The sequence below is a fragment of the Somniosus microcephalus genome, chromosome 10, assembly GCF_052327205.1.
Source record: "Somniosus microcephalus isolate GS21.2 chromosome 10, FLI_Smic_1.0, whole genome shotgun sequence".
Lineage (NCBI taxonomy): Eukaryota > Metazoa > Chordata > Chondrichthyes > Squaliformes > Somniosidae > Somniosus > Somniosus microcephalus.
In genome coordinates this window covers 44,481,067-44,625,245 of record NC_140996.1, presented here as the reverse complement: position 1 = coordinate 44,625,245, position 144,179 = coordinate 44,481,067, and positions in this window count along the sequence as shown.

Sequence of the window (144,179 nt, the reverse complement as noted above, 5' to 3'; positions counted from 1 at the left end):
GACAGCTAAGGGAAATGATAAGTCACATCCCAAAATTCTCCGAGTCAGGAGATCCCTCCGTGCATTTCAGGGACGTGGAGCAGACCGCAGCAGTCAATGACTGTGACGGGGTTGAACAGTCTAAAATGCTGCTGTTCTCCCTGGACAGCTCGCTCCTCCAGTGTCTCCCTGACGAGAGCAAGAGAGGGCACAGGGACCATGAGTTGCTACGGGATGAGATCCTGGAGATTATTGGAGAGGGGGACGGAACTCCGTTCCTCCGTTTAGAAAAGACAGTGCAGCTAGAGGGAGAGCCCCCACGGGTTTTTGCCGGAAGGTTGTGGCCCGTGTATCGGCGCAGCTGCCCGGGAGGACTGGAACGGAACGCACTAAATAATGAACAAAGGGCTCATTGGCTTCGGTGCCTGGTAGCAGGTTGCTTGCCAGTAGTGAGGGAGCAGGCCAAAGCATGGTTTGACCCCACTAACGCCCGCTCCACGGAGGAACTAGTACTTGATCAGCTCACGATCAGTTACAGGAACAACAAGGGTAAGAAAACGCCTGTTGTAAAAGGAAAGGTGCATGAGGTGAGGCCCGCAGCTTCTGCTAAAAAGGAATGGCATCAGGAGGGAAATCGCCCTCCCCAAGCCAACAGCAGTTGTTACGGGTGTGGGAAGGAGGGTCAATGGCGCAAGGACTGTAGGAATCCATGGAAGGATAAGAGAGAGAGAGCGTTCGCCGCAGCCCAAGCCCGAGCCCAAGCCCAAGTCCTAGCCCACGGCCAGATCATTGTCCCAACACCCGCCCAAGCCCAAGCCCAGACCGCTGCCCCAGCACCAGTCCAGAACCCAACCGTAGCCCCTGCCCCAAGCACAGGGGGTGGTGCAGTTGTGGATCCCGCTGCGATTGAGTCAGTCTTGGAGACTATGCGGTCTCTGATGACCTGGCAGGGGAAGGTAGCGGTCGCCAACAGCCCTATCGCTCCCGAGACCCCAACCGAAACACCTAAATGACTGACGCCTGCGCAGCCCATCTACTTGTGTCCGCTCCGCTATGACGCCTGGAGAAGACCTGTGGTGGAGATGGAGGTGGAAAGACAAAAGGGTAGTTACCTGTTGGATACGGGAGCTTCGTGTACCGTGATCCACACGGATAAACCTTTTGCCTCACCTCTGTCCGCCCAGGCTCCATACTTAGTAGCGGGCTTCACAGGCAAAGAACAGGCTGGCGCGCACTCCCTCCCGCTCTCCATTCAGTTGGGAGCACTCCACACCACATGGACGTGCATCCTATTGAAGTGGAGTGAGGGGGGTGGAAAAGGCATCCTCGGGGCTGATTTCTTGGTGGAACACGGGATCCTCGTGGACCTGAGAAATCACTGTCTCTGGGGAGCCGAGAGCGGTTTAGGTAAGGTAGTCGTAATCCCAGGGAAGGAAGAAAAGGGGGCCCTGTGCACCATGAAGCCGTCAGGAGGTTACGATCTCGAGCTCATGGTAGCGAACGTCCCAACGGACTTGCAGGCGTGCGTGTCGGAAAATCTGACCGCGTTTGCCACCCACAAGCACGACTGTGGGAGAGTCACTGGGTTTGAAGTCAGCGTAGACGGGGACCCCATGATCCGACCCCAAAAGCAGTATAATTTCCCCAAGGAGGCAGAACCCGACATGGAGACCGCAATATCTTCATTGGTGCAGCAGGGCGTATTGAGAACAATAGCCACTCACATGAACTCCCCATTATGGCCGGTAAAGAAGCCAGACAATTCGTGGAGAGCCACGGTGGACTACAGAGTCCTCAATAGTAACATCCCAGCCTGCGCGCCCACGGTAGCAGCAGTTGCAGACCTAATAGGGAGTATTCCAGCATCGGCGACCACGTTCACGGTGCTGGATATCTCGAACGGTTTCTGGTCCATTCCGCTGCGGCGGGAGGATCAGTACAAGTTTGCCTTTACTTTCAAAGGGCAACAGTACACTTGGAACTGCTTACCACAGGGTTTTCACAACAGCCCCAGCATTTTCCATCAATGCATGGTGGGGAGTTTAAAAGAGTTTAGCCAGCCCAACCAGATAGTACAGTATGTGGACGACCTACTCCTGTTCACGGACACAAGGGAGGAGCACGGCCCACTATTAGCCGAATTGTTGGGACTGTTAGAAAGGAAGGGTTTCAAAGTAAACCCGAAGAAAGCCCAGATCGGCCAGCAGGAAGTCAAATTCCTGGGTCTGGCCATCCGCGCTGGGGAAAGAGCCATAGATAAGGCCAGAAGGGAATCAATACAAGATCTGCCGATCCCGAACACAGTAACGGGTGTAAGGTCCTTTTTGGGATTGACCGGGTACTGCAGAGATTTCATCGAGGACTATGCTGCCACGGCAGCCCCGCTACTTCGACTCTTACACAAGGGAGTCGAGTGGTCTTGGGATGAGGGGTGCCAGGCAGCATTCGAGAAGTTGAAAAGAGATCTGCAGACCGCGCCAGCCCTAGGGGCCATAGATGGGGGAGAGGAGTTCTTCCTGGAGGTAGCCGCTAGTGAGGACAGCCTGAGCGCAGTGTTGCTCCAGGAGCAGCACGGCAAGCTGAGACCAGTAGTTTATTCCTCCAGGGTGCTCACGGATGTAGAGAGGAGTTTCTCCAATTGCGAACGGCATCTCCTGACCACGCATTGGGCTGTGAACAGATCAGTGATCTTCACAGGAACCTCTCCCATCACGCTCCTCACCCATCACACCCCCACAAAGATGCTTCTGGATGGAAGGATTAAGGATGGGACCGTAAGCAGCGCTCGGATTGCGCGCTGGACCCTCCTCCTTTTCCAGATGGATCTCAAAGTTAAAGACCTTTGCGCGCCAAGGCTCGCAGCCAACGTGGCATATCCCGGAACAGCCCATCGGTGTTCCGTAGAGGGGTTATGGGAGGTCAACATAGGTTTACGGGCCGGGATACACCCCACAGGCCGTGAAATCTACGCAGACGGTTCTAGCACTGTATCTGCTGGCGAACGACTCACAGGGTGTGGAGTTTATGACCCTGCGGCAAACATTGCCCTGGCGATTAAGCTCCCCAGCACGATGAGCGCACAGCAGGCTGAACTGTCCGTGGTGGCGTACGTGGTTACCCACCCCGAGATTTTCCCAACCCCATACACGATTTGCTCAGACAGCATGTTCACATGCAATTCGTGTACAGAGTACCTTGCCATCTGGTCCCGACGCGGATATAGCTCCGCGGATGGGCGGCCTTTAACAGTTAAGCCCTTGCTGGAAAAGATCCTGGCAGCTGTGGGCGAGGAAGGGGAGGTGTTCATCCATAAGGTGAAGGCTCATTCCACCACAGAACCCCGCAGTCAGGGCAACCAGCAGGTGGATGCGCTAGCCAGGGAGGGTGCCCACAACGGCATTCTCTGGGAACCCTATGAACCCGGACCCGTGGCAGCGATTCAAGGCAGGGAGGGAATCCCAGGGAACACAGGGGTGACACCGCCCCCAGACCTAAAGACCGTCCAAACCCTGGATCCCACCCTAAAAACAGTCCTAAAAGCCATCACAGAAGGCAAGCAGGTAGAGGGTCCGTACAGTGCGGCAGCCCTCACAGTCAAAGAAGGCATGCTGTTCCGAGAGGAGCAGTGGGTTGTGCCGCAGCAGCACCGGAGGGAATTCCTGCAACTGGCCCACGAGGGTCCAGGAGCGGGACACCCCGGGCCTGAGGTCACCTGGCAACGGGTAGAGCAGGCGGGATGGTGGCCGGGACTTCGGGACGATGTCCGCGAATTCTGCACAAGCTGTCTTGTGTGCGCTGCAAACAACCCAGACCCCCACAAAAGGAAGGTGCCCATGGGGCACATCAGGAGGGTAGAGGGACCATGGCAGTCGATTCAGGTCGACTACATAGGGCCCCTGCCCGCCGCCCAGGGAGGCTATAAGTACTGCCTTGTCCTGGTAGATGTGTTCACCAAATGGGTAGAAGCTTTCCCGTGCAGAACAGCTACGGCACTAGGTACTGCTAAGATCTTGATTCGGGAAGTGTTCTCACGGTGGGGACTCCCCCGTTTTGTAGAGTCCGACCAAGGGAGTCAGTTCACCGGTCAAGTAATGCAGAATGCCCTCATGCTCTTGGGCATTGAATGTAAGTGGCACGTAGCATACAATCCCCAGTCATCCGGGATTGTTGAACGCATGAATCGGACCCTCAAGGAAAAGCTGAGGAAAGAGACAATGGGCTCGCCCCAGAAATGGGCGGAGGTCCTGCCTTTAGTCCTCATGGGGATCCGAGCCAGCCAGTCCAAAAGTACGGGGTATTCCCCGCACAAATTAATGACTGGAAGGATCATGCGAACCCCCACCCATGCACTAGCCCCGGTGCTCACTGAGGGCCAGCTCCGAGAGGTGAAACGAGACAAATTCGTCCAAACCCTTTTGGAGCGCCTGAAACAGATTTATGGGCAGGCGGCTGGAAACATGGGAAGACAGCACCAGGGAAGTAGACTGTTACTGGAACCTCGTAAGCAACAAGAGTGGGTAGTCGGAGACCAGGTCATGGTCCGAAACTACACCAGGGTAGGGAGTTTTGAACCATTGTACATGGGGCCTTACAGCATTGTGGACAAGGCCAGCCCCATGGCTTATGCAGTGAAGGTGCCCCGACGTACCAAATGGTTTCACATTAACCAGTGTAAACTGTTTAAACCGGGTGCACAAGGGCCATCAAAGGGGACCAGGTCTGAGAACAAAGATCCTCAGCCGGTAACAGAGTCACAGACCACACAGGCTGGAACAGTAGCCTGCGTGAAGAGAGAGGTCATCCCATTGGAGTGGGAGGTCTCCCCTTTTGAATGGGATTCGGACGAGGAAGAGCCCGAACAGCTCGACCTCGCCTTAGACCCAATCACGGAGGAGGAAGAGTCAGAGGACGACGATCCCGCCCTCGACTCAAGCTTGGGAGAGGTAGGGAATGGGGGCGGAGACTCACTACCTGTAGGGACAGGTGAGGTGGAGTCGGAAGCCACAAATCCCGACCCCGGGGGGGCGGAGCCTGAGGGAGGGGAGCTGGAGCCGGCAGCTGTGGAGGAACCACAGGCTGTGACGGTGAAAGTCCCGACCCCCGGTCCATCAGCCCCGGGAGCCCAACCCAAAGCAGCCCCTCGTAGGTCGGCTCGAGCGCCCCAGCCCAGAAAGTTTTGGCCAGTTTCTCCCCATTTTTCCCAGCCACGGTTTAGAGCAGCCCCAGGAAGGCATGGTTCCCGTTCAACAGCGACAGGCTGCGGGGGATCAAAGCCGAGGGCCAGTGCAGCCCCACCGCAGGGTGTGGCGCGCGACAGCCCTCACAGGGATTAGGCAAGCCGCCCCGCGGAGGGCGGCGCTGTACATAAGTTAAGTTAGGTAATTATGGTGATAGTTTTAGGAATATGTAGTATACGGTGTTAAGCAATGTTAAGAGTACAATTTTGAAGTCTGCCCGGTATGTGTGTTTGTTTGGCAGCGGGGTCCAGGAACCCGCGCGTCCATTTAATTAGGCCAGCACCTATTGGGAGCCCGGCTACATCATTTTATTGGTTACAGAAACCTGGGATATGATGAAAAAGATTCTCATTGTGTTCGTGGCGATCGGGTGCGGGTGGGCCTACCGAGGCCGCACCAAGGACGTCATCATCTTCGGGTGCTCCGGGGACACGGCCCCCATCGCAACGGATGGGACAGGGGAGCGAGAGGTTGAGGAAACCGCCACCTACTTCCACCAAGGGAGATGGCCAGGTTGGCTGGGAACGAATTCCACGGAATACTCCAGCAATTTCGGTTTTGCCTACCAAGAGACTTCGTTAACGTGCCCTCGAGTGAGGATCCTTGCACCCAGAGTCAGCGTTACCGTGGGAAAGAGGATCTGTCTGGTGTGTAATGGGAACGTACCACTAAGGCGATGGTGGTGGCTGCGAAAGCTGGGAAAGGACATGAAAAACTCTATGGCCGAGTGGGAGCGACTGGGTAATAATACCCATCGGACTATTACGGGGACTCACGGACAATTACGTGTGTGTTGGGACAAATGGTGGGAACCAGATGAAGGAATATATGTCTGTATGTGGGGCTCGAGACACGTTTGCCCCAAGGGCGTATCCATCTTCTTCCAGAGGCAGTGGCAGGATGAAGGAAAGGGGATGAGATGGGATGTCAGCACTCGAGCGTGCGGAGCCCCATACTCCCCTATTCCGGTAAACGCCACCGAACTCATCACCCGCCCACGCAAGCCCCTGCCCACGCTTCCGGTAGCACTAGCCCAGAAAGAAGGGTGCCCAACCACAACCAAGGGACCCGGGAACGGTTTAGTATTGGTACCCACCGGTCAGGTGCTGTACCAAGGGGTATACTACGCGGTGGCCTCAGTTATTTTAAATCTCACTGAGGTACGATTGCCGGAGTGGTGTCCCAAAGAAACGGAACAATTATACCAGGTCCTGTTAACCCGAATGTTTAGACAGTTTTACGAATTTGACGTTGCCGACATCGACAAAGACAAATTATACACCACACCACCAGAAGTTTTGGATCGAGTCGGGAGGCAAAGAAGGGGTACAGTAAATGATATATTCACTGCTTTTAATACCGGAACATCTGTCGTCAACGCTCTAGATAACGTGGAGCTGCAGACACAGATCAACGGTTTAAAAGCCCAGTTAAGAAACATACTGACGGACGAAAATAAGGTAGTGGGTTCTGAGTTACATGAGGATCAGGCCATGACACTACACTTTAAGGAAATAATAGCTGAGCTGGAGAAACACGCGAGAACGGTAAATGCGCTCATTAAGGAGGATCGGAATGCGTCCGATCAAGCTGCGCAAAACGAGGCCTGTGTGCTATACGGGGCGTGGTTACTGGGCGAGGGCCGCAGTAATCTTGAGGATTTAAAACAGGGTTTGGTCCCGTCCTGTATCAGCAACAAGCACTTGCAAGCGCTCCACCCTTTTGAGAATGCATTAAGCCCATGCCAGCTCAGACTAGCTGCAGAAGCGTACCCAGTCCCAGTGGACGGCGGACGTTCAAATCATACTATCATGGGAATAGTGGTAAGAATGCCGGTGTTGGGTCCCGCAGCAAAGCCCGCCCCGGTATACAGGGTAGAGAACATTGGAGTCATTCAGGGGGGCGCACACATTCGTTACACAGTGGTCCCGCCTTACGTCATCAGATGGGAGCGTACGATGACAGGCACTGACCTCTCGGGATGTCGGAGCCGGGGAGCACACATCATCCTGTGTCCCCAGCACTTGAATGCCTTTTTGAAACCACAGTGCGGGTTCAGAACCGCTAGCGCGAAGCCGATAAATTGCACCATGGAGGCAATGGCAGAGGACCATGTGTCCCCGCAGGTAGCATATGTCGGGGGTGGGACATACTGCGTCACCACTGCAGCGCCTCACTACCGCTACGGACAACACGAGTGGTGTTCGATCAGTTATAGCAGTTTCTGTTTCAAACCAAGGGCCGAGGTTCAAGTGGCACAACAACGAATTGTCCCCATTCCTGCACCCTCCACCGTTCACCTCACTGTCAAAGAAAATTTCACGGACTTTCAACGATTCGTCCCGCATTTTGGTTATGTCATTCCCCCTTTTCCCGAACACCTCACTAAGATTTTAAAAGCCGTTATAGTTTCACAGAAACATTTTTACACACTGGAGCAGAAGACTTTAGAGATAGGAAAAGACATATTGGACATAACCATCCCACCATGGTGGGACTTGTTCACTAACATAGAGGCCCCGGCCTGGATTAGAATAGCATCCCACATCCTAGCAGTGTGTCAGGTTTTAATTGTGATATTTTTGCTTTTCGTGCATTGCAAAAGAGGCAAACGCCTCCAGAGGCACGAGAAGACAGGAGAATGGAGAGAACGCTATGTGCGAATGGGGGAAGAAGACACCCCACTTTAAGCTGCTAGTATTGAAGGTTAAGCGTCCCTCCATTTGTAGATTTTGGCCATTTGCGTGTTTTGTTTCTGGTTTTAAGGATATGAATATTATTATGTTATTAGTCGTTCTTAAGTTTTTTTGGATTAATAAAAGGTGTATGCAGGTGGTGCAAGGGGGCATCAACCCCTGCACATCTGACAGATGAATGTGTTATAGTTTAAGAAATGCTGCCTATGATTGTCCAAATGTGCAAAAGGTAATTTTTCGTTTTTTTCGGAAATGGGAACTGCATGTGCCGTGAGGGTCATAGATAGTTAAGTGCCAGGAATGTTTGGATGTGGGGAATCAGGGAAAATTTGCTCACCAAGGATTATTGATACTTTAAGCAAGCTATCAGTATCACAGGGGGGCCTGTAAGATTCAAAATTTTCAGCAATAATCACGCAAGAAAACCGGATAAAATAAGACTGTTTATTGACCAAAGTAAGCTTGCACAGAAAAACCTTTGATAAAAGGGCATACAAAATGGCCGCCGGGCCCCGTGATCAGTTTTCTGGACCATTTTATTTCTGTTACTGCAAGCTAGACAGGCTTGTGGATTGAAGACAGTAAGCCCGCGAAAGCCAGTATCTGGGAACCGAAACTCAGGGAAACAGCATACATATTCAATGGATTCTAAGTACAGGATGGGGCCCATCAAGATATGGGCGGACAATGCAAAAACACTTATACCCATTTATTGTACACAGGAGAAACCGTTTAACAGCCATCAAGGAAAATCTCCGGACTGATCAATATGCGAACCGAGTCGCGATGACAATGTAAAAGACATTAAAAGACATTATCGGCCAGGAAGGCCAGTTAAGTTATCACCGGCTCCCGTTACAAGACAAAGCGCCCCTGCAGAGATTTCTGCCCGCCAAAATTAATACAAAGACAGGACTATGATTTGGCGGGAGATAAGACTGTCCCAAAAGAGTATAACTATGGATTGAAAGTCCATCAAAGACACTCGGAAAGGCAGAGCTTCTTCTACAAGGAACATTCGGAGGAAACACGATCGACGTTATCGGAGTGATCGACGGAACGAACGGACGAACGAAGGACGGACGGTGCCAGGATCGGCGCCTCTTCCACCTCGGTAGACTCGGAATCGATGAAGACGCTTCGTCTTTTTAAAGACGCTTCGGACGGACAATTTCGGTGAAAAGACAACGTGGTCGGTGTTCAGCCAGACAAGGCTCGGCCACGACGAGAAGATGACGAGGGTGGCCCGGGTACTGGGGTCGGGAGATCATCGACGACCCAGGCCGATGGAGAAGAAACCCTCTGGAAAGCCACCGAGCCAGGCGGGAGCGAGGAAGGTCCTCGGTATACCATTCGGCCAGAGACCTTCAGATTCTCCCATTTGTATGCAGTTCTTCAACTGCTTGTAGCTGATCTTCAACCTTGACGAGCGCTCATCGAGGCTGTGTCTACCCCACCGCCTCGAGAGAGAGAGAATATTGACTGCGCCAGAAGTTTCCAAATCCACGTGACGACGGAAAGCGGTACCAAAAGGCTGCGAACCCCCTTTTCGCGATTTTGAGAGTGGTGAGCATGATCCCAAGTTCCCCAGGTCGAAACTTAGTTTAGGTATAGGGGAGGGAGTTAAGGGTAATCGTAATGTGTTTTCCCTTTTACGATGTGCCGTGTGTTCCCCATTTCCATAGAGTCAAGTTCATAAATTTGTGCATGATTGTAGTTACTTTAATCGGTGCCTATGACATGTATTTTGTAATGCTTCAAACTGTTTAAAAATAAAAGCATCCATTTCGTGCTATTCAACCTGGTCTATTGAGTCCTTTCTCTGCGCTACTGTTCTCTGCATCTAAGTCCAAGGTCTAGAACCGTAGGGGGCGTGGGTCGAACCACTCAAGGGTAATTATTGCACGAAGCCTGGCAGGAGACCAGAACGAGCAAGAGAAACCCCCTACAGCACTGACACCGATAATAATGCTCCTACTGATGAGTTAGCTCAGCACAGACCAGTGATCAAACTTAGGACATTCGTGGTGTGTATCATTGAGTTACTCACTAGCAAATAATATACTAATGGATAGAAGTATTTAAGAAAGTATACTTCCGTAGGTTTGAATAAACTGCTTTGTTGTTACTCCGACTATCTTCTACACTTGAGGCAGATTAAGTGAAGGGAAAGGGTTTTAGCAAGCACAAAATGTAACACATCCAGTGAGCTGGTATGCTTGAAGATAGACCAAAATTGATCAGTCTAAGGTGGCCTGATAGACTACATTGAGAGCTATCAATATCAGAGCAAAACTATAGTGAGATTGGTGGTAAAATGATGAAATGCTTCATCATGAAAGAAATACACGCTGTAAAGATTCACAACCTGCAGTATATTCAACGATCAGCTAAACAAACATACTTGTTTTACTAAAAGGACAGGCACAGGCAGAAATAACTTTTAAAGGTACAGCAATTGAAATATATGGGGGGAGAAATTCGGTTTCGCCCCGTTTGGGGCGCAATTATCGGCCGGGCGCAAAGTTTAGCACCTGGCGCTAATTATCACCTCCGATTGCAAACTTGGCTTTTGTCGCCCCTGGAGTTGATTGGCGCACTAAATCAAGCGCTGCACACCTGTCTTAAGGCGCAAAGGCCGAGGAGCGAGGCACTACCTCAGAGCGCGGGCGCAGCGCAGGTGATGTCACTTAGCGATGGAACACAGACACACTGGTGCCGGCCAGTTCTTAAAAGGGAGGGTCGATCTTAGTCTCCAGCCACACCTTGCTCATTGGAGCCTTGAATCTCGTTGTGGAGAGACCTGTGCCTGAAATCTTCAGCCAAGGACTATGGAGAGGGTCAGGGAACGAGCTCAGCGCTTCAGCGACCAGGTCTTGGAGGCTCTGGTTGGCGCGGTGAAGCGCCGAAGAGCTATACTGTACCCTGCGTGTGGCAGGAGGCCATTGCCATGTGACTATGGAAGAATGTGGAGGGAGAAGGCTCATCATGTCTCCTCCAGGATCATGGTGCCCCGGACCCATACGCAATGTCACAAAAAGTTCAACGACCTCACTCGGGTCGTCAGGGTGAGTGGCTGTTTTTTAATACCTCTCCATCCATCCATCTCAACCTCACTCTATGGCCAGATGGTCTTAAAAGCCCAATGCCCAACACTCATCCAAGACCTATGGCCATCTCATAAAACACACATGCACATTCCACACCTTGCATACATTAAAGGCTATTCAACTATGGGAGGTGCATCAGGCAAGGCCATGGCTGCATACATTAAGGGCTATTCAATTATGGGACACACATCAGGTAAGACCATGGCTGCATATTTACTCAGACGCCGTCCTTTTTCTTGCAGGCCAAGCTATCTCATAATAGGAGACAGTAGCAATTGACAATGGAGGGCTGCCTCAGCTGCAACCCCTCAGCGATCTTGAGGCGCACGTCCACAGGATTGTGGTGTGCTAGCTGATCAGTCCCGTCGCCCCTGGAGAGGCCGACCCTGTTCGGGACAGCAATGGTAAGGTCATCAGCTTTCTCTCCTCTCTCATTCCACTTGTCCCTCACAACACCAGCCTTTTACACATTCAATCCAACTTATTAAATCGCTCCAGTCCTTGCTCCCGTACTGCTCCCCTGTCCTGCCGCTAAAGCCACTCTTGCACTTCCCTGCTTTCAGATGGTGAATCACCAGCTGAGGAGACGGGCCCTCAACCAACCAGTGGGAGTGACGCCACAGGCGAGGAGGAAAAGGAAGCCGGAGCCTCAGCGCCAGCATCTCCCGAGGAATCCCATGCCCACACTGGGAACACACCTTCCCCGGAGGACAGCAGGGGGGAAGGGTCTGATGAGGGTAAAGCTCCGGGACCCAGCGGATTGTAGCAATGTGATGTGGCTAGGGAAGCTCGGGGGCCTTATCCCTGGAGGGAGAGTCGGCCAGTGAATCCTGCTGCACTGGACGCAGAGGAGGAGCGTGTCATTGCAAAAATGAACACCCAGGCAGTGGACATGCACTCTCAGCTCATGGGTGCAGTGGGAAGGGTGCCCGAAAGCAGTGATGCACTGGCAAGAAGTGCGGAGCACTATGCTGCAGCACAGGCGGATGCCACACAAATGCTTAGTGCTGCAATTTAGTCACTGGCTGCCATGATCCAATCTCAGACTGCTCTCATGCAGACTCAGATTGAGGCCACACAAGCAGTGACTGCTGCCATTGTCGCTGGTTCGGACACATTTCCCCAGGGCTCTCACCATGCCGCAGCAGGCCAGCAATCTGTGCTCCAGCAAATTGCTCCGGATGCTGAGGTGCTGCCCCGTGGGAGTGCCAGTGTGTCGTTTGAGCAGGGAGTTGCTGTCCTCTCTCAAGAGGACAGCATTCCTGCTCCCACCACTGTCACTTCCCCATTGCACTTGCCACCGTCTGTAGCCCAGGCTGCTGCCGCCCATGCAGAGTTGGTGCAGTCTGCAGCCGGGGCCTCCAGGCACAGAGCTTGTCGAGGGCATCCTTCAAGGGCATCTGTAGTCTCAGGATCTGACACTCAGCATCCTTCCACCAGCCTTGCTGCAGCCACTGGGGCCACATTACGGAGGAGCTGTAGGGTGGGAAGGGGGCAAGTGCGCAAGGGAAGGAGATCACATTGGAAGGGCATAAAGTAGGAGGTCTCAGGAAATGTTGGGAATATTTTTATGAAAGGCCGAGGTCCGTGTGATAACTTTTGTTTAGTGTTTTGGACATTAGATCCAGCTTGTGAGGACCAGTTATGTTAATTAATGATTTGTGTCTCTATTAGTTTGTCATGAATAAATGACACACACAGAGTTTGTAAATTTAAAAAGTTGTTGTATTCAAAATGTACATGTTTGGCTTTTGGAATCATTGCTGCCTTGGCCGGCTATAGGGTTTGCGGGTTGCTTTCCATCATGTTGTTCTCCGTGCCAGAAGCCATTTCCTGAGTAGGGGCCTAGAAGCAGCTTGTTATCAGCCTTTGACTGATGGCCCTTGCAGTTTCAACATTGTGGGCCTCCCACCCGTCTTGGTGCTGCTGCTGCGGATCATCCTCCTCCTCTTCCTCCTCCTCTTCCTGCTCAATAAAATTTCATTTTGTTTCATCAAACTTGGTCTGTAAGAGTTTTCTCTACATTGTAGTTCCTGCCCCAAAGTCCAGAGTACAGAATCTAAGGGGCGAGTGGGTCGAACCACTCAAGGTTTTACTGTGGAAGAGAGAGAGGCTTCTAGAGAGAGAAACCTCTGCGATTTAAAACCCCTTACACGTCCCCTACTCTTCTTCAAAATAGTGTCATGGAATCATTTACATCCACGTGAGTGAGCAGACAGGGCATCAGTTTAATGTCTCATCCGAAAGACGGCACCTCCAACAGTGCAGTGCTCCCTCAGCATTGCACTGGAGTGTCAGCCTAGATTTTATGTGCTCAAGTCCCTGGAGTGGGACTATGAACCCACAACCTTCTGATTTGGAAGTGATTGTGCTACCAACTGAGCCACAGCTGACAACCTGTGGAAGGCAAGAGAGATTAAATGACAAAAGGTACCATTGTACAAAGGAAAAGGAGATGGTAATGGGACAGGTAAAGAAACAAAAGATGAGTCTAGAAGAGGCGTCAGTGGGTATGGCAGAATCATCAACAGCTGCTTTATATTAAAAGTGTGACAAGTTCCAAAACTGCCTGTTGATCAAATCAGTTTAAAGAAAGGGTTTAGCATTAGAGAGTAAAGGAATTAAACTGAAAAGGGCAAACACAAGTGAGGGGATTTTTGAGGACGAGTGGATAGTATTAGAGAGTAAATGAGCAATTAAAGTTCAGTGAGATAACCAGACTAATGTTAGACCTTGAGAGTCAACCTTCAGGGAGTTGGAAACCAATCTAACCTGGGACAGGGCTGTGATAATATGGAGAGTAGTACAGAGGGAAAACCAGGAAATTGGAATATTGGATTGATTAAGGTTGAGAAAAGATTGATAAGAAACCCTGCAAAAGTAGCCAAAAGATTATAAATTTCACACATTGTTCAACATTGCAGAATTAAAAGGTTCCTGAAAGAAAGACGACCAAAATACCAGAGGGGACAGCTTGCACAGAGGTGCAGCCTATGGATCAAAGAGGGGCAGTGGTTATTAGGGATTTTGCTCAGGAAAATAGATAGCCAACCATATGAGCCAGAAAGACAAGGCACACAGGTAGAATGGCCTACCTGGAGCTAGAGCAGGAAACAATGAGGAACGATTGGAAGGGACATTGAAGTGGCACGGACCAGGTTCTGTGGTGGTAGTGCACAGAGGGGTACATGGCACAGGGTGAAAGGATATAAAGGCTTTAAAAGGCACATGCACGAGGATTGCCTCAAAACTCAAAGATAGGAGATATAAAGTAGTGTTCTCTGGTATACTCCCAGTAGTTGGGAAAGGAGAGCTCAGCAATGAAACTAAGGATGTGAATGAATGACTGGCAACCTAATGTCAAAACAACAATGCAACCTTCATAAACATTGGTAACATTTTCAGCTTAAAAAAGGAATGGTACAGGAGAGACAGCCTAAGTCAAATAAGACTTGTGAAGATCATTGAGGCAGCATTTCAAAGTCATTCAAACCATATTGGTGCGGGCCAGGAAACTGGCTCCCAAATAGGATGGTTATTAGGGCAGAAGTTAACAGGTCATTATGGATACAGTAACCCAGAGGAAACGGCAGACACCGAGGCAACAATCTGAAGCAAATCTATATTAAGATACTTACATATGAATGTTAGAAGTAATAGAAAGAACTGTATGCTATTATGGCAGTAGATAATACAATACTGTGGGCATATCAGACATATGGAAATGAATCAACAAGTAGGGATATAGGGGGGAAAATTCAGTTTTTTGTGCCTCCCGTTAGCGCCTTAAGAGAAAGTGCTACATAAATTGGCGAACTACGAATGGACCTCGAGGGGAAAAAGCATTTTTATAACAATGCTGGACAAGAAAGTGCGAAGTATGGAGGATTTGGTAGCAAAATATAGTAGTTCAAAATTTGATACAGATAAACCATGGGTTAGAGATATTGTGCAGCACGATGACCCTGTACAAAAAGCAAAGGAATGGACGGAAGGTCCGTTTGGAAAAGTGCCATGGTATAAAGCGGTATGGCTGTTAGCCTATCACAGACAATTAGTTCAAAATAAGAAAGAGATTGAGCAACTGAAACAAAAGGCGAGCAACAGGGAAGCGGTGGTGAACCGTTTGCTAAAAGATTTAGCGGAATTAAAAGAACAGAGACAAGCTGAGAAAGTGAAAGGGGAAAGTAACATCGAATACTTGCAGTGTCAGGTGATGGAGTATTGGCGAAGAGCTGATGGATGGGAGAAAGAAAGCCATAAGCAACATCGGCAGGCAGCCTCGGCTGAGGAAGAGTTAAGCAATGTAAAAACAGCATTTAAGGTGTTGCGGCAACAGAAAGCAGGAGAAGCTGATCCCACTAAATGCCGAAAGGAAATTGAACGATTGAAAGCTCGTCTATCTGTAGAGAAGGGGATAATATGCTTAATGACCCGAGAGGAAGGGGATATCGAGGGGGAAGGAAAGTGTTCTGATGATGGGCCACAATATGGGGAATTGAGACCCCCGCCAGAAGTTCCGGAACCCCCGGTTCCACCGCCAATGAATCCTATGAGGCAGCAGAAATTTGGTTCCCCTGCAGGAGCACAGAATAGAGGGGCGTTACAGAGTGATTATACCATACCATATAACAACGCCATTGAAAGAAATGGTGGGTGATTTAAGGAAACTAAAAATGGGAGATGACCCTAAAATTATGTTTCAGGAAGTAGCAGCTGCGGCCACGATAAATGAGTGTGATGAACCAGAACACATTACGATGTTACTATTTACGCTGTCAATCTCGGTCTTAAGTGGCTTACCAGCTGCCACAAAAAGGGGTGCAGGAACATTGCAGGAAGTTAAAGACCAAATCACGATAGCACTAGGGTATGGATCAGGTAATCCATTCGAACAGGTGGGCAAAACTAAGCAAAGACCCAGGAGAGTCCTGAAAGTTATGCAGAAAGGTTGTGGCCGGTATGTAACAGTGCCTGTGGAGGGATACTTGCTAGAGCTAACCTTGCAGCAGGGCCCCTGAATCATTGGCTGCGAGCATTAATAGCCAATAACCTGCCACATATTAGAACAGTGACAGAAGCATGGTATGACCTCCATGGCGACCAGACTGAGGTACAGACCTTGCAGAAAATGACCCTAGCTTTTGAAATAGAAAGACAGGAAAAAGTGTGGGGGGGGGTTGCTAATTAAGTCGATACAAAAGGATAAGGTGTGTGAGACAAGGGGATGGAAAAAGAAAGGAGATTACCCCCCTAAGGATAAGCGATGCTTTAATTGTGGAGGAAAGGGACATTTTATTAGAGACTGCAGAAGACAGAGGAAAGATAGAAATGAAGAGCCGATTACAAGGCCCACTGTGGCTACAGAGCAGACAAAGGCAACCATAACCGATCAGGCGGTGCTGGCCTTAGTGGAAGCCCTGAAACAACGAGGGTTCATGGGGAAGCTGGATGCTGCAAAAGGAAGCGATATACCACTAAGATCACAGTGAAGGGGCCGCCCAGCCCGAGTCCCTGTGACCCCTCAGGTGTGACAATTGGGGACAACCATGTGTGAAAGCAGAAGTAGAACATACAAACGGGACGTGTCTAGTGGATACCGGAGCCTCAAGCAGCAGGATTCACTCGGAATGTCCTGATAGTTCCCCATGGTCGTCAGGAACACCATGTGTGTTAGCCGGTTTCACGGGCAACCAAAAGGCAGGGGCGGTATCAAGACCTTTAAAAGTTAAGGTAGGGGGACTAGAATCGAAGTGGGAATGTGTTCTTATGAATTGGGATAAGGAAGGGCATGGGGTGCTAGGCGCTGATTGGAGGCTGGCCCACAATGTGATAGTGGACTGGCATAATGATTGTTTGTGGGGCACAGCAGAAGAGGATAAATCAGGAGAGGTGCAGGTAATCCCAAAGGGAAATAAAGGGGACGGTTGGAGCTGCATGATGCAACTGCAAGTGAGGTATGACTGGGCGAATAGGTTGTGGAGTCAATTTAAGCAAAGAAAAAGAAGGGAAAAATTAAAGTTTTACCGACACGAAGCTTTTAGTTTCTGTCCAAAACAAGTAAAGGTTTGCTGAGTGAAAAGATCAGAAAGGAATGCTGGAATCTGTCTTTGAAAGAAAGTGTCTGGTGTGTTTGTTTCAGCTCCACCTACTTTTCTGTACTGAGAGCTTATCTTGTTTTGAATGATGGACAAGCGTGTGCTGTTTTAAGTTTGTTAATTGTTTTACAAAAGATAAGCTTCAACCTTGAAGTTAATGGCCTAGAAATTCATTGTAGCCACTTTTGGGGCGGTAAAGTCGGGCGGCCGCTAAAGTTTGCGCCCGCCGCCAAATCGAGGCCACTTCTCCGATATTCATTAGCTTCGCCCTAAGAGATTGCTCGAGCGCTAAAACTGGCGCTGGACGCCTCTCTTTAGGCGCTAAGCCGGAGGTGCTGAGCGAGAGCGCCGAGGCTGGGCGCAACGCAGGTGTGGCCATCTCGTGATTGACAGCAGACACCCTGGCGCCGGCCAGCTCTTAAGGGGGAAGGGTCGACTTGGTCTGCTGCCACGCCCTGGATAGCGGAGCCCTCCAGCTAGGCCTGAACACTGCTGCTGGACCCAAATAGCACCTGAAGCCATGCAGAAGGCCCGTGAACGAGCGCAGCGCTTCTCAGAGCGTGATCTGAGTGTGCTGGTTGATGGTGTGGAGAAGAGGCGCCATCTTTTGTACCCGGACAACGGCAGGAAGGCGCCGGTCCGCGTCTACCGGAGAGCCTGGAGGCATGTCGCCAACAAGGTGTCAGCCAACAGCGAGGTCCCCAGGACCGGTGTCCAATGCCGCAAAAAGTTTAATGACCTCACTCGGATTGTCAGGTTGAGTACCCTTTCCAGTGTCCTCCTCATCCTTGCATGTGCACCTCACATTATGGGCAAAGGGACCTGAAAGCCCTAATGGCCAGCCCTCATCCAGCAGCAATGGGACAGGCATGAACATCAATTGCACATTCTGCACTTAACACACTGGCCAAGCTATTCCACCATGGGAGGCAGTGCACACAAGATCAGGGCTACGCACTGTACTTAGAGGCCGTCCTTTCTCTTGCAGGCCAAGCTGGCCAATAATAGGAAGAGCCGGACTGTGACCGGGGGAGGCCGACCCCAGATCCAGCCGCTCACCGAGCTGCAACATCGCGTGGAGCGCATCATGGGTGGCCGGGTGATTGGCCCCGTTGCATGTGGAGATGCCGACCCTGTTCTGGGCACCAATGGTAAGGACATCAACGTTTGGACCTCTCTCGTCCCACTTGCGCATCAGATCTACATCCTTTGCCACTGTCCGACCAATGCGCTGAATGCCACCACTCATGCATCCCTCGCTGACGCCCTCTCCTCACTCTAAAGCTACTCTTGTGCCTTCCTGCTTTCAGATGGTGAGGAGGAGGTCCCTGAACTTGCCAGTGACAGCCCCTCAGAAGAGGAGGAGGAGGAGCAAGAGGAAGGCGGCCCATCAGGGGAACCCTCATCCGCGGCAACCCATGCGAATGTAGGGGACACGTCTTCCCTGGAGGGGAGCGTGGCGGAAGTGTCGGAGGGGAGGGGAGCTCATGTGACCTGCGGCCTGCAGAAACGCGGGAGGGGGGTGGAAGCTCAGCGGCCTTCTCCCCAGAGGGGGGAAGGTTCGGAGGGGAGTCCAATTGCTGTGCCCAGCGGCGTCCAGCAACGCAGGAAGGGTCGGCCAGCTCGGCGGCTTTCTCCCCAGAGGGAGAGTCCGGCCTCCAGTCCGGAGATGGTCTTCGCCGAGGAGATGGAACGCCTCAAGGACTTGTCCGCGGACTCGGAGCGCCGGCACACGGAGCTCATGGGGGTAGTGGCACGGTTGTCTGAGGCCATCGAGTCCCTCTCTCGGAGTGTCGCCGACGTCGGGGCCTCACAGGCCATCAGTTTGGCGGAATTCGGGGCAGAGCAGGCAGCGAGTCGGGCGGCATTCGGGGCAGCTCAGGCAGCGAGTGGGCAGCTGATCAGTGGTGCCGTACAGTCACTGGGTGCTCTGATGAGGTCACTGAACAGGTCAACACGGGCACTCACTGCTGCCACACTCGCTGTGTCAGCCAGGCATCGCCAGGGCACCCGGCGCGCTGCAGCAGCACAGCGGTCTGTCCCTCGGCAGATTGGTGCGCATGCTGCAGTGCTGGCCCAGGCGAGTGCCAGTGTCTCAGGCGACCAGCGAGCGCCTGCCATCCGTCAGCTTGCCCCCATTCCTCCAGCCGCCACTGCCACTCCCCCAGTGGAGCTGCCAGGAGCTGCTGCAGCGACTGATGCTGGCCAGCCACAGCTGCAGCATTCAACAGCCGCCCACTCGACGGCCAGACCTCGACTAGGCCGACCCCCAAGGGCATCTGCCGTCACGACATGTGCCCCTCTGGAGCCTGCCCCCAGCCTTGCAGCAGCCAATGGCCTTATTTTGAGGAGGAGCAGCAGGGCAGGCAGGGGCCACACAAAGATGGCCAAGGCATCGCCCTAGCGGGCCAAAAAGTCGAATGTGTGGCCAGTTGTGTTTGTTTTTTGAGGCCGAGAATTGGATGTTTGTTTTTTGAAGGCCGAGAATTGGATGTTTGTTTTTTGAAGGCCGAGGATGTGATGTTTGTTTTTTACGAAGGCCGAGGATGACGGCCATTTTAGTTGCACTGTTTTGTTAATCCTCTCCAGGTTGTGGGAGCGAGTAATGTGTTTGAGTGTTTTTTGGGGGTTTCGTCTGTTTTTGGTTTTCATGTGGGAAGGGCCCTGAGTTTGTACAATAAAGCATTTTATTTATTAACATTGTCCATGTTTGATCTTTGAAGTGTTTGTTGCCTTAACCGGCTGAGGGCTTGCGGAGCGGCTGCAATCATGTTCTTTCATTGGCACAAGCCATCCCCTGACAGGGGGCCTAGAAGTGACGTTCAATAAGCCGCCGACGGGCGGCCCTTGGACCTTCTGCCTCCCTCCTGGGCTGGTACTCCTCGTCCTCCTCCTCCTCATGCTCCTCCTGCTCCTCCTCCTGAGGTGGTGGTCCAACGTGAGGTGGCAGTGCCTGAGTCCTGCGGATAGCCAGGTTGTGCAGCATGCAGCAAACGACGACGAATTGGGAGACTCGCTCCTGCGAATACTGGAGGGCTCCCCCGGAGCGATCGAGACAGTGGAACCGTTGCTTGAGGACGCCGATTGTTTGTTCTATGATGTTCCTAGTCGCTTGATGGCTCTCATTGTATGCCTCTTCTGCAGGGGTCGTGGGCGCGTGGAGCGGGGTCATGAGCCAGGTACACAAAGGATAGCCTTTGTCTCCGATAAGCCATCCTCTTGGGTGAGGCTGTGCCTGGAACATGTCAGCCACAGTTGTCTGTCGCAGGATAAAGGCATCGCGGCTGCTGCCTGGAAAGCGGGCATTGACAGCTAGGATGCGCTGCCTGTGGTCACACACCAGCTGTACGTTGAGGGAATGGTAGCCTTTCCGGTTGCGGTAATCCTCGGCATGCTCCAGAGGTGCCCGCAAAGCCACATGCGTGCAGTCAATGGTGCCCTGCACCATGGGGAAGCCCGCTATTCTTGCAAATCCCACTGCACGCTGCTGCTGCTTGTCCAGGGTCATGGGGAAGGAGATGAATTGATGTCTCCTTCTGAAAAGGGCTTCGGTCACCTGGCAGATGCAGCAATGCACGGCGAACTGGGAGATGTTAGCGATGTCCCCAGCAGCGGATTGGAAGGAGCCGGTGGCATAGAAGTTGAGAGCCACCGTCACCTTCACTGCCACCGACAGAGACGTCCTGCGCATCAGCTGTGGCTGCAGATCTCTGTGAAGCAGCTGGCAGATGTCTGCAACCACCTCCCTTCTGAATCGCAGCCTCCTAACACACATCGCGGCAGACATGGTCAGATAGGAGGACTGCTGGCGGTATACCCTGGGTGGGTAAGGCCTCAGTTGGCGACGCCTGTTGCCCCCTCTGCGTCTAGCCAGGGCTGCCACTCTCTCACGGCGTCTGTAAGCCCTTCTGGCATAAGGCTGAAAGTCAGCGTTGGCACCCAATGCAGCCCCCATTATATGCTGGCAAACACTGAGCTCTCAATGAAGGCAAAGATAATTGCTAAGCTCTGGCCTGAGCCAAAAATACCTGTCCTAGTGTTGGGCCAAAGCAGTAAGCTCTCCTCCTTGGCCTCTCTCCAAAAAACCGTTGCACAAGAGTGAATGCTGCAAAATGGCTGGCCTTTATAGTGCAGGGTAAGTGCCCTTTAATTAGCGCTCCCCGCGGCCCGCCTCGGCTGTGTACCGTTCCATTTCCCAGTCGTTAGGGCCGCCCGGCGCACAATGGGCCGGCGCGAGTGAAGTTCCGGTTCGGGGCACATAAAGGGCGTTGCACTAGTAAATGACGTCATGATCTGCGCGCGCAGCAGGGCGCGCGCTAAGACTTTGCGCCGACGCTAAATGTGTACTGAAGTTGGGGCGAGGCGCAGATCGCGCTGCGCCCGGGCGCTAAGCGCCTAGCGCTCGAGATCTACTCCTCCTAAGGCGCTAACGGCTGGATATGCCCAACTGAATTTCTAGGCCACTGTGCCTGGAATCAAATGAATAGAACGTTTACAAAGCCTGTGTGAATGTTTCTTGGTTAGTTTGGCTTCGTCCTTTGTTTTTCAAGTGATAGCTGCTTAGTTTTAAAATATTGGTTTGAATTGAATTGGAGTTATTGAGGTTAATTAACCCATTAAAACCAGACTTTTTTTGTGGCCACGGTGAAATTCTGGTTGCTGTAAATTTGTGTGGAAGCTACTAGTTCCGGATATGTGGCAAAAACACATCAAAATTTTTTGTAAATTTTTGACTAATTGCAAGTATGGGTGACCAGGAAAAAAAAAGAGGAAATGCTATTGTGTGGAGTTGCTTCACAGAATGTTTAGGATATCTCATTTTAAAGCTACACGACTTTGCAAGCTGTGAGGTTGTGTGACCAAACCTGACGTTGACTGATGTCTGTGTTTGTCTTCTTTTGAAATGCAAAAGAAAGAAGTTAACTCTTTTCACAAGCAGCTGTGAACTCTGTTTTTAACTCCACAAACAGGTATGGAATTTGTAAATGTTTTGGGCATTGTTAAATTTTTAACTTTTAAAATTTGAGTGGATTGACGAATTCACCCATTTGGCTCTTAGGAAAGCCGCAATGGGTTGGTTTTTTTTCTTTTAAGCAGGGGTCCAGATGAGTGTTGATGGTGCAAGATTACCAGCTCCAGGATGGGGAAACTCCTGTCCGCATTGAGCGCTTTGATGCTCGTAGTGGATGGGATTGAACTATACCAGGAATCACAGCAGCTCGGAAACAGCACCAATGAAACCATAATCTCACTGGATACAGGGTTTTCTGTTGTAACTGAGATGAATGTAGCAATTCAAAATCAAACTATAACATATTATAATTGGACAGTGAGAGTAATGGAGCAGAGGGTGAATGAGGGGCAAAGGATTTGTTTAAAATGCTCAAATTAAAAATCATTATGATAATATTCAATGTCCTGGTCAGTCCAAAGAAGCCATTCAATTAAAGGTGAGAGCGAAACCAGTGCCACCCGATGAAGGGAGTGAAGAGTGCCCCACCCCATTCCCTGCTCTGATTAATGGATTGGTGTTAGTTCCGAGTGAGTTGTCAATGTTACATGATGTTGTATTAGATGCAAGGGAGGTTATTGTCAATATGTCTGGTATCTAACAGTACTATGTGTATTAAACCTAAAAGGATGGTAAAAATCGGGAACAGGACTATTCTGCCTTTAATGGATCAGAATCCAATGCATGTTAAGGCATTAACCGAGATAGACGATTTGGGGAAATACATGTCCATTTTTGGATATGGGTTACCTTGGATGAATGAAAATCTCACTGAGTTTGTGAAACGGATTGGAGAAGTGGGAAGGACATTCTCAGTATTGAAAAGGCGGAATGATGCTAATGCCAGAATAATAACCTCGTTAATATCCGAGGCGACTTCTTGGTGGGATTCAGGATTTAATCATATAGACCATGTGTAAGACTGTGCTCACAAGCTCTGTTATGTTTACAGCTAATGTGTGTGATCGTGCTTATGTGGGAGTGGGGAAAGTGGGCAAGGCGTAACCAAAGAAAGAACAAGGGAAGACAATTGGGGCATACAAGGGGACTGTTCCTGAATTAGCTTTAATAATGTGAAATGGGGTATAGATATCGTATTATAAGGGATAAAAAGGGGACTATGTCCGATTGGAATACATACTGCTCCAACTCTGGTGAAATGTCTGCAGATGAATAAACATGAGAGACATTTGAGGGAGGACTGTAAGATTCTGAAAAGTGTAATAAAACCACTGCTACCATGTGGAGATCGAAATTGCGAACGAATTGTAAGATGATAACGGACGGATTTAAAATGTAAGAAATCAGCAGGTGTTCTTTGTTTGTGAAGACACGAAATGGTGGTCAGTATGTGTTCTTTGTTTGAGAGGCTACCTGGACAAGAAGGGGAGAACACACATCTCACAGGAACAGGAATGTGTCATGCGGATGGAACTCCAATCAGGGAAGGTTTGGAGTGGACAGATCTATCCAAGGGAGGCAGAGAGTAATTTACAATCAACGAGGCCTTATCACCCAGTGGCGGGAGTTTTCAGAGATAAGAAGGAGAACAGAGAGGACAGAGCCGGAGGAAGATTGAAGTGAGAAAGCTGGCCAGTTCATGTTTCGACTCACAGTTTCCTTTGACCGATCACCCAGAAATGGAGGAGTATGTATGAAAATTGGACATGGGCTTAGATAAAGTTAAAGAGGGTACTTTTATGTACATTTGAATCATTAAAGGGGCATTTTTATATACTTTGAATTGATAAGTTGCAGGCATATTTATTGCCGGAAGTTCTTTGAATTTATTGCCAAAGGTGCTTCTATGTACACTTGAATTTTGAACTATAGTCTGATTAAAAGAGCAATTTTATTGATCACATCCTTGTCTGTCATTGGTAAGCTAATTCGTAGTTCTCAAGGTCCGAACAGTAGTAAGAGAAAGTGCTACAGCTGCTTTGCCTGCCGACAAAAGCCGAATATTGGGTTCGAGATGACGGTCAGTGGTGGTCTCATTCTTAAACTTGCCAGTTTTTATTGAGGACGATGTGCTAATCAAAAAGTTTTAGTCGTGGGACATTAAAATTTGCTCAGCAATAAAGAGGAGATACTATCCAGGAACACGGGTAGCAGATGGAACCCGTTACATAAAGGAACAGTTCTGAGAGGGGGTGAAGTCATACCGTACAGCATGAAATTCGAGACAATGGAAGGAGTGCAGTACTTCCGATAATTGAATGATAACCAAGTGAAGATTTGTTATTATTGTCTTGGACACGACCATCTTGTAAGAAACTGTCCAGACTTGTACTGTTATAATTGCGGTGAGTCTGAACACATCGCTTGGAGCTGCAAGGCGGAGAGCTGTGGGGTGTGTCACAAAGGCCCCAACCACTGTGAGTGTGAGGCAGAAGGAAGCTCTATGAGTGACGAGGAGATGGGAGAAGTAGCAGGAGGTGTGAGTGGAACAGCCGGAGGAGTGGAGCAGTCAGAGGACACAGCTGGTAAATTGAAGGAGAAAAGAGCACAGGAAGAGGCAGAAAATTGCGGAGCAGAGAACAGGGTGGAGATGGTGGAAAACACATCAAGTACAGTGGAAATGAACAAAGACAGCAGAGGGCAGCAAGGGTCGAGTGCAGACTCGAGCCTTAATACGGTTGAGCTCTCCCTAAAGAATCTGGTGTCCGCAGGGGGAGAGGAGGCGAGAGCGGGGTGCGTGGTAAATGTAAGCACTACAAAGAAAGACTGGGAGTCGGACATCTCGATGAGCAGGAGGGGCAAGACAAGGAGAGGGTGCAAGAGGCAGGAGCCTTAAAGGGGCAGCAGGAAGGGAGCGGCGAGACAACGATGCCAGAAGGGAGCAATATAGGTGTGCCATTGTCCCAGAGAGAGAAGGATCAGGGAGCAAGGGACAGAGGTGGAGAACAGGTTAAAGGGAACGGCACTGTTTGAGAAACCGCGATAGCAGGAAGACTCTCTATTGGAGATGATGTATCTGACGGGGAGCAGGATTATGTATCTGATGGGGAGCAGGCACAGAAAGTTACAGAAGAGCTCGAGAGTGAGGAATTAGAGGGGGACAGAGACATGGAAGTGGGGGGTGGGGTGGCTTCATGTGGAAAGGGAAAGGTTAGTAAGGGGCAGAAGGAGGGAGAAAGGGCAGCTCCTTGGCCCAAACAAGGAAAAGGCTGAAACAGCATGGAAGGTTCAAACAGTAGGGGAAAAAGAGTCGGAGGCTGCAGGAGAAAGCAACAGCTGGCCAAAAAGTTGGGAAGGAGCATGAGAGGAGGGAAGGGCCAGAGATTAAATGATGGGGAGATTATCAGGCTTACTTCCCTTCTTCAGAGCCATGATTGTCAGGTCCCGATTAATGTGAATGGACTGAGGGGTGAGAACAAATTGCAGCAGTTGTTGAAGGGTTTTAAAGGCGCGGACTTCTTGTGTCTGCAAGAAACCTTTTGGGATGAGGATATCCTAGAAAGAGTTCAGAAGGTTAGGAAGGGAGAGGTGTTTGCAAGTTGTGCAAACAATAACCGTAGAGGGGTGGCTGTTTTGGTGAGTCCGTCCATAAAAGAAAACATTGCCGTGGTTGACAAGAACACTGAGGGGAGATTTTTACGGCTAAGGGTATAAAGGAGGATTTAATTGCGATCTCTTTAATATCTATGCACCGAACGACCATTGCAAGCGTCGCGAGCTTTTTCGGGGGTTATTCACTGAAGTGGCAGAGGGGATTTTAATTTATTTTTATCTCAGATGGACATTTCAGCCAGATGACCTTTAAGGATGATAACTCCAGAAGGATGATTGTAAAAATGATGGCAAATTTAAATTTGAGAGACTTATTGTGGGACCGGAACCCCATAAAAAGGGAGTTCTCCAGAACAGGTTGGGTGGGTGATGTTTTAAAACAGAGCCGAATAGATTTTGTGTTAATGCGGGAAGGGTTAAGTTCTGAGGTGATGGAGATTTAATATAAAAAATATTTTTTAATGACCACTCGGCTTTGGTTCTTAGAATTAGGAACAGCAGAGTTAAGATCGGCTCAGGGGTGTGGATTTTAAACAATCAATACCTGAAAGAAATTACTTATAAAGAAGGAATTTTAAATATAATGAAGAATGCTCGGTAGGAACCTTTGTTCTTGAAAGAAAGAAGAGTTTGGTGGGACAATTTCAAATATGAGGTAAAAGTTTTTTCGGTACGTTATGGGAAAAAGAGAGCAGCAGCTAACCGGCACTGAGAAGAGAATATAAACAAAAGGTTTACGGATGTCTCCAAAGCAGGTGATGGAGGGGATAAGGGAGCTGAGGCTAAGTTCCGGGTGCTCAAGGAAGAGTGGGAATTATTGCAAGCTGGAAAATGCAAGGGGGCCATTCTTCGTGCAAAGGCTAAAGATGCATTGGAGGGCGAAAGATGCACTAATATTGTCTAGAGCAAGAGAAGCTGTGACAGAGATTATCATTAATTGGAGAGTTGAAGGTTGGGGAGAAGATCATTCATGAAAGTGGGGAGATTTTAGAGGCGGCTAGCAGCTTTTATCAAGAGTTATATACAAAAGAAGACATTTCCAATTTGACGATGGAGAAGGTTAGTGCTTTTATTGAAGAGAGTTTAAAGGAGGATGAAAGAAGAATGTGTGACAAAGAAGTAGGATTAGCAGAAATAAAAGTAGCAATAAGTGGAATGAAGGGTGGGGGGGGAAAGCCCAGGGTCCGATGGATTAAGTGCCGAATTTTATAAAGAATTTTTTGAGATTTTAAGTCCATTGCTCTTAGGAGTTTTTAAGGAAATTAAAATTGAGGGAAGTCTGGCCCCATCTATGAGGAGAGGTGTCATAAGCTTAGCTTATAAAAATAAAGGGGATAGAAGGGATCTGAAGAATTGGAGGCCCATCACATTATTAAATGTGGATTGTAAGATCTTGGCGAGGGTTATGGCAAATCGTATGAAGGAGGTGTTGCCGCAGATAGTTTTGCCCTTTCAGTCGTATGAAGACATATGCCGGGACATCGCAGACTCTGTGTTCTCAATCCGAGATGTGATAGAGCTCATGGAAGAGAGTGGGAGGGAGGCTTATGTATTAAAGATAGATCAAGAGAAAGCCTTTGATAGGGTCTCTCATGAGTTTTTATTGAAGGTTTTGGAAGCATTTGGTTTCGGGGAAAATTTCATTGAGTGGATAAGGATTTTTTATTCAAACATATTTAGCTGTGATAAATGTAATGGTTTTTTATCCAAGTATTTTCCGATACAGAAATCAGTGAGACAGGGTTGTCCCCTGTCCCCATTGTTGTACACATTGGTAGCAGAACAATTAGGTTACATGATGCAAAAGAAACAAGGTGTAGTGGGAATTGTGGTTCCCACTTCTGGGCTGGTGTCGGTGATACACCAATATGCAGATGACACAACCTTAACATTGAGAAATGGGGAGTCAGTGAAGAAAGCTATGGATGTAGTGGAGGAATATTGTAGAGCTTCAGGAGCCGGAGTGAATTATAGTAAGTCCCAATGACTGGTTGCAGGAAGGGGTAGGAGGGAATGGTTGGGGGAAAGTCCCTTTAAGGTGGTGGAGGTTTTGGAAATTCTGGGGGAGCATATGGGGTGCAAGAAAGACCGGGATGAAGTGGATCAATTTAATTGGGGAGCGAAGGTTATGAAAATTAAAAAGCTTTTGGGAAGATCGGAAAGAAGGTGGTTGAAAGTGCAAGGAAGAGCGACAGTGGTGTCTGCTCTCCTGCTATCTAAGCTATGGTGCTTATTGATGGTGGAGGATATTCCTGAGTGGGTGGAAAAGTCCATCCGAGATGCTTGTGTGATGTTGTTATGGGAAGGGAAACCAGCCTTGGTGGCTTGCAATACAGGTACCACCATTGGACAGAGAAATCAAGGAGGACTCAATTTCCCGGATATTGATTTGAAGAAAAAATCCTTTAGAATCAAATGGGTGAAGAGATTTCTTCAGAAGACAAATACAAGTTTTTGGAAGAGTTGTTTTGAGCATTTGTTAAAACGAAGTGGGATAGGAGGGCAGGGGATATTGTATATGGAATACTGTAGGAACGTGGGTTCCTAACTAAAAGACTGAGTTCTACTCAGGCGATCAAACAAAATTAATTTTAATGAAACAAACAGGTTTTAACAAGAAACTGCAGGATAACATTGAATGTAGGTCTGCTCTCTTTGGAGGCTCCACGAGGACTGCCCCTGCAGTCCCATGGCTGACATCATGACATCATCACATTTTCCCGCCAGTGGGGAATCACGTGATGAACGGCGTGACGTCATCACGTTTTAGCCGCGCTGTTAAAGTAACCACGCTCTGTACAGTTAAACAGCATAAATAAAGATACAGACTCAGGCTGTAGCTAACATGTTGTTAAAGGAATTATATACAAATGATCTGAGTCCTTTGGTGGCTCCGCCACATGCGCCCCCCCAGAATTGTCTTTAACAGCAAAAGTGAGGCATCGAGGAGGCCCGACAAGTCTGCCCGAGTGACTTCGGTAACCCTGCAGAGGAAGCTGATGGACGGTGGTCGAGCTGGCGGGCGGTTGTGGATGAGCTGGCGCGGCGAGTGTGGTCGAGCTGGCAGGCAGCTGTGGTTGATCTGGCACGGCGGCTGCGGGCGGTCAGCCACGTTTCGGCGGTTGAGGGTGACAACTGGGCGGTCCAGGTCCAATTGAGCCGGCTTCAACCGGTCCACCGAAATGTGATCAGGCTTTCCGCCGATGTCGACCGAAAAGGATTTGTCTCCTGATTCGATGACGCGGAAAGGACCAGTGTAAGGGGGCTTGAGCGGATCCCGGTGAGCGTCGTGGCGGATAAATGCGTACTCGGCGTTCTTCAGCTCCGCTGGCACGTGGGAGTTCTGTAGGCCGTGATTTGATGTAGGCACCGGAGCGAAGCATCTGGCCGCTTCCTGGTGGCTGACGAGTTGCTGGGAGGCGGACCATGGCTCTGTGGCAGAAGGGAGGAAATCCCCTGGTACTCGGAGCAGCTGGCCATAAACGAGTTCTGCTGAGGACGATTGCAGGTCTTCTTTGGCCGCCGTCCGGAGACCCAAAAGGACCCATGGGAGTCTGTCCACCCATTCCGCACCTTGAAGACTGGCCCGTAGGGCGGCTTTAAGCGACTGTTGTGTCGGTACCTTTCTACCTGGACACAATTTAGGACTCAGAACTCAGAGATTCAAACATGAAGTGCTTTATTGGAAGGAAAGGAAGTTCTGGAAAGTTCTGAACAAAGAGAGCTAAACTTAACCGAGAGAATACCCAACCATTTATCTCCTGTGACAGCGCCACCACAGGTGGGAGGAGAACACACAATAGAACACACAATACATAACATTTCCTCCCCTCTTAAATGGAAGGTACACATTATTCCTCAATAGGTAAGTTACTTTCAATACACTCAACTAACCTAGGGTAGAGGTAGACTGCCTCAAACCCTGACTTTACCCTGGGGTTTATTCTGCCCCAGTCTTGTGGGTAAGTCACTAAGCCTACAGATCCAAGCGTCTTGGAGGCCGCCGCTCTCTGACAGGATACCGGCGGTCATCGCTGGCTTCCACAGCAGTAGGCATTGACACAGGCCTGGATGGAGCAGGTGCCTGTGTCAGTTGAAAGTCAGGAGTTTGCACAGGTGGAACAGTCTCTTTGACTTCCTGTGTTGGAGAAGAGCATGGTGGCAAAGGATGCTGGTTTGCGGTATCATTCGGAAACAGTTCAGGCCAACCAGCCGTTGGAGCCTCTGTGGCTGTCTCTGCTCCTAGCAACAGTTGATCTGTGTGTCTTCTCCAGACGATGTCCTCAGCAGTCTCAACCGTGTAAGACGCAGGGCCCGTCTGTGCGATCACCGTAGCAGGAACCCATTTCGGTCCAGTGTTGTAGTTTCGAGCTAGGACGTGCTCTCCCGGATGAAACCATCTCTCCTTGGCTCTTTTCTCTCTCTTTTCAACTTGAGCTTGTTGTTGACGATGGACAACCTGCTCTGCCCTTGGAGGTTTGAGTAAGTCAAAACTTGTCCGCAACTGCCTCTTCATCATGAGCAAAGCGGGGGAAGTTTTGGTTGTGGCATGCGGCTCGTTCCTGTAGGACAACAGGAAGCTGTTCAGACGTTGGTGGATTGAGCCCTGACCTTGCGATGCCTTCAAGGCGTGCTTCAATGTTTGCACGAACCTTTCTGCCTGGCCATTAGTAGAGGGATGATAGGGCGCAGACCTGATGTGTTGGACACCATTCACATGCAGGAAGGTTGCAAACTCCTGTGATACAAATTGTGGACCATTGTCACTTACGAGTTGTTCCGGTGAGCCATAACGGCTGAACATCTCACCAAGTTTCTCAATTGTTTTCTCTGCCGTGGTAGACCTCATCACAGCGACCTCCGGCCACTTGCTACGAGTGTCCACAACCACCATAAACATCTTCCCTTCGAAAGGACCAGCGAAGTCCACATGTACTCGCTGCCACACTTCTGCAGGCCAATCCCAGGGGTGTAGGGTTGCCAGCTGTGGAACATTCTGGACCCTTTGACATGGGGAACATGTTTTGGCTTTCTCCTCAATATTCCCATCGAGACCTGGCCACTAGAAGTAGCTTCTTGCCATTTCCATCATCCGAACCATCCCACTGTGGCCTGCATGAAGTTGTTGCAGTATAGGTTCCCTCAGAGGTGGCGGAATGATGACACGGCGTCCCCAAAGAAGACAACCTGCCTGGACGGAGAGCTCATTTCTTTTTGAAACTTAAGGTTTCAAACTAGGAGAATCTCCTATCGCTCTCCCTCGAATGACATCATCCATTACCTCAGACAGGACTGGATCGTTGCGGGTGTGCCTTCGCACCTGAACTGCAGTGACAGGTGCTCCCTCCACTTGTCTAAAGTAGAAGATGTCTATCTGACGAGGCTCTGGGGGAGTAACAGGCAAGGGTAGCCTCGAGAGACCGTCTGCGTTGCCGTGCAAGTCTGATTTGCGATATTTGATGTCGTATGTGTGTCCTGACAACAGTAAAGCCCACCTTTGCATCCTGCTTGCAGAGAGAGACGGAATTCCGGTGTGGGGCCCGAAGATTGAAGTCAATGGACGGTGGTCTGTCAGGAGTGTGAACCTTCTCCCAAACAGGTACTGATGAAATTTTCGAATTCCAAAAACGATTCCCAAGGCCTCGCGCTCGATCTGCGCATAGTTACTCTCGGCCTTGTTCAAGGTGCATGATGCGAAGGCGATAGGTTTCTCTTCACCCGAAGGCACGATGTGGGATATGACTGCTCCCACACCATATGGTGATGCATCACATGCTAGCTGCATGGGTAGCTTTGGGTCGAAGTGTGTCAGGACCTCCGAATTCAGCAATGCTTTCTTTGCTTGGGCGAAAGCTTCGTTGCACAGTTCAGTCCATTTCCATGCTTTGCCTTGACATAGCAACTGATGTAACGGCTTCAGCAATGTTGCTAAGTCTGGAATAAACTTCCCATAGTAGTTAAGTAGCCCCAGAAATGAACGTAACTGGCTCACATTCTGGGGTGCTGGGGCCTCCACGATCGCCTTGAGCTTTGGCGGCGCCATATGCAGGCCAGTAGCGTCAATCACATGCCACAGGTACTCAACTGAAGACTGAATGAATTCACATTTGTCTTTACGAACTCTGAGTCCGTATTCTTTCAGTCGTTGTAGTGTCGCATCCAAGTTCAGAAGATGATCCTCCTCATTTGTCCCAGTGAAAAGGATGTCATCCAGGTAGCACTGGACTCCTGGCAGTCCACTCAAAATCTGATCCATTGCCCTTTGGAATAGAGCAGGGGCCGACTTAATTCCAAACGGAAGGCGGCAGTACCTGTATAGCCCCTTGTGTGTCACAATTGTCAGCAGCTCCTTTGATTTGTCATCAACATGCATTTGTAGATAAGCCTGGCATAAGTCTATTTTGCTGAACTTTTGCCCTCCGGCCAGGCCCGTAAAAAGATCATCAATGAGGGGAAGAGGGTACTGTTCCACAGACAGCACCGGGTTAATAGTCACTTTAAAATCCCCGCAGATTCGAACAGATCCATCCTTTTTCAGGACAGGAACAATGGGTGTGGCCCATTTGCTCACGCTCACAGGCTCCAGGACTCCATTCTCGACTAAGGCCTCCAAGTTAGCCTCAACTTTTGGCTAATTGCATAGGGTACAGGTCGGGCTTTGTGAAACTTTGGCTTGCTGTCAGGTTTAATGTCCAGTCTCACGCTGATCTTTTTCATGCTCCCAAGTTCCCCATTGAAGAGTTCTGCATGTTTATTTAACACTGCAGTCAGACCTGACTCCCCTTTTGACATCATGCGGACTGCAGGCCAGTCCAGCGTGATTTTCTCTAGCCACGCACGTCCCAATAGTGATGGGTAATTTCCCTTTACCACATATAGTGGCAGTTTTGCAGTCTGTCTGTTCAATTTAACTGTCACCTCAATGACACCTCTCATGGCCACAGGTTCGCCGGTATACGTCTTTAGCACAATGTTTGTTGGCTGAAGGGTGAGATGCTTTAGCATTTTTTTGTAGACAGTGTCTAAAACAAGGGACACAGCCGCGCCTGTGTCCACCTCCATCCGCACTGATTGTCCCTCCACCAGTGGTGACACCCAGCAGCCATTTGAACCACCTGCAACCGTCAGTATGTGCACCTCTTCCTCCTCAGAGGTGTCGCTCCCCTCTGTTTTGCTTGTTCCATCATACTGCACTGAATGAAAACCCTTTTTCCTCTCTTGTCCAAATACAGACATTTTGCTTCCATGCTTCCCAGCTCTGTCTTTTCTTTTTTTACCTCTACAGGCGCGTTCAATGTGACCCTTTTTGCCACAATTTCCGCATTCCAGCTCCGTACACCAGCAGTCATTAGCGTGATGGCCCGTTTTCCCACAACGGTAACATGTGCCGTTCCGCGCACCTTTAGGCTCAGACAACACCTTGTGAACTCTCCCTGTTGAACTCAACTGGTGAGCTCCTTTTCCGCCATCTCCATGAAGACACTAACTTCAATGGCCTTTTCAAGAGTAAGGTTGTCCTCAGTAAGAAGGCGCTTCTGTGTGGCTGCATTTTGCAGACCACACACAAGTCTGTCTCTAATGGTGTCATTCAGCACCTCCTTGAACTGGCAGTGTTCCGACAACCTTTTTAAAGCAGCAATAAACATCGTCACTGATTCCCCCTCCTCTTGATTCCGTTTGTGAAATCTAAATCTCTCAGCAATAACCAGAGGTTTTGGTGAAAAATGTGCTCCAAGAATTTCCACTAGTTGCTTATATGTTTTAGTTCCTGGCTTATCTGGCTGCACGAAGCTGCGAAGTAAATTGAAAGTCTTCGGCCCGATTACACTCAAAAAGGTAGGCATGACCTTTTCATTTGCCACCGCATTCGCCAATACAAAATAGTCAAAACGTTCCATATATGCGCTCCATTGCTCCACATTTTCATCGAAATCACCGATGTTTCCTAATATAGTAGCCATCTCACGTTTCAAATTAAATTTTCTGTTTACTCACTGCACCCGTAACGTACGCAGATTCATCCGCTCCTCGTTGCCACTTGTTGTGTCGGTACCTTTCTACCTAGACACAATTTAGGACTCAGAACTCAGAGATTCAAACATGAAGTGCTTTATTGGAAGGAAAGGAAGTTCTGGAAAGTTCCGAACAAAGAGAGCTAAACTTAACCGAGAGAATACCCAACCATTTATCTCCTGTGACAGCGCCACCACAGGTGGGAGGAGAACACACAATAGAACACACAATACATAACAGCGACCTGTGGAATTGCTCGCACAGGCCGTTCGCCTGTGGATGATAGGCGGTGGTGCGATGAAGTTTGGTGCCGAGCCCCTGAGCTACAGCGTTCCAGAGCTCCGAGGAAAATTGTGGCCCACGATCGGAGGAGATGTCTGCCGGTACCCCGAAACGAGCAACCCAACAGGAGATGAAAGCTCTAGCGATGTCTGCCGAAGTGGTGGAAACCAAAGGAATTGCCTATGGCCACCTAGTGGTGTGGTCCACCATGGTGAGGAGATGCGTATAACCCTGGGAAGGCGTAAGTGGCCCCACAAGGTCCACATGCACGTGGTCGAAATGATGCTCCGGAACAGCGAACGTAACCACTGGAGCTTTTACATGATGCTGGACCTTGGCCTTCTGGCAGACCACGCAGGTGTTGGCCCAGTCACGGACATCGAGGTGCATACCCATCCAGACAAACTTCACCGACATTAGCCATTGTGAAGCCTTCATACCAGGGTGCGACAACCCGTGTATGGCGTCAAACACCTTCCGGCGCCATGTGACTGGCATGATAGGTCGGGGAACGCCCATGGAGACGTCGCAAAGGAGCGTGGTGCCTGCGGCCTGGAAATTGACGTCGGTCGCTTGGAAACTAGAGGGGACGGTTCTGTATGATTGGACTTCTGGGTCCGAGGCCTGATCCACAGCCATGAGGGCGTACTCAATCCCAAGGTGAACCACATGGACCGTCGCGAGGGAGAGGCAATCCGCTACCAGGCTTTCTTTACCAGACACATGTTGAATGTCCGTGGTAAATTCAGAAATAAACGTCAGGTGACGTTGTTGACGAGCTGACCACGGTTCGGCGGTCTGGGCCATGGCGAACGTTAGAGGCTTGTGGTCGACAAAAGCCGTGAAGGGACGTCCTTCTAATAAGAACCGGAAATGGTGGGTGGCTAGAAAAAGGGCCAGCAACTCCCGATCGAAGGTGCTGTATTTTCTTTCATTTCTCCGTAGTTGACGGCTGAAAAACGCCAGCGGTTGCCACGTGCCGTTCACCCACTGCTCCTGCACTGCGCCGATGGCGTAGTCTGACGCGTCTGTGGTAAGGGCGATGGTGGCACCTGGAAGTGGGTCCACCAGCATGGTTGCATTGGCCAAAGCGCTCTTGGTGTTGACGAACGCCTGGTCCATCTCGGCCGTCCAGCTGATTGGATCCTTACCGGACTTGCCCTTGAGGGCCCCGTACAAAGGCTGCATAAGCTGAGCCGCCTTAGGGACGAATCGGTGATAGAAATTGACCATCCCGAGGAACTCTTGCAGGGCCTTGACGGTTGGCAGGAGCGGGAAAGAGGTAACAGCTTCCACCATCGTCAGTAAGGGGACGGCGCCATCTGATGTTATGCGGTGTGTAGGGAGTTTGCAAAATTCCCCCACCTCGCCTGTTTTCCGAATCAAACAAATTTGGCCGCTTTTTAAACGTACAAAATGGAGTTCTGGGACACGTGACCAGAAAGCTGCTGGAAGTGAGTCATTTTTCTCCCCAGCAACAAGACTGGAGAAAGGGCCTGGAATTCCACAGTCCCTATGTGGATTCCAGGCCAGACATGGAATTGAATATGTAATAGCAAGTCGCCAGTAGGCCGGTAAGAACAATGAACCTGGTTGCACTGCAATCAGGGTAAAGCTAGTTAAAACCATCATCGGGCCCATCCTAACAGATCCAATCATATCAGAAACCGTTTTAGAGGACTAGGCACCAGAGACACCATTGTGTGACTGAAACCAAAAATAATGAGGGCCGGTGATAAGGCCGTTAGTGGGAAATCGGCCGTTTTGCAGCTATTTACAGTTAACGAAGTAACCTGGGACACCTCTCGATCTGGGGGAGGCAAGGCAGATCGAGAGAGTATAACTGTTTTTAGTAAGCAGACAGAAAGAGCAGTTCGAGACACTTCAACTTGGAACACACTACGGGAGAGACAGCTTCTGCACTTCACTTCGATTTCATCCTGGGACTTCGCTGCAAAAGGGAAACTTCGAGGACTCTACTGGGAGAAGCAGTCTCCAAGACGGGGAAGGCTATGCACAGCAGGCCCATGCTTTGGTAAGCAGGCGAAGCTCCCAGTCCGTACTGCCTCCCGATTTAAACCTGATTGTTCCCCCCCCCGCCGTGCCCACCACCTCAGGCAGGTATTCAGAGTGGAACCAGGAAGACACAGGACGGAGTGCACCATCCCGGTACGGACCGGAGCCCAGAGCGGGCCTCGCTAAACGGCGCAGCCCGACCCAGGAGGGAAGCCTTTTCACCCAGCCAAGCAGGAAGATCCTCTACCTGACTGACGGGAGAGTGTGTGGCCAGTGCACACTAAACTTTACCAGGCCAGACCAACTAAAGCTGCAGTCCCAGGACAACCTAAAGGCCTTTGTTCCAATGCATTGGGTGAGCATGAGAGTCTGACCCCACTTTAGTTCGACCTAGGTTAGGGATAGTGTAGGAGGTGGGGATAAGGCTAAGGGGAGTGTTAATGTGTGATACCCCTCGATGTGTCGTACTCCCTCCCGCACTCGCGTGCCCTCTGTTTTGAATATATAGTATTCCTTTTTTTTTCTTTTAAAAGTGTATATAGCTGTAGCCTTGGTTTCGTATCATTGAACCAATTAATTTCTCTGCTTGCTTGTTTTGTTTAATTTTTCTCTCAATAAAACCATTATTATTTTAACCTTTCACCTGCTTGTCTGTCTCGAGCTTGTTATTCTGCGCATCAGCTGCCTGGTAGGATTCCAGTGTCAGAACTGAGTGGGAGTGTGGGGACGCCTCGAAAACATCCACTGGGTCAGGCCCGGGCCTAACCGACCACCCAACCAGCAACCCGTACAAAATGGCGACCGCGGCAGGACACTGGGCGCAGGCATCTGATGTTGTAGATGGCGAGTCGAATGAGACAAGCTTGATGGACGAGAGAATCTCGGACTATGTGTTCAGGAAGGTGAATCTCACTAAGAAGTGGATCACCGCTCTGCTGAAGGCTGGCCGTCCGGTGGACGCCGCAGCTCAGTGGACGCAGGGGAGGGAACACAAGGGACCTCTTGAAAAGGCTGTGTGGCTGTGCTGCTACAAAAAGCAGGTACAGCTCCTGGATGGGCTTGTCGCAGCCCAGGCAGCCAGGTTAAAGGAGCTGGAACTGGAAGTCCAGGAGAAGGCTCAGGCAGGAGAGAAGTTAGTTGTGGCGCTGCAGGCTCTTGCACAGGAGAGGGTGCAGCTCTTAGGGGATTATAATTCCCAGTTGGAATACCTGCGGTGTCAAGTCACCGAGGCCAAGGGGAATGAGTTTAGACTGCGGGACAAAAGTGCCCGCTTGGTAAAGGAAGTAAAAGAACAGGAGGAGAAAGTCAGGGAAGTGAAGGCAGCCTATAAGCTGGCCAGTGAACAGGGATTCAGGGAAGCTGACCACAGCCCCTGTCAGGAGAAGATAGAGAGTCTTAGCCGAGCCCTCCGGAAGGCCAAGGGCATGGTATGCCTGATGAATCCGAAGGTGGGTCAGGCGGATTTTCTGGGGAACGAGGGTAGGACCATTTCACCATCCCAAGTGGTACCTAGGGAAGCAATAGATGAAAGAGAGGAAACCGCGCGTCCACCACCCACTACTCCAAGTTTCGGGGAAGTGTGGCACCAAGGGGAGGTGAAGGCGGAGGTGGTCCAAGCCCCGGCTAGGACGGGAGCGGGGCCCATGTGCCCGGCCCGGCAGCTGAGGTTAGGTCCGCCCGCCGAAGGGGACAGGGAAGGGCCTCTCCAGAACAAGTTTGTGGTCCCTTTTAATACCCAACAGCTTAGGAGTATGGTGAGCCATATTCCAAAGCTCTCCCAGAAGGGAGATCCCTCAGTTCATTTTAGGGAGGTAGAGCAGGCAGCCAGCGTCAACGACTGTGATGACGCTGAGCAGGCCAAAATGCTGCTATTTTCCCTAGAAAGCAGCCTCCTCCAGTCCCTCTCTGACGGGGATAAAAGAGGTCAGAGTGGGTACGAGGAGCTCAAGGACGCAGTCTTAGAGGCATTGGGCATGGATGATGGTAGTCTGTTCTCCCGTGTGGAAAAAATGGTCCAATTGGTGGAAGAGACTCCGCAAGCTTTCGCGAACCGGGCATTCCGGAACAGAGATCTCCTGACCCATTGGCTCCGTTGCTTGGTGGCGAACAGCCTGCCGCAAGTTAGAGCAAAAGCGGAAGTTTGGTTCGACCCCAAGGGCCCCGGGGCCACAGAAGCCGGGGTGATCCGGCAGCTCTCCCTAGCCTACAAGAACGGTCGGGCAGCCGAAGTGCTCCCAGCGAAAGGGAAGCTGCATGAGGCAAAACCCGGGCCGGGTAGGAAGGAGTGGCGCCAGGAAGGGACTACCCCAGCACACCCCAAACTTAATTGTTACGGGTGTGGTAAAGATGGCCACTGGCGGAAGGAGTGTAGAAACCCTTGGAAAGAGACCAGGGGGAAGGTGCCCACTGCCCCAGCCCAACCGGCGGGGGCTGGACTCAGCCAGGTCGAGATAATACTGGATGCCGTACGGTCCATATTGTCTGGCCAGGGGAAGGTAGCAATGGCCACCGGCGCTCTTACTCCAGCAGCCCCAGCCAATTCCCAACCCTGACTAGCAAGAACGCAACCGGTCCACCTGTGCTCTCTCCGCTATGATGAGTGGGGGAGAGCCCTCGTGGAGATGGAGGTGGAGAGGCTGAAGGGGACCTATCTGTTGGATACGGGAGCATCAAGCACCATAATCTATGCAGATAACCCTGCCGCCTCGCCCCTCTCCAGCGGGGTCCCCTACAGTCTATCGGGATTTACAGGGAAGGAACAGGCTGGGTCGGTGTCCATCCCGCTTTCCATCAAGTTGGGACCACTCCACACCACATGGAAGTGCATCCTGATGAGGTGGGAGGTGGAGGGTGGAAGGGGAGTCTTGGGGGCCGACTTCATTGTAGGTCACGGGATTCTGGTAGACCCAAGGAACCACTGCTTGTGGGGAGCAGGTGGAATAAAGGAAGGTGAGGTAGTAGTGATCCCGGGAAAGGAAGGGAAGGGGACTCTCTGCACCATGAAGCCAAAGGGAGGCTACGACCTCGGGCTTATGGTCAGTGGTGTCCCCGAGGAGTTTCGGGCATTCGTGAAGGCGCACCTGGCCATGTTTGCCACTCACCAGCATGACTGCGGTAGGGTCACGGGGTTTGAGGTCACGGTAGACGGGGATCCCATGGCCAGACCACAGAAACAGTGGCCCAGTAATTCCGTTCCAAACGCGTGAGTACGGTCGGGGTACTCACGCGTCTGGCCGGAGGAAATGCCGGTTTTCAGCATGCACAGTGCATGCGGAGAAAACCGGCATTTCCTGTCCTCTGAACGAAGGGGTTCAGAGGCACAGCGCGTGCGACTGCACAGGCAGTGCGTGCGCATTGAACTTCGTCAATTTCATTCATGGATTCAGTGAGGTTAAGTCCTTACAACTTACACATGAAAAAAGCATGTGTAAAGTTGCTCCAGAGGCTGCGGAGGAAGATATATTTTATCGTGGAGCTTCTGAAAGGCAATATTTTTGTATGGGAAAGGGAGGAAAGTTATTTTAAGAAATGATGAGGTAAGTTTTAAAGTTTAATTTTTTTTTTTTAAACGGGTTTTCAGTACTGTAGGTAGAAGGAGCAATTGTGGCTGTGTGAATTGAATTTGCTGTGTTTATTAAATGTGAAAATGACTGTTCTAAAATGAGTAATGTAACATTTCCAACATTTTTAAGAAAGAAACTTTTTATCAGTAATATATTCTTTTAAGTAATTATGTATGTATGTCCGTATATATTCCTTTACGTATATGTATATATTCCTTTACTTATGTGTATGAATGTATGTATTTAATTATGATTTTCCAATAAGTTACTTCTCTGAAAGTCATAATTAAATACATACATTCATACACATAAGTAAAGGAATATATACATACATATACGCAAAGGAATATATACAGACATACATACATAATTACTTAAAAGAATACATTACTGATGAAAAGTTTCTTTCTTAAAAATGTTGGAGTCATTTTCACATTTAATAAACACAGCAAATTCAATTCACATAGCCACAATTGCTCCTTCTACCTACAGTACTGAAAACCCGTTTTAAAAAACAAAAATGAACTTTAAAACTTACCTCAGCATTTCTTAAAATAACTTTCCTCCCTTTCCCAAACAAAAATATTGCCTTTCAGAAGCTCCACGATAAAATATATCTTCCTCCGCAGCCTCTGGAGCAACTGTACTCATGCTTTTTTCATGTGTAAGTTGTAAGGACTTAACCTCACTGAAAGCATGAATGAAACCGGCGAATTTTACTGCGCACGCGCTGCCTGTGCAGTCGCACGCGTTCTGCCTCTGAACCCCTTCGTTCGGAGGACTGGAAATGCTGGTTTTCCCCGCATGCACTGTGCATGCTGAAAACCGGCATTTCCTCCGGCCAGACGCGTGAGTACCCCGACCGTACTCACGCGTTTGGAACGGAATTACTGGGCCAACATTTTACATGTCAATAAAATGAAAAATTTAACAATTGCACGATTTGCCCCCTTGCATCTGCGACTGAGGGTCCAAGGAGGTGCATTGCGCAAGAGGTCATCGTCGTACGTATCCTCACACTGTTCCCTTTCGGGAACTGTATGAAGTGGTGGAAGGATTTCTGGCCATGTTAACGCTCCTTCCGTGACCATAACCATCTTCATACCAGCCATTAGGGTGGTTAGTCCTATGGCGTGAGGGTTTTACGGGCTCCCACAACCCATCTGAGGGGGGGGGGCACCCACACCCGCGGACGCAAGTATCCCGCTGGATGTCCACCCAGAATTTATAGTTGGAGCTCCGACTCCACTTGCCGGGACTGTCTGGAGCGGGGTTCGAAACCCTGCTCCTTCTGGCCCAGCGGCGGGGATGCTTACCGCTACGCAAAAGGCCCACTCGGCGCAAAAGATGACACCCATACGTTTCCTGCACCTTTTCCCTCCCCGTGACTGGAGCCCTATGCTGCCACTTGAAAGACCAAGCTATCATCTGTCCTTTTTGCGGCGCCTTTGACTTCTCATTACCAATGATGAGCAGGCGCTGCGCCTCCATCTCGCTGAGGAGATTACTGAGGTCATCATCAGTTCAATTGTGAGTTCTTTTAATGCCGTGAATTGTGCTCATTCCAGCCATTTCACGTTGCTAATCGGAGTGGGCCTTTGGCGTAGCGGTAGGATCCCCGCCGCTGGGCCAGACGGGGTAGGGTTTCGAACCCCGCTCCAGACAGTCCCGGCAAGTGGAGTCGGAGCTCTGGCTCTAAGTTCTGGGTTGACATCCAGTGGGATATTTGCGTCCGTGGGTGTGGGTGGCCCCCCCTCCTCGTATAGCTTGTGGGAGCCCGTAAAACCCTCCCGCCATAGGACTAACCACCCTAATGGCTGGTTCAAAGATGGTTACAGTCACGGAATGAGCGTTAATCACGGCCATAAATCCTTCCACCACTTCATACAGTTCCCCAAAGGGAATAGTGTGAAGACACGTATGACGACGACGTTGCTAAATAAATAAATGGAATGAAAAAAATTCTTTCAGGGCTTTTAAAAGTCTTTAAATTGCTTTAATTCTGTTTAAAACTGCTTCAGATTCTTCAAAATAATGTAAACGTTTTTAAAAGTTTATAAAAGTTACCAAAAGCTTCATAAAAATACCAAAAACCTATTTGAAATGCTGCTCTGCATGTAAAAATGCTTTTCAGCTTGTGAGAAACATTGGGGGCGTGTCCTATTAAACTGAGACCTCAAGGGGCGTGTCTCACTTGCACTGCGCGCTACAGGCTTCGCGCTGGCTGCACTCCTGGGCGGCGTGACGTCAGACGCTGCCTGGGATTCTTCTCTTTCAAACAGGAATTCCAGGCATCCCTGGAGGTGAACGGCAGGCGCATCGGGTAAGTGCAGATAGGGGGCTTGCACGCGCGGCAAGCCCCCGACCCGAATTTCTGCCCCATTATAATTTCCCAAGGGAAGCTGAGCCAGACATGGAAGCAGCCATGTCCTCCCTAGTGCAGCAGGGAGTTCTGAGACCTATAGCAACCCACGTGAACTCTCCATTGCGGCCGGTGAGGAAACCGGACGGTGCCTGGAGAGCCACAGTGGACTATCGGGTCCTCAATAGTAACATTCCTGCCTGCGCCCCCACCATGGCAGCAGTCACTGACCTAATTGGGAGTATCCCAGCATCCGCGACCACGTTCACGGTACTGGATATTTCAAACGGGTTTTGGTCCATCCCTGTACGGAGGGAGGACCAGTACAAGTTTGCCTTTACGTTTAGGGGGCAACAGTACACTTGGAACTGCTTGCCACAGGGCTTTCACAACAGCCCCAGCATCTTCCATCAGTGCATGGCAGGTAGCATCAAGGAGTTTAGCCAGACCAGACAACTAGTCCAATATGTGGACGACCTACTCCTCTTCACCGATTCAAAGGAGGAGCATGGCACACTATTGGCCGAGTTGCTGGAGCTGTTAGGGCAGAAGGGGTTTAAAGTTAACCCCAAGAAAGTGCAGATCGGCCGGCAGGAGGTAAAATTCCTGGGCCTGACCGTGCGCGCTGGAGAAAGGGCCATAGATAAGGCCAGGAGGGAGGCGGTGCAAGAGCTACCAATCCCAAAAACAGTATCGGGTGTGAGGTCGTTTCTAGGACTGACCGGTTACTGTCGAGATTTTATTGAGGACTATGCAGCCTCGGCAGCTCCTCTGCTCCGACTCCTGCACAAGGGAGTGGAGTGGTGCTGGGATGAGGAGTGCCAGGCAGCATTTGTCGGGCTCAAACAGAATCTGCAGACCGCACCAGCCCTGGGAGCCATAGATGAGGGAAAGGAGTTTTTTCTGGAGGTAGCAGCCAGCGGGGACAGCCTGAACTCCGTGCTGCTTCATGAGTGGCACGGCCGGCTGCGGCCCATGGTATATGTATTGATTTCTTTGTGGGTTCAATTACGAGACATTTATGAAAGAGAATGTCTTTTAATCTAAAGTCTGTTCAACTCTTTATACAGCATTTACAGGAGACATCATGCTAGTGATGCATCTAGAAGGAAACTGAAACCAAACTAAACTGCCTTGCTTGTCTCGGTCACATGCCCTCTGCTGGTCAGGCAGAAGCAATCAATACATGCAAACATGCTGGTAAGGCATCATAATCAAACAGGCAAATACCATCTCTATTTGCTGATATCATTACATCTCCTTTTCTTAAAACAAAAGTATTTTACTTTTAACTAACAACATGTTATCTTTGTATTAATCTGCATTTTAACTGTAACACTTAATGAACTTACATTATCATTATCATGATCAAGGTTTTTTAACCTTGCTTTGTGTGTTCACATGAAATATGTCAATACACTAGAACTTGAAGAAAGAATAAGATAACATTACTTCCTTCTATAACAAGAGTCCTTAAATTTGCTCAATGAGTCTCTCAGGAGGCTTCACGTGTCTTGAGGATTTTCTGATTGATTGTCCTTGAATCTGAGTTGTTGCCTCAGATTATGTGTTCTCAGCTGTGTGATCAGGTTGTTCAAAAGTATCAGTCTCTTGACCTGCTATGGCTGGTCCCATGAGACGATCTCAACGATTTCTTCTCAGAACAGCACCCTCATCTGTCTGAATGGTGTATGATCTTGGTTGAACTTCACTCAGGACAGTTCGCTTCTGAGTCCATGTGTTTGTTTTGTCTTTGAACCTTACTTGGTCACCAGTGTGGAGTTCAGGTAGGTTTTGTGTTCCTCTGTCATAGTAGTACTTTTGCTTTTCTTTCTGTTGTTCTTTGAACTTCCTCACTTTCTCCCCCTCTTTTGTTTTCAGGAGGTTCTCCGGGATGGGTAGGTTTGACCTTAGCCGACGTCCCATAAGGAGTTGGGCTGGTGACTTACCACACTCGAGCGGCATTGTGCTGTATACAAGCATGCTTTGGTAGAAGTCAGTTCCACTGTCTTTTGCCTTGTACATCAGTCTTTTCACTGTCTGGACCGATTTTTCCACTATTCCATTGGACTGTGGATAGTGAGGACTTGACGTTGTGTGGACAAAGTCCCACTCTTTGGCAAAGTGTCGGAAACTTGCATTGTAAAACTGGGGTCCGTTGTCTGTGAAGACCTCGCTTGCCATGCCATGTCTGGAGAATATGGCTTTCATACATGTTATCACAGCATCTGCAGTGGTGGTGCACAGTCTACAAACCTCTGGATACAGGGAGTAATAGTCTGTTACTACAAGATAGTCCTTCCCTTGACATACGAATAGGTCAGCGCCTACCTTCTGGTAAGGTCTGTCTGGCACTGGGTGTGGCTTTAGTGGTTCTACCAGATTGCTTGCTCGATATTTCAGGCATATTGTGCAGTTTGACACCTCATTTGTCACATCTTGGTTGATTCGTGGCCAGTACATCACCTCTCGTGCTCTTTTCTTACACTTTTCGATTCCCAGATGTCCTCCATGGATCCTTTTTAGCATCTCTTTTCTCAGACTCTTTGGGATAACTATTTTACTTCTTTTGTAGATGATGTCTTCGACCACTGATAGTTCCACCCTGCAGTTCCAGTACTCTGCCATGTCAGGTGAGCAGTCTTGCTTCATGTTGGGCCATCCATCCAAGATGCTTTTCCTAAGTCGTCTCATTGTTTCATCTTTGTTTTTCTCAGTCTTTATGAGCTCCATTTTTGCATCTGCTATGGGCAGTGCACTTGTGATCATGTCCACGTAGGCGTTCACTTTTTCATCCATTGTGGTGTTTGCGGGCTCACTTGGGTCAACAGCTCTGGACAACGTGTCTGCTGTATACATCAGCTTACCCGGTGTGTACGCAACATTCAGTGTATAGCGTTGCAGCCTGATCATCATTCTTTGTATTCTAAGCGGACAGCTATTTAGTGGCTTTTGGAACAATGCAATCAAGGGCTTATGGTCAGTCTCTACACTGATTGCTTGTCCTGCCACAAACTGGTGAAATCTTTCACAGGCGTATGTGATGCTGAGCAGCTCCTTTTCTATTTGAGCATACCGCGTCTCCGCGTCTGTCATTGAGCGCGATGCATATGCAATAGGTTGCCAGTAGTCATATTTTTGCAGAAGAACGGCACCAAGCCCACTCTGTGATGCATCTGATGATATCTTGATGAGTCTCGCTGGGTCATAAAACCTCAGAACTGGTTCCTCTGTGAGCAGATTCTTTTGATTGCTCCATGACTTCTCATGCTCATGATTCCATTCCCATTCTATGTTCTTTTCAGTTAGTCTTCTCAGTGGCGCCATCTTTTCTGAAAAGTTGGATATGAATTTCCCCATGTAGTTGATCATTCCATTAAACCTCTGCACATCCTTTTTGCATTGTGGCTTTGGCATATTCTCAATGGCGGACACCTTTCTGGGATCTGGTCTGATGCCCTCACTGCTAAGGATATCTCCCACGAATGTCAGTTCTGTCACCCCGAGCTGGCATTTCTCTCTATTCAGCTTCAGGTTTGTTTTCCTTGTTGCTTCCAGCACTTTTTTCAGTCTCTCGTCATGCTCAGTTCTCATGGTTCCCCATACTATGATGTCATCCATTGATGTATCAACTCCCTCCAGGTGCTCATAGATCATATGGATAGTTTTGTGATACACTTCAGGAGCTGAGGCAATGCCAAATGGTAACCTTAGGAATCTGTATCTGCCAAATGGACTGTTGAACGTGCACAGTCTTGAACTTGCTTTGTCCAATTTCATCTGCCAAAATCCTGATGATGCATCTAACTTGCTGAAATACTTTGCATTTGCAAACTCTGCCATGATTTCCTCACGTGTAGGAAGCTTGAAGTGCTCTCTCTTTATTGCTCTGTTTAGATCTCTTGGATCCAGGCAAATTCTGAGCTTTCCATTCTTTTTGTCCACTACGACGAGGGAACTCACCCACTCAGTTGGCTCATCTATCTTCTGAATCATGTTCAGGCTTTCCATCCTGTCCAACTCTGCCTTCAGTTGCTTTTGAAGAGCAAACGGAACTTTTCTGCATGGATGTATGGCCGGTGTCATACTTTTATCTACTCTGTTCGTGTGTTCTCCTGGAATGCAGCCTAGACCCTTAAATAGGTCTTTGTACTCTTTCCTGAGTTCATCATAGACTGTCTCTCCTTCGCTTTCCACAACGAGGACTCTCTTTACCAGGTTCAGTCTCTCACAGGCTTTTAAACCTAGTATGACTTGCACATCCTTTGGCACCACGATTATTGCTAGCGTGTGCTCTCTGTCCTTGTGTGTCACTTTGACAATGCATCTTCCTTTCACTGGTATATCAGTACCTGAGTATCCTGTCACTTTCACTTTTATTGCATGTATCTTTGGTCTGGATCTAATTTTCTTAAAGTCAGTCTCTGATATCACATTAACTTGTGCTCCAGTATCCAATTTAAATGGAATGTGTATGTCATTCACTTATAGTGTCAACATGCAGTCTCTTTCTTCTTTTTTGTTTTCAGACACAACATCCACATTAAACTCCTCTATCCCGCTTTCATCTACTGCATGGACCTTGCTTTGTTGCGCTTGGTTCTTACAGCAACGGGCATAATGGTTGTTTTTGTTGCAACTATTGCATTTTTTACCATATGCTGGACACTTTTTTGGTGTATGCTGTGCACCGCATCGCTGACATGACTTTCAATTGTCTCTTTCATTTTCGTTCGTTGGCCACGTCTCTTTTTTCACATTGGCGCCCTTTTTGTTAAACGGTTTGTGTCCGTTCATTCTCACTGCATCCACGTTGCAGCTACTGTCACTGAACAGCTCCTTTGCCTGCAACTTCACAGTCTCTGTAGCCCTACACAGTGCTATGGCTTTTCCCAGGTCTAGATCTTGCTCTCTTAGCAGTCTTTCCCTTAGACCATTATGCGGAATACCACACACCAGTCTGTCTTTTATCAGCGAGTCTGTCAGTCCCCCAAATTCACATGTTTTGCTTTGGTTTCTCAGTTCAGTCACATACTGATCAATAGTCTCTCCCATTTTCTGTACACATGTGAAAAATCTGTGCCTCTCAAACGTCACGTTACGTTTAGGTATGCAGTAGGCCTCAAACTGTTCCATTATTTTATCTAGCTTCATTTTGTCTCCATCAGCAGCGAATGTGAAGTTATTATACTCCTCCAGCGCTTCATCACCCATGACATGTAAGAACAGTGACGCTTTCATTTTATCACCTTTCTCGTCAGCTCCGAATGCTGATAAATACAACCCCAAACGTTGTTTGAACCTCCTCCAATTTTCAGCCACATTACCTGTCAACTGAAGCATCGTCGGTGGGTGTAAACCTTCCATTTCTCACTTCGTTAGCTATTCTCCAATGGTAAGCAACGATGTTCTCTTTTGTCTTGCTAATTTGTGGAGGGCTGATTTAACTTCAGATTTTTTCTCTTCATCTCTTTCAATCACTTCTGACACCATGTATTGATTTCTTTGTGGGTTCAATGACGAGACATTTATGAAAGAGAATGTCTTTTAATCTAAAGTCTGTTCAACGCTTTATACAGCATTTACAGGAGACATCATGCTAGTGATGCATCTAGAACGAAACTGAAACCAAACTAAACTGCCTTGCTTGTCTCGGTCACATGCCCTCTGCTGGTCAGGCACAAGCAATCAATACATGCAAACATGCTGGTAAGGCATCATAATCAAACAGGCAAATACCATCTCTATTTGCTGATATCATTACAGTATACTCCTCCAGGGTGCTCACTGATGTTGAGAGGAGCTACTCCAATTGCGAGAGGCATCTGTTAGCCACGCATTGGGCTGTGAAGAGGTCCCTAATCTTCACAGGCACCTCTCCCATCACCCTCCTCACGCATCACACGCCGACTCAGATGCTACTGGATGGGAGAATTAAGGATGGGACAGTGAGCAGTGCCCGCATTGCTCGCTGGACCTTGCTCCTCTCCCAGATGGATCTGAGGGTGAAGGGTCTCTGCGAGCCAAAGCTCGCGGCCAATTTGGTCAACCCGGGAACAGCCCATCGGTGTTCCGTAGAAGGGGTTTGGGAGGTGAACATAGGTTTACGGGCTGGGATACAGCCCACAGGCCACAAAATCTATGTTGATGGTTCCAGCATGGTGTCCGCTGGCAAGCGTCTCACGGGATGTGGGATTTATGACCCTACGGCAAGCATTGCCCTGGCAATTAAACTCCCCAGCACCATGAGTACCCAGCAGGCTGAACTGTCCGCGGTGGTGTATGTCGTTACACACCCCGAAATCTTCCCTACCCCCTACACGATTTGCTCGGACAGCATGTTCACGTGCAACTCGTGTACAGAATATTTGGCCATCTGGTCCCGCCGCGGATACACCTCCGCTGACAGGAGACCCCTCACAGTGAAGCCCTTGCTGGAAAAGATTCTGGCAGCCATGGGGGAGGAAGGGGACGTGTTCATCCATAAGGTGAAAGCTCATTCCTCCACAGAACCCCGCGGTCAGGGTAACCAGCAGGCTGACCTGCTTGCCAAGGAGGGTGCCCGCACCGGCACTTTCTGGGATCCATTCGGGTCCGGACCTGTGGCAGCAGTCAGAGGTAGGGACGGGACACAAAGGAGGGTAGGGGTAGCATTAGCCCCGGACCTTAAGTCCATCCAGTCGCAGGACCCGGCCCTGAAGGCTGTCCTCAGCGCAGTCATTGAGGGCAGGGGGGTAGAGGGGCCGTATGGGAAAGCGACCCTCTCCGTTAAAGAGGGCATGCTGTTCAGGGGGGAGCAGTGGATTGTTCCGCAACAGCACCGGAGGGAGTTCCTGCAACTGGCCCATGAGGGACCGGGAGCGGGACACCCCGGGCCCGAGGCCACCTGGCAGCGGGTGGAACAGGCGGGATGGTGGCCGGGACTCAGGGAGGACGTCCGCGAGTTCTGTGCAGACTGTCTCGTGTGCGCTGCAAACAACCCTGACCCCCAGAAAAGGAAGGTGCCCATCGGACACATCAGGCGGGTAGAGGGACCATGGCAGTCGATCCAGGTCGACTACATCGGGCCCCTGCCCACCACCCAGGGAGGCTTTAAGCACTGCCTAGTCCTGGTGGGTGTGTTCACCAAGTGGGTGGAAGCCTTCCCCTGTAGAAATGCCACGGCTCTGGGAACTGCAAGGATCCTAGTCCGAGAGGTGTTCTCGCGGTGGGGACTACCACAGTATGTGGAGTCCGACCAGGGGAGTCACTTCACCGGACAGGTGATGCAGACGGCCCTTATGCTGTTGGGCATTGAGGGAAAGTGGCATGTAGCTCACAATCCACAGTCATCTGGGATTGTGGAGCGCATGAACCGGACCCTCAAGGAACGGTTGAGAAAGGAGACGGTGGACTCGCCCTGCAAATGGGCCGAGATCCTGCCGTTAGTGTTGATGGGGATCCGGGCCAGCCAGTCAAAAAGTACGGGGTACTCCCCGTACAAGCTGATGACAGGCAGGGTCATGCGGACCCCCACCCATGTGTTAGCGCCGCTGCTTACGGAGGGGCAACTCCGGGAGGTGAATCGGGACAAGTTCGCCCGAACCCTCTATGAGCACCTGAAGCAGGTCCATGGGCAGGCAGCGGGGAACATGGGGAGGCAGCATCAGAGTAACCGATTGCTGCTGGAACCGAAAGGGCACCAAGAATGGGAAGTGGGAGACCAGGTCATGGTCAGGAATTATGCCAGAGTAGGAAGTTTGGAGCCTTTGTACATGGGGCCCTTTAGTGTGGTAGACAAAGCCAGCCCCATGGTGTACGCCGTGAAAATGCCCCGGCGTACAAAGTGGTTTCATATCAACCAGTGCAAGCTGTTTAAGCCAAGCAGGGCTGGACAGCTGGCTGGTCAGGGGTTGGGGAATAGAAATCCCCAGCCCGATATGGGAACCAGGTCACAGACCGCAGCAGGTCTGGTGACGTGTCTGAAGGGAGGAGCCACCGGTGAGTGGGGCATTCCTCCACTTCTGTGGGATGTGGCTGAGGGGGAGGAACCCGAGAGCGGCGTCTCCAGCCTCAGCTCGGGTATAGAGAGGGAGGAGCCCGAGGGCAGCGCCTCCGCTCTCAGTTCAGATGAGGAGGGGGGGGAGACTGAGGAGAGTAGCCCCGCCCCTAGCTCAGGTGTAGGGAAGGAGGGACCTGAGGTCAGGAACCCCGCCCCGGACCCCGTCGTGGGAACAGGGGGCGGAGACCTAAGGGTCGCAGTAGTAGGCTGCAGCGGGACGTTTGTCCCAACGGTAGGAGGGGGGGATGGATGCAAGGGAGCGGCGGCCCGAGTCAGGGGACCACCGGCCAGGAAAGCTCCACCCGCCCTCAGGAGGTCTTCCCGCACACCCCAGCCCAAGAAGACGTGGTCACCCGTCTTCCATTTGCCCAGAGCCGGACCGAGGATTAGGAAAGCTGAGGACAGGGGTCCCCAGTGGCTGGCCACAGACCACGAAGGGGCCATAAGTAGGGACACCGCGGGCCTGCCGGAACCAATGGTAAGCCGGGGCCCGACCAGGGACTGACTTAGCCGTCCGGAGACGGGCGGCGGATGTATATATTATATTATAAGTTAAGTTAGGTTTATAAGTTTAGTGGTTAAGTAAGTCTTGTTGCTCACAGTGTATGTGTTTGGGTTCGAGGTCGAGGGACCCAACCACCGCTTAACCCAGGCCAGAGCATCTCCGGAGAGACCTGGCTGCATGTTCCTTTTTGTTTTACAGAGAGGCGTTCGCGCATGGCAGCTGGCCATCCTGCTCGCCCTAATCGAGGGGAGCAGAGGACTCCGGGGAGACGTAGAAGACTCCCACGTTTTTGGGTGCTCCGGACCGAGAGCTCCGGTAGTCACTGCAGGGAGCTGTGAGAGAGGCTCCGAGGGACCCATCACCTACACCCACCAGGGGCGCTGGCCTGGATGGGTCGGGTCCAATTCCACCCGGTATTCTGACCAGCCCGATTTCACCTACGGCGAGGCATCCCTAGTGTGTCCCACGGTGGAAATAGTGGCTGCGCGTGTGGGAGTCATCGTTGGCAAGAAGGTCTGCCTGACCTGCACCGGAAGGATCCCGGCCGCGCGATGGTGGTGGATCCGCAAGTTAAAGTATGACTTAAAAGATGCTTCATCCACGTGGGTGCGAATGGACAATGGCACCCACCGAACTGTCACTGCTACGGCAGAAAGGACAAGTGTCTGTTGGGACAAATGGTGGGAATCCGAGCAAGGGATTTATGTGTGTATGTGGGGATCGAAGGAGGCCTGCCCCGCAGGAATCTCAGTTGTCTTCTCTGCCGCCTGGCAGGACCAGGGGAAGGGGATGAGGTGGGGCTCTCACATACGTTCATGCGTGGTTTTTCAAGGTGCAGCCCCAGTTAAAGCCACGGAACTGGTGGCGCGCACCCGCAAGCCGTTACCCACCAATCCACCTAATAGGACACCCCGGGAAGGGTGCCCTACCACCACTAAGGGACCTGGGAATGGATTGGTACTAGTGCCTACCAATCAGGTGCTGTACCAGGGGTTACACTACGCGGTGGCCTCGGTGATCTTAAATCTCACCGAGGTACATCTACCCGAGTGGTGCCCCAAGGAAACAGAACAGTTATACCAGGCCCTCTTAAAGGACATGTTCGGGAGGTTTTACGGATTGGATTTTTCTAGTGGGGATAGGACTGAACTCTACACTACACCACGCGAGCTTTTGGGCGACACGGGGAGACAGAGAAGGGGTATTTTGGGTGATACTTTCACCGCGTTTAATACTGGGACTTCTGTCATCAACTCTTTAGATGACATTGAGTTACAGACCCAGATAAATGAGCTGTAAACACAGCTAAAGGGGATTATCATGGATGAGAACAAAGTAGTGAGCTCGGAGTTGCATGAGGGCCAGGCTATGACGGTCCATTTGAAGGAAATCATAGCAGAGTTGGAGAAGCATGCGAAAACGGTAAATGCTCTCATACGGGAGGACAGGAATGCGTCTGACCAAGCAGCGCAGAGCGCGGTGTGCGTACTGTACGGGGCATGGTTACTGGGTGAGGGCCGCCGTAATCTGGAGGACCTGAAACAGGGTTTGGTCCCCTCCTGGATCAGTAACAAACACCTCGCCGCCCTCCAACTGTATGAGAACACATTGAGCCCGTGCCAACTCCAGCTAGCCTCCGAGGCTTATCCAGTTCCCGTGGACTGTGGTTGGTCTAACCACACAGTCATGGGGGTGGTTGTTAGGATGCCGGTCATGGGTAGGACAGCCCGACCCACACCGGTGTACAGGGTGGAGAATATTGGAGTGATCCAAGGGGGTGCGCACATTCGTTTCGCCGCGGTCCCGCCTTACGTCATCAAGTGGGAGCACGAAATGACAGGCACGGACCTTTCAGGGTGCCGGAGCCGGGGAGCACACATAATCCTGTGTCCCCAGCACTTGAATGCCTTTTTAAGACCGCAGTGTGGGTTCAGAACTGCTGGCGCGAAGCCTATAAATTGCACCATGGAGGCGATGGCACAAGGCCACGTTCCCCCCCCAGGTGGCATATATAGGAGGTGGGACCTACTGTATCACCACCGGCGCGTCCCACTACCGGCACGGACAGCACAGCTGGTGTGCGGTGAGTGATAGCAGTTTCTGTTTCAAACCCGAGGCAGAAGTTCAAGTGGCCCAGGAATGAATTGTCCTCATCCCGGAGCCCTCCACCGTTCACCTCACTGTTAAAGAGAATGTAACCAACTTGTTACAGTATGTAGCACACTTCGACTATGAGATTCCCCCTCTCCCTGAAAACCTCGCAAAGCTACTGAAGGCCGTAGTGGTTTCCCAAAAACACTTTTACACCCTAGAGCAAAAGACGATAGACATAGGGTCCAAGATTTTGAATATGGTGGTTCCACCATGGTGGGACATTTTTGAGAGTATAGAGGTCCCCTCGTGGATCCGTCTGGCCTCCCACATCCTGGTGGTGTGTCAGATAGGGATCGTACTGTACCTAGTCTGCGTGCAGTGTAGAGGGAGGGGTCGGTTGACACAGTTCCGCAACCAAAGAACTTGGCAGGAACACTACGTGGGAATCAACGGGGATTCGTCTGCGTAAACCCTCCCAAGGGACTCTCCGTACTATGAGAATTCTTGCAGCGCGGTTGTTAATAAAGATTGTGAATGATGAATGTACCGAACTGAGCAGGGACGTCAGAGCCCCTCCATGTTTGGATGTAAGTAATGTAATGTACTTGGTTGATTTTTCCTTTTCTAGCTGCTTGTGTACACCACGGTCTCGCATTATGGGAAGTGCGATGTATCGCGGGTATCTGTAGAGGGGAGAGATTAATCTAAGGGGAAGGTCGACTAAGGAGGGCCAGAATTATGATACGTAATGGAATTTTCAAGAAAAATTATTATGTATCACAGGGGGGTGTAGGGAGTTTGCAAAATTCCCCCACCTCGCCTGCTTTCCGAATCAAACAAAGTTGGCTACTTTTTAAGCGTACAAAATGGAGTTCTGGGACACGTGACCAGAAAGCTGCTGGAAGTGTCATTTTTCTCCCCAGCAACAAGACTGGAGACAGGGCCTGGAATTCCACAGTCCCTATGTGGATTCCAGGCCAGACATGGAATTGAATATGTAATAGCAAGTCGCCAGTAGGCCGGTAAGAACAATGAACCTGGTTGCACTGCAATCAGGGTTAAGCTAGTTAAAACCATCATCGGGCCCTTCCTAACAGATCCAATCATATCAGAAACCATTTTAGAGGACTAGGCACCAGAGACACCATTGTGTGACTGAAACCAAAAATAATGAGGGCCGGTGATAAGGCCGTTAGTGGGAAATCGGCCGTTTTGCAGCCATTTACAGTTAACGAAGTAACCTGGGACACCTCTCGATCTGGGGGAGGCAAGGCAGATCGAGAGAGTATAACTGTTTTTAGTAAGCAGACAGAAAGAGCAGTTCAAGACACTTCAACTTGGAACACACTACGGGAGAGAGAGCTTCTGCACTTCACTTCGATTTCATCCTGGGACTTCGCTGCAAAAGGGAAACTTCGAGGACTCTACTGGGAGAAGCAGTCTCCAAGACGGGGAAGGCTATGCACAGCAGGCCCATGCTTTGGTAAGCAGGTGAAGCTCCCGGTCCGTACTGCCTCCCGATTTAAGCCTGAATGTTCCCCCCCCCCCACCGTGCCCACCACCTCAGGCAGGGATTCAGAGTGGAACCAGGAAGACACAGGATGGAGTGCACCATCCTGGTACGGACCGGAGCCCAGAGCGGGCCTCGCTAAACGGCGCAGCCCGACCCAGGAGGGAAGCCTTTTCGCCCAGCCAAGGAGGAAGATCCACTACCTGACTGACGGGAGAGTGTGTGGCCAGTGCACACTGAACTTTACCAGGTCAGACCAACTAAAGCTGCAGTCCCAGGACAACCTAAAGGCCTTTGTTCCAATGCGTTGGGTGAGCATGAGAATCTGACCCCCCTTTAGTTCGACCTAGGTTAGGGATAGTGTCGGAGGTGGGGATAAGGCTAAGGGGAGTGTTAATGTGTGATACCCCTCGATGTGTCGTACTCCCTCCTGCACTCGCGTGCCCTCTGTTTTGAATATATAGTATTCCTTTTTGTTTTCTTTTTAAAGTGTATAGAGCTGTAGCCTTGGTTTAGTATCATTGAACCAATTAATTTCTCTGCTTGCTTGTTTTGTGTTATTTTTCTCTCAATAAAACCGTTATTATTTTAACCTTTCACCTGCTTGTCTGTCTCGAGCTTGTTATTCTGCGCATCAGCTGCCTGGTAGGATCCCAGTGTCAGAACTGAGTGGGAGTGTGGGGACGCCTCAAAAACGTCCACTGGGTCAGGCCCGGGCCAAACCGACCACCCAACCAACAACCCCTACAGGTGTGCCAAGAAATCGATCTGCTGCAGGCCGAACTGGCACTTGGCCGGGTTGATGATCAAACCGTGCTGACTGAGGCATGTAAAGAGGGTACGCAAATGGCAGATGTGCTCTTCCTTGCTAGCGCTGGCGATGAGAATGTCATCGAGGTAGATGAGGTAGACATAGCACGGTTGCATAGTGGTTAGCACTGTTGCCTCACAGCGCCAGGGACCCGGGTTCGAATCTGGCCTCGGGTGACTGTCTGTGTGGAGTTTGCACATTCTCCCCGTGTTTACGTGGGTTTCCTCCGGGTGCTCCGGTTTCCTCCCACAGTCCAAAGATGTGCGGGTTAGGTTGATTGGCTATGATAAATTGACCCTTAGTGTTAGGGGGATTAAATGCGTGGGGTTACGGAGATAGAGTGGGATATGTGTTGGTGTAGTGGTTACGGGGATTGGGTGGGATATGTGTCGGTGCAGGCTCGATGGGCCGAAATGGCCTCTATCTGCACTGTGGGGTTTCTGTGATTCTGTGATTCTGTAGACGAAGATGAAGTTTAAGTCTCGGAGCACGGAGCCCATCAAGCGCTGGAAAGCCTGTGCCGCGTTCTTCAAGCCAAACGGCATCCGCAGGAATTCAAAAAGGCCGAAAGGGGTGATGACTGTGGTTTTCGGGACATCTTGTGGGTGCACGGGAACCTGGTGATACCCCTGGACGAGGTCGGCTTTTGAAAAGATAGAATTTCCTGTAAATGGGCCGAGAAATCCTGAATATGCGAGATCGGGTACCGATCAGGAATAGTGGTGTCGTTCAGGCGTCGGTAGTCACCGCATGGCTGCCAGCCACCACCCGGTTTTGGAACAATGTGGAGAGGCGAAGACCAGGGACTTTTCAACCGGCGAATAATCCCCAGCTGCTCCATCGTGTCGAACTCTGCTTTCGCAGCCGCGAGCTTGCCGGGTTGAAGCCTTCTAGCTCGTGCATAAACCGGGGAGCCAGTAGTGGTGATATGATGTTCAACACCATGCTTCGTGGCCGAGGAGGAGAAAGTGGGCCTGGTCAGCTCCGGGAACTCTCTGAGGAGCCAAGTGAAGTCATCCGGAGATGGGAACGCGCAGGCGATAGAGCGTGACACGGCGGTACCGTGGTGGCACGGAATCGAGTGGAAGGTGGCTGCATTGATCAGCCAGCGGTGCCGGACATCGACGAGGAGGCCGTTGGCACACAGAAAATCCACCCCTAGGATGGCCTGCGAGACTGTGGCCGTGACGAATTCCCAATGGAAGCGCTGACCGCCGAAACACACTTGGACCCGCCGCTTTCGGAAAGTTCGACCATTAGCTGACATGAGGGAAAATCCGTGGTCCCCAGCTTGCATATCGAGATTTGACGCAGGTAGGAAACTACCCTGCACCCCAGTGTCACAAAGGAAACATCGACCCGATAGGGAATCGGTGATGTAAAGAAGTTTCCCCGAAGATCCGATGGCCATCGCAGCCACGGAGCGCCCGTTAGACCCGGTCCTCCTTTGCCAGGAACGCTGCAGGAGCTTTGATGGGTTTTTTTGGGCGAAAAGCTGCAGGGAGAGCGGCAGTGTTGTGCTTTCGCGCCAAAACGGGCGTGGTAGGAGCACCAGCCCGCTGCAAGAGGAGCTGGAGCCGCGTCTGTGGGGGATGGCGTCTCGTGGCAGCGCAGCACTGCTGGGTTACTGTGAAAATCTTATCTGCTTCGGCAGCAAGCTCGGTGCAGTCTGTGACCTCGGACCTGGCTAGGGCAGCCTGCACCTGCTCCGGCAGTTGGCAGAGGAATAGCTCCCGGAAGAGGAAGCATTCTGGTTCGGCACCTAAGAGCGTGAGCATTTGGCTCATGAGCTCGGACGGTTTGGAGTCCCCGAGGCCGGGCATAGCGAGGAGCCGGCGAGCGCATTCTGACTTGGAGAGCCCGAAGACTTGTAGCAACTGCGCCTTTAACGTATCACACTTGCGGTCAGTAGGAGGACTACCGAGGAGGCTGATGATCCGCGAGGCAGTGGTGCTATCGAGGGCGGAGACCACATAGTAATAACGGGTCTGATCCTCGACATTATTCCTGATGGCGAACTGAGCTTCAGCCTGGATAAACCATGCGGCTGGTTGTTGCTCCCAGAACTGTGGCAGTTTCAGAGTCACAGCGTTTGTTTCCATGCTGAAGATCTTCCGCGAAAACCATTCGCGAAAGTCGGGGTCACCAATGTAGGAACGTAGGTTCCTAACTAAAAGACTGAGTTCTACTCAGGCGATCAAACAAAACTAACTTTAATGAAACAAACAGGTTTTGACAAGAAACTGCAGGATAACATCGAATGTAGGTCTGCTCTCTTTGGAGGCTCCACGAGGACTGCCCCTGCAGTCCCGTGGCTGACGTCATGACGTCATCACGTTTTCCTGCCAGTGGGGAATCACGTGATGAAAGGCGTGACGTCATCACGTTTTAGCCACGCTGTTAAAGTAACCATGCTCTGTACAGTTAAACAGCATAAATAAAGATACAGACTCAGACTGTAGCTAACATGTTGTTAAAGGAATTATATACAAACGATCTGAGTCCGTTGGTGGCTCCGCCACAATACAATAATATATTTTTGAAATCGATTAAACTTCTCCCTAGGTTTTATAAGGGGGTTTTAGAGGCTTGGGCCCAATTTTTAAAAAGTGCGCCGTTTATGCCCAAGGGAGCTGAGGAATTTTTAGAACAGCCCTTCTTTTGAACAGGTGGGTCAACATCGAAGGAGAGGTATTATTTAATCAAGCTTTTATAAAAGCTGATATTATATGCGTGAAAGATGTATTATACGAGGTAATTCCAGGTTGGTTGCCGGAAGCGACAGTGAGGGATATGGTGTGGGAGGAGGATCAGGAGGTAGAGGAAAAAGCAATAGGGATCATGTATGAGACAATTGTGAGGGCAATGCCACAGGATTGGATGGAAGAAATAAATGCGGAAATCTCCAAAGGAATTAAAATGCGTCCCGCTTTTCCAAGCTTTCTGCTGGAGAAAGGGGGAGAGTTGGTCCAATTTGACAACTGTAATACTCGAGATTTCTATGAGGTATTTCGAGAATGGAGATTCAAGACACCTGCTGGTCACGAGTTTTGGCAGAATATATACCCACAGCTGGACTTCAACAGGATTTGGAAGGGAGTGTGGGCGAATTTTAAATGTCCAGAATGGATTGAACTGGATTTCAAATTGGCTCATAACTGGATTTTTACCATGACGGTCTTGTGCAAGATTGGACAAGTGGAGGGGGCAACTTGCCCCGTGTGTGGCACACGGGATGAGACTCTGTCCCATTTAATGGTGATCTGTCCTCAGTTAAATGATTTTAAGTACTATGTTCAACAGTTGTGTGAAGTTTTTTTGCTGGGTGGGGACCGAAGAGCGAGAATGGGAATCCTGTGGGACTCAATTTTGAGGTGGGTATTGCAGGCGAGTCTGCCCGAGTCTAGCGGAGCGGCAATTCATTTAATGTTCAGTTTGTCTAGATTTGTGATTGTGCAAAGCAGGAATGCTCTGTTTTTTAAGGGGAGGAGAATCAATCTAAAAGAGTATTTTAAATATAAGCTAAAAGATCATTATAAGGCTCTGTGGATGTTTTATTCAGAAAGGAATTTAAAGTTAGTATTTTACAATCAATTTTTAAAGTACAATCGATTAATATATGTTACAGGAGGCAAATTAAACTTCAGGTTTTGATGTTAAAATGTGGTGGCGGAATGGCTGTGCAGAGCGGCGGAATTGATTTGTATGATACAATGAAATGATCACGATGTTGTAAATGTTCTTAATGTTCAATAAAGTATATTAAAAAAAAGTGGGTAGCACACTTGCCTCTGAGTTCATGAATAGTTGTGAGTTCAAGTTCCACTCCAGGGACTAAAGCACATAAAGCTAGGCTGACACTTGAGGGAGTGTTGCACTGTCAGAGGTGCTGTCTTTTGGATGAGATGTTAAGCCAAGGTCCCGTCTGCTCTCTCAGGTGGACGTAAAAGATCCCATGGCACTATTTCTAAGAAGAGCAGGGGAGTTATCCCCGGTGTCCTGGCCAATATTTATCCCTCAACCAACATAACAAAAACAGATTATCTGGTCATTATCACATTGCTGTTTGTGGGGCCTTGCTGTGTGCAAATTGGCTGCTGTGTTTCTCACATTACAACAGTGACTTCACTCCAAAAGTACTTCATTGGCTGTAAAGCACTTTGGAAGGTCCGGTGGTCATGAAAGGTGCTATATAAATGCAAGTCATTTTTTCTTTTGCTTTTTTTCAGGTAAACGAGGGCAATCTCGCAGAAACTCTAGGCTAAGTTGTTTAATATTCGTAAACACATCCAAAGTTACAAATAATGCCTTCAAATTAATGCAGGTTGTTCATCTACATTTCAATTAATGACTGGTTCTTTGAAAAAGATCCCATTATCCTTTTTAGGATGATAAAGATGATAAAGAAGAAATGTGGAAGGTGGCTGGGGTGGCTCGTGCTGACAACATTGAACAGAAAGAAAGTGAAAAAACTTCCAATTATATAACACCTTTCACAATTTTGGGATGTCCTTAAGTGCTTTACAACCGATGAAATACTTTAGAAGTGTTATCACTATTATAATGTAGGATTATCATCCAACAGCCAACAACTTAAAAAGGCCCAGAGAGAATACTTCACAAACGCTCAAGGTGATCCTTCGAGCTATCGAGAAAGTATCAAGGGACGCATCGACCAAACTCCAGGAATTGCTTCCATTCAAAAACTTGAAACAGCAGATTACCGAATATGTTTTAAATGCTATACAAAGCTGTGTCCATGAAATGCATATTGATATTTCATGAGTTTGTGCTCCAGGCAACCTTCATGTTCCAGGACTACAATTTGGCAATTCTGGCAAGGAAGTTAGCAGGCCCTCCCATTTTTCCCTGGTTGATTTGCGTAGTTTATTTCGTTTATTAATAACATCCTTGTCCAAATGCCCTATGTGCCCTTACAATGCCTGAAGCTCAGGAGCGTGAATTTGTAAAATCAAAATCAACCTTGACATCTCTTATCTACCTGCAGTGGGTGAGGAAAACATAATGGGGGTGAAACTGGTCTTGGGTGGTGATACAAAAATGGGTGATAGTAAATCGGCAGCCCATTTTACATGCTGCCTGATTTTCTTTTCAATGGACTGGTCTGCCAATTCGCTATTGCATGTTTTACGTTACCACCCAAGACCAATTTCATGCCCTATAGCCTCCAAATTGCAGTTGGCACTCTATATTGAGAGATTAGTCGAAGTTTACTTCAGATTCAAATAATTGAAAGAGCATCTCTACCTTACTCTCCTCCTTTAAGATGCTCCTTTAAACCTACCTCTTTGACCAAGCTTTTTGGACGTCTGCCACCTGGTAAAACAGGTATGGGAGGAGATTGTAGAAAGGATAAATGCTGAAAGACATCAGTAAAAATATGTCAAACTTCAAGAAAAAGCTAAGCCTAACTAACAATACTGTTCCACATGACAAGCAACTGCCCAGCTATACATGCAAGAAAACCCTCTCCACTAACAGTTCAATCCTTTAATGTTGGAAGATGCAGAACAGTAAGAGGAGATTATCTAGATGCAGCGCTGGTGTAATAGAATAGGGGAAGGAATGTTTACATGAGGATTCATAGGGTGTACACTGTAGTTACAGTTAGGAATTATGGCCCAGAAATTCGGGTCGGGGGCTTCCCGCGGGTGCAAGCCCCCGACCTGCACTTACCTTGCGCGCCAGCCGTTGAGCTGTGGGCTCCCGTGGAATTCCGATCCGGGGCCTGGTCCAGCTGCCGGTGCGCAGTGCTTGCGTATCCCGGGGCGCAGTTAGTTCGATGCGTCCCCTGGGATCACGTGGGCCATGGGCAGCCAATCGGAGCAGGGAATGCTCCATTCATAAGTCTGACAGGAAGTGCTGTCAAGACTTATAAATACTACAGCCCCAAAATAGCACTAAATCTTCAAATAATTTTTTTTTTAATCATATTTTTTAAATAAACTATAAATTACATGAAATAACCATTTTAAACAATAATTTAAATTTTTGAAAAAATAATTTTATTTTCTAACAGGGCTAAAAATCAACTTACCTTGCTTTAAAGTATTTAAAAATAATAAACCTGTGGAAAAAATGTTTTAATTTTAATTAATTCACCACTTACCTTGTAAAAAGCAAGCCTTACGCCAGCTTTTTATATTTCTAAATTCTGCAGGCTTACACTCCCGGGAAAACCTGTAAAAAAAAAGAAGTTCGGTGCGCACACACAGCCTCCCCCGCGCACGCGTTCGACCTCTGAACCTCTTCGTTCAGAGGAACGGGAGTGCCAGTTTCCCGCGCATGCGCAGTGCTTGCAGAAAACCAGCACTTCCATTGGGCCTGCGGGTGAGTACCCGTGCGTACTCACCCGTGAAGACCCGAATTTCTGGGCCGATATATGGCAACCTGTGTGCACACAATTCTTAAAGGAGTTCCCCACAGGGAATACACATCGTCAGTTTGTAGCACTACACTCTGTAATTTCCTCTGTTGTATTCTTCTGTTTACTGTTAATTGCTGCAAGCAGACTTGTATCGGAAATAAAAACAAGAAATGCTGGAAACACTCAGCAGGTCAAGCAGCATCTGTGGAGAGAGAAACAGCATTAACGTTTCATGTCGATGAACTTTCGTCAGACCTAAAACATTATTTCCATTTCTCTCTCCACAGATGCTGCCTGATCTGCTGAGTGTTTCCAGCATTACCTGTTTTTATTTCAGATTTCTAGCATCCGCAGTATTTTGCTTTTAGACTTGTGTAGGGGATGGCCCAAATCAATTATAAGCCATTGATTCCATTTTTAGCACACCCTGAAACGGAATGGAATTTATGCTCATAGATGAATTAAAACAAATCTGAGTATGTAAATAAATAAGCCTGATAATTCCATTCAGCATTAAGTCTAAGCATTCAGCGTTAAGTCAGCTTTCTTGAAATGCCTTTGTGCGCATTGTAGGGGGTGGCGTGTGCCCAGTCAGCTCTGCCCCTGACTGTCTCTGAGCGGTTCGAATCGCTCCCACACCCCTGGATTCTAGACACCGGAATTAGGTACAGGCGGCGATACAGAAAATTGAGTAGACAAGTGGTTTGGTGCAAGAAAACCGCAATTTTTATTAAAGGCACAATAAAACACAATCTTACTGAGAATTACTGGAATAATTACAGGCATAAACAATTACACTTATATGGGAATGGGGAACACACGGCACATTGAGGGAAACAAATACATTAAAAATCCCCATATCCTTATCCCACCCCCAATACCTAACTAGATTAAACTACGAGGGGCCAGGCATTCATGCTCACCAATTCGAAACCTGTTGCTATAACTGGTTAGGGGATTTGAGGTTCACTCTTGTTGTCCTTTGGGGTTCGTCATTGCCCTGTGGTCACAGGGCACGGCGATGGAGTTGGTTGTGCGAAGCAACCTCCTTTTCCTCCGTTAACGTTTTCATCGGGTACCTTGTCGTGATGGATCTTCTTCTTCTTCGGGCGGTTGGTCGTCGACGGGTTTGCTGTGGTTGGGGCTCGGTTGGCGGTTTTTACCGTTACTATGATTTCCCTACCCAAGCTTCGAATGTCAGTTTATTCTTAATTGGGCTTTAGTGTCCAAGCATCAAACACCAGCTTATAACTAGGCCGTTTGTCCCCCAACGCGTCTTTCCGCTGCCCTTCTCTGCCTTTACCGGTTTTACCATTTTTCTGGTCTCGTCTCATCTGTTCATTCGTGGCCTCGTGTGTCCTGTGCGTTTTCGATTCGGGTCTCATTCTCCTCCCGCGTTTGGCCCCCGGTGTAGTAATGGGCGTTCTTGGTGTTGAGCGGCTCGGGGAGGGAGAAGAGGGCCCGCAATGAGGCATGAAGCGAGAGCGAGAGGCAGGAGGCAAGAGAGGCAAGCGACAAGAGATAAGAGCAAGAGAGCGAGGGCTACCGGTAGGCCTACAATTATACCCGGTTCTTCACCCCTTATCTGCGCACCAAATCAGGTCAGTCCTTTATCTAACTTTTGGCGGGCTCGTTTAAAATGATTACAGCCATTTACTTTAACGCCTTCTGGGGCGGTTGTCTCCTGCTATAATGGCTTCGATATCCTGGCTGTTTGTTATTTATGAAACTTAATCGTCTTTCCTGGTTTGGCAGCTACCTGTGAGCTGTTACCGATTATTTATGCGAGAAGATGATGGCCTTAAGATTAGGCCCATCCTGACTTGATCTGTTCCATGGTGAAGAATGCATATTCTGTGTTTACCTAGCTGTCTGGCTTTACAAAGTCTTTCACAGATCCATGCATGTTAGGTTTCGTTTCAGGGCCTGTCTTTTTGCAGGGCCCTGCTTTTAAAATCCTGTCGGTTTTGGTCACGAGGTTTCAGAAGCCATTTTGGGTACCCTTTTAATAACTTGTCCATACAGGGTCCCTTTATCCATAACTTTGGGGAATGTGGGAATTTTGAGAACCCTACAGCATCAGGGCGTGCAGCATGGTGAAGCTGGAGAATAATGTTCATTTCATGCTATGTTGTCCTACTGAGCGACTTTCAGACCACCGTACACTCAACTGCAGTAGCATTACACAGAGTTTCATACAGTGAAAGTAATGCTTAAAGGTGGTAACTTTGACAATTTGTTCTCTACTATTTCCTTAAGAATTGAAGAACAGACTGCTGTCACAGCCAGTGTCCACGAGCAAGCTAGCACATCACCATCTGAAGGTCACTAATACCTGCTCTATCAAACTACACATACCCTTCAAGATGCAGAGGGAAAGATTAAGGAGGTACAACCACCTGAATCATAGCGGGAAAAATTCAGTTGGTTTGCGCCTCCCAAAGCAACTGACGTCCGTGCACGGCGATGTTTGCATGGTTCATGAAATTAACTAGACATTTTGCGGTGGCGCTTAGCACTACCGCCACGATCTCATGCACCAGCAGATCGTGACATCAGTCGAGTGTGCAAGGCCCCGGTAGCGCCCCGGACCGGATATTGAGTGGCGCTCCCTGCCTTACCGCCTGCCGCAAGCAACAACAGGTTGAGGGGAGCGTTTTGCAGTCAGGAAGGGACTGGGGGAGCGCTATTTAAAGGCAACCGCTTCCTGCTTTTTTTTGTTGGTGACATTTTTGCACCACGTATTCTGAGAGAGAGAAAGAGAGACTTATGGAGAGATTCAACGCTGTGTGAAGGAAAATTGGGTACTGAGCAGCACTTTGCAGGTTCAGTTTGATTTGCCCTTCCTTGTATCGATTTAGAAGAGACAGTGGGGGCTGCACTCTGAGCTCTTTCCCTGGGCCTCTCCATTGTTATTTCCAGCAGATTTGATGTACAGGTCTCTCCAGGCCGAGATTCAAGGCTGCAATGAGCAGGATATGGATGGAGAGCAAGATCAACCCTCCCTTTAAGAACTGGCCGGCGCCATTGTGTCAGTGTTCCATTGCTGACTGACATCACAGGAGCTTCGCCAGTGCTCTGAGGTAACGCCTCGCTCCTCGGCCTTTGCGCCTTAAGAGAGGTGCGTAGCACCTGATTTAGCGCTCCAATCAACTCCGTGGGCTCAACAGAAATTCGAGGAACAGCACCTCATCTTTTGATCGGGCACTTTACAACCTTCCAGACTGAAATCTGATTTCAATAAATTCAGATCATAACCAGTGTGCCCATTTATTCAGACAGGAGATGCTGGTAATGTTTCTGCTTTTGCCATTTACAGCTTCTCTCGACCAATCTTTGGTATCTTTGCTTGTCCCATTGCCACCATCTTTCGCCTTGCATTAACATGCCTTTTGTCATTTAATCACTCCTGTCCTCCACCCTGTCACAGATCTGCTCTTTTATTCTTTCTGTGTCCTCCCCCAACACCCGACTTCTTTCACTGCCTTTGTAATTGCTTAAAAACTGTTAAATCTCCAACTTCTTCCAGTTCTGATGAGAGGTCATCGACCTGAAACATTGGGCTGGATTTTGCCAGGCCCAAGGAGGCGGGTTTGGAGGTGTGTGAGGTGTTAAAATCGCAGAAAATGGCGGGCGGCTCAGATCCCGCCTCCAGCCCGCCTCTGATCAATTTTCCCAAAAGCAGTCTTTCAGACCCCGTTTCGATCCCACCTCCAAGAGGCATTATAGGCCTCTTAAGGTGCCTATAATGCCTCTATAATGCCATTTTGAGAGGCCTTTCTAACTTTAACACAAATTCCCCAGCTGTACGTCTCCTCTGGAACACGCCAATTAATCCTGGCGGCCTCACAAGTGGATGGCTTACTAACAGCTACAGCTACAGCATTATAAAGGACTTTTCAACACTGATCATTTGCAGGTGGCAGAACTTTGTTTTCTCAGGTCTGGGAGAACTTTTAGCAGGCCAACTCATTGTGGAAGTTTTGAGGCTGAGAGCTATCTGCAGTGTGACCTCCTGGGAAACCCCTCTTCCCACATTGACTGAGCGCTTCCTCAACTGACATATATACCTGCAGCATGGGATCCATTTATTTCCTTTCCTCCTGGACCTCAGATTCAGATGAAGACCAGCCATAGCAGCAGCACCAGCACATTGTAGGGGGGCATCTTTTACCTGGTTTACGGTAATTTACCTTCCTTTACCTGGTTTACGATAATTTACCTGGTCAAGCAGCCTGTTTTTCCACTGCACTGTGACCAATACCAATCAGCGGTTTCGAATCGCTAAACCCACCCTTCCAGTTCTGACTGGAGGAACTTATAATTAATGATATATTAAAAACGGACAAATGGTTTGGATGCAAGAAAGTCAAACTTTATTAACTATTATGTCCGTGTATAATTGAGACACGGACTGCAGGAGTTGATTATAACAAGTCTTTACTGAATGGAGACAACCTGGAAACTGAAACTACAGAAGCCTGCTAGGGCCTTTTATACAGGGGTGGTCACTGCCGGTACTGCAGTCTGAGACCAGTTATTCCCTTAAAGGTACATACACAACAATTCCTCCCCTTTTAGATAAACAGTACATAACATTCATTTAACAACTAAATAATAACTAATTACAATTACAATTACGGTTGCTAGATACATTGGTTGAAGTTAAGCAATTATAAGTTCAGTCTTTGAGAAGGTTTCCTGATTCTGTCTGGATAATGCCTCTTTGGGATATCAGGTTCTTCTGGCAAGGTTGAGTCAGGATCAATGTCGTTGTTTGGTTTATCTGCTTCCAATATCACCGATTCTGCGGTAGATGCAATTCGTACTTCGGTTTCATCGCCAGGTGTATCAGATCGTGGTGTGGAGTTGACGTTTTCCAGTGACTCTAGAATCTGGTCAGCATGGCATCTTACAATGCTTTCTCCAACGTCCACGGTATACATTAGAGGTCCTTGCCGTGTACAGATCGTTCCTGGCTGCCATTTCTCTGTGCGGTAGTCCCGGGCCAAAACTGGTTGAACTATCTTAAAACTCCTGGTCGGCCTTTCATTCATATTCTGAAACTGCCTGTTCTCCACATCTCTTCTGATGTTTGGCTTAACCAAATCCAAGCGGCATCGTAGTCTTCGATTGAAGAACATCATGGCTGGAGTTTGGTTGGTAACCGCATGTGTCGCATTCCGGTAGGCAACCAAGAAGTTATCCACCTTGTGTTGTAGGGGTATATCTTCATTACACATTGCCTTGATAGCCTTCTTGAATGTTTGAACAACCCTCTCGGCCAATCCATTAGTGGCTGGATGATATGGGGCAGATGTGTAATGCTTAACACCATTGTTCTTTAAGAACCTCCGGAACTCTTCAGACACAAACTGTGGTCCATTGTCAGAGCAAATCTGTCAGGCAGCCCATTCCTGGCGAATATGGTTCGTAAGATTGTGATAGTTTTTTCTGTGGTGGTTGAGGACATTTTTATTACCTCTGGCCACTTTGAATGTGCATCCACCGCAATTAAAAACATAGAGTCCATAAAGGGACCAGCAAAATCAATGTAACCCTTTGCCATGGAGATGAGGGCCACTCCCATGGATGTAGAGGGGCTTGAGGTGGGGCGTTTTGGACCTTCTGGCATCCTGTACAGCTCTTGGTCATCTCTTCGATTTCTCTATCGATTCCCGGCCACCACACAAATGCTCTGGCTAAGTTCTTCATTTTTACCCCTCCCAGATGACTCTCATGAAGCTCATTGAGCACTCTATCCTTCAATTTGGGTGGAATTACTACTCTGGATCCACACATCAATGTTCCTCTGCACACTGACAGCTGTTCTCTTCTCGGCGAGGATGCTTGCAGCAGTGGTTTGCCATGTGCTGGCCATCCCTTCACCGTTAAATCATAGACCCAGGAGAGTGTCGGGTCATTTCGTGTTTCCTTTTCTATGTTTGCATTCGTCACAGGGAGACATTCAATTATAGTCGAGTGGAATAACTCCACTGGATCCACTGCCAGTTCTTCTTCCACCGTCGGCAATGGTAGGCGCGACAATCCATCAGCATTCCCATGCTGTTTAGTTCCTTTGTACTCAATGTCATATTGGTGTGCCCCTAGGAAAAGGGACCATCTCTGTAGCCGTTGTGCCGTCATTATCGGTACGCCCTTCTGAGGGTTGAAAATGGAGACGAGAGGTTGATGATCAGTTAATAGAGTAAATTTCTGACTGTGCAGGTAGTGATTGAACTTCTTCACCCCCCACACCAGGCTAAGGGCCTCTCTGTCAATCTGGGCGTAGTTACGCTCGGCTGAAGTTAACGAGCGTGACGCAAAAGCTATCGGCCTCTCTGAACCATCAAGGAATTTATGTGACAGTACCGCCCCAATGCCGTAGGGTGACGCATCACACGCCAGTCTTATCGGTAGTGATGGGTTGTAGTGAGCCAATACTTCTCTTGAAGTGATTAGGTCCTTACTCTTCTGAAAGGCCGGCTTACATTCATCGCTCCATTTCCATGCTACTCCTGTTCATAGTAGGGCGTTCAGTGTATGCAGAATTGTGGACAAATTCGGCCAAAACTTATGGTAGTAATTCACCAATCCGAGGAATGACCTCAGTTGCGACACAATTTCAGGCGCTGGAGCCTTAACTACCGCTTCAATTTTGTCAGGGGACTTATGCAACCCCTCTTCTTCATCAATCACGTGGCCACAATACGATATCTGTTTCTTAAAAAACTCGCACTTTGGGCGATTAGCTCGTAGCCCATGTTCACGTAGTCTAGTGAGCACCTGCTTTAGGTTGGCAAGGTGTTCACTGTCATCTTCACGTGTCACTAGGATGTCGTCCAAGTAACACTGAGTCCCCGGAATCCCTTGCAGGATTGTTCCATCGCTCTTTGCCATATCGCCGGAGCTGATGCTACTCCAAATATCAGTCGAATATACTGGTAAAGCCTTTGTGAGTGTTTATCGTGAGATACTTCCTAGAGGATTCTTCAATCTCCATCTGCAAATATGCTTGTGCTAGGTCAATTTTTGTAAAACGCTTCCCTCCAGAGAGAGAGGCGAAGATATCTTCTATCCTTGGAAGAGGATATTGTACTGTGTGAAGGACTGGGTTCACCGTCACCTTGAAGTCCCCACAGATGCGAACCTTCCTTGGCTCCTCAGAATTATTGTTTAACGTTTTCTTCATGACAGGAATGATGGGTGTCGCCCACTTGCTCCAGTCTACCTTAGATAACACGCCTGCATTCTCCAGCTCTGCCTCGACGGCTGGGCGAATTGCATATGGTACCGGTCTTGCTTTGAAAAACTTGGGAATTGCATTCTCCTCTATTTTTATCGAGGCGGTTACGCCTTTAAGAGTGCCCAGTTCTTGTTGAAATACCTCTTTGGCGTCAGCTAAGATTGCTGACAATCGACCAGGAGTGACGTCGTCATCCTTTTTACCAGCCACAGTCAGTGCCTGATTGGAGTGTCAGTCTAAACTTATCTTTCTGATCCATTCACGTCCCAATAACGGTGGCCCACCATCTTGCAGAATGTAGAGATACCATTTCCGTATTTTCTTGCCGTTGTATTCGACAGGCACCCTTATTTTTCCTCTGGGGTATACTTTTTGCCCCGTATACATCCTCAAGACGATGGATGTCTCTCTCAAGGGTATGTGTGAGAATAGCCACTCGTAGTCTCGTTGATTCATGACGGTTAGAGCTGATCCTGTATCCAATTCCATTTTGACTTGGGACCCTGCTATCGTGAGGGTGACCCAAATGGTTCGGTGATCCTCTTTTGTGATTATGTTGTGAAGTTTGAGACAGCTTCGTCTCTTGTTCCCGGATTCACTATCGCTCATCTGGTCTTCGGAACTACTGTCCGTCATCTTTTGTACTTTCCTGTACGGTTCCTTAGTAGCCTTTTTGTTGTCGTTGATCTTCTTCCCAGACCTGCAAACTCGTGCAATGTGTCCCATCTTTCCGCATTGCCTGCATATTTTGTCCTTGGACCAGCAGTCCTTCTGGTCATGGTTTGTTCTGCCGCAGCGATAACATTTTGCAAATCCCCGTGTCATTTCATGGGTGCCTTATTCCTGTGGCTTTTGTTGTATTTCTGCAGCTCCCCTTGCTGCTGCTTCGTACGATACTGCCACGCTGAAAGCCTTATCTAGCGTCAGCTCTTTCTCTGAGAGTAACCTCTTCTGGGTTACTTCACTCAGGAGTCCACAGACAAATTTGTCCCGTAAGGTATCTGCCAGTCCTGCTCCGAACTGGCAGTGCTTTGATAGCTTGCGTAGTTCCGTAAAGTAATCAGCATTGCTCTCATTTTTATGCTGATTTCTCCTGTGGAATTTAAATCTTTCTGCTATCAGCAGCGGTGTAGGATTCAGGTGTTCCTGTAGGATAGCAACAATTTCGTTAAAACTCTTTGCCTTCGGTTTGGCTGGAGTAATCAGGTCCCGCAATAGGCCGTACGTTCTTGTGCCCATTAAATTTAGCAATACCGATGCCTTTTTCTCATCAGCTATTTTGTTTGCCTCGCAATATACCTCGACTCTTTCCACATACGTGGTCCAGTCTGCTATTGCATTATCGAAGGCAGTGATATCGCCAGTCTTTGGCATCTTGAAAATCTAAGATGGCGCCTCCCGCGCTTTGCCTTCATCTCCGATGGATCAAAATGGCGCCTCCCGTGCTTTTCCTTCTTCCCCGCCGAGTGAAGATGGCGCCTCCTGCGCTTTCCCGCCGCTGCCGCTGCTGTCAACGCTGTTGCTGGCGATTATATTTATTTTACTATCCTGTAATGGCGACGCCCTATGGTCTTCGCGCCTCCCCGAATGCTGCTGCCAACGCCGCTCTCCGCGGTATTTTTATTTTTCTATCGCGCTTCAATATTTGCTTCGTTAATTGAAGAACCATTCCCGTCGTGGAGCGGACCCTCTGGGACACTTCCCTCCCTCTTCTTAGGTCCGAACGCTGCCCGGCTTCGACGCACCGGCCGCGCCCTGTGTGCTCCACCCTCTCTCTCTCTCTTTGCTTCCCGACTCGCTGCCCGGCCCCGTTGCAGAGCCACCCGATCGAGCTCTAGCCCGCCGCAGCCTAGGAAGGATCATGCACTACCTGCCACCAGCCCGATTAGCTGGGAAACCACAGACTGGAGAACCAGGCCTGGCTCTCGACAGTCTCTCCTGCACTTTTCAATTCGATGATTTGGAGGGCGGCTGCCCACGGTCGGCGCCCGTTTCTCGAGTTTCTTTGGATTATTTTTTTTTCTTTCTTCTGACTTCGACCTTCAATAACGTCATCTGAGGTGCTGCCGAGTTGCAGGTAAGTTCGTTTCTTACTCGTCGCCAGTATTATGTCCGTGTATAATTGAGACACGGACTGCAGGAGTTGATTATAACAAGTCTTTACTGAATGGAGACAACCTGGAAACTGAAACTACAGAAGCCTGCTAGGGCCTTTTAGACAGCGGTGGTCACTGCTGGTACTGCAGTCTGAGACCAGTTATTCCCTTAATCAAATCAAAATCAAATCAAATCAAATCAACTTTTATTTTCATTGTTAGTGCACAAGTGCAGTACAACGAAATGTAGGCTTGCGGCTCCCGAGAGTGTACATTTGGATTAAGACATTTAAACATTCAACATACATTTGGCTTGTAGTATATTAACATAAACATAACCATAATAAAGTGCATTGGCAGATGTGCAGGCTTTAGAGTTTAATTGTGGAGTTCAGTAGGATGACAGCCATGGGAAAGAAATTGTTCCTAAATCTGGTCGTACGGGTGCGAATGCATCTGTAGCGTCTCCCAGATGGCAGGAGGGCGAACAGACTGTGGCTGGGGTGGGTAGGGTCTTTGATGATGGACCGTGACCTCCGTAGACAGCGTTTCTGGTATATGTGATTTATGGTCGGTAGCCGGGTGCCGGTAATGCGTTGGGCAGTTTTGACTACCCGCTGCACGGCTTTCCGGTCATAGTAGCTACAGCTGCCATACCATACTGTGATACAGTTTGTCAGGATGCTCTCTATAGTGCAGCGGTAAAAGTTAGAGAGGATCAGGGGTGACAGGTTACATCCCTTCAGCCTCCTTAGGAAATATAGGCGCTGCTGGGCCTTCTTCACCAAAGAGGAGGTGTTGAGAGACCAGGAGAGGTCTTCCGTAATGTGGACTCCGAGGAACTTAAAGCTGTCCACCCTTTCCACCACAGCCCCATTGATGTGGATGGGGTTGTGACTTCCGCCTTTGGACTTCCTGAAGTCCACAATGATTTCTTTGGTTTTCTTGATGTTAAGGGCCAGGTTGTTATCGGCGCACCACTTCACGAGATGCTGGACCTCCTCCCTGTAGGCTGACTCATCGTTGTTGGTGATCTGGCCTACTACTGTGGTGTCATCCGCAAACTTGATGATGGTGTTGGAACCATTAACAGCCACACAGTCGTGGGTGAAGAGGGAGTAGAGGAGGGGGCTCAGCACACATCCTTGTGGGGCCCCCGTGTTCAGGGTCGGGGGGGGGCAGGTGTGGTTACCTAATTTGACAGACTGGGGTCTGTTTGTTAGGAAGTCCAGGGTCCAGTTGCAGAGGGAAGTGTTCAGGCCAAGAGTTTGGAGTTTGGTGGCCAGCTTGTTGGGGACGATAGTGTTGAATGCTGAGCTGTAGTCTTTGAACAGCATTCTGATGTAGGTCTCCTTACCATCTAGGTGATTCAGTGCCGAGTGTAGAGCAGTTGTGATTGCATCCTCCGTTGATCTGTTTGCACGATAGGCAAACTGGTGTTGGTCAAGAGAGGCAGGAACACTGGCTTTGATGTGGGCTAAGACCAGTCTCTCAAAACACTTCATTATGATGGGTGTGAGTGCGACAGGTCGATAGTCATTCAGGCACGTCACAGCCGTTTGTTTTGGCACAGGAATAATGGTAGCGGTCTTGAAGCATGTAGGGACTATTGCCTGGGCCAATGACAGATTGAAGATGGCGGTGAAGACATCAGCCAGCTGATCAGCACATTCCTTGAGTACCCGTCCAGGGATGCTATCCAGTCCAGCAGCCTTTTGTGTGTTCACTCCGCATAGAACACCCCTTACGTCGGAGGTCGACAGAGTTAGCACCTGGTCTTCCGGGGGTGGCAAGGCTTTGGTGGCCGACTCCCTGTTGTCCCTGTCAAAGCGAGCGTAGAAGTTGTTAAGCTCCTCCGGAAGGGAGGCATCGCTAACCGGGGGGCTGGTGTTTTTGCCCTTGTAGTCAGTGATGGACTGGATGCCTTGCCACATGCGCCGGGGGTCCGAGTTGTTGCGGAAGTGATCCTCTATCCGCAGTGTCTGTTTCCTTTTGGCAGTCCTGATACCCTTTTTTAGGTTGGTGCTAGCTGCACTGTACATACACAACATTAACGAAATAAACTACACCACACGATCAATGTAATCACGGTAAAATTGCTAAGATAGGGGAGGAAAAACAGGCATAACAAGGGAAAATGACTAAAATGACAATTCTAACTAAATCCCACTTTACTCCCCACCCCTATGCTTATCCTAAGTTGCCTTGTGGAAGGTCAGAAAATTATATGCTCACCAGTGTAATGCCAGCTCCGTGCCCCACGAGATCTTCACTGTCCTGAAGTAAAGAAACACCCCAGTGTTTTAAAAGTAAACTGCTGGTGTTTTTACCTCTTCAGACAGACTCCACGCTGTAGCGGGCACACGGAGGCAAGCCAGAGAGAGAGAGAGCTTCTGGGAAGCAATCTTTTTATACCCCAATTTTGGGGCCAAAATGTTCCCGCCCAAATCCGGAGTTTCTGGGCTAAAACAAAAGAGATCCAAACCGTCCACTTGTCTCGGATGGGTTTGAATAAAGTTGCAGTTTAAATGTGTCCATTGTCTGTGATGGATGTCGAACAAAGCTTGGAATGGTTTGAATGTGTCTTCATTCAACCTGATGGGTTTGAATGGAGTTGTGTTACTATGTAAACAGAAACCCATTGTCTGTGGTCAACTGAGACTGCCGTCTCAAGTGGTTACTCCTTGTGCAAACATCCTTGTAGCAGTTTCTGTAAACAAATCGATTGTCTCTGCAGGGAGGGGCTTCCCGAACTGCCTTTGATTGGCAGATTCAAACGGGCTACTCCCCAGTGTAAACAAACAGCTTGTAGATTACCTGTCCCACCCAATACCACAGGGTGATTGACAGCTCAGGCTCCATTCAAATGCTAATGGCCTGTCTGCCCTTTTTCCTGCTGAGAATTCTGTTTCCATGAGGTTCAAAACTCAAGAGTACATCTTTTTCTTTTAATAAAATGTACTATCTTAAACTGTGTGATTTTCACAAAGTCCTTTGATTCCGGTTTCCAAGTGCTGCTTAGCTCACGGGCTCCTTAACGCAGTCTTTGGCGGTTCTGGGCATGTTTTAAAACATTGTCCAACCCAGAGACAATTTAAATCACACAAAGTCTTTGTCCACGATGTGGATTAATATTTCCCGATCTTTGGGGACTGAGGGGATTTTGCGAACCCCTACATTCCCCCCTTGGATACTCCCAACTTGCTTGTAGTAACCTCTTGAAGAAGTGAGCAAAATTTTCTGACCCCCGACAAACAACCATCCCCTGTATTTACCTATAGATACCTATCACTGATTCCCCAACCCATCTATTTCCCTCCAATCTGAGAAAAACCGTGGTGTGGTAGGCATCTACAGATACATCAATTATAAAATGTTACAATAAGGGTCTCATACCCCTGCACCACTTGTTACATTAAAACATATTACAAAATGTTGCAATCTTGGTTATACAATGTAATCAAAATGGTTCCAAGCACGGAGAGGGTCCTACACCTCTGCACCACTTGGAACTGTAAAACAAAATACAAAAATGTCCATTAAACATTTGAAACAAAATGCTGAAATAAACCCCGACCATCACGTGCCAATGATGGGTTGCGAAATTCGAGTGGGTATTGCTCCTCCCACCCGGGCAGTAAATGTTCCTTCTGTAGTGTATGTACCTTTAAGAGGAACTATGTTTTTGAAGCCCCTGTATACTGTAGTACCAGTAGTGACCACTCGGGTATATAAGCCTGTGTAGCGTCTTGTGTTGTTAGTTCACCTCCAGACTTTGTTCAGTAAACACTTGTTAAATCAACTCCTGCATTCCGTGTCTCCATTAACACATGGATCTAACAGTGGCGATGAGTTAGAAACAAACTTACCTGCAATTCGGCGGCACCTCAAGGGGATCGATTCCTCAGACGAAGGTCAAAGCCAGAAGCAAGGAAAAAAAAAATAACTGGAAGAAACTCGAAAACGAGGGCTAGGCTTGGTCTCCAGTCTGTGGTTTCCCCAGCTAAACGGGCTGGTGGCAGGTAGTGCACAGATCCTTCCTGGGCTGCGTCGGGCTAGAGCTCGATCGGGTGGCTCTGCAACGGGGCCGGGCAGCGAGTCGGGAAGCAAAAGCAAAGAGTGAGAGAGGGTGGAGCACTCAGGGCGCGGCCAGTGCTGCAAAGCAGGTCGGCGTTCGGACCGAGCAGAGGGAGGGGAAAGTCCCAGAGGGTCCACTCCACGACGGGAATGGTTCTCCAAGTAACGGAGAAACTATAGAAGCGCTATAAAAAAATTTTTAAAAAGTCCCAGAGGGTCCACTCCACGACGGGAATGGTTCTCCAAGTAACGGAGAAACTATAGAAGCGCTTTAAAAAATGTTTTAAAAAGTCACAGAGGGTCCACTCCACGACGGGAATGGTTCTTCAATTATGGAGAGAATATTGAAGCGATATATAAAAAAAAAATAGAAATACCGCGAAAAGATGCAGGTCGCAACGGGAACCGCGGAGAACAGCGTTGGCAGCATTGGCAGCGGCAGGAAAGCACTGGAGGCGCCATCTTAACTCGGCGGGGAAGAAAGAAAAGCACGGGAGGTGACATTTTGATCCACCGGGGATGGAGGAAAAGCGCGGAAGAGCCATTTTACATTTTCAAGATGCCGAAGACTGGCAATATTACTGCTTTCAATAGTGATATAGAAGATTGGACCATATATGTGGAAAGAGTGGAGGTATATTGCAAGGCGAATGAAGTAACGGATGATAAAAAGGCATCGGTACTTCTAAATCTGATGGGCGCAAGGTCATACGGGCTGTTACGAAACTTGATCACTCCAGCCAAACCGATGGACAAGAATTTTAATGAGATTGTTGATACCTTACAGGAGCACTTAAACCGAACACCGCTGCTGATAGCAGAATGATTCAAATTCTTCAGGAGGAATCAGCACAAGAATGAAAGTAACGCTGATTACCTCACCGAATTACAAAATCTGTCAAAGCACTGCCAATTCGGGGCAGGACTGGCAGATTCTCTACGAGACAAATTCGTCTGCGGTCTCCTAAGCGAAGGAACACAGAAAAGACTACTTGCTGAGAAAGATTTAACACTGGACAAGGCTTTCAGTGTGGCTGTATCATACGAAGCAGCAGCAAGAGGAGCTGCAGAGATACAGCAAAAGCCACAGGACTTCGGCACCCATGAAATGACACGGGGTGTACTGGCCGCGCTAGACGTGCTCCTATCTAGCTATCCAGCAAGTTAAACATTCATTCATAATAATTCTTCGTGAAGCGGTTTGCTGTTTGAAGCTTTTACTTGAACGAATTTGTGAAACTGTAAACTAAGACAAAGTATGTTTTGTACGTAAACTGAGTACTACACATTCGATATTACACAAGATATAAACATATTTACAACAGTAGAATAGACTAATTGTATAACTAACTAACATTTGAACTAACTTCTGTAACTATTAAATATTAACCTTTTACAAACATAGTATTATCAAAATATTACTCTGACAACATTGCTATTATGCTAAGAACTAAAGATACTCACAGATATTGCGTTTGGCCTAACATATGAAGTCAGATTACATTAGATTGTAAGTGGAACTTCTCATAGCAAATTCTCCATTACTCAAGTCAGGTTCTTCCTGGCAAAACTGCTTCCTGGGGTCAACAGGAAGAAAGGTAAGAAGATCAAATGACATCTCACAGGAAGAAAGGAACAGATGACCTTGCCAGCTTACAAACTGTTAACACAATAAACACCACCAGAGGGTGCTATTGCATGTAAAAATATCCAGGATGTCACAATGTCCATCAGTCCAGAACACGGGGTTTCGAGAGTTGTTATCGCTGTGGCAGATCCTTCCATGACCAGAAGGACTGCTGGTTCAAGGACAAAGCATGCAGGCAATGCGGAAAGATGGGACACATTGCACGTGTATGTAGATCTGGAAAGAAATCTGCTGACAGTAAAAAGGTCAATAAGGAAAAGTACAGAAAGGTACAAATGATGACGGACAGTAGCTCTGAAGACCAGAAGAGCGATAGCGACTCCGGAAACAAGAGACTAAGCTGTCTCAAATTACATAATGTAATTGCCAAAGAAGATTACCAGACCATTTGGGTTACCCTCACGATAGCGGGGTCCCCAGTCAAAATGGAGCTAGATACAGGATCAGCTCTGACCGTCATGAGTCGACGGGATTACAAGTGGATATTTCCGCATATACCTTTGAAAGACACATCCATTATCTTGAAGACATATACGGGGCAGAAAGTATACCCCAGAGGGAAAATAAGGGTGCCTGTTGTATACAACGGCAAGGAAATACAGAAGTTGTATTTATACGTTCTGCAAGATGGTGGTCCACCGTTGTTGGGACGTGAATGGATCAGAAAGATACGTTTAGACTGGCACTCCATTCAGGCACTGATGGTGACCAGTAAGAAAAAAACCGACGATGACGCCATACCTGGACGATTAAAAGAAATCTTGGCTAACGCCAAAGAAGTGTTTCAAAAGGAACTAGGAACCCTGAAAGGCGCCACCGCCTCAATAAAAGTGGAAGATGCGGCAATTCCCAAGTTTTTTAAGGCAAGGCCGGTGCCATACGCAATTCGTCCAGCCGTCGAGGCAGAGCTGGAGAATTTGGAAAAAGCAGGCGTGTTATCCAAGGTAGATTGGAGTGAGTGGGCAACACCCATCGTCCCGGTCATGAAGAAAACATTGAATAATGATAAATCTGAAGAACAGAGAAAAATTTGCATCTGTGGGCACTTCAAGGTGACTGTAAACCCGGTTCTTCACACGGTACAGTATCCTCTTCCGAAGATAGAAGATATTTTCGCTTCACTATCCGGAGGGAAACGTTTCACCAAAATTGACTTAGCACAGGCATATCTACAGATGGAGGTTGAGGAGGCCTCTAAAAAGTATCTCTCGATAAACACACACAAAGGCCTGTACCAGTACAATCGACTGGTTTTCGGAGTTGCATCAGCTCCGGCTATCTGGCAAAGAGCTATGGAGCAAGTCCTGCAAGGGATTCCGGGGACTCAATGCTACCTAGTCGAAATCCTTGTAACAGGAGAAAACGACAACAAGCACCTTGCCAACTTGGAGCAGGTGCTCACGAGGCTACGAGAACGGGGCCTACGAGCAAATCGCCCCAAGTGTGAATTTTTCCAGAAACAAATATCATATTGTGGCCATGTCATTAATGAAGAAGAGTTGCATAAGTCACCTGAAAAAATTGAAGTGGTCGTAAAGGCCCCAGCGCCTGAAAATGCCTCACAATTAAGGTCGTTCCTGGGATTAGTAAATTACTGTCATAAATTTTTACCAAACTTGTCGACGGTTCTGCACCCGCTTAAAGCACTGCTACAAACGGGAATAGTTTGGAAATGGAGCGAAGACTGCAAACGTGCCTTCCATAAATGCAAAGGCTTGATCACATCCAGGGAAGTGTTGGCTCATTACAACCCATCACTGCCAATCAGACTGGCATGCGATGCATCCCCTTACGGCGTGGGAGCGGTATTATCGCATAGATTCCCTGATGGCTCGGAGCGGCCGATAGCTTTTGCATCACGCTCATTGAACTCAGCTGAGCGTAACTATGCCCAGATCGACAGGGAGGCACTCAGCCTGGTGTGGGGGGTGAAGAAATTCAACCATTACCTACACGGACAAAAATTTACCTTGTTGACTGACCATCAACCCCTCGTCTCCATATTCAACCCTAAAAAGGGCGTTCCAATTATGACAGCGCAAAGGCTACAGAGGTGGTCACTTTTCCTAGGGGCACACCAATATGACATAGAGTACAAAGGAACAAAACAGCATGGGAATGCTGACGGGTTATCGCGCCTACCGTTACCAACAGTTGAAGAGGCGCCTACAGTGGACCCAGTGGAGATATTCCACTCGACCATAGTGGAATGTCTACCGGTGACAAATTCCACCATTGAAAAGGAAAAGCGAAATGACCCGACTCTCTCACGAGTCTACGATTTAACGGTGAAGGGATGGCCAGCACATGGCGAACCACTGTTGCCAGCATTCTCGCAAAGAAGAGAACAGCTGTCAGTGTGCCGAGGAACCTTGATGTGTGGATCCAGAGTGGTGATTCCACCCAAACTCAAGGATAGAGTGCTAAAGGAGCTTCACGAGGGGCATCTGGGTGGAGTGAAAATGAAGAACTTAGCCAGAGCGTTTGTGTGGTGGCCAGGTATCGATGGAGACATCGAAGAAATGACCAAGAGCTGTCTAGGATGCCAGAAGGTCCAAAACGCCCCACCACAAGCCGCTCTACATCCATGGAAGTGGCCCTCATCTCCATGGCAAAGGATACATATCGACTTTGCTGGTCCATTTATGGACTCAATGTTCTTAATCGCGGTGGATGCACACTCCATGTGGCCAGAGGTAATAAAGATGTCCTCCACCACCACGGAAAAAACCATCACAGTATTAAGGACCATATTCGCCAGGAATGGGCTGCCTGAACAGATCTGTTCTGATAATAGACCGCAATTTGTATCCGAAGAATTCAGGAAGTTCTTAAAAAACAATGGGGTTAAGCACTACACATCCGCCCCATACCATCCCGCCACCAATGGATTGGCTGAAAGGTTTGTCCAGACCTTCAAGAAGGCCATAAAGGCCATGGGTAATGAAGACATAAATCTACAACATAAGGTAGATAACTTCTTGTTTGCGTACAGGAATGCAACACATGTGGTTACAAACCAAACCCCCGCCATGATGTTTTTCAATTGAAGACTAAGATGCCGGCTGGATTTGGTCAAGCCAAACATCAGAAGGGACGTAGAGAACCGACAATTTCAAAGCATGAAAGAAAGGCCAACTAGAACCTTCCAGATAGGTCAACCAGTTTTGGCCCGGGACTACCGTACCGAGAAATGGCAGCCTGGAACTATTTGCACACGACTAGGACTGCTGATGTATACCGTGGACATTGGAGAAAGCATAATAAGGTGCCATGCTGACCAGATCATAGAGTCATCCGAAAAAGGACCACCTGCACCACAACTCTATACGCCTAGTGATGAAGCAGAGATACCCATAGTATCTACCTCCGATCCGGTGATACTGGAACCAGATGAACCCGACACTGGCATTCAAGCCGAATCGACCTTGCCAAAAGAACCTACTACACCACAGAGGCGTTATCCGGACCGAGTCAGGAAGCTTCCAGAGAGACTGAATTTGTAATTGATTAACTTCAGCAAATGTGTATATTATTGTTCTTGTAAAAATGTTATTTAATGATTACTTAAAATGTTATGTACTATTTATCTAAAAGGGGAGGAATTGTAGTGTATGTACCTTTAAGAGGAACTATGTTTTTGAAGCCCCTGTATACTGTAGTACCAGTAGTGACCACTCGGGTATATAAGCCTGTGTAGCGTCTTGTGTTGTTAGTTCACCTCCAGACTTTGTTCAGTAAACACTTGTTAAATCAACCCCTGCATTCCGTGTCTCCATTAACACACGGATATAACACCTTCCACCCCCCCCCCGCCTTTAATGGTCTTAAACTTTTAAAACATACAGAATGGATTTTACAGAACATTCTGATCCGCCAGCCCCAAGCCGTTCCCTTGTCCCTTTGTGGAGGCGGGGTACCCCTCATGTTTCACAGACTGAGACCGGAGAGTATGGGATCGCGACTCCCAGTCCCTCCCCCTCCCATCTGCCCTTGACTGGCTGGAGAAAATGATGGGTGCCTATGTGGCGGCTCTCAGTGGCCCCACACTCAAACGTGGATCCCAGATCCGGCAACCCACTCATCCTCCCCAGCCACACTTACACTCTAACCTTGCCCGTGGGCCTCGGGTGAGTTCCTCCCTTCCCCGAACGCACCCACGCGACTCTTGGGTCTCTCCCTCCCCTTTACAATCTTTCCCAGGCCATCACCACCCACTCCCGGGGAACGCGTCCCTATCTGACAAGGCGCCCGCACTTCCCCACCATGACTCCTCAATAACGAGGACTCCCGCAAGTGAAATTTGGTCAGGATAGTGCTGGGTCCAGATGGGGCCATCTCTTCCGTGTAGGATGAGTAAGCAGGTTCATCCGGACCCTGTCCGGTTTCTCCCGAAGGTCGCTGTGGGGTCTCCTGCTGGATTTGTCCAGTGGCGAGGTGATCCCCAACATTCTGTATCCATATCTTCATTTGATGCCCAGCTCGGGCTGGGCGAACAGGGCTGCTCCTTTGTCCACTCTCCTGCAAAAGAACTTAAAGGGACATGCAGCCAGGTCTCTCACTGACCTGCTGCCTTAGGTGGAGACATGGTCGGCTCCCTCGACCTCGGACCAAAACACAAGCATTTGGCACACTTATAAACTTAAACTTTAAATTTAAACTTAAAACTACTAGTTACATTCTAAACTTAAAATTTAAACACGTTAAAAACAAGCTATAAGCATTGGTTACTTAACACAAAGATTTAATACAAATGCCGCCCATCTCCGGACGGCCAGGCTAATCTCTCGTGTCACTGTCGCAGATTACTGCTGCCTGCAGCGAAGCTGGACTGCCTCCTGCTTCTGGTCCCTGGCAGCTTATGGCTGCTGATTGGGGACCTCTGCCCTTTGGCTTCTCCCCGGTTCGAGAGGCCGCCCTACTCCACTGTAAAGTGGGTGACCATGCTTTCTTGGGCTGAGGCACCCGAAGAGACCTTCTGAGGGGCGTCTCTGTGGGGGAAACTTTGACTGACGAACCCTGAGCCTGGGTCAGAGCCCTAGCTGGCTAGGAACCTTCTCCCCCTAATGCAAACAGCCCGCACTGTTTAATATACCTGGCAGCCTGCCGGTGCTCCGGGTTTGTCTCCTTTTCCCTACCCACTCCTGTACTGGGGGCAGGTAGTCCCTCACCACCTGCTGCTGATGGCTGAAAATCTTCCTCCCCAGGTCCAAAACCTGGTACCAGCTGCTCCCATTTGTCCCCTGCAAGAGGAATTGCTATCCCTTCCTCCCCAAAGTCCCACACCATAGGGGGAACCACTCTAGAAGCGGGCTGGGAAGCTTGTCCCTTGAAGCAGGCGACTGCACCTGCGCGAACCTCCTCCCCGGAGTCCCCCGGCAGAGGCTGTGAAACCTCTGTCTTCAAACAAGCGACTGTGCCTTCACGGGAAAACTGAAGAGGAGCCGCTGGGGTCACAGGCTGGGGAACTGCGCCTTCATGAACCTCCTCCCCAGAGTCCCCCGGCAGAGGATGTGAAACCTCTGTATTCAAACAGGCATCTGCGTCTGCGCGGGAAAACTGAAGAGGAGCCACTGGGGTCACAGGCTGGGGAACTGCGCCTGCACGAACCTCCTCCCCGGAGTCCCACGGCAGAGGCTGTGAAACCTTTGTCTTCAACCAGGCATCTGCGCCTGTGCGGGAAAACTGAAGAGGAGCCGCTGGGGTAACAGGCTGGGGAACTGCGCCTGCGCGAACCCAGTGTTGGGAAACCTCTCCCCTCATGCGCGTGACTGCGCCTGCGTGAACCTCCTGTTCAAAAGACTGGGGAATCCCTGTCTCCAGACCAGCGACTACGCATGCGTGGGCAGTCTCTTCACAGGGCGGCTCCTCCCTGGGGCCCCCCAAGCGATTTTCTGTGAATGAACTCGCAGCAGCCTGCAAATTTCTACTCCCAGGCGGCTGTTTCTCTGTTTCTGAACTAGATAATTGGTTCAAATTTAAACTTTGGCCAAAACTTAGGTCCCACTGGGGCGGGGAAGTGTCCCAATTGGTGGGCTGGACAACTTTTCCCTTGAAACAAGCCACAGTGCCTGTCTTTACAGCCTGTGAACTTGAACTTGTATGGTCAGATTTATACAATTTACATTGGTTGGCGTGGAACCACATTGTGCACCGGGGTAGTTTTACTGCATAGACCATGGGGCTGGCCCTATCAACTGTACTAAAGGGTCCCATGTAGAGTGGCTCTAAACTTCCCACCCAGGCATAGTTTCTTACCATCACTAGGTCTCCTATCTCCCACTGGCGGCTCCTGCTAGGCTCGAGCAGCAGCCTGTTATTCCGATGCTGCTTCTCCATGCTGTCTGCTGCCTGCCCATAAATTAGTCTGAGGTGTTCTAGGAGGGTTCAGGCGAATTTATCCTGGTTTATTTCCTGCAGTGGTCCTTCAGTGAGGACTGGGGCAAGGACATGAGTGGGGGTCCTCATAACTCTGCCAGTCATGAACTCATGTGGTGAATGCCCTGTACTTTTGGACTGGCTGGCCCGGATCCCCATGAGGATCAGAGGTAGGGTTTCTGCCCATTTTTGGGGCGACCCCACTGTCTCTTTCCTCAGCCTTTCCTTAATGGTCCGGTTCATGCGCTCCACAATCCCTGTAGACTGGGGATTGTAAGCGACATGCCATTTCCCCTGAATACCAAGCAGCCTGAGGATGTTCTGCATGACATGGCCAGTGAAGTGGCTTCTCTGGTCGGACTCCATGAACTGGGTCAGTCCCCACCGCGACAACACCTCCTTCACCAAGATCTTTGCAGTCCCCATTGCTGTGGCCGTCCTGCAGGGGAAGGCTTCCACCCGCTTGGAAAACACATCCACCAGGATGAGGCAGTATTTATAGCCTCCCTGGGTGGTGGGCAAGGGCCCTATATAGTCGATCTGGATCGACTGCCGTGGTCCCTCCACCCTCCTAATGTGTCCCATGGGCACCTTCCTTTTGTGGGGATCGGGATTATTTGCTGCACACACAAGACAGCTAGCACAGAACTCGCGGACATCATCCCAGAGTCCTGGCCACCATCCCGCCTGTTCCACCCGTTGCCAGGTGGTCTCAGACCTGGGGTGTCCCGCTCCCAGCCCCTCATGGGCCAGCTGAAGGAACTCCCTCCGGTGTTGCTGGGGTACTACCCACTGTTCCCCCCTGAACAGCATGACTTCCCTTATGGAGAGGGGGGCTGCGCTGTCGGGGCCTTCTAACTTCCTGCCCTCCATCACTGCGCTAATGACAACTTTCAGGACTGGGTCCTGGGCTTGGACCGTCTTGAGGTCTGGTGCTAACACTACTCCTGATTTTCCCTGTGTCCCATCCCTGCCTCTTATCGCTGCCACTGGCCCGGACTCATATGGGTCCCAGAAAGTGCCTGCCCATGCACGCTCCTTGGCCAGCATACCGGCTTGCTGGTTGACAAGCTGCGGGGTTCCATGGAGGAATGGGCTTTCACCTGATGGATGAAAACTGCACCTTTCTCCCCCACAGCTGCCAGGTTTTTCTCCAGCAGGGGCTTTACTGTCAAGGGCTTCCCGTTGACGCAGGTATACCCACGACGGGACCAGATTACCAAGTACTCTGAACATAAGTTGCAAGTGAACATACTGTCAGAGCAAATCGTATACGGGGTAGGGAAGATGTCGGGGTGTGTAACCACGTACATCACCGCGGACAGTTCAGCCAGCTGGGCACTCATGGTGTTAGGGAGCTTGATTTCCAAGGCAATGCCAATCAAAGTCCTTTGATTCCAGTGTCCAAGTGTTGCTTAGCTCACGGGATCCTTAACGCAGCCTTTTGAGGTTCTGGACACGTTTTAAAACAGTGTCTAACCCAGAGACAATTTAAATCACAAAATGTCTTTGTCCACAATGTGGATTAATAATTCCCGCTCTTCGGGGACTGAGGGGATTTTGTGAACCCCTACAACATACAAACAACAGTAGCACCAACAGCAGGAGCAACAACAGGAGCGCCAAACTGCTGCTCACCCACCTGAAGCTGCACAGTCCAGAAGGCGCTAGCGCATGGAAGTATGTCGCCACAGGAGATACCCCTAAAACAGGGTCTACAGACAGACGATCAGCTACCTCAACATGAGTGAGCAGCAGTGCAAAAGGAGGCTGAGACTTTCGCGAGAGATAGTGGGTGACATCTCCGCAATGCTGCAGCAAGACCTGGAGCCCAGAGGAAAAGGTGGAAACCCCTTACCAGTGGCCGTCAAAGCCACCACCGCACTCAATTTTTTTTGCTTCAGGCTCATTCCAGGGATCAACGGCAGACATCAGTGGCATCTCCCAGGTGGCCGCACACACTTGCATCATGCAGGTAAACAATGCCCTCTTTGCCAACGTGCACAATTACATCAACTTCTCCAAGGACCAAGCAAGTGTAACCACGCGTGCGGTTGGAGTTGCTAATCTGGCAGGCTTTCCAAGGGTGCAGGTTCTCCAGAATCATCGTGGCCTGCTGTACACTTCACAACATGGCACTGCAGCATGGCTTGCAGCTGCCTGAGGTACAATTGGCTCATCACATAGCCTCCTCAGATGAGGAGGAGGGGCAGGAGGAGAGCGACTGTAAGTGGTTTTCCTGAGAGATGTCTCTGAGGTTTCTCTCTCTAGAGGCCTCTCTCTCTCTTGCACAGTAAAACCTTGAGTGGTTCGACCCACTCACCCCTTAGATTCTATACTCTGGACTTTGGGGCAGGAACTACAATATAGAGAAAACTCTTGTAGACCAAGTTTGAAGAAACAAAATGAAATTTTATTGCATAAGGAAAAATATCAAATCAAATGCAAGTAGATAAGAGAGTACATGGGAGGGAAAAAACACAAACAAATCATAATGACACAGTACTAACTAAGGCAAATAGAGTCATCTTATACTCTACAAAGATCACCATGAAATAAGGAAACACACGGAACATCGAGGGACAACAACTCATGTTAATTGTACCCTTAGATCCACCCCCTTAAACCTATCTAGATCTGATTGTGAAGGGCCAGAAACATGCTCACCAATCCCACTAGGAAGTGCAAGGTTTTGAAATCAATCTGTGTTTTGATCCCTTCAGGCGCTCCGTCTCCTCGTGGATCATGGAATCCCTGCGAGCTGCACCACACCTCTCTCCTGAGGTGGGAGTCGGGGCGGATGGACACCGGCAGGTCTGGATGTCGGCGGGGTCGAGGATCGTCGGCTCGACCCTGGTCAGAGGAGCCTTGGGCCAGCTCCCATAGATTTCCTTGGTTCGTTACTGTCCCTTTTCGAGCCGGAGTAGCTGGAAGGTTCCTTCTCTTGGGGCTTTATTTTTTTGTTTCTTCTCCCAAGTTGGGTCAATGGCCACTCGTTTCGGCAATGGCCCGGGGATGGTCGATGATCTCCTGCTGTGTTTCCCTGGGGCGGGACACCGGCTTCAAGACGGCCTTCTTGATGTTGGCTTGATTCTTCTTCCTCCTCCGATGGTGGAGAGGAGTTTGCTGATCTTCTCCCGAAGCGACTACTCTTCACCCACCGCTGTCTCCAACTACAACTCCAGTGTGTCCTTCAGTGTGCTTCCCGAGTGTCTGTGTGAGCTCTGCGTCCTCTGAGTGAGTGCGTTTTCCTGAGTGTGTCATACAACTCCAACTTCTTCAGTTATACTTTTCCCCCAGAAGCTTCCACTTCCCACCCAAAATCAGGTTAGTCTTTGTTTAACTTAAGCGGGCTGGGAGCACAGCGGGGTAGTTATTATATTTTAAAATGTTTTCGATGGAAGGTAAAGACCCATCTCTGGTCTGGAATGACCTTCATTGTTTTTAATGTCCTGCTGATCTCGTTATCTAGTCATGGGTGCTGTTCTCATAAATATGAAATTGTCCCCTTTTGTCTGGGTCAACATTTAGATGGCCTCTGTCTCCAGGCCGATCTTGACTGGATTTGCATCTAATCCATATGTATATGTGTGGGTCTGGTATCGTTCTCTCAGAAACAGCTTCCAGAACTTACTGTGGGTTGAATCCACAAAGCTGTAACTTGCTTGAAGTATCATAATTCTGGGTGAGCAAAATTTTCTGACTTTTCACAATCTAACCATCCCCAGTATTTACCTATCTATGACCCTACGACACATGCATTTCCCATTTCAGAAAAATCTAGTGTACATTAAGCATCTATAGATAGCAATACCTTGGAGTAAAAATCTAACAACTTACTTCCAGGCGTGGAGGGGGGCCTTATACCCCTACATCACCTAGTGCATACACATTACCTTCTAATAATAACATCACATCTAATGAAACTTCAATAATAAAATAAAGTACACACACGAAAAATTCAAAATGCACATGAATGCATATCAAAAATAATACAGAGGAGGGAGGGAATAATTTTAACTTTATACAAAGCAGCAAAATCTAAACGGGTGTCTCTTCTACCCGCACATAATGCTCCCTCCATTCCCCTCTATTTTCATACTTTTGCGAATGTTTGACCTTTTTACAGTGTACAAACAGTAAATAAACTACAATGACAACCTGGCACACTACAAGAATGTGGGAGGCTATCCTAATCCAGGAAGGGACTTCTATATTAGTGAACAGGTCCCACCATGGTGGGGTCACTATATCCAATATGTCTGCCCCTATCTCTAAAGTCTTCTGCTCCAGTGTGTAGAAGTGTTTCTGTGAAACAACAATGGCTTTTAATATCTTGGTGAGGTGTTCAGGGAGAGGGGGAATGATATATCCAAAATGTGCAACGAATCGCTGCGGATTGGTGAAATTCTCTTTCACAGTGATGTGAACAGTGGAAGGTTCAGGAATGGGGACAATTCACTCTAGGGTCACTTGAACTTCTGCCCTGGGCTTGAAACAGAAGCTGCTGTCACTAACCGGACACCAACCGTGCTGTCCATGCTGGTAGTGGGGCGCTGCAGTGGTGACACAGTATTTCCCACCTCCTATATATGCCACCTGCGGGGGCACATGGCCTTGTGCCATTGCCTCCATGGTGCAATTTATAGGCTTCGCGCCAGCAGTTCTGAACCCGCACTGTGGTTTTGAATGGGCATTCAAGTCCTGGGGACACAGGATGATGTGTGCTCCCCGGCTCCGGCACCCCGAGAGGTCGGTACCCGTCATTGCATGCTCCCATCGAATGACGTAAGGTGGGACCCCTGTGTGGCGAATGTGCGCACCCCCCTGAATGACTCCAATATTCTCCACCCTGTATACCGGGGCGGGTTTTGCTGTCTTTCCCATCACCGGTATTCTTACCACTATACCCATAATGGTGTGATTAGACCATCCACAGTCCACTGGGACTGGGTAGGCCTCTGAAGCTAGTCTGAGCTGGCACGGACTCAATGTATTCTCAAAAGGGTGGAGGGCTGCGAGGTGCTTGTTGCTGATCCAGGAGGGGACTAAACCTTGCTTTAAATCCTCCAGGTTACTGCGGCCCTCACCCAGTAATCACGCCCCGTATAGCACACAAGCTTCGTTCTGCGCAGCCTGATCGGACGTATTCCGATCCTCCCTGATGAGAGCATTTACCATTCTGGCGTGTTTCTCCAGCTCAGCTATAATCTCTTTTAATTGTAGTGTCATGGCCTGGTCCTCATATAACTCAGAACCCACTACCTTATTCTCATCAGTCAGTATCTTTCTTAACTGTGTTTTTAAACCATTAATCTGGGTTTGCAACTCCACATCATCCAGTGTGTTGATGATGGAAGTTCCTGTTTTAAAAGCTGTGAAAATATCATTTACTGCACCCCTTCTTTGTCTCCCTATCCTGTCCAAGAATTCATGTGGTGTGGTGTACAATTTGGCACTGTCGACTTCGGCAAAGTCGAATTCGTAAAACTGTTTAAACATGTTTGTTAACAGGACCTGGTATAATTGCTCTGTTTCCCTGGGGCACCACTCTGGCAATCGTACCTCGGTGAGGTTTAAAATCACCGAAGCCACCGCGTAGTGGACCCCTTGGTACAGTAGCTGACCTGTGGGTACCAATACCAATCCGTTCCCGGGTCCATTTGTCGTGGTGGGGCACCCTTCCTTGAGGGCTTTAGCTACTGGAACTGTGGGCAGGGACTTGCGGGGTCGGGTGATGAGCTCTGTGGCGTTTACTGGGATCTGAGAGTATGGGACACCGCACGCCCATGTGCTGACGGCCCACCTCATTCCTTGTCCAGCTTCCTGCCACTGTCTTTGGAAAAAGATGGAGACGCTTGTGGGGCAAGCGCGTTCTGAACCCCACATACAGATGTAAATCCCCTCATCAGGTTCCCACCATGTATCCCAACAGACACTCAAACCCCCGTGAGTTCCCGTAATTGTCCGATGGGTGTTATTACCCAATCTCTCCCAATTGACAGTGGAATTCTTCATGGTGCTGCTCAACTTGCGCAGCCACCACCAACAATCCAAAGGTACATGTCCGTGGCAAACAAGGCAAATTTTCTTGACAACGGTGACGCTGATCCTGGGTGCAATGATCCACACCCTGGGGCACATCAGAAATGTTTCGTTGTACGCAAACCCCGTCTGGCTGGTGTATTCAGTAGGCTTCGACCCCAGCCAGCCTGGCCATCTTCCTTCATGGAAGTAGGCAGCAGTCTCTTCAGCGTTCTGTGGGCCGGTTCCATCAGTCGCGATGGGGCCTCTGTTGCCAGAGCACCCGTAGATGGTAGAGTCCTTAGTGCGGCCCCGAGAGGCCCAGCTCCACCCGATCGTCATGAACGCGACGAGGATCCCTCTCATCTTTCTCCTGGTTTCTGTAATAAATCACACAATATAACTAGGCTCCCGAGAGATTCTGGTTTAGGTGACGGCATGATCGGGTCTTTCGACCTTGATCCAAAACAACACGCATATGGGCAGATTTAAAACTACTTAAACTCTAATCATATTAATATTTACACACCTTAAACTTAAACCTAAACTTATGTACAGCGCCGCCCATCCCCGGGTGGCTTGCCTAATCCGTGATTGGACTGCAGCTCACCGCTCCCTGCGGTGGGGCTGCAGTGACCTGGGGCTTGGGTTCCCTGCAGCCTTTTGCTGTTAATCGGGGACTGTGTTTTTTCATGGATTTCTGAAGTCGGCGTTTACTGAGAACGGGGGACTCGGGCCAAGGTTTTACTGGCTGAGGCGTACGAGTCGACCTGCGAAGAGGTACTTTGGGCGTGGCTCCCTTAGCGAGTGGACCTTCGGGTGGGACCTTAGCTCGCACAGTCCGTAGCTCTTCCACGACTGTGGGCTTCGGCTCCCTTCCCTCAGGCTCCGCCCCTTTGGGATTCGGGCAGGCTCCTTTGGCGAGTGGACCTTCGGGTGGGACTTTAGCTCTCACAGCCCGTGGCTCTTCCACGACTGTGGGCTTTCGGCTCCCTCCCCTCAGGCTCCGCCCCTTCGGGAATTGGGCCTGTGGCAGACGGCTCCTCCTCACCTGTCCCTACAGGTGGAGAATCTCTGCCCCCAATTTCTACCTCCCCCACGCTCGAGTCGAGGGCGGGACCTCTGTCCTCCGACTCCACCTCCTCCAGAATCGTGTCGAGGGCGGGACCTTGTTGTTTGGGCCCCTCATCGTCCGAGTGCCAGGCCATAGGGGAAGCCTCTCCCCAGGTGGGCGGGCCAGCTTCTCCTTCCAAGCATGCTACAACGCCAGCTTGTGTGGTCTGTGACTCATCGCACGCCTCAGGCTGAGGATCTTTACCCTCAGACCTGGCTTCGGTTGCTGATGCTCTTGCACCCGGTTTGAACAGTGTGCACCGTTTTATGTGAAACCATTCACAAGACCTTAGCTGATCCTCTAAACTGCCAGCCCTCGCTGTTAACCTAGCGTTCTCCTCCCTTAAAGCCTGTTCAACTAACTTAGCCTCCGCAACCTGGCACCGCAGGTATTCCTCCATTTTACAGGAGGTCTCTTCCTGTGCATGTCTTTCTAGAGGACACAGGTCGACAGGCTGCGCTGGCTCTAGTCATTGGGGTGTAGCGGTCGGGTTTGAGAGAACGACAGGACCATTGGTGACGGCTATCTTCCCCTGCGAAATCATCAGAGACCGCATTGTCTCTATGATTGATTCAATCGCAGCGGGATCCATAACTGTACCAGCTCCTAGTGCTGGGGCAGGAGCTACGGCTTGGGTTTTGGCTGGTGCTGGGGCGGCGGTCTGGGCTTGGGCTTGGGCTGTGGGAAATCTCCCTTTATTATCCTTCCATGGATTTCTACAGTCCTTGCGCCAATGTCCATCCTTCCCACACCCGTAGCAATTGAGCTTGGCTTGGACAGGGCGATTCCCCTCCTGACGCCACTCCTTCTTGCTTGGGGCTGCGGGTTTTGCCTCATGCACCTTTCCCTTCTGGGGAGGTGTTTCCTGACATCTACAATTCTTGTTCGCAACATTGAGCTGACGGAGCACCGCCTCCTCCGTGATGCCGGGACCTTGGGGATCAAACCAAGATCTGGCTAGGGCCCGTATCTCTGGCAAACTGTTGGTAACCAAGCAACGGAGCCAATGAACCCGCTGTTCGTCACTCATTAGAGCCCGTTCAGGCACACCCGGACAGCTGCGTCGATACACTGGCCACAGCCTTTCTGCGAAAACCCGTGTGGGTTCTCCAGATAGCTGCACGGTCCCTTCCACACGGTCGAACGGACTACCGTCATCCACTCCCATTACTTCTAAAACTTCCTCCGAGATCCGCATACCCTTTCCGTCCCCTCTTACTATCCTCTGAGAGGCACTGAAGGATTGTGCAATCCAGGGAGAAAAGCAAGTTTCACCTGTTCCTGATCATCACAGTCATTAATGGCTGCTGTTTCCTCTATCTCCCTGAAATGAAGCGAGGGATCTCCCTTTACTGTGAGTCGTGCGAGGTGGCTCACCATGGACCTTAATTGCGGGCCAGCGTAGGGCACCACGAGTTGATTCTGGTGGGGTCTGATCCTGCCATCGGCAGCGTTGGGACCGAACCTCTGGTGCCAAGCGGGACACATTGGTGCCGGTCCTGGCTTTGCTACCAGTGGTTCTTCCTCACACTCCACCTCGGCTGCCTCCTCTTTCACTACCCCCTCCTTTTCCGGCCAAGTCTCACGATAGCTCGGCGGTGCTGAGGGCTCGGTGGCTGGTACCACAATTACCTCAGCTGGAATCGGCTGTTTTGATTCCTTTAAAAAGTCCATGTGACTAGCTTTCGGGCTGACGAGACACACCATGCCTTTTGCCTTAACCAGGGCTGTTCTTAGGTCCTCTATGGTCTTTTGGCAGGGGCCATGGTCTGTGCGCTCAAACCCATGCTCGAGGGCTAGCTTGTAAGCTGCCTTAACCTCCACTACTCTCTCCTCCTGCACTCATAGCTGTTGTGCGAGGCGGGCGTTTTTCTCCCGTATCCTCATTTCATTAATCTTTGCCTCAGTAACCTGGCACTCCAGGTACTCTATCCTAGCCTGATGTTGACTATCTACCACTTGGCGTTCCTGATTCAGCGCGTGAAGTGCTGTGATGAGTTTTTCCCCACCCATGTCCTTTTCCTCTATCTCTGCTGCCTGGGTTGTGATCCTGGCTGCCTGTGCTGCAACGACCCGGTCCAAGATCTGGACCTGCTTCTTGTAACACATCAGCCACACTGCCTTCTCGACTGACTTCTTATGCTCTTTGCTCTCTGTCCACCTGATGGCTACGTCCACCGGACGCCCATCCAGCAAAAGATCGGAAATCCACTGTTAAGTGAGATTTACCTTGCCAAAGACATAATACGCTATCCTTTCATCCATTGCATTTCGACCATTCAAACTTGGATCTACTACATTGCAATCCTGCTGCCAGAGTCCTGCCGTAGTCGCCATTTTCTGTAAGGGGTTTTCCTGAGAGATGTCTCTGAGGTTTCTCTCTCTAGAGGCCTCTCTCTCTTGCACAGTAAAACCTTGAGTGGTTCGACCCACTCGCGCCTTAGATTCTATACTCTGGACTTTGGGGCAGGAACTACAATGTAGAGAAAACTCTTGTAGACTAAGTTTGATGAAACAAAATGAAATTTTATTGCATAAGGAAAAATATCAAATCAAATGCAAGCAGATAAGAGAGTACATGGGAGGGAAAAAACACAAACAAATCATAATGACACAGTACTAATTAAGGCAAATACAGGCATCTTATACTCTACAAAGACCATCATGAAATAAGGAAACACACGGAACATCGAGGGACAACAACTCATGTTAATTGTACCCTTAAATCCACCCCCCTTAAACCTATCTAGATCTGATTGTGAAGGGCCAGAAACATGCTCACCAATCCCACTAGGAAGTGCAAGGTTTTGAAATCAAGGCGCTCCGTCTCCTCGTGGATCATGGAACCCCTGCGAGTTGTGCCACACCTTTCTCCTGAGTTGGGGGTCGGGGCGGCTGGACACCGGCGGGCCTGGATGTCGGCAGGGTCGAGGATCGTCGGCTCGACCCTGGTCAGAGGAGCCTTGGGCCGGCTCCCATAGATTTCCTTGGTTCGTTACTGTCTCTTTTCGAGCCAGAGTGGCTGGAAGGTTTCTTCTCTTGGGGCTTTATTTTTTTGTTTCTTCTCCCAGGTTGGGTCGATGGCCTCTTCTTTTGGCAATGGCCCGGGGATGGTCGATGATCTCCCGATGTGTTTCCCCGGGGCAGGACATCGGCTTCGAGACGGCCTTCTTGATGTTGGCTTGATTCTTCTTCCTCCTCCGATGGTGGAGAGGAGTTTGCTGATCTTCTCCCGAAGCGACTCCTCTTCACCCACCGCTGTCTCCAACTACAACTCCAGTGTGTCCTTCAGTGTGCTTCCCGAGTGTCTGTGTGAGCTCTGCGTCCTCTGAGTGAGTGCGTTTTCCTGAGTGTGTCGTACAACTCCAACTCCTTCAGTTATACTTTTCCCCCAGAAGCTTCCACTTCTCGCCCAAAATCAGGTTAGTCTTTGTTTAACTTTTGGCGGGCTGGGAGCACAGCGGGGTAGTTATTATATTTTAAAATGTTTTCGATGGCCGGTAAAGGCCCATCTCTGGTCTGGAATGACCTTCATTGTTTTTAATGTCCTGCTGATCTCGTTATCTAGTCCTTGGTGCTGTTCTCATGAAGATGAAATTGTCCCCTTTTGTCTGGGTCAACATTTAGATGGCCTCTGTCTCCAGGCTGATCTTGACTGGATCTGCATCTAATCCATATGTATATGTGTGGGTCTGGTTTCGTTCTCTCAGAAACGGCTTCCAGAAACTACTGTGGGTTGAATCCACAAAGCTGTCTGAGTATTCGCAGGAACCATTTTAAAGTGTCCCAATAAGCTGGTCACATGGTATGGTGGCCATTTTGTATGCCCCTTTTTCTGGGCTTCTTTTAAAACAGTCTTTAAAATCACGGCCTCTTCTGCCATTTGATCCTTATTAATATAAAGTCCAATTTTGTGAATCCTACACGACAATGAACTGCTTGCGAAGGCGCATGAACCAGTGGCAACAGCACACGAGCACATTGCTGCCAGGATGCAAGGGATGCACTCATCTTGGCCAGATTTGCTTAGCCTGCCCAATCAAACACTTTTGCCTCGCACCGTCTTACCAGAACATTGACAATGGGCAAGAACCTGTGTATTCCTATCACTCTGACCACCATACTGACAATTGCAAGTCACCCTAAGCCCTCAATGTGGAAGTCCCATTCGCGAAATGACACAGCCCACAACTTCAACAGTTTGCCATCAAGCTTTTTATCACATAAAGTCATGGATGGATTTTCAAATATAAACACAACAGAACACCCAAGTGACTACCCTTGTGACTACTTTTGCTTTATCTTCCTCTTATGCATGCTCATACGTGGTGCTTCCCCTGTGGCTTCAGCAGATGTAGAGGCCCCTTGCTCACGGTCTTGCTGCTCCTGCCTCGACCAATTTGGTGGGTGTTCTCTGGGGTTGCGAGCCTGTGAGGGCTTGGCAACAGTCTGCTGCTCCTGTGGCTGTGCAGGGGCTGAGACGCTGATCTCAGTTGGGTGAGGACTCTGGTAGGGCTCTGACCGAGGGCTCTGCAGTGGCATGGTCGTGTGAGCAGTTGGAGAGGAGCCCTCACTTCCTTGTTGTCTGCCACCAACATCCCTCTCATGGGTCAGCCCCACTTCAGAGCTAGCAAGTGGCTTGACAGCACCTTGCTGCACTTCAGTTGAACCACGAGGACTCATTTCTGCACTGGAAGTCCTACTCCAGAGGACTTCCATGAAGGTCAGGTTTCTCTGCTCAATAGCTGACCATCGCTTCTCAAGCGATGTCAGTCTATTCTGAACAATGACCATGATTTCAAGACCCTGGCGACCACTCTCCTTCATGGCCGTAACCATCCTCTCCTCTACCGTAGTCATCCTCTCTTCTACGGTAGCCATCCTTTCCATGGAGGTTGCCATCCTTTCCATGGTGATGCATTCATGTGCCAATGCCTCCACAAATGCTCTGCTCATGTTTACGATGGACTCCTCCATTCACTCCACACTCACAGCGACCCTGGAGACAAAACCTGCCAGAGACTCCTGCACCTGTTCCTGGAGTTCCCGCACCGCTCTCCTTCTGGATGGACCCAGAGAGACAGGGTCGATATGCAGCTGAGCCGACCTGAGAGTCTCCTACGCCCCCCAACGAGGACTCTCCACTGCTGTCCCTGTCTCCACCATCTGCTGATGCTCACCTGTGACGACATTACTCTATCTCCTGAAGGTCCCACCGAGGTGTGAGTGTCTGCGCTGGTGCTGGGTGCACTTAATTCTGCTGACACTGCGCCCTTAGAGGTTGCAGCTTCCTCTGAGGAGTCTGGGGGCTCAGGCTGTTCCTCCTGCACAGTGGGGAGGGGGGCTGCCGATGGCCCTGTGGGGGAGTAAAGGAAAGAGTTAGACGTGTGAGATAAACGTTGCATGCACATTGAATTTTGCAGATGATCATAAGTCAATTTGTTAGAGCATTAGCATCAATATCAGTCACTCATGCAATGTCAATGAGAGAGGTAAAAAACTATTCTGTCACCAGCTTGCTCTGATGCGCCCATCTGTCCATCCCCCACTTGCACATCCTCCTCGATTCCCACGATCTCCAGGGCCGCCTCCTCTGCAGTGGTGAGCTGGGCTATTGAGGGTGGCCCACCTCCTAACCTCGCCCTCTCCGTCCTATTGCAGGCTCTCTTTTCCTGCAATGAGGGACAAAATTGGAGTTAGAGTGAGAATGAAGGAGTGAGTGTAGAAACTCCATAGCATAGATGCTTAGAAGGACACAGAGATGGAGTGAGGTGCCAATACCAAGGGCCTTCCCTGTGTGTTGTAAGTTGTTGTCATTGCATCACAGTGATAGGGAGTGTGAGGGCTGCATAGTCGAATAGTTAAGTGAATATGAACATACAGAGAGAGGGAATGTTTAAGGGTCCAGGGATGTAAGGGTCAAGTGGGATGTGGAGGAGGAAGTTGATAAAGCATAGTGCTGGTGATGAGAGGCGATAGGGATCAGATTTAGGGTCATGTGGCTGGAATACTCACTTTTCCTGTGCGGAGAAGGTCATGAAACCTCATTCGGCACTGCAGCCAGGTTGTGCTGCACATTGATATGGCACTGACCTCCTGCGCTATTTGCAGCCACACAGCTTTGGTCTGTTGGTGAAGCTTTTTCCTCCCTGAAGATGGAAACATCACTTCCTTATTCGCTCTTGCTCCCTCCACCAGAACTTGGAGGGAGTTCTCATTGAATCGGGGTGCACACTTTGGTCTGCTGCTTGACATGGTTGGAGCACGAATCCCTCAGAAGTATAATGCAAAAGTTGTAAGGCAGAAAAAGAACAAAGGTTGCTTGCAGACCTTAAATGCAGCTGCATAGATGATGTCATCAGAGGCGAGTTTCAGCATCAAAATAATCATTGGGCCAGGGGTTCCCTCTCTTTTCATTGGACCCAAATAAAAAAGAAACAATTTCACAAATAAGATGACAACAACCCAATTACCCTTTTAAATAACCCTCCACCAATCAAATTAAAATTTGGTTGTCCCGATTAACAATGCACTCCAGTCCCCGCGGCGCCCACCGGTCACGAAAGAGCTCGAGCGTGCCAGCGGACACCGCGTGCTCCATCTCTAGGGCCACCCGGGCGCGAACATGGCCACGGAAGAGGGGGAGGCAATCCGGTCGGACGACCCCCTCGCTCACCCGCTGCCAGGACCAATTGATGGCTTTCTTGGCCAGGCCCAGGAGCAGGCCCACGAGGAGGTCCTCCGACCCGCCCGCTCCCCTCCGCACGGGGTGACCGTAGATCAGGAGCGTGGGACTGAAGTGCAACCAAAATTTGAGGAGCAGCCCCCTCAAAAAATGGAAGAGGGGCTGCAACCTCTCACACCCCGTGTAAACGTGAAAGACGGACTCCTCCAGACGGGCCAGGGGTTCCCTCTCTTTTCATTGGACCCAAATAAAAAAGAAACAATTTCACAAATAAGGTGACAACAACCCAATTACCCTTTTAAATAACCCTCCACCAATCAAATTAAAATTTGGTTGTCCCGATTAACAATGCACTCCAGTCCCCGCGGCGCCCACCGGTCACGAAAGAGCTCGAGCGTGCCGGCGGACACCGCGTGCTCCATCTCTAGGGCCACCCGGGCGCGAACATGGCCACGGAAGAGGGGGAGGCAATCCGGTCGGACGACCCCCTCGCTCGCCCGCTGCCAGGACCAATTGATGGCTTTCTTGGCCAGGCCCAGGAGCAGGCCCACGAGGAGGTCCTCCGACCTGCCCGCTCCCCTCCGCACGGGGTGACCGTAGATCAGGAGCGTGGGACTGAAGTGCAACCAAAATTTGAGGAGCAGCCCCCTCAAAAAATGGAAGAGGGGCTGCAACCTCTCACACCCCGTGTAAACGTGAAAGACGGACTCCTCCAGACGGGCCAGGGGTTCCCACACACTGGAAATCAAGTGCCCAATTAGGGGAAAATTGCTCAATTATCCCGCCTCACATCGAAGGCGGAGTTGTGACCCGCCGACCACCTGACACGCCCCCAGCCCGCCCCCAATGACAAAATCCAGCCCATTAACTCTGTTTCTCTCTCCACAGATGCTGTCTGACCTGCTGAGTATTTCCAGCATTTTCTGTTGTTATTACATGATCTATATTTTGGGGGACGGGGAGCACCAATAGGCTGTAAGGGAAGTCAATTAATCCAGCAGCTTTGCCACTGCAACCAGATCGGCAACCATGGTCCACAAAGTTTGCAGCTGTGATTCTGGTAAACAAAGTGATCAAGGCTCTCAGCCTTTATGTCAAAGGCTCATTCCAAGAAGCCACAGGGGTTCTTTAACCAAAACAGCCAATTTGCTGTGCCTATTTGCCAATATGGCAGCCTTTTTGCATGCAGCAGAGTCCTACAAGCAGCAATTAGGTAAACGACCAGATAATGCGTTTTTGGTAGCATTGTCTGAGAGATAAATGTTATCAGGGACATCAGGAAAATTCCCCTGCCATGGGATCATTTATGTTGGATAGCAAAATACTGCAGATGCTGGAAACCCGGAATAACAACAGAAAATGCTGGAAAAAACTCAGCAGGCCAGGCAACATCATTTATGTTCCCCTGAAAGGACAATCAGGGCCCCGGTTTAACTTCTCATCTGAATGACAACACCTCCAAGACTACAGCTGGTTACATCGCTTCGCCAAGATTTCTACAGATCTCCTTCTGAAGTTACAGGGAGATATCGGGAGAACCCTCATAGGTGATAATATTTATCGAACACCTGCCTCATTTATCAAAGGCAGTTTGGGCTTTTGGTTGACCCGGCACTGTGTTGAGAAATGCTGTCCGCTCAATATAATTTTAAAAATGTCTTATAGATATATTCTAAATTTAAATTGATTTTTCAACAACAAGACTGAATCTGGAGAATGGGAACCTGTACTTCTCAAACAACTGCACTGTGCAGAAAGTACTATTCTGTAATTATAGATATAGGGCCAGGAATTGCTGCAATGGCACATTTTGTGCTGGGAGACTTTTTACCTCACCGTTCAGATCGCACTATATTTGCGCTGCAGATTGCTGGAACGTCAAAGCGATAACGGCGCAGCGATGTCAGTGTCGCTTCTAGGATCTTTTGAACGTCGTGCCCAATGGTCTATCACCAATAAAAGGAAAAGACAGAGAAAGAAACAGAGCGAACGAAAGAGAAGGAAATAGGGAAAATTAAAGTCAAATTAGATATAGAGAAATAAATAGGGAAAGAAAGAGAGGGAATTAAGAGAGAGAGAGGGAAAAAGAGATAGAAAGAAAGCAATTAAAAATTACAAGCAGAAGAAGATGACATTGTAATCTAGCTGTGTTTGGGAATTGTAGTTTTGGTTCTTGAGATGCTAATGAGTGAATGACAGGGTAGATATGCAAAATGTGCAAATATTCTTGACGCATGAAGTATAGAGCCAGCAGCACCAAATATTATGCTCTGGAACAGTGGAACACCCAGTAGGTATGCCATTGCATACTTTCATAGGAACATTGGTATTTTTTCATCTAGCAATTCCTATGTCCATCTAGTTTGCCTTCTATCATCATGATACAATGATAATAGAGTTGTTGACTAATCATAGCAACCAATCTCGATCAATTAGTCAACAACAGACCCAGACATGACACAAGGAGAACCCCAGTGGCGGAGAGCTTTCAGACCCATAGGTCCCAAGTCATCTTTTTCCTCCCAAGCATGCTGCGCTTACCATGCCATGTCTCAAATTGCTCATATACTGTATGCCAAAGTAATTTTCGGAAAGATATCTATCTAATTTGCATAATTGAGTGTCAAAACAGCTTTGCATCCTGAAAATGATTGCCTTCCGACACTGACAGGAGTGTGGTTGGCAGCACTGGCATAAAAATATTGCCAAGACAGACAAAAAGTTTGAAAAACCTAATGGAAAAATCACCATCTGCTAATGTGAAACTCCAGTTTCATTGTTCCCTTTCTGGGTCTCCAAGTTTGAGTGTCATATCAGAACCATAAATCACATAATTAACACAGTCCTTACGACATGAATTAGCAGCCCTAAATGGCTGCAGCAAGATTAATTCGCAATTAACCTAAATCCAGCAATTTCATGATACGCAATCAACTTCAATGGAGAGGCTCACGGCAAGGTTGCAATTTTTTTCAGTTTCGTTGAGGCGAGCGATTTGTGAGGCTCGGATCTCACGGCATAGCTCTTCTTCGCCGCAAATGACTGGTATTTTTTACAAACTAGTAGTGGAGAGTGCTGTTAACTTGTCATTATTTCTCCAGCAATTTCTGGCCCAATATTTCAGTGACGCATGGTGGCTGCTAGAAATATGAAATGAATTTGAATGAATGTCAGCTTTGGCTCAGCAGTGAGCACACTCGCCTCTGACTGATAAGGATGTGGGTTCAAGACCCACTCCAGAGATTGAGCACATAATCCAGGCTGACGCTTCAGTGCAGTACTGAGGGAGTGCTGCACCATCAGAGGCGCCGTCTTTGATATGAGACATTAAACCAAAACCTTGTTTGCCTACTCAGGTGGAGAGACAAGATCCCATGGCACTATTCAGGAGAATTCCCCTGCTATTCTTCGATGTTATGGCCATTTTTATTCCCTCAACCAACATCATTATAAAAGCAGATTCTCTGATCAGTATCTCATTGTTATTTGTGGGGCCTTGCTGTGTGGCAAATTGGATGCTTCATTTCTGACATTGCAACCGTGACTACGCTTCAAAAGTACTTCATTGCTGTAAAGCATTTGGGACGTGAAAGTTGCCATATAAATGCAACTGAAAACCACCACTGAAACATGACAACACAATGACTGGCATCACTCTGGATTTAACTTTCAATGATCTATTCCTTTTATTCAACAGCAAAAAAAGATCCAGTTTGAAATACAAAATCATAATAAGTTAAAACATTTGTACACCTGTTAAAATGGTGTGTTGTCTCAGCTGTGTAGTAACAGCTCTCTCTCTCTGTAACAAATGGTTCTCAATAATTATGTTTACTATATTGATCGCCTGGCATTACATTGGTCCAAAACTTGCTTGGAACTTAACGATGAGTTCACAGCACCCGCTGTTAGTAGTGCATAAAAACCCAGCAATTTGTGGCAAGGAAGAGATATGTTGTGAGCTGCAAATCACCAAAAATTGCCGTTAGCCTTGCAAAAACAGGAGCTCACCGCATAAGTATCAAAAGCTTGCTGGATTTGTGCCATAAATATGAATTAAATATGCTGCAGAAAGTTAGGGCTGCTATTTCATGGTGTAAGGAACCCATTCATGGGGAGATTGATGGTCCTGACATGCCACTCAATCTTGGAATCCCAGAAAGTGAACAATTGAAACTGTGGAGTCTCACTCCTGCAGGTAGTAAATTATTCCTAGAGGTTTTTAAAATTTTAAGTTACATTTTTTTCTCTTACTTTCTCTTTTTTCTCCCTATCTAATTTACCCTATTTCTTTCTCCATCATTTGCTCTGTTTTTTTCTCTATCCTTAAATCTCATTGGTTAAGGAGATAGACTCTTGGTCCTGTTGTTAACCAAGGTCCAAGTTCCCCTGTTGCCCTCACCATGTCATTATCAGCTTGCGTTTCCAGCAATTTGCAGTGCAAAAATAACTGGAGTTGAAGGGTGAGGAAAAAATCCAACTTGCGCCTCTCACTGTGAGATGACATGCTCCAGAAAATTCTGGGCCATTCTGTCAGCTGCAAATGTTTGTATCTGGTCTGGATAATGTAACATCTCCATGTTTAGGATTACCTTGATGTTGACCTCAACTTGCTCTGTTTACGCCTATAAATTATACTCTAGCTTATTTTCTCAATTGTAAAATTTGTCCCATTTGATATTTTTATGAATACATGGGGCTAGATTTTCAGTGAGCCGTCAGGCAGGGTTTCAGGCATGGGGGGGGGGAAATCCCGAATTTGGGGGTCCCGACACCATCCCGCCCAAAACCCCGCCCCACGTAAGTTTCAGGGGCGGCGGGTACCCGCCGAAACCAGGCGGGAAGGGATTAGTGCCAATTAACTGCCTGTTAACAGGCAGTTAACAGGCAGTTTTTAGCCTAATCCCTATTTTGAGGGGTTTTGTGTGGGTTTCCCGACGGCTCCAAACCACACCAGGTTAGAGCAGGCGGGCCATCGGGTTGAAGGAGTTGGAGGGGTCGTGATGTCGGCGCTCAGGTGAGTGATGGGTGCATGTGTGCAAAGGTAAGTGTGTTTGGTGTGTCTAGAGTATGTAAAGAACTTTTACTTACCTGTACTTACCTTAACAGCCTTTCTCCCTGTAGTCGTCGGGAGCCCATCAGTCAGCTGGAACTTGAAGCTGAATGGCTGCGATCTGTCAAAAGTGACAGCCTTCAGCTTTGAGTGCCGGTGACAGTTCTAACTGAGTCTGTGCAGAATGACTCATATTAGAAATCAGAGTGTAAGTGTTTGACAGCTTCAAACAGCTGTAAAACACTGATATTTCATCTGTCAAGAAATCTTGACGGATGAAATTGCAGTCTGTGACGTCACCTGTTGCCGGGTGGCCCTTAATTGGCCTGCTGAGCCCGCTGGGCGGGCTCAACAAGGTCAATCAAGGGAAAATCGAGCGGATTGGCCGGACATCAAAGTAGGCGGGGCTAAAACCCGAAAGAGGAAGTCCCGCCTTCTTCCCGACAGGTTCGCCAAAATCTACCCCATGATATCAGTTATGAGCTTCTATGCTGTTAACACATTTCTTTTATTTTAATTTAAATTATTCTTTAGTTACAACATTTTGCCATACACGCTTACATTGCCTTCTTACTCTACAACATACATGGTACACTTTACAAAATAGTGCATAGCAGAATGCCTCAGGAATGAGCCAGTTAAACTAGCTCCAATAACTGATCATAGTCTTTAGGTGTACTATTGTGGCTGCCTGTTGAATTGATGTCTGGTGGCTTTTGGGCAGTACTGCCTGATCTTCTACAATTGGGTGAGTTGGTGTGTGGTCCCCTTAACTGGTGCCTGGGTAATATGGAGTGTTGTATGTGTGCTTGTCAGCCATTAACAATAATCCAGGAATGGGCACTGGGCTTTAGACAATTGCTCTGATTCAACTTTAGCACGAACCTAAATGTTTCTTTACAGATTTAGTTATTTTTGCACGGTATTTTTGGTCAGCCTGGTTTCAAGTACTGTGCAAAAATAACTGTCTCTCAGTCTATTCGAGCCATCAATTAAAGTACATTCTTTTTGTGTTCCTGACATGTCTTAAACATTTCAATTCAGTTAAATTATGGCTCATTCTTAGAAGATAAAGTCATGCAAAATATAACACAGAAGGATCTGTCATCTTATCATGTCTGTGCGAGTACTCTCTCTTCAACTGGACCTGTCTACTCTAATCTCATTTCACTGCCCTTTCCCCACATCTTTTTATATTTGCACTTATCAAATACTTATCAAATTCCCTTTTAAATTTTCCTGCCTCAATAGTGACTTGCGGTAAAGTATCCCATGATCTAATAATCCTCACTGCATAAATATTTCTTCTAACTTTCTGTTCATTTTCTGGTGCTAATCCAGAGACATTGGCCTTTGTTACTAATTTTCCAAACAATGGAAACAATCTTTCACTATTTATCCTCTCATAATTTTGAAATCCTCTACTTGTTTTACATTCATGGGATGTGGGGGTCACTGGCAAGGCCAGCAATTGTTGCCCATTCCTAATTGCCCTTGAGAAGGTGGTGATGAGCCATCTTCTTGAACCGTATGGTGAAGATACTCCCACAGTGCTGTTAGGGAGGGAGTTCCAGGATTTTGGCCCAGCGACGATGAAAGAACAGTGATATATTTCCAAGTCAGAATGGGGTGTGACTTGGAGGGAAACTTGAAGGTGAAGGTGTTCACATGTGCCTGCTGCTCTTGCCCTAGGTGGTAGAGGTCGCGAGTTTGCCGAAGAAGCCTTGGCGAGTTGCTGCAGTGCATCTTGTACATGGTACACACTGCAGCCACGATGCGCCAGTAGTGGAGGGAGTGAATGTTTAAGGTGATGGATCAGGTGCCAATCCAGCAGGCTGCTTTGTCCTGGATGGTCTTGAGTGTTGTTGGAGCTGCACCCATCCATACAAGTAGAGAGTATTCCATCACACCCATCTATTAGATGCATCTCAACCTTCTCTTTTCCAGCAAAAAAATACATTTTACAAGCTTTTCTTCACAACCACAACCTCTCGTCCCTGACATGGTTCCAGTGAATATTCACTGTTCCCTTTCTATAGGCATAATATCCTCCCTATAATGGGGTGCCCAGAACAGCAACTGTGGCCGAATCGGTGACTTGCACATATTCAACAATACTTCCCTGCTTTTATATCTAAGACCCCTTTATATAAAACTCAGAACAACATTTGCCTTTTTATGTTTTTTGCTAACCTACACTTCCACCTTTAAGCATTTATATATCTGTGTCTATAGATTTTTTGCAGCTCTAGATCTCTCTTGAAAACATGTGTTTCCTACAATCTTTAGGTTTGTTTTCCAAATGAGGCAAGGAATATCATTATGCCATTAAAGTAGGCAGTGTAGCATCTGAATAAAACATTGTTGAGTACTTCATTGATCAATTTTTGGGAGCTTGATGGAATATTTCTCAGACTAAACAGCATTTGGATGGATTGAAATAGTCAGCCCCTCACAGTAATTAATGTCCTTATTTTCTTATTCACTTCAGCGTCTTCTCAGATCAATTAAAATAAGTCATTGTACTCCAACTAGATTATCAAATACTTTCCTCATCAATCATTGAATAAGCAATTAGTTAGGTTAAGAAATCCACGTTGAAATGTTCTGCATCAATATGGGACTTCCTGTTTTCCTTATTGCTCAGATGTAGGTGATAGCCGACTCATTGTCAATATCTCAATAAATCATTGAGCATCTCCTTAATTTGTTCTTTTTATATGATGCATACATACATATAAGGGTAGATTTTCTGAGTCCCTGCTCAAAGTGAGGTCCCACACCCATCACCAGCATACGTTGGAAAATAGCGGGGATGTGGCTGCGATTTTCCAATTTTTTTCTGGCATTGGTTAGGACTCAGAAAATCTACCTCATTTATGAATTATAACAAAATTTGAGACTTCACCTAAGGGATGATTTTATAATTATGCTTATATTTAAATAATTATGCTGTTTATAAGAAGAAATTAAACATATTTTTAAAGAGCCGATTTACAATTTGTTACACATAAACTCACAGGTAAATCTCCCTCCCCAAATTGTAATTTGCCAGTGTGGAGAAAATTCCAAGCAGAACGTCCATCAAACAGAACTTCAGCAACTAGTTTTCTAACTCTAAGGGGGCGAGTGGGGGCGCACTGGAGGCGGGACTGCTGCTTGTCAGATCGATGTCCTGCCTCCATTGATTTGTGGCCAACTCTATAAATTAAGTTGGCTTAATAAACCTGAAGTCAGCTGTAGAGATTTTCCTAATCAGCACCTCAACATAGTATTCTTCCTGCAGACTTCAGTCGGTTTGTATGCGGAGAGCCTCGCACCTCCGTGTTGCAGATGAGAGATGGCCGTTGCATTCTCAGATGCAACAAACATCTAATTTCTGTAAAAGAAAGAAGGTTGATGAGGTCTTGTATGCAAGTCCTCGTCAAACTACAGAGATTGTCACTGTTTGACAACATTTTTGACAGATGAAACGTCATACGTTGACGCGCTCTGCAACCGGCTTTCCCTTAATTGGCCTGCTAAGTCCGCTGGGTGGGCTTAACAAGATCAATCAAGGGAAAATAGCATGGGTTGGCCACAAATCAATGGAGGCGGGATATCGACCTGACAAGCAGCAGTCCCGCCTCCAGCGCGCCCCCACTCGCCCCATTAGAGTTAGAAAACTAGTTGCTGAAATTCTGTTTGATGGAGGTTCTGCTTGGAATTTTCCTCACACTGGCAAATTACAATTTGGGAACCTTACCTCTTGTGGCACAGTTTTGAGCAGCAATTTTTATACAAAGACTTGCATTTATATTGCACCTTTCACATCCTCAGGATATCTGAATTGCCAATGAATTACTTTGTAAGTGTAATTACTGTTGCTGTGTAGACAAATGTTGCAACCAATTGTCACACAGCAAAATTCTACAAACAACAAATGAGACAGATGTCCATCAAGCTGTTTTTTATGTTGGGTGAGGGAGGAATGTTGACTAGGACATCAGGAGAACTTCCCTGCTCTTCTTCCAATGGTGCCATGAGATCTTTTATGTCCATCTGTACAGGCAGATGGGATATCAATTTAAGTATCTTATGAAAGATAGCACCACCGACAATCCAACACTTACTCAGTGTTGCACTGACCTGTCAACCCAATTGATGTGCACAAGTCTTGATGCGGAAATTCTGACTCAGCATTTAGCAATGAAAATGCCTGCATCAAGACATAAAATGGAAATCAGTGAGTGCCTCATTTAAATGCTGCCATTCCAATCCCTGCTACAAGAGACAGGAAGAGAGAATAGCGGCCTGCTTCCAGGTAAGTGGTGGGGAGGGGGTTTCATAGGAAGGAAGGAGGGAGTCCAGGTTCTGGAAAGCTGCGACTTTCCTTGTGAGGCCTGGCGGAGCACTCCTGCTCCTCAATGCCCCATAGAGGAAAGTTTCTGACCATATGGGCCTCTTCATCCTTCCAGATAGCTGCCGACCTGCTTTCACCTGGCAGGGAAGTTGCAGCGACTTCCCTGGTCAGGCTAGGTTGAAATGCAATTGAGGTCGAGTGACATAGTAGTACCCAAATTTGACTGAATTTATGAGGCCCCCACCTGCTTTAGGCAGGCACCTCAGCTGCCTGCAGAACCCTGCAGGTTAAGATTGCAGCCGATGGGTAAGGGGCGAGTTCTAAATGGGTAACCTTCTTGGTTTTAATTGCCCACCTGCATGGCTTCTGTCAAGTGGGTAGGGTTAAAATCGATCCCAGTATGCCAAAAGTTCTAATGGCAGAAGCCTATTCTAACATACCAACATTTATAATGGAAAGCGATATATTAACAGATTATCATCACATGTTATGTACCAATCAAATCACTCAAAATGCTATTTGATGAACTTTTTCTGCTATATCTTTCTCAGTAACTGAAATGTCCAGAATAAAGATTAAAATTTTTAAAAATGAAATGCATATTTCATAATAATGTGATTAAATTTACCCAAAAGAGTCTTCTTCTCTGGTTTTTAATGCCTTCCTTGAAGTTTTATTTGAAGACCTTGGCCTCTTTCAGAAGCCCGGACTTGGACTTCATGGCCTGATGATGGTGAACTGGCATCGTTCGCCCTCATTCCACCTTTGAAACTGACCGCAACTTCAGGATGTAGCACATGCGCAGCCTAACACAGAAATCCTGAAGTTGTGGCCAGTCATTCACTGCTCCGACACTGGCTGCGCTGTGCCACCCACCCCCACCCCACAAAGCCGACAATCTGTGTAATCAGTGAATTCATGGAAACTGACGAAAACCTCGGCTCTTCCGCAACAATTACGCTGTTAAACACCCCGTTAAAAGTTAGAGCCCTTTGGATTCGGTGTAACTGGTGTTTAAACAGTGTATTGACTGCTAAACAAAGGTTATGGCCCTGAAAAACTAATTTTAATTTTGAGTGGTGTGAAATTTATCAATTTTAATAAAAATCAAAATTTTTAAGAAACTTTACAAAAATATATATATTTTTTAAAGTTTGTTCATCTTTATTTCAGGTTTGCCTTTTCCCCATGTGAGAGCCCCAATCTTTGTTTTGCTCTCTCTAACATTTTTAAAAAGTGTCCGTGAGAATTCGATGTTTTGATTGGCCGCTTAGACAGCTTGTTGACGTCACAGCAGCTCTTCGCTGGGAATCCCCTGTTTTGATTTTCTTTTTGGGTTCAATAAAGACTCATTTCTGAAAGAGAATGTTGTTTAATCTAAAGTCTTGTTCAAGACTTTCTACAGCTTTTTACAGAACACACTATGATGTGATGCATCTAGAATGAAACTGAAAGTAAAACTCCTCTGGACTGCTTGTCTCTCACATGACCTCTGCTGGTCAGGCACAAGTAATCAAAAACACAGACAAATATGCTGTAAGGCATAAGTAATCAAACACAGACAAATATCATCACTATTTGCTGATATCATTACATCTCCCTTTCTTAAAACAAAAGCATGTTACTTTTAACTAATAACATTTAATGAACTTACATTATCATTATCATGATCAAGGTTTTTTACCCTTGCTTTGTGAGTTCACATGAAATATGTCAATACACTAGAACTTGAAGAAAGAATAAGATAACATTACTTCCTTCTTTAACAATAGTCCTTAAATTTGCTCAATGAGTCTCTCAGGAGGCTTCACGTGTCTTGAGGATTTTCTGATTGATTGTCCTTGAATCTGAGTTGTTGCCTCAGATGATTGGTTCTCAGCTGTGTGATCAGGTTGTTCACCAGTATCAGTCTCTTGACCTGCTGTGGCTGGTCCCATGAGAAGATCTCGACGATTTCTTCTCCGAACAGCACCCTCATCTGTCTGAATGGTGTATGATCTTGGTTGAACTTCACTCAGGACAGTTCCCTTCTGAGTCCATGTGTTTGTTTTGTCTTTCAACCTTACTTGGTCACCAGTGTGGAGTTCAGGTAGGTTTTGTGTTCCTCTGTCATAGTAGTACTTTTGCTTTTCTTTCTGTTGCTCTTTGAACTTCCTCACTTTCTCCCCCTCTTTTGTGTTCAGGAGGTTCTCCGGGATGGGTAGGTTGGACCTTAGCCGACGTCCCATCAAGAGTTGGGCTGGTGACATACCACACTCGAGCGGCGTTGTGCGGTATACAAGCATGCTTTGGTAGAAGTCAGTTCCACTGTCTTTTGCCTTGTACATCAGTCTTTTCACTGTCTGGACCGATTTTTCCACTAGTCCATTGGACTGTGGATAGTGAGGACTTGACGTTGTGTGGACAAAGTCCCACTCTTTGGCAAAGTGTCGGAAATTTGCATTGTTAAACTGGGGTCCGTTGTCTGTGAAGACCTCGCTTGCCACGCCATGTCTGGAGAATATGGCTTTCATACTTCTTATCACAGCTTCTGCAGTGGTGGTGTACAGTCCACAAACCTTTGGATACAGGGAGTAATAGTCTGTGACGACAAGATAGTCCTTCCCTTGACATACGAATAGGTCAGCGCCTACCTTCTGGTAAGGTCTGTCTGGTGCTGGGTGTGGCTTTAGTGGTTCTACCGGATTGCTTGCTCGATATTTCAGGCATATTGTGCAGTTTGACACCTCATTTGTCACATTTTGGTTGATTCGTGGCCAGTACATCACCTCTCGTGCTCTTTTCTTACACTTTTCGATTCCCAGATGTCCTCCATGGATCTTTTTTAGCATCTCTCTTCTCAGACTCTTTGGGATAACTATTTTACTTCCTTTGTAGATGATATCTTCCACCACTGATAGTTCCGCCCTGCAGTTCCAGTACTCTGCTATATCAGTTGAGCAGTCTTGCTTCATGTTGGGCCATCCATCCAAGATGCTTTTTCTCAGTCGTCTCATTGTTTCATCTTTGTTTGTCTCAGTCTTTATGAGCTCCATTTTTGCATCTGCTATGGGCAGTGCACTTGTGATCATGTCCACGTAGGCATTCACTTTTTCATCCATTGTGGTGTTTGCGGGCTCACTTGGGTCAACAGATCTGGACAACGTGTCTGCTGTATACATCAGCTTACCTGGTGTGTACGCAACATTCAGTGTATAGCGTTGCAGCCTGATCATCATTCTTTGTATTCTAAGCGGACAACTATTCAGTGGCTTTTGGAACAATGCAATCAAGGGCTTATGGTCAGTCTCTACACTGATTGCTTGTCCTGCCACAAACTGGTGAAATCTTTCACAGGCGTATGTGATGCTGAGCAGCTCCTTTTCTATTTGAGCATATCGCTTCTCCGCGTCTGTCATTGAGCGCGATGCATATGCAATAGGTTGCCAGTAGTCATATTGTTGCAGAAGAACGGCACCGAGCCCACTCTGTGATGCATCTGATGATATCTTGATGGGTCTCGCTGGGTCATAAAACCTCAGAACTGGTTCCTCTGTGAGCAGTTTCTTTAGATCGCTCCATGACTTCTCATGCTCATGATTCCATTCCCATTCTATGTTCTTTTCAGTTAGTCTTCTCAGTGGCGCTATTTTTTCTGAGAGGTTGGATATGAATTTACCCATGTAGTTGATCATTCCATTAAACCTCTGCACGCCCTTTTTGCATTGTGGCCTTGGCATATTCTCAATGGCGGACACCTTTCTGGGATCTGGTCTGATGCCCTCACTGCTAAGGATATCTCCCACGAATGTCAGTTCTGTCACCCCGAGCTGGCATTTCTCTCTATTCAGCTTCAGGTTTGTTTTCCTTGTTGCTTCCAGCACTTTTTTCAGTCTCTCGTCATGCTCAGTTCTCGTGGTTCCCCATACTATGATGTCATCCATTGATGTATCAACTCCCGCCAGGTGCTCATAGATCATATGGATAGTCTTGTGATACACTTCAGGAGCTGAGGCAATGCCAAATGGTAACCTTAGGAATCTGTATCTGCCAAATGGAGTGTTGAACGTGCAGTCTTGAACTTGCTTCGTCCAGCTTCATCTGCCAAAATCCTGAGGACGCATCTAACTTGCTGAAATATTTTGCATTTGCAAACTGTGCCATGATTTCCTCACGTGTAGGAAGCTTGAAGTGCTCTCTCTTTATTGCTCTGTTTAGATCTCTTGGATCCAGGCAAATTCTGAGCTTTCCATTCTTTTTGTCCACTACGACGAGGGAACTCGCCCACTCAGTTGGCTCATCTACCTTCTGAATCACGTTCAGGCTTTCCATCCTGTCCAACTCTGCCTTCAGTTGCTTTTGAAGAGCAAACGGAACTTTTCTGCATGGATGTATGACCGGTGTCATACTTTTATCTACTCTGATCGTGTGTTCTCCTGGAATGCAGCCTAGACCCTTAAATAGGTCTTTGTACTCTTTCATGAGTTCATCATAGACTGTCTCTCCTTCGCTTTCCACAACGAGGACTCTCTTTACCAGGTTCAGTCTCTCACAGGCTTTTAACCCTAGTATGGCTTGCACATCCTTTGGCACCACGATTAATGCTAGCGTGTGCTCTCTGTCCTTGTGTGTTACTTTGACAATGCATTTTCCTTTCACTGGTATATCAGTACCTGAGTATCCGGTCACTTTCACTTGTATTCCATGTAACTTTGGTCTGGGTCTAATTCTCTTAAAATCGGTCTCTGATATCACATTAACTTGTGCTCCAGTATCCAATTTAAATGGAATGTGTATGTCATTCACTTTTAGTGTCAACATCCAGTCTCTTTCTTTTTTGTTTTCAGACACAACATCTACATAGAATTTCTCTATCTCGCTTTCATCTACTGTATGGACCTTGCTTTGTTGCGCTTGGTTCTTACAGCAACGGGCATAATGGTTGTTTTTGTTGCATCTATTGCATGTTTTACCATATGCTGGACACTTTCTTGGTGGATGCTGTGTACCGCATCGACTACATGACTTCCGATTGTCCCTTTCATTTTCGTTTGCTGGCCACGTCTCTTTTTTCACATTGGCGCTCACTTTGTTAAATGGTTTGTATCCGTTCTTTCTCACTGCATCCACGTTGCAGCTACTGTCACTGAACAGCTCCTTTGCCTGCAACTTCACAGTCTCTGTAACCCTACACAGTGCTATGGCTTTTCCCAGGTCTAGATCTTGCCCTATAGCAGTCTTTCCCTTAGACCATTATCTGGAATACCACACACCAGTCTGTCTTTTATCAGCGAGTCTGTGAGTCCCCCAAATTCACACGATTTGCTCCAGTTTCTCAGTTCAGTCACATACTGATCAATAGTCTCGCCGATTTTCTGTACACATGTGAAAAATTTGTGCCTCTCAAAGGTCACGTTGCGTTTAGGTATGCAGTAGGCCTCAAACTGTTCCATTATTTTATCTAGCTTCATTTTGTCTCCATCAACAGCAAATATGAAATTATTATACACCTCCAGCGCTGCATCACCCACGACATGTAAGAACAGTGACGATTTCTGTTTATTACTTTTCTTGTGAGCTCCGATTGCCGCTAAATACAACTCGAAACGTTGTTTGAACCTTCTCCAATTTTCAGCCACATTACCTGACAATTGAAGCGTCGCCGGTGGGAGTAAACCTTCCATTTTTTCACTTCGTCAGCTATTCTCTAATGGTAAGCAACGATGTTCTCTTCTGACTTGCTAATATGTGGAGAGCTGATTTCGCTTACTTGCCACAACTGCTTTCACTGTCGCATCAAGTTGCTAACTTCAGATTTTTTCTCTTTCAGCCGCTTCTGACATCATGTTTTGATTTTCTTTTTGGGTTCAATAAAGACTCATTTCTGAAAGAGAATGTTGTTTAATCTAAAGTCTTGTTCAAGACTTTCTACAGCTTTTTACAGAACACACTATGCTGTGATGCATCTAGAATGAAACTGAAAGTAAAACTCCTCTGGACTGCTTGTCTCTCACATGACCTCTGCTGGTCAGGCACAAGTAATCAAAAACACAGACAAATATGCTGTAAGGCATAAGTAATCAAACACAGACAAATATCATCACTATTTGCTGATATCATTACATCCCCATTAACTTCTGTTGATTTGAATTACGCGTCAGAAAACCCGAAATTTTCGACACCGAGATTGTGAGATGTTTGTGCGAAGCTTACTTCGGGGCCAGTGGCGAACGCCTTTGCTTCGCTGCTGGCCGGAAATTTTTGCCTCAAATTGTAACTCTTTTATTTTGAGCAAGTACGCAGCACAAGAAGCATTATTAACATTTAACAAATGAAATTTAGTTTCTCCCTTAGTCTGTAACAACATCTATTTTATCAATTTGTAAAATTATTTGATGGAAATTTAAAATTTTATTCAGATAAAATTTATATTGCGTTTTTAAATACGAAAAGGATGTGTGTGAAAGAGAGAGAAAGAGAATCACAATAGACTGCACTGATTACACACCATTTGCAGCTTTTAATGGTTTTGAATTATAAATACTCCATAAACTCAGAAATCATATTAAACTGAGTGAAGGAGTTTTTGCTCATTCTAATTTGAGTTCTTTAAAAAAGACAAAATAGTTGAATTTTGAAAGCTCTAATTAACATCTTTTCGATAGCTAGAAAATATAAATACTCAAATCATTCCATCTGTGAGACACAGACAAAGATAAAGAGAAACAGAGAGAGAGAGAGAAAGGTCGACAGAAACACAGCGAGAAATAGACAAAAAGATACACTTCTAAGAACTAATTACAAACACCAAATTTAATGTTTGCAAACAGCCAAAGCCTATCAGCCCAGAGCAGTACCACCAAACACCAGGAACCAAACTCCACTTCAAAAAAGCTCAGGGCCATCCTCCAGTGCTACCCAATCACTGAACTGCTTTGAGTGGAGCTAAACTCCTTCTTCCTACCAGTACTAGTAACTGCCAGATGTCTTACTCTAATTGATTACATATCATCTTGCTGTGCATTTTTATCTTTAAAACTTTTAATGGATGAAACATAGATACATGGGGGGGGGAAGGAAAATCTATACAAAATAAAGGACAATCATTTATGGATTTCACTAAATGATGGACAATGTTATATAGAATTTGATCCCTAAAGCATGAATAAAAATCTCAGAACACCATTTCATGAAAAAAAATGCTGCTTATTCGGTGATGGTAAATCATTGGCCCTGATGATATTGACTACATGGCATAACACACCTATTGTTACAACATGGCTGATTGTCTGATTCACAGTGAGCAATGCCACAAAAGGTCTGCTAATTATATTAAAATCATTGAATTGGTGGCAGTGTCTTGTCTCCAGCCCATTGAATTCAATAGTTAATATTGTAACTGTAAAGTCTGTGGGTTGTACAGTTAATAATGACACAGACTTCAGGAATAACAAACAAACAGGTCTTTACTATTCGAAGGTCAGGGCGAATCTGCCCAAGGAATCATGCCACAACACTTATATACCGGTGTGGTCACCGTCGGTATTACAGTATACAGAAGCCAAACAAGTAGTGCCACACCTAAAGTAGTTCTCTTAAAGGTGAACGGTTACATACAATAGTTCTCTTAAAGGTAGACGGGTACATACACTGCAATCCTCCCTTTTTAGCTTATTACATACAGAGTCCCCATTAAACATAACATATCTTCAACTTCATATAAAACAATTTACAGACATAGTCTCGGTGGGAACAGTTCACAGGTTCAGTCTCTGCGGGAACAGTTCACGGATTCAGTCTCTGATCTTGACTCGGTCCGAACAACATCTCTTTGGTGTAGATGGTTCACATTGCTAGCGTGACTCCTCCATATCCTTTTCTTGACGTAACAGCTTGAACTTTCGTCCTGCTGAACCAGCAGTGCTGACTTTTACAACAACTGGGTTGCCTTGATATTTTCCTACTTCCCAACTGATTTAACTCCTTTCGTAGGGTCCACGCATGATCTGGTAGAAGTGATAATATTTGCGATAGTTATCATCTTCTGCTTCTTCTTTTTCTTTTCTGCTTTTTGGAGACTCTCGGGGCTCCCTTATCAGCTGCCAGCTGTAGCGCCACCAACTCTCTATGTTCCTTCGACTTTAAGTGCTTCATCCTGATTTCGGCACTTTGGGAGTTTTCATCACAAACTGGGCAGACCACATCCTCATAATATTCAGTGTCACTCAACAGGTCATGGTAATATTCGGGTTCGTCCTGAGTTAGGCCAGCGAGAGGGCCGTCTACTTCCTCCTTACCCATCTGGACGTTAGCTGACTGTGGTTCCTTCCCTAGACATCTTTCTTGAAAAGACTTCTTCATGCATTCATCTTCATCCCGCTCTTCCTGGGTTTCCTGCAAATCCTTCACTAATTACCTCATTTGTGATTTCAATACTTCCCCTTCCCTCGGGGATTGATTGATCGGGCTATTCAATCCTTCTACTGGAGCAGCTGTTTCAACATTCTGTTGTTCACATAGACGCGATTCAGCGTACTTTTGGCATCCCAGTAAAGTCTGTTTTGCAACCTCAGCTATTTCCCAAACTTTTGAGAGCTCCGAACTCCTTCCCGTTGAAGATTGAAGCTCGTGTTCAGATTGTTCCCATTGCAGAGTCTTTTCCCTCAGCATATGAAGGAGTTGGCTGACCGTTAACTCTTCCACGGGAACACTGTGGATCAGAGTCTTCTCCATTTCATCCACCTTTTCCTCCAATGCTTCCACCTTCTGTTCCTCTTGTACTTTGGCTTTCAGCGCTCGGAAAAGTTGCGCCCTGATGCTCTCTAGCTCATGTTCAGGGACCATTCTTACAGTCTCTGTGTTTCTTACAGTTTCCTTTTCTTCCACTGAAAGGATTCCCAGTTGAATCTGTTCTTCAAGTTGTTGAACCTCGGACATTGCCGCCGCATATTTGTCTTGGGTTTCCTTCAATATTTTTATGAGTTCTTGGACATCTTGTCTTTCATGTTCTGCCATGTCTTTCACCTCTAATTTCTCATCTATGGATGGAACTTCTACCGATGAGTCTGTCTTGGCCTTGAGCTCATCAAGAATTTCCTGCAGCCTTTGGACTTCTTGCTCATGTTCAACCTTTAGTTGTTCATATGCTTCTACTGAAACTAGCTTTTCGGAGGTTGCCGAGTTAACCCCCTCCAGAATTATAGCCTGGGCCTGTTCATACTGTTCTTTCAACTTCTCACACTCTGCTTGTAAGGAGTCGTAGAGAAGAACTGGAATAACATCCTGGCTTCCTGAAGATTCCTCTTCATTTGCTTCTTTCGCAATTTCCTGTTGGAGTTCAGCCAAGGCTGCTATGCTATCTGCCTCTCGAAGTCTCACTGCCATCAAATCTTCTTTATTCCTGCAGTCTATCTCAGCCATTTTCCGATTACTTTCATTTAACTGAGTGAGTAGTCCCTTATTCTGGGCTGAGAGATATTGCACCTTCTCATGTAGACCATAGCACTCCTTCTCTGCTCGACATAGCTGGTTACTGCTGATTTGGTTCTGTGTTTCAAGTTCCAACATCCTTTGCTTAGCTTCTTTCAGTTTCGCCCCTATAAGCTCCTCTTGCAACATGGTCACATTATTCACATCAGGTAAAGAAGCGTTTCTCTTTTCCATGTCCAAGATTTTTTTCTGCATATCTTTAAGTGCACACTGCGATTCAGCTTCTCTTAACCTTGCTTGCACTAGCTCCGTCTCCAATTGCAGAACAAAATCCTCAGTGTAGCGTGGTTTGCCTTTATGCTGTATCTCTAGATCATGCAAATATTCTAACTCCTGAACATCATAAGGGAGATGTGATCGGTAATTGGTCACGATGGCTCTATGGTCGCTCTTTGTTTGAGCTAGCTGCCTCTGCTGTCTTTCCAGGTTCTCCCATTCGGTGTCCCAGAACTTTTCCATTGTTTTCATCTCTTGTACGAGACGGTAACTCAACTGTTCTAATTGTTGTCGTACTTTGAAATAAGTTTGAGTCCGAGTTCGGTGTTCTTCCGTCGTGGATAAGTCCTTAACTTGAACAGGCTCAGAATTCTCTGTCAAACTGGAGTTCTGCTCTGAAGCTTTATTCTTCTCGGTAGCATAAGCCTTTATGCATGTCTTCGTTTTCTCCACCATAGTCGGCAAGTTCATTTTAGCCTTGTCTTCCATATTTGAGTTGGTCTTATCGTCATCCGTTTCAGAATCTGAGCTGATAGCTTGCACCGAGTCCTCACTCATTATGGCTTTTAGATAGTGCCATTCCATGTCTATTTTCTTGATCCACTCTCGTCCTAGAAGTGGTGGTCCTCCCTCAGATAATACGTACAAGTTCATTCTTGGGTGTTCTTTATCCCTATCTCTCACCTTGACTCTTATCTTCCCCATGGGGTATACCTTATGCCCCGTGTATGTCTGCAATACGAACTTGGTATTTCTTAAGGGTATGTGAGAGAATAGCCGGTGGTAGTCCCTTCGATTTATGACTGATAGAGCTGATCCAGTGTCCAACTCCATTCTTACTTGGACTCCAGCTATTTTTAGTATGACCCAGATAGTTTGTAGGTCAGCTTCCTTACTCACATTGTGAATTCTCAGACTACCCAGCTCCTGGCTGTTTGGGTCTGAGTCTGAATTCTGTTTGTCTGAACTCTTCTCAGCCACCTTGTGTACCTTGTTGTACTTTTCTTGTGGTGGCTTCCTTTGGTTGTTGGTCTTCTTCCCTGACCGGCATACCTTAGCGATGTGACCCAGTTTGCCACATTTCCTACATTCTTGGTTCTTAAACCAGCATTGATTCTGGTCGTGTGTTGTCTTCCCACAACGATAGCATTTTGTTGTACTTGAGGTAATTTGGTCCACCCCGAGTGCCACCACCTTTAGCTGCATTTCCGCCATTCCTTTCGCTGCGGCTTCGTGCGATGCGGCTATAAGGACAGCCCTGTCAAGTATGAGCTCGTTCTCTTCGAGTAGTCGCTTTTGTGTCCCTTCCTTGGACAATCCGCATACGAACTTGTCTCGCAGTGCCTCTGTCAGATTCCCTCCGAACTGGCAGCATTTCGCTAGCCTACGCAGTTCGACCAAATATTCCGCGTTGCTTTCGTCTTTCCGTTGCGTTCTTGCATAGAATTTGAATCGTTCAGCCAACATCAACGGTGTGGGGTTCAAGTGGTCCTTCAGAACAGCCACAATCCCTTCGAAAGTCTGATCCGCCGGTTTAGCTGGTGCTAGTAGATGCTTCAAGAGCCCGTATGTCTTTGCGCCCATCGAGTTTAGCAATGTTATCGTTTTGTCGTCTTCCTCTATTTTGTTGGCTTCACAATAGATCTCGATGCGTTCCACGTACGTGGCCCAGTCTTCTATCTCAGAATTAAAATCGTTAATATTCCCTCGCTTAGGCATCTTCCTTTCCTTTGGAGCAGCACAAGTATTTCTTTAAATTCTTATTTATTATTTATTTATTTCTAAGATGGCGGTTTTTCCCGCGAAAATGGCGGTTTCCCGCTCTTTCCTTCTCTCCCCGCCCCTTCAATGGCGGTCTCCCGCGTCTGTCGTCTTCTCCGCCTAATGGCGGCTTCCCGCGTTTCTTCCCTGGTGGGAGGGGTACGCTTTCCCCACAGCGGACAGGTTCAGCCGCTGGGCTGGCTTCCGCACAGCTCCCCTTACTCGGCTCTGTCTTTCTCTCCCGCTCGCACGGCTCTACCGGCGCTGGGTACCCCGTTCACGGAGAACAGTTCAGCCGCTGGACTGGCTCTCGCGCAGTCTCTCTCCCCTTGCTTGGCTCTGTCTCTCTCTCCCCCACGTTCGGCTCTACCGGCGCTGGGTACCCCGTTGGTGGAGAACAGTTCAGCCGCTGGACTGGCTCTCGCGCAGCCTCGTTTGGTCGGCTCTGCCTCTCCCACACGCCCTGCTCCCGTTCGCCTCCCAGCCCTCACGCAGTCCGGTGCTTCCCTCCCCGGCTGCGGCTGAGTTTCTCTCTTCCCGCGCCTGCTCCCGGTCTCAGCACTTCGTGGCTTCGGTCGCTGCCCGGCTTTTCCCGCCGATCGCGGTCCGGCTATCTCACGACGCCGTGGGACCCGCCTTCCTGATCAGCTCTGCTCCCCCTCGACCGTGGTTGAGTGCACAGCCCTTATCCTCCGGATTTCCTTACACTTTCCCCTACTCACAGTCTCCGTGGCCGCCTTGTTTCCTGCTGATCGGCTCACTCCGCACCGTGGTAGAAGGGTAGTCAGTGCCTGTTGCTGATGGAAGCTTTTGTTGCTAAAGTCTTCCTCCTTTCTATTGCTGCAGCCTCGTGTTTTCTTCCAGCAGAACGACAAGGGCGGTTGCCTCTCTTCGACGCTCTTTAGTTGCTTTGGTAGTCTTGCCGCAGGGTACGATCGGACTCGTCGCCACTGTAAAGTCTGTGGGTTGTACAGTTAATAACGACACAGACTTCAGGAATAACAAACAAACAGGTCTTTACTATTCGAAGGTCAGGGCGAATCTGCCCAAGGAATCATGCCACAACACTTATATACCGGTGTGGTCACCGTCGGTATTACAGTATACAGAAGCCAAACAAGTAGTGCCACACCTAAAGTAGTTCTCTTAAAGGTGAACGGTTACATACAATAGTTCTCTTAAAGGTAGACGGGTACATACACTACAGTAACTATAATGCCTGCTGTTCTATTTTCTCCAGGAGTGGAGCTCAAACCTCCCAAAAGCAGGATTGCAAGAATGCCTGTTCTTCCTACCTGTTCCAGAGTGGCACCGTTACTTATGTCAGGCTGTTACAACACACACAGATAAAAGACCAGCTGTTTGCTCTGAATAACTATGAGCAAGGCCACAATAATGTACATGTATGCGAGAAGGAGAACTGATTTATCACTTTCACATTGTACAATATGATGCACTTGGACTTTAGATCTATTTGAAATGAACCATTGTTGTTTAACTTGGTTATATGGTCCTTCTGAATCCAATCTGGAAATATATTGATTCTCTACAATCTTACATGCACAGGTACAACAGGTTCAGTGAGAGCTCTAGAATGTCTAATATAGGTTCTTCTCTTTGGGTTTCCTGGTATTTACAGCTATTTCCAATTATTTGTATTAAGCATTCAAGAATCACAATGTTGACTGGGATTCCAGTCATGACAGTATAAAAGTTCTGCATGGGGTAAAACGATAAGCATAATTGTCACATTCACAGCAGGGCAACCGTTTTACAAGGAAACGCATAAACAGATAAACTCTAAATATTTAAAAATATTCCACTTGGATTTTTCGCTGGAATAGACTGAGGCACGCACAAGAATGCTTTTCTGAGATGGGTACTACAAAGTAAGGTTTATTTGGTTCATAGCCAATAGAAGGCTTTCCCTATTTATCAGGCCATACCCCATAACAGAAGGAAAAGATACTGATTCAAATACATTTGCAATCAAATTGATTATTTCATAGGAATAAATGGAAAAGTACATTTGTATTAACAGTTTACTTAAAATTGCCATGACCTACCTTTTTAAATATGACACATTTACTCTCAATTTTTAGAATCTACCTTCTGTGTCTGATATCTTTTATATAATTGTCATCCTCTCCCACTGGTGCTTATCTCATTTCTTTGCCCTGCCCTGCCATCTGTCCTTTCTCATTTGCCATGAAAAATTCACAGCAAGACCTCATTTGCTGAGAAGTTCCACAAGTATAAACTGATGCTATCCCGAATACTGTTACTAGGTTACCTGATTTAACTGATACAGAGAAGCTGAAGTTATTAGCGTTGAAACCAGTCAGTCTGTTATTCCTGTAAGATAAGGTAGTACAGTCCGCACTGATTTATAGCAGACACGTTAGTGTTAACACGATTCGCCCGCGATAAGCATTGGATGGTTGATGTGCCTCAATTATTCCGAGACTCGAAGTTAGCAGAACAAAAGTAAGGCTTTTATTAACTCAGAACATAACACGTAAAATAGAGAGATGTCTTCCTTCAGGAGGCTGATGCCCGACTGAACTTAGATTACAAAGGAGCCAGGTATGGGCGGAGCCCTGCACACAACCAGTTCCAGCACATTCCAATACATAATACATGAGGACTGGGGGAAGGGAAAAGACACAGAAAGCAGGCAGTTACAAGACACAGAAAACAGGCAGTGATGAATGGAATATATTTCATCACATTCACCCCTTCTATAGATTTAGTCTGTTCGGGGGTTTGATAGTCCTCTGCGACCGACGTGGCTGTTGTGGTGCCGCGGGTGTCGGCTGGGTGTCCCCGGTAGCCTCCTGGGTCTCTGCCGGGGGTGCCGCCGGGGTTGTTGAAGGGGTAGTTGGTGGGGGTGCCGTTGGTTGATGTTCTTCCGGGGGTGATGAAAGAATAGTGGGTGGGTAAGGGTTGCTGTGATCGTCGTCGCTGCTATTGCCGTGGTTGTTGTCGATGCCGGCTGGGGCGACGTCTTTTATGGACACGGTGTCCTCCCTTCCGTCGGCGTGCCGGACATATGCGTATTGGGGGTTGGCGTGGAGTAGGTGTACTGGCTCCACGAGAGGGTCCGTCTTGTGGCCCCTCACATGCCTTCGCACGAGTACCGGACCTGGGGTGGAGAGCCATGACGGCATGGATACGCCTGAGGTGGATTTCCGAGGAAAGACAAACATTCGTTCATGAGGCGTGGCATTAGTGGCCGTACACAATAGCGACCGTATCGAATGGAGCACATCCGAGAGGACTTCCTGCCAGCGGGAGATAGGGAGGCCCTTGGTCCTTAGAGCTAGAGTGACTGCTTTCCACACTGTCCCGTTCTCTCGCTCCACCTGGCCGTTACCCCGGGGGTTGTAGCTGGTGGTACGGCTCGTGGCGATCCCCTTGGACAGCATGTACTGGCGTAGCTCTTCACTCATGAAGGACGCCCCCCTATCCGTTGGATATAGCTCGGCATACCGAACAGGCAGAACAGGCTGTTGAGGCATTTAATGACCGTGGCGCTGGTCATGTCTGGGCAGGGGAAGGCGAATGGGAAACTGGAGTATTCGTCCACAATGTTCAGGAAGTAAACATTGCGGTCGATGGACGGGAGGGGGCCCTTGAAATCTAAGCTGAGCCGCTCGAAGGGCCGTGTAGCTTTGATTAAGTGGGCTCTATCTGGGCGGTAGAACCGAGGCTTGCACTCAGCGCAAGTGCGGCAGTTCCTGGTCAGAGACCGAACTTCCTCAATCGAGTAGGGTAAGTTACGGGACTTTATGAAGTGGAACAGTCGCGTGACCCCTGGGTGGCAGAGGTCGTTGTGGAGGGTCTGTAGCCGATCCTCGGTGGCGCTGGCACACATCCCTCGTGAGAGGGCGTCAGGGGATTCGTTAAGGGCCCCTGGCCGGTAAATGATGTCGTACTCGAAAGTGGAGAGCTCAATCCGCCACCTAAGAATCTTATCATTTTTAATCTTCCCCCTCTGTTTATTGTTGAACATAAACGCTACCGACCGCTGGTCGGTAAGTAGGGTGAAGCGTTTGCCGGCTAGGTAGTGGCGCCAGTGGCGCACTGCCTCCACGATGGCTTGGGCCTCCTTTTCCACGGAGGAGTGTCTGATCTCGGGGCCTTGGAGGGTCCTCGAGAAGAAAGCTACGGGCCGCCCCGCCTGGTTGAGGGTGGCCGCCAAGGCGAAGTCGGACGCATCACTTTCCACTTGAAATGGAGTGTTCTCGTCCACTGCCTGTAGCGTGGCCCGCTCAATATCCTGCTTAATGCTTTTGAAGGCGGCGTGGGCCTCAGCAGAGAGCGGAAAAGAGGATGCTTTCAAGAGGGGGCGGGCTTTGTCGGAGTAGTTGGGGACCCATTGGGAATAGTAAGAAAATAACCCCAGGCACCTTTTCAGGGCTTTGGGAGTGTTGGGCAGGGGCAGCTCCCGTAGGGGCCGCAATCGGTCGGGGTCTGGTCCGATTTCCCCATTCTCCACCACGCTGCCCAGTATGCAGAGGCGCGTGGTGTTGAAAACGCACTTGTCCTCGTTATAGGTGAGGTTGAGTTTTTGTGTGGTTTTCAGGAACCTCTCGAGGTTCGAGTCGTGATCCTGCTGGTTGTGACCGCAGATGGTGACGTTGTCAAGGTAGGGGAAGGTTGCCTGCAAGTGGTGGTCATCGACCATGCGATCCATCTCCCTCTGAAAGACCGAGACCCCGTTCGTCACCCCAAAGGGGACTCTGAGGAATTGGTAGAGGCGTCCGTTCGCCTCGAAGGCGGTGTACGGGCGGTCCTCTGGTCTGATAGGGAGCTGGTGGTACGCTGACTTGAGGTCGATGGTGGAGAACACCCGGTATTGGGCGATTTGGTTCACCATTTCTGATATGCGGGGTAGCGGGTAGGCGTCTAGTAGGGTGTACCTGTTGATCGTTTGACTATAGTCGATCACCATCCGTTTCTTCTCACTACCCCTTACCACTACCACTTGGGCGCGCCACGGGCTGTTGCTGTGTTCAATAATGCGCTCTTTCAGGAGCCTGTCTACCTCGGTCGCGATAAACCGCCTGTCCTCCCAGCTGTACCTCCTGCTTTTGGTCGCTATTGGCCGGCAGTTAGGGGTAAGGTTCGCGAATAGCGAAGGTGGCTTTACCTTCAGGGTAGCCAGACCGCACACTGTGAGGGGCGGCTGGGACCCACCGTACTTGAGCGTGATGCTTTGGTGGTTGCACTGGAAATCCAAACCCAAGATCACGCTCGCACATAGATTCTTCATGATTAATACTTTAAAATTATCATACACAGTTCCGTTAACGCACAATTGTACCGTGCAGTAACCCAGAATGGTCGATGTCTGGGTTTTATCGGCCATAGAGATGGTACCCTGAGCAGGGACCACCTTTAGGGAGAGTTGTTGTGCCAGTTCAGGGTGGATAAAACTCTCCGTGCTTCCACTGTCAATTAAGCATTTAACCCGGCACCCGTTTACCTCGATGTCCACCATTGATTTGGATAGCGGATGCGGCCTGGTCTGGTCCACTGTGACCGATGCCACTGTAGGGCCCTGATCGAGACAAGATGGCGTCCACGCTGTCTGCTCATAAGATGGCGGACACCACGAGGTCGGGCAAGATGGCGTCCAAGATGGCCGCTCCCACGGCGCACACGCGGCGGTGGCGGGTTTTCCGGCGGTTGGTTTTCCGGCGGGGTTCCCTCTGCACACCTTCCCGAAGTGCCCCTTCTTACCGCACTTAGAGCAGGTGGTGCCTTTCGCCGGGCACAGGTTTCTGGTGTGCTTTGGCTGCCCGCAGAAGTAGCAGTTGGGTCCTTGACGCGTCGCGGCTGTCGTAGGGCGGGGAAGATGCCTTCCAAGATGGCGGCGCCCTCGGCGCACACGTGGCGGCGTGGGCGGTGCGGGCTGAAGAATAGGCGTCCGAGTTTCTCTGGGCCATCTCCAGGGACCGCGCGGTGTCCGCAGCCTGTTTCAGGTCCAACTCCGTTTTTTCCAGCAGTCTTTGCCGGATGTGAGTGGAGCTGAGGCCTGTGATAAAGGCATCGCGAACAAGCTCGTCGGTGTACACTGCGGCTTTTACATCTCGGCACTTACAGTCCTTGCCAAGCTTTTTCAGGATGCTTAGGAACTCCTCCACCGATTCCCCAGGTCGCTGTGCGCGAGTAGCGAGTAGATGCCTAGCATACACCTCATTCGTAGGCTGCTGGTAATGCGCCTTTAAGGTGTTGCAGGCGGCCAGGTACGTATCGGCGTCTTGGATGAGGGGGTAAACCCGGTGGCTTACCCAATTCCGTAGCATTCCGAGTCTCATCTTCGCAGTGTCCGTAGCGTCTTTGACGGCTGCGGAATTGTCCAGGAAGAATTCCATACAGTCAAACCAGTGTCCGAAGCGTGCTGATGCGTCCGGAGCATGTTGATCCAAATCCAAACGTTCGGGTTTCAGGAGTTGATCCATAGTGTTGAAAATTGAGTTAATAAAATTGATGTGCCTCAATTATTCCGAGACTCGAAGTTAGCAGAACAAAAGTAAGGCTTTTATTAACTCAGAACATAACACGTAAAATAGAGAGATGTCTTCCTTCAGGAGGCTGATGCCCGACTGAACTTAGATTACAAAGGAGCCAGGTATGGGCGGAGCCCTGCACACAACCAGTTCCAGCACATTCCAATACATAATACATGAGGACTGGGGGAAGGGAAAAGACACAGAAAGCAGGCAGTTACAAGACACAGAAAACAGGCAGTGATGAATGGAATATATTTCATCACAATGGTAAAATCATCAGAGCCTCATGTGTCCCTCACCATGATGCAGGCAACAATTATTTATATGAGTAACGGCCTTATTTATACTGATGTTTATATTATGGCCAGGCTGGCCACGATATGTCCTCCATTCATAATTTGGAATCCAGCAATCGGATTTTATGTCCAGTAAGTTGGAATGCAACATGTCTATAAAGTTTTAAATCACACGTTCTAAGCTGGAATACAGGGCAGTCATTAAGGAACTTTAAAATTGACCAGCTGACAGTTAATAGGCAGCTTCCAATGTTGATCCTGTGGCACTAACAGCTTCCACTGTTCACCCTGTGGCACTAACAGCTTCCACTGTTCACCCTGTGGCACTAACAGCTTCCACTGTTCACCCTGTGGCACTAACAGCTTCCACTGTTGATCCTGTGGCACTAACAGCTTCCACTGTTGATCCTGTGGCACTAACAGCTTCCACTGTTGATCCTGTGGCACTAACAGCTTCCACTGTTGATCCTGTGGCACTAACAGCTTCCACTGTTCATCCTGTGGCACTAACAGCTTCCACTGTTGATCCTGTGGCACTAACAGCTTCCACTGTTCACCCTGTGGCACTAACAGCTTCCACTGTTGATCCTGTGGCACTAACAGCTTCCACTGTTCACCCTGTGGCACTAACAGCTTCCACTGTTCACCCTGTGGCACTAACAGCTTCCACTGTTCATCCTGTGGCAGTAACAGCTTCCACTGTTCATCCTGTGGCACTAACAGCTTCCACTGTTCATCCTGTGGCGCTAACAGCTTCCACTGTTCATCCTGTGGCGCTAACAGCTTCCACTGTTCATCCTGTGGCACTAACAGCTTCCACTGTTCATCCTGTGGCACTAGCGGCTTTGACCGTTTGCCCTGTGGCACTGGCGGCTTCAACCGTTTGTCCTGTGGCACTGGTGGCTTCGACCGTTTGTCCTGTGGCACTGGCAGCTTTGATTGTTTGCCCTGTGGCACTGGCGGCTTTGACCGTTTGCCCTGTGGCACTGGCTGCTTCGACCATTTGTCCTGTGGCACTGGCGGCTTCGACCGTTTGCCCTGCAGCACTGGCGGTTTCAACTGTTTACACTGTGGCACTGGCGGCTTCCACCGCTTGCCTTGCAGCACTGGTGGCTTTGACCGCTCACCCTGCGGCACTGGCGGCTTCCACCGCGTGCCATGCAGCACTGGCGGCTTTGATCATTTGCCTTGCAGCACTAGTGGCTTCCACTTCTTCTGCCATGAATTGGACAAAATGAGTACATTTTAAATGACAAGGAAACCTGTATTCACGGTTACTTTATGCCTTTTAACCTATAACTTTAACGATCAGAGTCATTAAACGGTAGCTACAGAAGGTTAAGTAATTTAGGCAATCGCACTTTATCGAGGTGTAAGGAGCTTACCAAATTGCCTGAAATAGCCGGCGCACTTTATACGTTGTAAGAGGCGCCTTTCTAATAGATTTTAATGGTGATAGAAAATGGTTCACTTTAATTGTCCTGTATAGACGGTTGCTGTCACCATAAGTGTGGGTAAGTGCTGGGGACTGTAGTGATCATGGCAAGTCAGCAAGTTAGGACTTCAACAATCACGTTAAATTCAGTGTCATAACTGAGCAGGAGTATGTCGAATGCAAGCTCGTTAGTGTGGTATAGATTGAGTCTAGACTAATGAGGAAAGATAGCATCACTCTTAGTAATCAAAAATTTCTGATAGCACTCTAATGGAAACGCAACTAATATATTGACTCTTGAAAGAACACTCCCCTATTAGCATTCAAGAATGCATTCACACATTGGGGTCAATTTTCTGGCAGCCGTCGGGCGGCTTTTCAAGCGGCCGGGGGCCGAAAATTGACGAAAAAGCGGGTCGGGACCCCCCCTGACTGAATCCCCACCCTGTACGACTTTCATGCCGCTATTTCCCCGCGACCCGTTTCAGTCCCGGCCGCCGCTGGCGGGACTGGTCGTCGGCACACTAATGACCAATAATTACCTTGTTGAAGTAGATTTTCCGGGGCCGTTGCGACTTTGGGGCTTTCCCCACATCAAACACGCCTGCGGGGAACCATGCTGATGAGACCTGGCGTGAAGCTTGCCGGCTTGCTAGTTGTCAGCTGCAGGTCAATTGGAGAAGCTGCGATTTAAAGGGACAGCACTTGTATGTTGAAGGACCTTGTTGTTGCAGGTTTGGGGCTACTTCTTCAAGGCTTAGGCACAGCTGTGGAAGGTTGGAGCCTTACTCACTTCTCCAATGAGATCTCCTGGGAAGCCCCTCTCAATTCAATTCAATTTTATTTGTCGTATATGCAGCAGACGTGTGTACTGCACAATGAAATGTTGATTTTTGCGAGTCCTCCCAACATTGGAATAAATATGGCATAACAATGATAAAATACTAATAGAAATACAGTAATAATAAATAAAACAACAGCAATAAATAATAATAAATTATAAGTTCATGAGTCTTATGGCCTGGGGGTAGAAGTTGTTTCGAAACCTGCTGGTACGAGACCGTATGCTTCGGTATCTCTTACCGGACGGGAGCAGGGCGAAGAGGTTGTGGCTGGGGTGGCTCGCATCTTTAATGATTCTCAGGGCCTTCCCCCGGCACCTCTCGGGGTAGATATCCTGGACAGCAGGTAGTTTAATTCCTATAGTATGTTGTGCAGCTTTCACCACCATCTGTAGAGCCTTGCGGTCTGTGGCGGTGCAGTTGCCATACCAGGTAGTGATGCAGCCGGACAGGACACTCTCGATGGTGCACCGGTAGAAGTTGGTGAGAATCTGGGGGGCCATTCCAAATTTCTTCAGTCTCCTGAGGAAGAACAGGCGTTGGCATGCCTTCTTCGTTACGACGTCGATGTAATGTGACCACGTTAAGTCCTCTGTAATGAATACACCCAGGAATTTGAAGCTGCTGACCCTCTCCACCTCAGCCCCTTCAATGTAGATTGGGGTGTGTCCCTCCCCCTGCCGCTTCCTGTAGTCCACGATCATCTCCTTTGTTTTGCTAATGTTGAGGGAGAGGTTGTTGTACTTGCACCATTCTACTAGAGCTCTTACCTCCTCCCTGTAGCCTGTCTCGTCGCCATCTGTGGTCAGGCCTACAACGGTAGTGTCATCAGCAAACTTGATGATGGAGTTGGAGTTGTACGTGGCCATGCAATCGTGAGCAAACAGGGAGTACAGAAGGGGGCTGAGCACACAACCCTGGGGAGCTCCCGTGTTCAGGATCAGTGTTGAGGAGGTGTTACTGCCTATTTTCACCACCTGGGGTCTGCCCGTCAGGAAGTCCAGGACCCAGTTGCATAGGGAGGTGTTAAGTCCTAGCTCACTGAGCTTGTTGACAAGCTTGGAGGGGATAATGGTATTGAATGCTGAACTATAATCAATGAACAACATTCTCACATAGGTGTTCCTCTTATCCAGGTGTGATAAGGCAGTGTGCAGTACAGTGGCGAAGGCATCATCCCTAGATCTTTTTGGGCGGTATGCAAATTGGAGTGGGTCCAGTGTGTCAGTTAGTAAGGAGTTGATGTTGGTTTTGACCAGCCTCTCAAAGCACTTCATGATGACAGAAGTGAGTGCTATGGGGCGGTAGTCGTTTAAACAGGTTACTTTTGTTTTTTTGGGGACTGGAATAACCGGTAATCTTGAAGCAGGTGGGGACTATAGACTGGTACAGTGAATGGTTGAATATATCCGTAAACACGGCTGCCAGCTGGTCAGCGCATGCTCTAAGGACATGCCCAGGGATTCCATCTTGACCGGGTGCTTTGTGGGTGTTCACTGTCTTAAAAGCCTTGCTCACGTCAGCCACAGAGATTGAGAAGACCCGGTCGTTCTGAGCCGCGGGCGCCCTTGTAACAGGCCAGTTGTTGTTGGCCTCAAACCGGGCATAAAAAGTGTTAAGCTCGTCCGGGAGAGAGGCATTGCTGGGCATGACACAGCTGGGTTTCCCTTTGTAGTCCGTAATAGATTGTAGTCCACTCCACATCCTTCGCGAATCTGAGCTATGATAGTGTGACTCCACTTTAGCCGTGTATTTTTTTTTGCATTTTTGATGGTTTTTCTTAGCTCGTACTTTGATTTCTTGTACTCATCTATGTCCCCAGAGTTGAATGCGATGGACCGTGCTTTTAGCATAGCACAGATATCACCATTTACCCATGGTTTCTGGTTGGGAAATGTTCGTACAACAATCCTCGGAACAACGTCATCTATGCACTTGTTTATGAAACTAATGACTGAATCTGTATACAGTATGTGTTGATGTCATTGTCCAAGGCATTCTGGAACATATCCCAGTCAGTGGAATCAAAACAGTCTTGTAACATAGCGTCTGATTGATCCGACCACCGTTGTAGAGATCTCATCACAGGCTTTTCCTGTTTCAGTTTCTGCCTATAGGTGGGTAGCAGTAGGATGGAGTCGTGATCTGATTTGCCGAAGGGAGGGTGGGGGAGGGCTTTGTATCCATCCCGGAATGGAGTGTAAACATGATCGAGTGTGTTCTTGGCTCGCGTTGGGCAGGTGATATGCTGATGGTACTTAGGCAGTACTTTCTTCAGATTGGCTTTGTTGAAATCGCCAGCCACAATGAATGCAGCCTTTGGATGGGAAGTTTCAAGCCTGCTAATTGACCCATACAGCTCGGTTAGTGCCCTGTTTGCGTCGGCCTGTGGTGGAATATACACCGCTGTAATGATCACGGATGAGAACTCTCTCGGGAGGTAGAAGGGTTGGCATTTGATCATCAGGTGTTCAAGATCGGGTGACCAAGAAGATGTAAGTAGTTCCACATCGGAATACCAAGAATTGTTGATCATAAAGCATACTCCACCCGTTCTATTCTTCCCCGAGTCCTTTGTTCGGTCTAGCCAGAATCCCTCTGGTTGAATGGCCGAAGCCGGTATCGATGGATCAAGCCAAGTCTCAGTGAAAATCAAGATGTTGCAGTTCTTAATGTCTCGCTGGAAGGTGAGCCTCCCCCTGAGTTCGTCCAGCTTATTGTCCATTCGCCAGGAGAATACTCGGAAGGGGGGGTGGTGTTCACGTCGCCTCAGCTTCATTAATGCACCTGCTCGTCTGCCCCGCTTGCGCCGTCGTCGCTTCCTGATCACAGGAATGAAGTCAGGTAAGCAGGTTGGAGGGTAGATGGTAGTAGCAGCAGAATCCCAGTTTGAAAAATCAGGGGTAGTTCCTATATCTCCGGACGATCTTATGTCCAAAAGTGATTGACGGTCGTAGCGGATAAGCGAAGAAACAGTACTTACAAAATTGTTTAATAATAACAATAAAATAATAAATAAAGTGGAAAGTTGTAGACGAGCTCGTAAAACAGCGGTTACACTCATGAGCCATACAGGTCGGTTAAAAAGTAGAATATTTTTTTTAAAAACAACTAAACTACTAATACTAAAACTAGAATGCTAAATACTAAACAGTAGAATACTAAAAAATTAACAGTACGATATATTAAAATACAACATTAAATACATTAAATACAACATTAAAATACTAGTTGAGGTGGAGCTCTTAAAAAGCAGCCATACAGGTCGGTTAAACAGTAGAATATTTAAAAAAAAACTAAATTACTAATACTAAAACTAGAGTGCTAAATACTAAACAGTAGAATACTAAAAATTAACAGTACGATATATTGAAATACAATATTAAATACATTAAATACATTAAATACAACATTAAAATACCAGTTGGGGAGGAGATCGTAAAACAGCAGCCATACAGGTCGGCGCTGATGTCACCTCACTCAGCGCTTCCTCAGCGGAGGCACCTACGAGAAGCATGGGACGCCTTTTGTTCCTTCCCTTTTTGTCATTAGAGGATCTCCAGCAGCAGAGGCGGCAGCAGCAGAACCAGGAACAGCAGGATCAGCAACAGGCGCACCAGGCTGCTGCTCACTCACCTGAAGCTGCACAGGCCAGAAGGGGCCAGCGCTTGAAAGTGGCTTGAGAGCACCTTGCTGCGCTTTAGGGGGCCATGGGGACCCGTTTCTGCACTGGCAGTCCTACTCAGAAGGACTTCCATGAAGATCTGGTTTCTCTGTTAAACAGATGGCCAACGCTCCTCAAGAGATGTCATTCTCTTATGAGCACTCACCATGTTTTCCGTACCCTGGCGAGTTATCTCCTCCATGGAGGTTGCCAACCTTTCCATGGTGATACTGTTAGATCCGTGATCCTGAGAGTATGATGTTTTCCAATAACTACACGGATGCTGTAACTTAACAATCAACAGGTGTTTACTGGAGTAGGGTAGTCTCAAGACTGAGAGTACAGAGGCATGCTCAAGGCTTATATACAGGTGTGGTCACTGCCGGTACTACAGTATACAGGAGCTGTAATAGTAGTTCTCTCTTAAAGGTACATACACTACAATTCCTCCCCTTTTAGATTAGCAGTACCCATAATATTCAAATAACAATTAACACTTTAACATGCACATTAAACAGAAATAGTCCATTTATAGATTCAGTCTTTGGGGCGGCTTCCTGATCCTTTCTGGATAGCGCGTTTCCTGAGGTTCTTGTTCTTGGTGCGGAGGCGATTCTGGCCCCTTTTCGTCGGTTAGTTCATCAGTTTCCACTGCTACTGTTTCTGAGGTAGCTGCTACCGGTATGTCGGGTTCATCCCCAGGTACGCGAGACATGGTGTTGACTCATTCCTGTGACGCTAAGATCTGATCGACGTGGCGTCTCACCATGTTCTCCCCGACATCCACTGTGTACATTAATGGCCCCTGCCTTGTGCATATCGTTCCGGGTTGCCATTTCTCTGTTCGGTAGTCACGGGCCAAGACTGGTTGTCCTACATTGAAGCTCCTTGTCGGCTTCTCATTGATGTGCTGGAATTGCTTACTCTCAACATCTCTTCGTACATTTGGTCTGAGCAAATCCAGACGAGATCTCAACCTTCGGTTAAAGAACAGCATGGCCGGGGCCTGGTTGGTGACTGCATGAGTCGCATTTCTGTAGGCTAACAGGAAATTGTCCACCTTATGCTGTAGTGGAATTTCATCATCGCACATGGCCTTTATTGCCTTTTTAAAAGTTTGTACAAACCTCTCAGCCAATCCATTTGTGGCTGGATGATACGGGGCGGATGTGTAATGCCTTACCCCATTCCGTCTCATAAACTTCCGAAACTCTTCGGACACAAACTGTGGTCCATTATCAGAGCAAATCTGCTCTGGCAAGCCGTTCCTGGCAAATATGGTCCGTAGGACTGCAATCGTTTTCTCTGTAGTGGTTGAGGACATTTTTATCACCTCAGGCCATTTCGAGTGAGCATCCACTGCTATTAAGAACATTGAGTCCATGAATGGAACAGCAAAATCAATATGCACCCGTTGCCACGGAGAGGAGGGCCACTCCCATGGGTGTAGAGGGGCATGTGGTGGTGCATTTTGGACCCTCTGGCATCCTGAGCCGCTCTTAGTTAGGTCCTCAATTTTTTGATCGATCCCCGGCCACCACACCGCTCCAATACCATAGGGTGATGCATCACATGCCAAACGAATTGGTAGTGCTGGGTTGAAATGGGTCAATACCTCTTTAGATGTGATCAATTCTTTGCACTTCTGGAAAGCTCATTTACGTTCGTCATTCCACTTCCATGGTACCCCCGTTTGCAGTAGGGTGTTCAGTGGGTGTAATACTGTAGACAAATTTGGTAAGAACTTATGGTAGTAGTTCACCAGCCCGAGGAACGACCTCAGTTGTGACACATTTTCCGGTGCTGGAGCCTTGACTACTGCCTCAGTCTTTTCAGGGGACTTAAGTAACCCCTCTTCATCAATAACGTGGCCACAATACGAGATCTGCTTCTGGAAAAACTCGCACTTGTGGCGATTAGCTCATAGCCCATATTCCTTTAATCTAGTGAGCACCTTCTCCAGGTTGGCGAAGTGATCACCGTCACTTTCGCCCGTGACCAGGATGTCGACCACATAACACTGGGTCCCTCGAATACCTTGCAGGACTTGATCCATCGCCCTTTGCCAAATAGCCGGAGCCGATGCTACTCCGAACACCAGCCGGTTGTATTGGTAGAGACCTTCATGAGTGTTAATCGTGAGGTACTGCTTTGAGGCTTCTTCTACCTCCATTTGCAAGTACGCCTGGGCTAGATCAATTTTGGTGAAGCGTTTACCTCCAGATAGCGAGGCGAAAATATCCTCAATTCGTGGAAGTGTATATTGTACCGTGTGAAGGACTGGGTTCACTGTCACCTTAAAATCCCCACAGATGCGGACCTTCTTTGGTTCCCCAGGCGTATTACTCAACGACCTCTTCATTACAGGAACGATGGGTGTAGCCCACTCGCTCCAGTCTACTTTGTACAGTACTCCTGAATGTTCCAACCCTTCCAGCTCTGCTTTGACGGCTGGTCGGATCGCATAAGGCACTGGTCTGGCCTTAAGAAACTTTGGGCTTGAATTTTCCTCTATTTTAATTGTTGCTGTTATGCCTTTTAGTTTTCCGAGTCCCTCCTGGAACACTTCTTTTGCGCCAGTTAGCATTTTTGACAGTCATCCAGGTGTGACGTCGTTATCCTTTTTGGCCTCAACCTTCAGTGCCTGTATGGAATGCCAATCTAATTGTATCTTCCGGATCCATTCACGTCCTAGTAGTGGTGGTCCTCCATCTGGCAATACATATAGGTCCATTTTAGGTATTTCCTGGCCTTTGTATATCACTTCCACCCTTATTTTTCCTTTGGGGTAGACTTTTTGCCCCGTGTACGTCTTCAAGACAATCTCTGTAGCTTTCAAGGGTATATGTGAAAATAGCCGCTTGCAGGCCCTTTGGTTTATGACTGTTAGGGCTGATCCTGTGTCCAATTCCATTTTCACTTGGACTCCGTCTATCTTGAGTGTGACCCAGATAGTCTGGTGATCCTCCATTTTGGTTATGTAGTTTCAGACAACCCAGCTCCTTGCTTCCGGTCTGTATCACTTTTCTGTTCGTCTGAACTACTGTCCATCACCTTATGTACCTTTTTGTACTTCTCCTGTGGAGATTTCTTGCTGTTGGTTTTCTTCCCTGACCTGCAGACTCTTGCTATGTGTTCTGCTTTTCCACACTGTCTGCACACTTGGTCCTTGAACCAAAAATCCTTCTGGTCGTGTGTTGTTCTGCCGCAGCGATAACACATCCCTGTTCCATATGACATTTCATTGGTGCCATATTCTTGCGGTCTCCATTGTATCTCTGCAGCGCCCCTTGCGGCTGCTTCGTGTGATACTGCCATGCTGAAAGCCTTGTCCAGCGTAAGATCCTTTTCTGATAGAAGCCGTTTCTGGGTTCCATCACTTTGAAGCCCACACACAAACTTGTCCCTTAACGTATCTGCTAGTCCCACTCCAAACTGGCAGTGTTTCGATAGCTTGCGCAGTTCCGTTAAGTACTCAGCATTACTTTCGTCTTTATGCTGGTTCCTTTAGTGGAACTTAAATCTTTCTGCTATCAGCAGCGGTGTGGGTTTTAAGTGGTCCTGTAGGATTTCTGCTGTTGTGTCTGTGTGTTGATAGAGACACTGAAGACAGGAGTTGTTTTCATAGGTGTTTACTAAACAAAGTCTGGAGGGGAACTAACGGATACAACACAATATACAGGCTTATATAGCCCGAGTGGCCATTACCGGCATTACAGTACACATGGGGCTCTTAAAGGCACATACACTACAATTCCTCCCCTTTTAGCTAACCAGTACATAATATTTTAAGTAATTATTAATTACATGTAAGAAGAAAAATAATATGCACATTGCTGCAGTTAATTAATTATAAGTCAGTCTCTCTGGAGGTTTCCTGACTCGGTCCGGATAACGCCTCGGTGGTGCAGTAGTTTCTGGTGGTGTAGTAGGTTCTTTTGGCAAGGCTGATTCGGCTTGAATGCCAGTGTCGGGTTCATCAGGTTCCAGTATCACTGGATCGGAGGTAGATATGGGTATCTCTACTTCATCATTAGGCGTATAGAGTTGTGGTGTAGGTTGTCCCTTTTCGGATGACTCTATGATTTGGTCAGCATGGTGCCTTATTATGCTTTCTCCGATGTCCACAGTATACATCAGCGGTCCTAGTCATGTGCAGATAGTTCCAGGCTACCATTTCTCGGTACGGTAGTCCCGGGCCAAAACTTGTTGACCTATCTGGAAGGTTCTAGTTGGCCTTTCATTCATGCCTTGAAATTGCCGGTTCTCCACATCCCTTCTGATGTTGGGCTTGATCAAATGCAGCCGGCATCTTAGGTTTCTATTGAAGAACATCATGGCGGGAGTTTGGTTTGTAACCATATGTGTTGCATTCCTGTATGCGAACAAGAAGTTATCCACCTTGTGCTGAAGTTTTATGTCTTCATTACCCATGGCATTTATGGCCTTCTTGAAGGCCTGGACAAACCTTTCAGCCAATCCATTGGTGGCGGGATGGTATGGGGCGGACGTGTAGTGCTTAACCCCATTGTTTTTTTAGAACGTCCTGAATTCTTCGGACACAAATTGTGGTCCATTATCAGAACAGATCTGTTCCGGCAGCCCATTCCTGGCAAATATGGTCCTTAATACTGTGATGGTTTTTTCCATGGTGGTGGAGGACATCTTTATTACCTCCGGCCACTTGGAGTGTGCATCAACCGCGATTAAGAACATTGAGTCCATAAATGGACCAGCAAAGTCGATGTGTACCCTTTGCCAGGGAGATGAGGGCCACTCCCATGGATGTAGAGGGGCTTGGGGTGGAGCGTTTTGGACCTTCTGGCATCCTAGGCAGCTCTTGGTCATTTCTTCGATGTCTCCATCGATACCTGGCCACCATACAAACGCCCTGGCTAGGTTCTTCATTTTCACTCCACCCAGATGCCCCTCGTGAATCTCCTTTAGCACTTTATCCTGGAGTTTGGGTGGAATCACCACTCTGGATCCACACATCAAGGTTCCTCGGCATACTGACAGCTGTTCTCTTCTTTGCGAGAATGCTGGCAACAGTGGTTCGCCATGTGCTGGCCATCCCTTCACTGTTAAATCGTAGACTCGTGAGAGAGTCGGGTCATTTCTCGTTTCCTTTTCAATGGCAGAATTTGTTATCGGTAGACATTCCACTATGGTTGAGTGGAACATCTCCACTGGGTCTACTGTAGGTGCCTCTTCTACCCTTGGCAACGGTAGGCACGATAAACCGTCAGCATTCCCATGCTGTTTTGATCCTTTGTATTCTATGTTGTATTGGTGTGCCCCTAGAAAAAGGGACCACCTCTGTAGCCTTTGCGCTGTCATAATGGGAACACCCTTTTTAGGGTTGAATATGGAGATGAGGGGTTGATGGTCAGTCAACAAGGTAAATTTTTGTCAGTGTAGGTAATGGTTGAATTTCTTCACTCCCCATACCAGGCTGAGTGCTTCCCTGTCGATTTGGGCATAGTTACGCTCCGCTGAGCTCAATGAGCGTGACGCAAAAGCTATCGGCCGTTCCGAGCCATCAGGGAATTTATGCGATAATACTGCTTCTATGCCGTAAGGGGATGCATCGCACACCAGTCTGATTGGCAGTGATGGGTTGTAATGAGCCAAAACTTCTTTGGACGTTATTAAGTCTTTGCATTTATGGAAGGCACGTTTACAGTCTTCGCTCCATTTCCAAATTACTCCTGTTTCTAGCAGTTCATTAAGAGGGTGTAGAAGAGTTGATAAGTTCGGTAAAAATTTATGATAGTAATTTATTAATCCCAGGAACGACCTTAATTGTGAAACATTTTCAGGTGCTGGGGCTTTTATGACCGCTTCAAATTTTTCAGGTGACTTATGCAACCCTTCCTTATTAATTATGTGGCCACAATATGATATTTGATTTTGGAAAAATTCGCACTTGGGGCGATTTGCTCGTAGGCCCCGTTCTTTCAGCCTAGTGAGCACCTGCTCCAAATTGGCAAGGTGCTCGTTGTCGTTTTCTCCTGTTACAAGGATGTCATCTAGGTAGCATTGAGTCCCCGGAATCCCTTGGAGGACTTGCTCCATAGCTCTTTGCCAGATAGCTGGAGCGGATGCTACTCCGAAAACCAGTCGATTGTACTGGTACAGACCTTTGTGTGTATTTATCGTGAGATATTTTATAGAGGTCTCTTCAACCTCCATCTGCAGATATGCCTGTGCCAAGTCAATTTTGGTGAAATGTTTCCCTCCGGATAGTGAGGCGAAAATATCTTCTATCCTCGGAAGAGGATACTGTACCGTGTGAAGGACCGGGTTTACCATCACCTTGAAGTCTCCACAGATGCAAATTTTTCTCTGTTCTTCAGATTTATCATTATTCAATGCTTTCTTCATGACTGGAACGATGGGTGTTGCCCAATCGCTCCAATCTATTTTGGATAATACGCCTGCATTTTCCAAATTCTCCAGCTCTGCCTCGACTGCTGGTCGAATTGTGTATGGCACCGGTCTTGCTTTAAAAAACTTGGGAATTGCTGCATCTTCCACTTTTATTGAGGCGGTGATGCCTTTCAAGGTTCCTAGTTTCTCTTGAAACACTTCTTTGGCGTTGGCCAAGATGTCTTTTAATCGTTCAGGTATGACGTCATCATCATTTTTTTTCTTACTGGTCACCATCAGTGCCTGAATGGAGTGCCAGTCTAAACATATTTTCCTGATCCATTCACGTCCCAACAGCGGTGGGCCACCATCTTGTAGAATGTATAAATACAACTTCTGTATTTCCTTGCCGTTGTATACAACAGGCACCCTTATTTTTCCTTTGGGGTATACTTTCTGCCCCGTATATGTTTTCAAGATAATGGATGTGTCTTTTAAAGGTATATGCGGAAATAGCTGCTCGTAATCCCATCGATTTATGACCGTCAGAGCTGATCCTGTATCTAGCTCCATTTTAACTGGGGACCCTGCTATCATGAGGGTAACCCAAATGGTCTGGTAATCATCTTTGGCAATTACATTATGTAATTTGAGACAGCTTAGTCTCTTGTTTTCGGAGTCGCTATCGCTCTTCTGGTCTTCGGAGCTACTGTCCGTCATCATTTGTACCTTTCTGTACTTTTCTTTATTGATTTTTTTTTTCCTGTCTGTGGATTTATTTTGTCCAGATCGGCATACCCGTGCAATGTGTCCAATCTTTCCGCATTGCCTGCATGCTTTGTCCTTGAACCAGCAGTCCCTCTGGTCATGGGTGGATCTGCCGCAGCGATAACATCTCTCGAAACCCTGTGTCATTTCATGGGTGCCGAAGTCCTGTGTCTTTTGTTGTATCTCTGCAGCTCCTCTTGCGGCTGCTTCGTATGATACAGCCATACTGAAAGCCTTGTCCAGTGTTAAATCTTTTTCAGAAAGCAGCCTTTTCTGTGTTCCTTCACTTAAGAGACCGCAGACGAATTTGTCTCGAAGATAATCTGCTAGTCCTGCCCCAAATTGGCAGTGTTTTGATAGCTTTCTTAATTCGGTGAGGTAATCAGCGTTACTTTCATTGCTGTGTTGATTTCTCTTGAAGAATTTGAATCGTTCCGCTATCAGCAGCGGTGTTGGGTTTAAGTGCTCCTGTAGGGTATCAACAATTTCGTTAAAATTCTTGTCCTTTGCTTTGGCTGGAGTGATTAAATTTCGTAACAGCCCGTATGTCTTTGCGCCCATTAAATTTAGCAGTACTGAAGCTTTTTTTTCATCTTCTATTCCATTTGCGGTGCAATATACCTCCACTCTTTCCACATATGTGGTCCAATCCTCTATCTCGTTATCAAAAGCATCAATATTGCCAGACTTAGGCATCTTAGAAAAGATATGGCGCTTCCCGCGCTTTTCTTTCTTTTCTGCAGAAAAGATATGGCGCTTCCCACGCTTTCCTGCCGCTGCTGCCGATGACAACGCTGTTTCCCCCGGTTTCCATTCTTTTTTTTATTTATTTATTTACAGTTGGAGACTCGTTCCCGCCGGACTTTCTCTCTAGGTCTGAACGCCGACCTGCTTGCAGCGCTGGCCATCTCCCGAGTACTCCCTCCCCGTCTGTTACTACTTGCCTCCGCTTTCGCTGCTTGGCCCAGCTGTAGAGCCAGCCGCTGGAGCCCCAGCCTGACGCCCAGGAAGGATTAGCGCAGTACCTGCCACCAGCTTGGCCAGCTGGTGAAACCACAGCTTCTTTCACTTTCTTGATTCTTCTGGACGCCAGAGGAATCGATGTCCTTGAGGTGCTGCCGAATTGCAGGTAAGTCCGTTTCCACTTTGTCGCCACTGTTGTGTCTGTGTGTTGATAGAGACACTGAAGACAGGAGTTGGTTTGATAGGTGTTTACTAAACAAAGTCTGGAGGGGAACTAACGGATACAACACAATATACAGGCTTATATAGCCCGAGTGGCCATTACCAGCATTACAGTACACATGGGGCTCTTAAAGGCACATACACTACATCTACTATGCTTTCGAAATTCTTATCCACGGGCTTCTCTAGGGTTATTAGGTTTCGCAGTAAGTCATAAGTTTTTGCACCCATGGAATTTAACAAAACCAGTGCTTTCCTAGCATCTGGCCCTTCATTCGCCCTGCAGTACACCTCAATGCGTTCCACATATGTCGCCCAATCTTCAACTTCATTGTCGAACGTAGAGACACTGCCACTCTTCGGTATCCCTGGGTGTGATTAAACTGTCAAAAATGGCATCTCCCACGCTCTCCCTTCTTCTCCGCTGGCACAAAATGGCATCTCCCGCGCTTTCCTTTCTTCCCGCCCTCGCCCTTCTCCACTGCGGCTTCTAAAAATGGTGTCTCCCGTGCTCTTCCTTCTTCTCCCCACGGACACTGTTCAGCCCTGGCACCCTGGCTGTGCTCTGCGCGTTTTTCCTGTGCGCCTTTCCCGTTTCCGCCGCTCAGTCCTGAACCCGACTGCTGCTTTACCCTCTCTCTCTCTGTTTTGTTTTTCCTCAACGCCGCTCGGTTTTCAACCCCTGGCTGCGCCCTGTGCGCTTCACCCTCTCTCTTACCCCGTCGACGCTGCTCGGCTTTTTCTCTGCCGTCGGTCGGCTCCAGCCGCCGCTGTCCGGGAAGGGTCTGCGCTGTACCTGTTGCCAGTTTGTTGCTGGATCGTCGTGGCTGGGGAACCAAGCCCGGCTCTCAACAGCCTCCCCTGCGATGTTCACTCTCTGCCGGACGACTGGGTGGTTGCTCGTGGTCGACGCCCGTGCTTCTGGCATCGACTTTCTTCCACCGCCCTCCCGGAGGGAAATGCAGAGTTGCAGGTTGAATCGAATCGACACTCGTCGCCACTGTTAGATCCGTGATTCTGAGAGAATGATGTTTTCCAATAACTACACGGATGCTGTAACTTAACAATCAACAGGTGTTTACTGGAGTAGGGTAATCTCAAGACTGAGAGCACAGAGGCATGCTCAAGGCTTATATACAGGTGTGGTCACTGCCGGTACTACATTATACAGGAGCTGTAAAAGTAGTTCTCTCTTAAAGGTACATACATTACAGATACGTTCATGCACCAATGACTCCACAAATGCTCTGCTCATGGTCGCTATGGGCTCCTCCATTCGCTCCACACTCGCAGCGACCCTGGAGACAAAACCTGCCAGAGACTCCTGCATCTATTCCTGGAGATCCATCACCTCTTCTCTTGCAGATGGACCAATAGGCAGAGGGTCGACATGCAGCGCAGCTGAGCTGAGCTGGCAGAGTCCTGCGCCCTCCGACGAGGACTCTCCACTGCTGTCCCTGTCTCCATAATCAGCTGAGGCTCACTTGTGAGCTGTGAAACACCAGGTAACAACACTACTCTATGTTCCGAAGGTCCCTCCGAGGTGTGAGTGTCTGCGCTGGTGCTGGGTGCGCTTACTTCTGCTGCCGCTGTGCCCTCAGAGGTTGGAGCTTCCTCTGAGGAGTCTGGCTGCACAGCCTCTTCCTCCTCCACAGTGAGGACGGGGGCTCTGGATGGTACTGTGGGGGAGTAAAGGAAGGAGTTACAGATGTAATGCTAAGGTTCTTCTGGTGACTCCCAGCGAGTTGGCATCTGCTGACACCTGTATCCATGCAGCATTGGTCTCAGTGGGTGCCTCTACCTGCCTGATCTAGGGAAGAGGACCTCCCGGTGGGCCCTAAACCCATCCAATAATGCCTGCAGTGAAGCCTTGTTGAATTTGAAGGCAGCTCGGTGTCTGGCACTGGCCACAGCTGCTGCAGGCTCCTCTGCCATCCTGTATGGTTTGTTTGGAAGCCTTCAGATGATGCAGTGCTTGCTATGGACCTTGAAAGCACCACGAATGATGACATCATACTGTGGGGATTTCTGACTCGAATTGGACAATTAGCAAGGCTTCCCACATGCTGGGAATTAATTGGCTACTTGAGGGAAAATTGCGTGGAGCTGGCTGACACTTTTTTACGTGTGTCAGAAACCCCACATTCGGGGAAACCGGACCATTTCCCACACAAGTCAAAAATTGGGGTCAATAAGTAAGTGTCAATGTGAAATTAAACCACATAACAGTGATGCTGCATGTATAGAGTGAATGCAACCGATCAGATATCAGAGCAAAGAGGATATTAAACTTCACTAAGGAGATTGTCAGATTGACACCCGATTTACATTCCATGGCCAAGAAATTGGATCATGCCATTTTACAGGTGAAAAATGGGGGCTGAAGAGACCAATGTGGCATACGGCAGGCGCGTGCTCATTCCACACCAGGACAGCACTGCTTACCAATTATTTAGAGTTGTCCTGGGCACAAATCTGAAATTAACATTAGGCCTATTGGTCCGCACTGTGAGGCCCATTTCCTATGAAAATCTAGGGCCTAATATCGGTTTCAGGCCCCTTTCTCATATTCTGTCACACCTGGCCTCAGCAGGCGCCATGCGTGCTGCGGTCAGTTTCCCTGGGCCTAAAGGAGCCAAACCAGCGGATATAGGCCCAGAAATTAGTGTCGCAACGCGCGAGTAAGCACCGTGTACTCACGCGTGGGACCGATGGAATTGCCGGTTTTCTGCATGCACAGCGCATGCACGGGAAACCGGCATTTCCAATCCTCTGAACCAAGGGGTTCAGAGGTCGAACACGTGCGCGCAGGAGTCTGCGCGTGCGCATTGAACTTCCTTTTTTTTCCAGGTTTGCCCGTGCGTGAAGGCCTCCACTTTTTACACTTTAAAAAAGCAGACGTAAGGACTTAATTTTAAAAGGTAAGTGGTCTATTAATTAAAATTAGAATTTTTTTCCCACAGGTTTATTATTTTAAAGACTTTACAGTAAGGTAAGTGTATTTTTAGCCCCAATTTTTTATAAAATTATTTTTTTCAAAAATTTAAATTATTGTTTAAAATAGTTATTTAAAGTTATTTATAGTTCATTTAAATAGTGTGATTTTTTTGAAATTTTATTTCAAGTTTAAGTACTGTTTTGGGCGCCCGGAGTTTTCATGAGTTTGACAGTTCTTACTGTCAAACTCATGAATGAACTTTTGCATCCTCCGATTGGTTGCCCGGTGCTCACGTGATCCCAGCCGATGCATCGCACTAAGTACGCCGCTGGATCACGCAAGCACAGCGCGCTGGGAGCTGAACTGGGCCACAGACAGGAAATCCACGCAGGCCCAGGCTTCAACTGTCGGCGCGCAATGTAAGTGTCGGTCGGGGGCTTGCACCCGCGGGAAGCCCCCGACACAAATTTCTGGGCCATTAAAGGGACCATGGGAGGCTGCCAAACGAAAGAGAAGAAAATGTTTACTTACTTGAACGTGGAGCCAGGAGGAGCAGGAGTGAAGTCCATGGAGAGTAAAATTGGGTGGGGTTTAAAATGGGCGGCCGATCCCATCCCATCAGTTTTCTGCTGGACAGGTTAGGTTAAAATGACCCCCTCTGTCACATATTCTAACAGAGCTGTTGATACATTTGAAATAAAGTAACACCTGCATTAAAATAACAGGGAGGAATGTCAAACAAATGCTTTCACGTTTCTCCGATCATATCAGCAAAGCTAATTTCTGGGCTTCTGTTTCATTCCAGACCATGTTTTCAATCCATGGTCTAATTATGGAAGCATTTCAGCAACTCCATACTTTTTTATAAAGTGATGGAACTTCCTGCAAATGCTGCAAACAGCGGCATATGAGATAGCTACTGATTTGCAATTGTCAAGAGTATTACACGTGATCAGATTCAACACATGTGCAAAGCCGTTGGATTATCATAAGCTCCTTCCTGCATAACTTTGAATATGTTTACTGCCATGTCATTGAGATGGATTTACTCATTAGAAAATACCTGTAAAATCTGATTGGTATTGACAGCCGTGAGGTTATTTTCTAAAAATAATTAATATTCTGTAGAGCCAAACTACAATGATCATCTTCAAAAATTTCAGTTCTAGGGAAGAGTTCAGAATCAAACTTGAAATCGAAATTCGCCTGAATTCTGCCGGTTATAAGCTGATTAGCGGAAATCTAAAAATTGAATCCATCGAATTTGGGATTCTAGGAACATAGAATCAGAATCTTACAGCACAGAAGGCCATTTAGCCTATCATACCTGTGCCGGCTCCTTCATAGAGCTGCCCAATTTATCCCACACCCCAACTTTCTGCCCATAACCCTGCAAGTTAGTCCTCTTCAAGTACATGTCCAATTGCCTTTTGAAAGTTCCGATGGAATCTGATTCCACTACCCTTTCAGGTAGTGCGTTCCAGATTTTAACAAACCTCTGTGAAGAAATTTCTCCTCATTTCACCTCTAGTTCTTTTGCCAATTATTTTAAATCTATGACCTTTTGGTTACAGCCCCACTTGCCAGAGGACATTGTTTCTCCCTACCTGCTCTATCAAACCCCCTCATAATTTTGAATACCTCTATTAGATCTCCCCTTAACCTTCTCTGCTCTAAGAAGAACAATCCCAGCTTTTCCAATCTATCCACATAACTGAACTCCCTCATCCCTGGTATCATCCTGGTAAACTTCCTCTATACCGTCTCCAGGGACTTGACATCATTCCTAAAATGTTGTGCCCAGAATTGTACACTTTACTCCAGCTGAGGCCTAACCAGAGATTTGTAAAGGTTTAGCATGACTTCCTTGTTTTTGTATTCAATGCCCCAATTTACAAACCAAAGTTTCTCATACGCTTTCTTAACACTGTAATCAACTTTCCCTACCACCTTCAAAGGTTGGTGAATATGCACCCCCCTGGTCCCTTTATTCTTGCACCCCCCTCAAAATAATGGCTTAGATTATACTGCCTCTCCATGTTGCTCCTCCCAAAGCGCATCATTTCATACTTATCCGCATTAAATTGCCTCTGCCATATGTGTTCCCATTTCATCAGTCTGTCCATGTCTTTCTGAAGTCTGTTATTATCAAGCTCACTATTAATTACATTACCAAGTTTTGTATCATCCGCAAACATCGAAATTGCATTCCCTTGACCCAAGTCTAGGTCATTATTTAGAACAAGAAAAGCAATGGTCCTAATAACGACACCTGGGGGACGCCACTGCAGTCAAAAAAACATTAATTCACCGCTACTATCTGCTGCCTATCCCTTAGACAATTTCTTACCCAAGTTACGACCGTCCTTTTAATACTATGGGGGAAAAATTCAGTTGTTTGCGCCTCCCGTTAGCGCCTTAAGAGGGCGCTAATGGGGTGCAAAGCAACTAGCGCCCGGGAGCGACAATGTATGCACTGCTCGCGAAATTAACTAGACATTTTGCGGCACTGCTAAACACTACTGCCACGATCTCCTGTGCCGGCAGATCGTGACGTCAGTCGAGGGCGCAACGCCCCGGACCGGATATTGAGTGGTGCCTTACCACCTGCCGCTAGCAACGACAGGTTGAGGGGAGCGTTTTGCAGTCAGAAAGGGACTGGGGGAGCGCTATTTAAAGGCGACCGCTTCCTGCCTTTTTTTGTTGGTGACATTTTTGCGCCATGCATTATGAGAGAGAAAGAGACTTCTGGAGAGATTCAACGCTGTGTGAAGGAGTTTTGGGTACAGAGCAGCACTTTGCAGGTTCATTGGCCTAGAAA